This window comes from Aquarana catesbeiana, linkage group LG13, assembly GCF_042186555.1.
Source record: "Aquarana catesbeiana isolate 2022-GZ linkage group LG13, ASM4218655v1, whole genome shotgun sequence".
NCBI classification, from domain to species: Eukaryota; Metazoa; Chordata; class Amphibia; order Anura; family Ranidae; genus Aquarana; species Aquarana catesbeiana.
This window is the reverse complement of record NC_133336.1, coordinates 59,258,457-59,402,635: the sequence shown is the minus strand read 5'-3', so window position 1 is coordinate 59,402,635 and position 144,179 is coordinate 59,258,457. Positions and strand designations below refer to the sequence as shown.

At 44.7% G+C, this 144,179-nt stretch overlaps 2 protein-coding genes across 3 annotated transcripts; one reads left to right on the top strand and one right to left on the bottom strand.

The window, feature by feature from the left end:
* The first annotated feature begins 39,654 nt into the window (after positions 1–39,654).
* On the top strand, positions 39,655–94,724 carry AKAP5 (A-kinase anchoring protein 5). The gene is made up of 2 exons (XM_073609791.1): positions 39,655–39,852; positions 81,039–94,724. Exon 2 carries the CDS (start codon positions 81,164–81,166, stop codon positions 82,730–82,732), a length of 1,569 nt encoding a protein of 522 aa, XP_073465892.1. The 5' UTR covers positions 39,655–39,852; positions 81,039–81,163; the 3' UTR covers positions 82,733–94,724.
* Positions 94,725–121,132: 26,408 nt separating this feature from the next.
* ZBTB25 (zinc finger and BTB domain containing 25) lies at positions 121,133–134,282 on the bottom strand. 2 transcript variants are annotated; one of them, XM_073609789.1, is made up of 3 exons: positions 134,171–134,282; positions 129,282–129,459; positions 121,133–122,396 (listed from the first exon to the last, which is right to left on the bottom strand). In XM_073609789.1, the coding sequence occupies exons 2-3, from the start codon at positions 129,452–129,454 to the stop codon at positions 121,280–121,282; spliced, it is 1,290 nt and encodes a 429-aa protein (XP_073465890.1). In that variant the 5' UTR covers positions 129,455–129,459; positions 134,171–134,282; the 3' UTR covers positions 121,133–121,279. The 2 variants fall into 2 exon arrangements, with proteins under 2 accessions (XP_073465890.1, XP_073465891.1); XM_073609790.1 differs by having other exon boundaries at positions 134,189–134,266.
* Positions 134,283–144,179: the final 9,897 nt, after the last annotated feature.

The window sequence follows — 144,179 nt, the reverse complement described above, 5'->3', positions numbered from 1 at the left end:
CACCGTCCTGTTGTAAAAAATAGTGTTCAGTTCACTCAGTCCAGCAAATCTTCCAAAATATGTGAAGATCTGCCCTCCCAAAGCCGATGGCCTCCACCAAAGGTGTCTGCTCACCTTCAATATAGACCTTCTCAAAAAAGTTCAAATATGCATGTTAAAAACATCAACATTATATAGATAAGTTTTAGAAGTGTTTCAAACCACACAGAGCTTCAGCCAAGATCAATTATTTTTCACTGGTCAGCCTCATGGATTAGGCAGCCAGTCCACCAGGGGGGGCCCGTGCATTGTGGGCACACAGGCGCCGCCCCCATCCATGCACTGGCCCCTTTTAGGACGCCGGACGCATGGATTCCTATGGTGAGGGTGGGACGGGGTGTTACTTTTTGAAGCACCTGATTAGAGCCAGGGGCTCTACTAGGCTTCAAAATAGGGTGGGCTCGGGGCGCAGAGAGTGCGCCCTGATCCCACCCAATTGTGTGACAATAGCGAATGAATTTTCGCTATTTTCACACTAACGCTCCTCCCCGCCAATCAGGAAGGCAGGTCATGTCAGACCTGTTTCCCGATTGGCCAAAGCGCCAGGGCATCCTATTGGATGCCTGGCACTTAGGAAGAGGTGGCACAGAGGAGACACAAGGACGGACATCCCTGCCGCCACGGCTGCTCTGGTGGACTCAGAACTGGCGGTAAGTGCCGGACCACCTGTGGGGGGGTGGTGTCAGAGAGCCACCAGCAGGGGGCCGTCAGAGCCGCGAGCGGGAGGCCGTCAGAGCTGCGAGTGAGAGGGGCATCAGAGCTGTGAGCGGGGGGCCATCAGAGCCACGAGGGGGGTCGGTGGGAACAGTGGCTGCATATACTGGGCACAAGTGGATGCATATACTGGGCACAAGTTGCATTCGACGGGCACAAGTGGCTGCATTTGACGGGCACAAGTAACTGCATTTGATGGGCACAATGGCTGCATATGATGGGTACAAGTGGCTGCATATGATGTGCACAAGTGGCTGCATTTGACGAGCACAAGTGGCTGCATTTGATGGGCACAAGTGGCTGCATATACTGGGCACAAGTTGCTGCATTTGATGGGCAAAAGTGGCTGCATATGATGGACAGAAGTGGCTGCATTTGATGGACACAGTGGCAGCGTTTGATGGGCACAGTGGCTGCATTTGATGGGCACATTGGCTGCGTTTGGGCACAAGTGGCTGCATTTGATGGGCACAAGTGGCTGCATTTGATGGGCACAGTGGCTGCGTTTGATGGAACAATGGCTGCATATGATGGGCACAAGTGGCTGCATTTGACGGGCACAAGTGGCTGCATATACTGGGCACAAGTGGCTGCATTTGATGGGCACAAGTGGCTGCATTTTTTGGGCACAAGTGGCTGCATTTTATGGGCACAAGTGGCTGCATTTGACGGGCACAAGTGGCTGCGTTTGACGGGCACAAGTGGCTGCAGATGATGAGCACAAGTGGCTGCATATAATGGACACAATGGCTGCATATGATGGGCACAAGTGGCTGCATTTGATGGGCACAGGTGGCTGCATTTGATGGGCACAAGTGGCTGCATATGATGGGCACAAGTGGCTGCATTTGATGGGCACAGTAGCTGCGTTTGAAGGGCACAATGGCTGCATATGATGGGCACAAATGGCTGCATATGATGGGCACAAGTGGCTGTATTTGATGGGCACAAGTGGCTGCATTTGACGTGCACAAGTGGCTGCATATAAAGGGGAACAGTGGCTGCATATGATGGGCACAAGTAGCTGCATATGATGGGCACACATGGCTGCATATGATGGGCACACTGGCTGCATTTGATGGGCACAGTGAGGCTGCAATTGATGGGCACAAGGAGGCTGCAATTGATGGGGGGGTTCAGTATTTTTCAGTTTGTTTGCACCCCCCCCAAAAAATTTTGAGCACCAGCCGCCACTGCAGTCCACCCCAAGGGAATGAATTACACATCAGCTCAAAGAACAAACAGAAACATCCATAGTGTTCTCTGCATGCATTTTATTCAGTAAAATAAAATGAAATAAAACTCACATTAAAACAGCAGAGCAAGTACTTGTACTGTATGTACAATCCTTTGTGGTACAGCACTTGTTGGTAATTCCATGAATGATACACATTCAAAGTGCAGGTCATTTATTAAGTGCAGCACAGAGTGATAATGGTTTATAGGTGGGCTTAGGGCCACAATCCAGTATGGATTCTAGTAATTTTGGTACTTTAATTTGATAAGAACCTATTTAGAGAATGGTCACTTATTGAGGTTCTCCAGACGAAGTTCATTTCCCCCCTCCAGTCTTGATTGCTTTTTTTCTTTTTCTTATTTTTTCTTTTTATTAGCATTTTTAGTTTTCTTCTATTGTTATACTTTAAATATTTACATTTATACATTTTTTGGGCACATATTTTATTTTTTCATTATCTTTGGAACAAACTGAGGGCAAGCAATTTATTTTGTTGTTCATTAATTATGTAAAATTTTGGTTTCTTATATTTTTCTGTCCCAGCTTTATTTCCCCATGCCAGTTTTGGATTATTTGTGACAAATGTGGTTATGCTCCGGCATAATTGTGCCACAAACACTGTATTGTCAAAAGTATTGTGATGCCTGCCTTTACATGCATATGACTTTTAATGGCTTCCCAGTCTTAGTCCGTAGGGTTCAATATTGAGTTGGCCCACCCTTTGCAGCTATAACAGCTTCAACTCTTCTGGGAAGGCTGTCCACAAGGTTTAGGAGTATGTCTATGGGAATGTTTGACCATTCTTCTAGAAACACATTTGTGAGGTCACGCAGTGATGTTGGACAAAAAAGCCTGGATCGCAGTCTCCACTCCAATTCATCCCAAAGGTTTTCTATCGGGTTAAGGTCAGGACTCTGTGCAGGCCAGTCAAGTTCCTCCACCCCAAACTCACTCATCCATGTCTTGGACCATATTTTGTGCACTGGTGCGCAGTCATGTTGGAACGGGAAGGGGCCATCCCCAAAACTTGGGAGCATGAAATTGTCCAAAATGTCTTAGTATGCTGACGTTTAAGAGTTCCCTTCACTGGAACTAAGGGGCCAAGCCCGACCCCTAAAAAACAACCCCACACCATAATCCCCCCTCCACCAAATGATTTGGACCAGTGCAGAAAGCAAGGTCCATAAAGGCATAAAGAGGATGAACGAGTTTGGGGTGGAGGAACTTGACTGGCCTGCAGAGTCCTGACCTCAAACTGATAGAACACCTTTAGAATGAATTAGAGTGGAGACTGTGAGCCAGGCCTTCTTGTCCAACATCAGTGCCTGACCTCACAAATGCGCTTCTGGAAGAATCGTCAAACATTCTAATAGGCACACTCCTAAACCTTGTGGACAGCCTTCCCAGAAGAGATGATGCTGTTATAGCTGCAAAGGGTGGGCCAACTTAATATTGAACTAAGATTGGGATGCCATTAAAGTTCATGTGCGTGTAAAGGCAGGTGTCCCAATACTTTTGACAATGTAGTGTATATAGGGGTAAACAGGATTGGAATACCTCAGGTACACAGATGGGTGTTTTGAATTTTGTTGGATGTTTATATATGTGTTTAGGCTGCTTGTACATTGTCTGCCACCTTGAGAATGGGTTGAGGAAAGTGGAAAAATCACTCTGGACCCTTAGGGTTATCCTACTGGTGTAAACAGTCTGGTTCCTGGGCAGGTAGCTTCTACACCCCAGGGGATTTCCATGGTCTCATTGGCTTGTAGTGTAATCTAACAAAAATGGAAATTGAAATACCACACCACTGCTATGAGGTCCACATACAGTGCCTTGCAAAAGTATTCACCCCCCCCCCCCCCCCTTGGCATTTTTCGTGTTTAGTTGCCTCACAACCTGGAATTACTATGGATTGTTTGAGGATTTGCATCATTTAATTTGCAGAACATGCCCACAACTTTGAAGATTTTTTTTTTTTTTATTGTGAAGCAAACAACAAATAGGACAAAATAACAGAAAAAGTCAATGTGCATAACTATTCACCCACCTAAAGTCAATACTTTGTAGAGCCACCTTTTGCGGCTATCACAGCTCCAAGTTGCTTTGGATAAGTCTCTATGAGCTTGCCACATCTTACCACTGGGATTTTTGCCCATTCATCCTTGCAAAACTGCTCCAGGTCCTTCAAGTTGGATGGTTTGCACTTGTGAACAGCAATCTTTAAGTCTGACCACAGACAACACATTTACATGTTTCCCCTTAAACCACTCAAGTGTTGCTTTAGCAGTGTGTTTGGGGTCATTGTCCTGCTGGAAGGTGAACCTCCGTCCTAGCCTCAAATCACACACAGAGTGGTACAGGTTTTGCTCAAGAATATCCCTGTATTTAGCACCATCCATTTTTCCCTCATCTCTGACCAGTTTCCCAGTCCTGACTGCTGAAAAACATCCCCACAGCATGATGCTGCCACCACCATGTTTCACTGTGGGGATGGTGTTCTTTGGCTGATGTGATGTGTTTGGTTTGCGCCAGACATAGCGTTGTCTTTGATGGCCAAAAAGTTCAATTTTAGTCTCATCAGACCAGAGCACATTCCTCCATACATTTTTGGATGCCTTTTCGCAAACTCAAAACATGCCATTTTGTTTTGCTGCAAGTAATGGCTTTCTTCTGGCCACTCTGCCATAAAGCTCAACTCTATGGAGCGTACGGCTTATTGTCGTCCTATGTACAGATACTCCAGTCTCTGCTGTGGAACTCTGCAGCTCCTCCAGGGTTACCTTAGGTCTCTGTGCTGCCTCTCTGATTAATGCCCTCCTTGCCCGGTCCGTGAGTTTTGGTGTGCGGCCGTCTCTTGGCAGGTTTGCTGTTGTGCCATATTCTTTCCATTTGGTTATGATAGATTTGATGGTGCTCCTAGGGATCATTAAAGATTTTGATTTTTTTTATAACGTAACCCTGACTTGTACTTCTCAACAACATTGTCTCTTACTTGTTTGGAGAGTTCCTTGGTCTTCATGGCAGTGTTTGGTTAGTGGTGCCTCTTGCTTAGGTGTTGAAGCCTCTGGGGCGTTTCAGAAAGGTTTGTATGTGTAATGGCAGATCATGTGACACTTAGATTGCACACAGGTGGACATCATTTTACTAATTATGTGACTTCTGAAGGTAATTGGTTGCACCAGAGCTTTTTATGGGCTTCATAACAAAGGGGGTGAATACATACGCACATGCCAATTATCAGTTTTTTATTTCTAAAAAATAGTTTTATGTATTAATTTTTCTAATTTTACTTTACCAACTTAGACTATTGTGTTCTGATCCATCACATATAATTCAGATTAAAAAAAACATTGAACCAAAGGCTGTAATGTAACAAAATAGGTAAAAAGCCACGGGGGCTTTTTTGAATACTTTTGCAAGGCACTGTACAACTTTATTTCAATAAATAATGAAGGGTGGTGTTCTTGGACCCCTGAAATGCGTGGTTACATTCGGATTGTCCCCCTGATGTTTTTTTGGAATAAAGTTGTATCTGGATCTTATAGCAGTGGTGCGGTGCTCCGATTTCCAGTTTTGTTACCTTGAGAAAGGGAACCCGCGAGTCTCCAAAACGTCAGTGTTTTTTTTACTGCATGTTTGCTATTAAGATCCCAGTAAATATTGGCAATTCTTTTTTTGTGCTGGCCATTTTGTTGCTTAAAGCTTTGAATTTCTAAAGCCATAAACATTTTTTTGTTAAACAAAGGAAGTAAAAAACCTCGCCCTACCCCACTCTTCCTATCTCAGCGCTATGGAGTAGCAAGTTCCTCAACACAGGTGGTTAAATAAACGAACAAAGTATAGATATAGACATATCTCAATCAGCAGCCACTTAAAAAATTATCATACATATAAACAATAGATGGGCAATTAGGAACTAATAGTCAGTAACAAATGTACACATCAAAGCGGCACTCCAGTCAATTGGCATAAAAACTGACAGGCTAGTACATGGTCATCATCATATATGGCACAATGGTTATACCAGATAGACTAATGAAAAATAATAGGGTAACAGTCTCTAGTGGACACAGATAAAGTTTGCAGCTGAACAATGATGAGTGCACCTTTCACCAAAAATTCTTCCGCCGCACGCTCAACACTCCCCCCAAGGGGTTTAAACTCACCGGAACCAAAAGGTTATCAGGCCACTATCCACGTCCTGCAGCTTGCTCGGTCCAGATGTCTTTACAAGAACCACCAAAGTCCAGGGACATAGGGAAAGAGACTCCACATAGTCTAATACCGTTTAACCATTTATGAAGTATGTAGCTTGATAAAAGTTCATAGTTCCATGACACTGTGCACATCAGATAAGTGATCGTATAGCTCAATCTCGGTGTCATATGCGCTCTACATAGTTAACTCTTCCTGAAAGCTTTTTAGGGACCGAGTGTGCTTCGGTAGAGATCGGAAAGATCTTGGCATTCAGCACTTCCTTCTTCCGGTTAGCTCTCTAGGTCCTGGAATGCACAGCGTCAATGACGTGATTTCTGGTCGCCGTAAGGTCATTGACTGACACGTTTCGTCATCCCTACTTTGTCAAAGGGCGTGACCTTACGACGAGGGGTTCCGGTATTTATCTCAAATGTGTGTAATTGGGATTAACCTATTATATTCCGTCCGCCCCCTGTTTAATATGGTGCACAGCAGTGACGGTTGCACAATATTGTAATATTTATATAGAATACTATCATTCTAATATCCACCGACATTAAGACATAAACCATTACAATCCTGACTTATAACCTGTCATGGCAAATATATAAAAAACATTTATAATCAGAAATTGCAATTTGATATACAACGTTAAGCAGATTGCAGCAAATCCGATATTCATTATAAATAACATTCCCAACATTAATAAAATTGCAGAAATATAAAAACAGAAAATAAAAATAAAATCAAAACTTTACGCATACTAATGCAGATAAAGTCACAGATTATAGTTAAAAACAAATCTAAAAACACATAAATGCTTCGTGGCAGATGTGTTAGTGCAACAGCAATTCAAGCCAACAGCATACTACCTATACACTTCATACATCTTCATTCAATAAAATCGACTATTCTTTTTCTTTTCTTCAAAGGGAAGTTCCACTCCATATTTTTCAAGGAGTGAACTTTAAAAGGGCACTCCTCCAGAAATTAAAAACAAAAAAACCAAAAAAAAAACCACAAGGATGTATTAAAATCTAAAAGGGCACCTCTCCAACAGGTAAGTATACATCCGTATCAGATCAAAACGTAAAAATTATAACAGACCTCCTATCATTCATTAATTCTTATTGCAAATGTCTCTGTATAAATATTTTTTTGCGCTAAAAAAACATATGTAACAAAATGCTTTCAATGGTATATTTAACAGACCAAAAGGAAGCAAATAAAAGAACAAGATAGGAGATAGAATTTACATACACTTTAATACTAAAATGATTTTCTATGTATTTATTAAAAAATTCAGCAAGAGAGAAATGATATCAACCGAAAGAAAGCAGGTTAATGTTGGCATCAAATATGCAAGCATGAATAGAGCCTACTCATTCACTTAACCTAGATCGAGTTATAAAATCGATTTAATATATTTACATGTGATTTATTATCCTAATTGTACAGCAATAGTTATTTTTAGACTATTAAATCATCCACCTGTTCCTGATTTCATTGTGACAGATAGCATTGTTGTAGAACGACACAGTAATTCTATAAACCTAATAAAAAACAACTACAGAATATTTAACTAATCCATACACAGAACCAGACCTAAGGCTAGTTACATTAATGAAAACAAATGGTGTCACGTTGGCTGCAAACCTGTGGAAGAGCTAAATGAATAGAAATGCATTAGAGAAAACGACCCTTCAGATGGAATACATCTTTGAGTCAATCATTTTTTTTTTTCTAATGCAATCTGTTAAATGGTCTAATGATAGGAAGCAGCGGAAGATAGTTGCCAAAGGTTTGTCCTGCCAAGAGCCAAAGAAAGAACTACAGAATTTGATGAATGAATTAGAAGGTTATTGAATGCTTTAATTCCACAAATTTATGGCTTAAGCTAATGTCAATGCAGTGGCTGCACCAGAACCAAATGGGACTTTTAATCATAAGGAAAAATTACAAATGTTTCCCATAAGTTCATACATCTTTTTTAGGTATATTGCATACCTTTCCCTAAAACAATCTCAAATTATTCTTATTGTAACGCTTTCCTAACCAGAGGTCATTGAAGTCTCGGAGCTCCAGCCAAAATGAGCTGTGTCAGCATGCTTCAATTTACTTGGCTGTAACTAATTTTTTAATATATAATTTATTTAATACCTTTTTTAATGAGGTCTATAAAATGCAAGAAAAGTGTATATATATATATATATATATATATATATATATATATATATATATACAGTATCTCACAAAAGTGAGTACACCCCTCACATTTTTGTGAATATTTTATTATATCTTTTCATGTGACAACACTGAAGAAATGACACTTTGCTACAATGTAAAGTAGTGAGTGTATAGCTTGTATAACAGTGTAAATTAAAAATTAAAAAATGCAGCGCTAAGAAGATATGCCAACCCTAGAGTTCCCCCTGGGGTAGATAATCAAAAGTAATAATAAACGGTTTATGCCCCAGTAGAAGTACCTTTTGTACGAAACATGTCGGGTACATAGCTTGCTTGGCTTCGCATACCGTGCTTTTCATTGATTTTCGTGATCACGCTATGTACACATCAGATGTGATGTATGTACATTTTTTATTTATTTTATTTGAATACATTTTTATCCCGGATTTATCTGCACTATGTGGAGGCTTTTTTGTTTTTTCCCATGATCTATGCTGCCTTTTTGAGGACAAAACGCTACTTTTCCGGAACCCTCACTGTAACAGCTCATCACCGACTCCCTGGAAGTAGATGTTGGCATACATCATTCTTTCTACAGGAGTTCTGGTTGGAGTATCTGGCCTGGAGGATCGTTTCATGCTTGATTGACCCACTGCCGCTGGCGTGTGTGTCCACGCTTTGGGGTAAGAGTACCCATCCCCCTTCCCTGGTATTGGATTCACATCCCTGGGTGCCGTGTGTGAAAATCACTCCTTATACTACAGTTTTGTCATTTTCTTCATAAGAACAACTTTACTTCAATATTACCTCTATGAGATTAAATACTGCATGTCTTCATGGACTTATGAGCGTTCATTACAAGCATATTGCTATGTTGATAAGCCTTGGTTGGTAAACATTTCATGTGTAATTAACATATGGACTACATATGCTCCTTTTGCTCAGGATATCGGACTGTGCCCACATGAGTCCACCTATTGTTTTTTTATGCACTCTTATCACTTTTTTGAATGTATATTCATATAATCATTCACTGTTTCACTTATGATTATCTACCCCAGAGGGAACTCTAGTGTTGGCATATCTTCTTAGCACTGCATTTTAAAATTTTTATTTCACACACAATATGGCTCATTGTTGATGCTGGCTGCTGTTTATTTGATGTTTTGATACTAGTAGCGCAACTTTTTTCTTATATAACTGTGTAAATTTGCAGTCCCCTCAAAATAACTCAACACACAGCCAATAATGTCTAAACCGCTGGCAACAAAAGTGAGTACACTAGTAGAGTACACTAAGTGAAAATGTCCAAATTGGGCCTAATTAAACATTTTCCCTCCCCGGTGTCATGTGACTCGTTAGTGTTACAAGGTCTGAGGTGTAAATGGGGAGCAGGTGTGTTAAATTTAATGTTATCGTGCTCACTCTCTCATACTGGTCATTGGAAGTTCATTATGGCACCTCATGGCAAAGAACTCTCTGAGGATCTGAAAAAAAAAAATTGTTGCGCTACATAAAGATGGCCTAGGCTATAGGAAGATTGCCAAGACCCTGAAACTGAGCTGCAGCACAGTGCATTGCCAAGACGATACAGTGGTTTAACAGGACAGGTTCCACTCAGAACAGACCTCGCCAAGGTCGACCAAAGGAGTTGAGAAACAGTGCTCAGCATCATAGCCAGAGGTTGTCTTTGGGAAATAGACGTATAAGTGCTGCCAGCATTGCTGCAGAGGTTGAAGGGGTGGGGGTTCAAACTGTCAGTGCTCAGACCATACGCCGCACATTGCATCAAACTAGTCTGCATGGCTGCCATCCCAGAAGGAAGCCTCTTCTAAATATGATGCACAAGAAAGCCCACAAACAGTTTGCTGAAGACAAGCAGACTAAGGACATGAATTACTGGAACCATGTCCTGTGGTCTGATGAGACCAAGATAAACTTAATTGGTTCAAATGGTGTCAAGCGTGTGTGGCGGCAACCAGGTTAGGAGTACAAAGACAAGTGTGTCTTGTCTACAGTCAAACATGGTGGTGGGAGTGTCATGGTTGGGGCTGCATGAGTGCTGCAGGGGGGGGGGGGGCTACAGTTCATTGGGGGAACCATGAATGCTAGCATGTACTGTGACATACTGAAGCCAAGAATGATCCCCTCCCTTCGGAGACTGGGCCACAGGGCAGTATTCCAACTTGATAACGACCCCAAACACACCTCCAAAATGACCACTGCCTTGCTAAAGAAGCTGAGGGTAAAGGTGATGGACTGCCAAGCATGTCTCCAGACCTAAACCCTATTGAGCATCTGTGGGGCATCCTCAAACGAAAGATGGAGGAGCGCACGGTCTCTAACATCCACCAGCTCAGTGATGTCGACATGGAGGAGTGGAAGAGGACTCCAGGGGCAACCTGTGAAGCTCTGGTGAACTCAATGCCCAAGGGGGTTAAGGTAGTGCTGGAATATAATGGTGGCCACACAAAATATTGACACTTTGGGCCCAATTTGGACATTTTCACTTAGGGGTGTACTCACTTTTGTTGCCAGCTGTTTAGACATTAATGACTGTGTGTTGAGTTATTTTGAGGGGACAGCAAATTTACACTGTTATACAAGCTGTACACCGCAAAGTGTCATTTCTTTAGTGTTGTCACATGAAAAGATATGATAAAATATTAAAAAAAACTTGAGGGGTGTACTCACTTTTGTGAGATACTGTATGTGTGTGTATATATATATATATATATATATATATATATACTTAATCCTGATCTCAACTCAAACACTGTGCATTATTTAACCCTTTCCCGTCTGAGCTATGGCCGAATCATGGCTACAGCACGGACCTACATTGCCGGGAGCCATCATATGACTTCCATCTCTTTGCACAGTTCCCCTCACGCCCCCTGTGGAGCGCACGTGGCACGCTGTGTGATAACCAAGTCAATGAGACTCCTCGGGTGATCACAGATCAGAGTAAGGGGCCAATGCCGGCCCCTTACCAAGTGATCAGCTGTCAGCCAATGACAGCTGATCATGTGATGTAAACAGAAGATCGGTAATCTATTTTTTTTCTCCTCACACTGACAGCGCAAGAAGAAAAAAAAAACAATCACTGGCTTCTGTGAAAGGGACATCGGTCCCAAAGAGGAAGAGGTGCAGCTGCCTCACCTGTGCCCACCAGTGCCGCCTGCCAGTGCCCATCAGTGCCACCAATCATTGCCACCTATCAATGCCCACAAGTGCCACCTATCAATGCCCACCCATGGTGCCAATCAGTGCCTCATCAGTGCCACCTAGCAGTGCTGCCTATCAGTGTCACCTACCAGTGTCCATCACCACCACCTATGAGTGCCCATCACTGCCACCCATTAGTGCCAGCTATTAGTGCCACCTATCAATGCCCTTCAGTGCTGCCCATCAGTGCCGCCTTATCAGTGCCCATCAGTGTAGCCTCATCAGCGTAAATCAATGAAGGAGAAAAATTACCTGTTTGCAAAATTTTATAACAAAATATAAAAGTTTTGGGGTTTTTTTTCAAAATTTCCAGTCTTTTTTCATTTTTTTAACAAAGAAATAAAAAATCCAGTGGTGATCACATACCACCGAAACAAAGTTCTATTTGTGGGGAAAAAAAATTTTTGGGTACAGTGTTGCATGACCACGCAATTCTCATTCAAAGAGTGACAGCGCTAAAAGCTGAAAATTGGTCTGAACAGGAAGGGAATTTAAGTGCCCAGTAAGCAAGTGGGTAACCCTGACCTCTGAACTATGTGCTTTACATAGGTTCCGATTTAATTTAACCATACCCTTTTGTGCCACATTCACTGTTACAGCAATTTAGCTACACCCACAATATGTGCACCCCAACAATTCACTTCTGGACATTTTATTTTTCAGTTTAACAAATGGGGATATGGTTTTGTGGGTATGGCTACAAATGAGGGTGTAGTTTTGTGGGTGTGGCCAGTAGGGTTTCCCCGGATTTCACTTTCAAAATATGGTAACCTTAGTTTAGCAAAATGTTAATGAATATCTACAGCCAAAAATAAAAACGTAATATATTGCAGTGTGCTGTCCTACATCAGGTGACCCCATCAGTGTGCCCCTAACATCATGTGTCCCCATCACAGTGCTCTGTTACATTGTGTGCCCTCATCAGCCTGTGTAAAAACAAAAATGAAATGCTCACCTCCTTGCCAGAGCTGTCTCCCTTAGTACCTTTTGTTGCCTTATGAATTTACGTAAAATCCCCATTAATAGTTGTAAAATAATTGTAAATATGAATATATTTCATTTAGACATGTATCAATATGGGTGTGTTAGAAGTCTCTGTTATACAGATGAGTCGGTGCCTAAGCTTGTGTATCTAAACAATGGGACCCAAACCTCTTTGTTCTACAAATATTCACTTCAAAGGATCCCTTGTTTAAATATGCAATAAGGGCTGTGGCCAGCCCGTCATGAATACTTAACTTCCCTGAAAATGTCTACCTACAAGGTTAAATCTCACGTTCAAAAGTCTGTGCCAAGGATTTGCATTAAAAGGGGCTGAGCTATGCTAACTCTAGAGTTTGAAGATTTAGCCAATCCTTAATAGTGAGGCTCACAAATCAGAGCCACGCCATGCCAACCAATGAGGCATCAGCCTGTAATGATATATACAGACTAGATGGGAGAGATGCACACGCTCTCTGGTAGAGCGGTCACCTGAATGGAACCTTTGTGGGCCATAGCCTGGTAACTATTGTAACTAAATATGTTTGTCTTATGTATTTTCTGTCCTACTGTTTGTAGATTAATGTTTTAAGGAATATACTCTGTGATCCAACATGTAATCCATGATTTTTACCCTTTTCCTGTACAATTAGATAAATTGCTGTGTATTAGTCTAGGCCTACTTACTATATAAGAATACATTTTTGTTATTGTGTTAAAGCTTTCACTCATGGTCAAAGAACTCCCATTAACCCAAATCATATCTGAGAGATATTAAATCTCAAATATAACTAAGGGTAACACTTTGCTCCACCACAAGAGGTCCCCAGACTTCCAGGTTGAATGATGCCATTCTTCAGAATTCCTAATAAAGTCAGGAAAACTAGGGGCAGGGAAGGGGGGTTATTGACTTACAATGCCACTTACCTACCTTACTTTAGCTGGCAACACAATCACATGTTTCATAAATTGAAGTGGATAATGTCCACTCCTAGCTTTGAGCCTGTATTTCCTAAATAACCTGAAGGTGTTGACTGCTAAATGAACACAATTAACCCAAAAAGCTTCTATCAGCAACTGCAGTACTTTCAAAACACACTAGAGCAGTGATTCTCACTGTATTGGGACCAGGGCCTGGCAATGTCTTCTAAAAAATGCCTTACATGCCTCAACAGTAAAAAAGTTTATACTCACACAATAAAAGAATGGAAATGCAAAATATGTATTAAAATGGTGGAAGACTCTGGATAAGACTTGTTGTCACTGTAGAAGGGATGGGGGTTCTGGAGGGAGCTAAGAACTCTTCAGCAAACATGGTAGCCCTACAGGGTATGAGGGTTCTGGAGGGTGTTGGGGGGTCTCTCCAGCAGGCTGGGGGCTTTGCAGGTCCACTGTAGGAGACTGGAGAGGATTGCAGGGCTGGGGGAACTGTGGGAAGTTAGAGGGCACTGTGGGACACTGTTGGTTGTTGGGGGCACTATGGGGGCCTGGAGGTTCTTCGGTAGGCTGAGGAACACTGTGGGAGGCTTGGAGGCACTGTGGAACACTGTTAGAGGTGCGGGGGCACTATGGGGGGCTGGAAGTTCTGCAGTAGGCTGAGGGATACTGTGGGAGGTACGGGGGCAATGTGGGAATTACAAGCACTGTGAGGGGTGAGGGCTCTCAGGGGGCACTGTGGAAAGTTGGGGGGCACTACAGGCCACTGTGGAAGGTTGGGGTGCACTATGGGAGCTGGGAAACACTGTGTGAGGTTAGAGGATCTGCAACTTGCTGAATCCCCAGGAAGATGGAGGCCATGACCTGTTGGTTGAGAAGCACTGCACTAAAGGTCCTCATACTGCCCAATATCTAAGCCAGAGTCAGAGGCACCATTATGTTGGCTTCTGGCATTGACACCCTCCTGGAAGAGGTACCCACTTTTGGGGACACAAATGAACACAGACTTCAGCACTGATAACAAATTATATATAAGCTGTTTTAGAACAGTAAGACTCAGACTCATTACAGGTTTATTGGTGGCATCCAAGGCCAATGCCCAATGCTTTTTTTTGGTCCCCAATTAGACAGCATTTGTTTTTTTACTCCAGACCGGTGACATAAAAAGTTGGTCTTTCCTAAATCTTGAAATTTATTGTCCTTGTTTTACCTTATCTATTCCCGCTGTATACAGCATAGCACACACTACTCGAATTAGCAAAGGTAAAAATTGACACCTATATTGGTTGCCATGCGCTGCATGGAGACCCATTGTGCAGTATCTGGCTTCCTAAGCCCATCATTGATTTTTATTTTATTTTTTTCAAATTCATTTATGTCCTCTCTATATTCTTCACGATCCATACTGTGATTTCAGCCATGGAGTGAATCCCTTGAGAGCAGAAAATGTATCCATATATATTGTCTTTCTCTCATACAGCAGCCTATCACAATTATTTTGCTGAGTTCAAGGTGGTCTTAAGGTCACGGATATCTAGGAGGCAATCAGAAACTGGCCTTAAGTAGTGTGAATGACGTCAAACCAAAGAACATTCATGGATAAAAATGTGTTTTTTATTGCTCTAATTTAGTGCAGGCTGTAGGAACTCTACGACATGAGCTGCATAAGGTATCTGTGGCAAAATATTCTTTTATTTTGGTCCGCAGACTGTAGATGCTAATATGTGAAAAAAGGCCTACTAAATAATTATTTATGTGTTTTTTTAACAATTATTTAATTTTATTATTTAATCATTTATACAAATTATTAAAATAATGTTTTAAGCTTTATTGGCTGTGCAATTTTTTCCTTATAACTTTATTTTTCCTATTAACCATATTTTGTAATATTGGGAAAATACTGCCTTATGTATAGTAGTGTGGCCATAATGTGGTATGTTCCCTGTTTACACATTCAATCAGCTGAGAATATATCCTTAGAAAAGTAAACTTTCTGTTATACTAACAAAAAAAAAAATTACGTGCAGTTTTGCTGGACAAACATCTGAGCAATTTTTTTGGAAATGCAGTGCCTTGAAAAAGTATTCACACCCCTTGAAATTTTACACATTTTGTCATGTTGCAACCAAAAACGTAAATGTATTTTATTGGGATTTTATGTGATAGACCAACACATAAACATACCGTAGTTACATAGTTACATAGCAGGTGAGGTTGAAAAAAGACACAAGTCCATCAAGTCCAACCTATGTGTGAGATTTTATGTCAGTATTACATTGTATATCCCTGTATGTTGCGTTCGTTCAGGTGCTTATCTAATATTTTTTTTAAATTATCGATGCTCCCCGCAGAAACCACTGCCTATGGAAGGGAATTTCATATCCTTACCGCTCTTACAGTAAAGAACCCTCTACACAGGTTAAAACTGTTTTCTTCTAATTTTAGTGAATGGGTGCATGTCTTATCAAATTCCCTTACGCGGAAATGTTTTATCCCTATCGTGGGGTCACCAGAACGGTATTTGTACATTGAAATCATATCCCCTCTCAAGCGTCTCCTCTCCAGAGAGAACAAGTTCAGTGCTCTTAACCTTTCCTCATAACTAATGTCCTCCAGTCCCTTTATTAGTTTTGTTGCCCTTCTCTGGACTCTCTCCAGTTCCAGCACATCCTTCCTGAGGACTGGTGCCCAGAACTGGACAGCATCCTCCAGGTGCGGCCGGACCAGAGTCTTGTAGAGTGGGAGAATTATCGTTTTATCTCTGGAGTTGATCCCCTTTTTAATGCATGCCAATATTCTGTTTGCTTTGCTTGCAGCAGCTTGGCATTGCATGCCATTGCTGAGCCTATCATCTACTAGGACCCTCAGGTCCTTTTCCATCCTAGATTCCCCCAGAGGTTCTCCCCCTAGTGAGCAGATTGCATTCATATTTTTGCCACCCAAATGCATTATTTTACATTAAACCTAATTTTCCATGTAGTTGCCCACCCCATTAATTTGTTCAGGTCTTGTAAGGTTTCCACATCCTGCGGAGAAGTTATTGCCCTGCTTAGCTTAATATCATCTGCAAATAGACAATGAGATTGTACTGCTTATCCCATCCTCCAGGTTGTTTATGAACAAATTAAATAGGATTGGTCCCAGGACAGAATCCTGGGGGACCCCACTTTCCACCCCTGCCAATTCCGAGTACTCCCCATTTATTACTACCCTCTGAACTCGCCCCTGTAGCCAGTTTTCAATCCATGTACTCACCCTATGGTCCATGCCAACGGACCTTACTTTGTACAGTAAACCTTTATGGCGAACTGTACAAAATGCTTTTGCAAAATCCAGATACACCACGTCTACGGGCCTACCTTTATCTAGATGGTAGCTCACCTCCTCATAGAAGGTTAATAGATGGCTTGGTTTGGCAAGAACGATTCTTCATGAATCCATGCTGATTACTGCTAATGATACCGTTGTCTTTGATAAAATCTTGTATATAGTCCCTTATCATCCCTTCCAAGAGCTTGCATAAAATTGATGTTAGGCTAACTGGTCTGTAATTCTCAGGGATGTAACTTGGCCCTTTTTAAATATTGGTGCTACATTGGCTTTTCTCCAATCAGCTGGTATCATTCCAGTCAGTAGACTGTTCGTAAAAATTAGGAATAATGGTCTGGCAATTACTTGACTGAGTTCCTTAAAGCCCTTGGGTGCAAGCCATCTGGTCCCGGTGACTTATTTATGTTAAGTTTTTCAAGTCTATTTCTAATTCTGTCCTCTGTTAACCATGAGGTGCATCCTGTGACATGTCATAAGGATAAACATTACAGTTTTGGTTACTGATTCCCTCATGAAGAATGAGGAGAATAAATTCAATACCTTCGCCATCTCTCCATCCTTAGTAACCAGATTCCCTTCTTCATTCTTTATGGGACCAATATGATCTGACCTCCCTTTCTTACTATTTATGTACTTAAAGAATTTCTTGAGATTTTTTTTACTCTCCTCCGATATGTGCCTTTCGTGTTCTATCTTAACTGCCCTGATTGCACCCTTACATTTCTTGTTGCATTCTTTGTAAAGTTGGAATGCTGATGATGATCCCTCATTTTGAAGGCCTTCTCCTTTGCTTTTATATTCATTTTTACGTTGGAGTTAAGTCACCCAGGACTTTTATTAGCTCTTTTAAATTTCCCATTGGGATGCCCTTATTTAATATGTTCTTAAAGCATACCCATTTCTCCTCCGTGTTCTTTGTTCCTAAGATTTTATACCAATTAGTATCTTCTAACAAGGCTCGTAGTTTCGGGAAGTTAGCTCTTTTGAAATTCAGTGTCTTTCTATTCCCCTTATTTTTCCTATTAGTGTGATTTATACTGAAACGAATTGACCTGTGATCGGTGTTTCTTAAATTGCCCCGTATTTCCACATCCATGATCAGGTCTGTATTGTTGGTAATCAGTAGGTCTAGTAATGCTTTGTTTCTAGTTGGTGCATTTACCATGAAAGTGTCCTGCAAGATATTTTGGAACTGTTGAGCCTTATGCCTCATACACACGATCAGACATTCCAACAACAAAATCCATGTTTTTTTTCCGACTTTTTCAAACTTGTCTTGCATACACACGGTCACACAAAGTTGGTTGGAAATTCTGAACGTCAAGAACGCGGTGACATACAACACGTACGAGGAGCCGAGAAAAATTAAGTTAAATAGCCAGTGCGGCTCTTCTGCTTGATTCCGAGCATGCGTGGAACTTTGTGCGTCGGAATTGTGTACACACAATCAGAATTTCCGACAACGGATTTTGTTATCGGAAAATTTGAGAACCAGATCTCAAATTTTGTGCGACGGAAATTCCAATGGAAACTGTCCGATGGAGCCTACACACGGTCTGAAGGCTCCCATCGAACATTTTCCATCGGAAAATCCGTCCGTGTGTACGGAGCATTAGATGAATGTGTGGTTCCTTCCACCCAGTCTATGTCTGGATAATTAAACCCCCCCCATTATGATGACACTTCCCATCCTTGCCGCTAATCCAGCTTGTGATAGAAGGTCTGCCTCTGCCTCCTCCCTCTGGTTAGGGGGCCTATAGCATACTCCCAGTATTACTTTCATTTTTGATATACAGGCATACCCACAACATAATTGTGAAGTTAAAGGAAAATGATAAACAGTTTTCAATATTTTTTACAAATAAATATGTGAAAAGTGTGGCGTGCATTTGTATTCAGCCCCCTGAGTTAATACTTTGTAGAACCACCTTTCGCTGCAATTACAGATGCAAGTCTTTTTTGGTATGTCTGTACTAGTTTGGCACATCTAGAGAGTGAAATGTTTGCCCATTCTCCTTTACAAAATAGCTCAAGCTCTGTCCGATTGGATGGAGAGCGTCTGTGAACAGCAATTTTCGAGCCTTACCACGGATTCTCAACTGGATTTAGGTCTGGACTTTGACTGGGCCATTCTTACACATGGATATGCTTTGATCTAAACCATTCCATTGTAGCTCTGGATGTATGTTTAGGGTTGTTGTCCTGCTGGATGGTGAACCCCCCCAGTCTCAAGTCTTTTGCAGACTCTAACAGATTTTCTTCTAAGATTGTCCTGTATTTGGCTCAATCCTTCTTCCCATCAACTCTGACCAGCTTCCCTGTCCCTGCTGAAGAAAAGCATCCCCACAACATGATGCTGTCACCACCATGTTTCACGGTAGGGATGTGTTCAGGTTGATGTGCAGTGTTATTTTTTCACCACACATAGCGTTTTGCTTTTATTCCAATGTTTGCTGTGTATGTTTGCTGTGTCCTCACATGGCTTTTTTGCAAACTGCAAACAAGACTTCTTATGGCTTTCTTTCAACAATGGCTTTCTTCTTGCCACTCTTCCATAAAGGCCAGATTTGCCGAGTGCACTAATGTGGACAAATTCTCCCACCTGATCTCTGGATCTCTGCAGATCCTCCAGAGTTACCATGGGCCTCTTGGCTGATTATTGCTCTCCTTGCCCGGACTGCCAGTTTAGGTGGACGGCCATGTCTTGGTAGGTTTGCAGTTGTTCCATACTCTTTCCATTTTTGGATGATAGATTGAACAGTGCTCCGTGAGATGTTCAACGCTTGGGATATGTTTTTTATAACCTAACCCTGCTTTAAACTTCACCACAACTTTATCCCTGACCTGTCTGGTGTGTTCCTTGGCCTTCATGATGCTGTTTGTTCACTAAGGTTCTCTAACAAACCTCTGAGGGCATCACAGAACAGCTGTATTTATACTGAGATTAATTTACACCCAGGTGGACTCTTTTTACTAATTAGGTGACTTCTAAAGAAAATTGGTTCCACTAGATTTTAATTAGGGGTATCAGATTAAAGGGGGCTGAATACAAATGCACGCTACACTTTTCAGATATTTATTTGTAAAAAACTTTGAAAACTATTTTAGAAATCCCCAAAAAATACATTTACGATTTTGGTTGTAACATGACAAAATGTAGAAAATGTCAAGGGGTATGAATACTTTTTCAAGACACTGTAAATAAACCCCTTAAAATTGAACTCCAGCCTTACATTTTTGTCTTGCACAGTTGTACAGGCTCCACTCCCGTACTGAAATAGCTTTCTCCGATTTCACTGCACACTGGGAACTTCTGTGTGAATACAAGGTGTAAAAGAAAAAAAAACACAACTGCCCAATGAGAGCAAACAAATATTTAGAAATGTATAAATACCCCCCTAGTGGTTAAATATGCTGCATACCAGTGTAGGTGATATGTGCGCTTGGGTACAGCAATGCATGACTGTGCAATTACCAGTTGAAGTAGCTGTCAGAAACCATGAAATCAGGCTGAGACATAAGTACAGTTAAATCACACTAGTTTAATAATAAAAGTAGAAAGAACAAATGTAGTCAAAACATAGCCAAAGTTCAGTAACCGGAACGGATAGTCAGCCAAGCCAGAAGTCAGGGATCAATGTAGTGGAACAGCAAGCAGGATCTGGAGCCAGAAGGGATGTCAGCAAAGCAAGTCTTGAACAGGATCACAGGAGATAGTTTCTGTAATGATGACCAAGGCAAAGGCAGAGCTCCTCTGGACTGGACGGCTTAAGTAGGCAGGACTGACGAGCAGGATATCATCAACAGCTGAGTAACTGTGAAGAGATAGGAGATGGCAATTAGCCGACAGCTGAGCAGCCAGCTCAGAAAAGGAAGGGCTAAGCCCAGCCCTGACAGTAGCGCAGTGCTAAATAGCAAAAAATGGCCTGGTCACGAAAGGGGTAAAACCTTGAGGAGCTGAAGTGGTTAAAAATATGTTAGAACCTATACTGTGGTTGATTGATATGCTATGTATCATCAGCATAATGTCCCTGAAAATGCTTTTTAAATGTCTGCAGTTATAAGCAGAACACGTATTTTAGTTTCCCGAGAAACTCATCTCCTGTTATTTCAAGCTCATTGTGTGCATTAGTTAAATTCATAACACTGTAACTGTCATTTATTGTGTCTATGTACAAGGTCACCATTCTCTCTGTCACACATAATAAGAGCGTGTGCACAAGAAGCTTCCTTTGTGATCAGACATCTACAGATATGTCACAGTGCAAAAACGCTGGATATAAACTGCGAGCAGGGCATCAGGTCACTCTTATTATAAAGCTGTTTTTTTTGGGGGGGGGGGGGGGTTTGGAGTAAATTTACCAAAGTGTTTTTATACTTCCTGTGTAAGGCTCCTGTCACATGGGTGGCCGGGGGGCAGTAAAAACAGGGGGTTGATCCATGTTTTTACCGTCCTCTGACTGCCCACCTACAAGCAGGCATGCTGCCGCCCAGGGCAGTACACATTGACTGAAATGTTAAGCATCATGGCACGGCAATTTTAATGCTACATGCAGAGTTCGACAGATGGCACGGACTGTTAAATTCTGCTATATCAGTAAATGGGTCCACACCGCAACCGCACGCCAAAAGCTTGGCTCGCCACTGTGGCACAGTATTGCCTCCTGAATGCCCGCTAACCAGTGCCAGGAAAAGATCATCCAGTGCCCAGGACGAAGATGGCAAACTGGGCACCCCCTTCCCCGGGTGGAGGAGGGGACAGATCTAATAGCAGTGTGCAGGGCAGAATATATGGAATGTCTGTGTCATGTAATGAAATAGTACCAATAGTTGTGTGTGCTACACTACAGAAAATGTAAAGTGGTTGTAAATCTTAAAACATGAAATATGAGCAGGGCATATCTCTCTATAGTGTGTACTTGTCTCAATGCAGAGCATTAATCGTCATTTCTGTCTGCTGCTTCGTTCCTCTGCTATCAGCATGAATCACTTCTGACAAGTTTTCCTGACACCAAGAGAAAAATGGTGACAGGGGAGATACCTCCAGCTGATTGACAGCCTCAGCTCTGTTCCTGTGTGCCGTGTGAAGAAGGGTGTGTCCCTTTTCTCCAATCCGCTGTCAGAGCTCTCCTCACTGAGCTCTGCAGAGTCTAACTTCAGGCCCACCCCCTTTTTTTCTGAACACAAGCTTTATAAATTCTGGACTTTGAACAGATGTAGAAGAGAGAAGACTGCAGATAAACAGGTACAACTTATGTAGGAGGATTTGTTTAATCTCTGTGTATCACCTGAGGCAAGTCACTTTACTGGGTATATGTAAGGGTTTACTACTACTTTAAGGGTTTAAAATTGGTGCACAAATATGGGGCTTACAGTGGCGAAGAAAAAAATAAATGCCCTTGCGTAAGTGGTGTCACTGAAAGCAAAAGAATGCCCCTGCAAAGGTGGGGTCACTGAAAGGAAAAAATGCCCCTGTGTACGTGGTGTCACTGAAAGGAAAACACGCCCCTGCAAAGGTGGTTTTATTGAAAGGAAAAAATGCCCCTGCGTCAGCGGTGTTGCTAAGAGGAAAAATGCGCTGTCAAAAATGCTGTCAGTTTGAGGAGGACTGTCAGTGGGATGAGGGAGAGAAGGGAGGGTGGGCTCCAAGGGGTGCATAGCTCTAAAGGGATCTAAGAGGGCTCTGAGGGAGGAAGGGAGGCTGAAAGGAAATGCAGCTTATCATTGCTGTCCCCTCTGAAAAACAATCTGTGGCAAATTACTTTTCAGGGGCGTTTGATAGGCATTAAGGAGGCTATATGTCACCTCCTCGCTGCTTGTTTTGACCCACTGTACTGCAGCCATCTGCACTCCAAGCAGTCGCAGCGTGGTCCCATTCCATTTCATTTTTGCTGTGATCGCAAATCATGTGTACAGCCCTGAGCAGCTGTATCTCCTTGTTCAGGTTGGTGAGTGGTAAATATGTGATTCAACTGCTTGTTTTTACTGCCCTCAGTCCACCCACGTGACCGAGGCCTAAGGCTTTGTTTACACTGGGAGGGGATTAGGGGGGTAAAAAAAAAATGTGGTTGAGCCGTGTTTTTACTGCCCCCCAACTGCCCTCGAGGTGCAAAAACAGCCATATGGGGTATACATTTGTGCTGCAAAAATTATCCCCCATCATTTAAAAGGGGCAATACCATCTGCAGAATACAACCCATGCATGTAAATTGGGCTGAGTTGCAACTGCCCCACAACTGCATGCAATGCACATTATGGGGCTTCCAATGATCCCCGGGCTCACTGGAAACCCTGAGTTTTCCAACAAGGCTTCCTGATGCAATGGAAGAGTTTGTCTAGCCCAGCCAATCAGGATCACCAGACGAAACAAATGCTAAATGGCATAGTCTATTAGGGCCGCAGCCATAGATCATTGTTTCCACATATGCCAGCGCAGCAGGGTGGGGCACCACCTGCAAACAACTCAAGATCCAGGGCAGAGGGGAATTTCCCACTCAGAGCCTAGTTTCCAATATTCTGGAACTTCAAGCAGCATTCATGGCGTTGACCACCTTGCTGCCTCACATACAGGCTCGCTCAGTCCTGCTCCATCTGGACAACACAGCAGCAGTGTCCTACATACAGCGACAAGGTGGGATGCACAGCCAATCCCTCTTGAGAGAGATGGAACCACTCATGACATTGGCACAACAATATCTCCCAGATTTGAGGGCCATATATCTTCCAGGCTGTCAGAACTTGGAAGCAGATCGCCTATCCAGACAATTCATGGACCCCAACGAATAGTCCCTTCACCCTGAAGTGTTCAAACAGATCATCCACGAGTGGGGGTGTCCGCAAGATGCATATCTTTGCCTCATCAACCATCTGCAAGGTAAGCCGGTTCCTCTCATGCTACCCTTATCCATTAGCGGAGAGGATGGATGCCTTCACCCATCCTTGGGTTGGGCAACTGGCCTATGTCTTCCCTCCAATTTCTTTAGTCCTGAAATTCCTGAGGAGATTGTTGACAGAGAACTTGACAGTCATCACAGTATTTCCTTACTGGCCTAACAGACCATGGGTCTCTCTGGCAATGAATCTCAGCGTGTGCACACCGATCACTCTGCTGGTGACTCCTCATCTCCTGTATGAAGGAAATACCCTACATCCGACTGGCCTTAGCGGCCTGAAGACTGTAAGGCAGGGGTTACAAGAGTTAGGATGTTCTCCAGAGGGTATTAGAACTTTACAGAGTTCCAGAAAGGGGTCAACCAATGCCATCTACTCCAGAATATGGAATAGGTTCCTGAACTTTGCAGCTGGACGTCAGTTTGACCCTTGTGACCCAAATGTATCTCAAATCCTGTCTTTCCTGCAATCCGGATTGGATTTGGGACTCAGTTCACCTAAGGTACAAATTTCAGCCACCTCGGCTTTTACCCAAAAGAAATGGACAGCCAACCTGCTGGTGGAGCACTTCATGAGAGCGCTACTTAGACTACGCCCTCCCAAGAAAAATAGATTCCCTTAATGGGACCTGGCAGTAGTCCTCAATTTTCTAGAAAACCCTCCTCATACTCCGACAGAAGACTGTTTATTATGGGATATCACCTTAAAAACAGCTTTCCTATTAGCCATAACTTCAGGGGGAAGGTTGTCGGAACTCCAAAAATTGGGGGCAGCAGAACCTTATTCCATGTTCTTCCCAGACAGGGTTTTACTGTGTCCATTGGATCATTTTGTCCCAAAAGTGGCATCAAGATTTCATCTCTCCAGTGAATGGGTGCTTCCAGCCTTCCCAGCGGAATCAGATGCTGATCTGCACAAGTTGGACATTCCAAAAGTCCTCAAAGCCTATCTCCAGGCTACTTCTACACTCAGATGTTCTGACAGACTTTTTCATCATCATTAAAATTTTAAGGGAAAAGGGCCTCGGCCAGAACCATCTCGGCCTGGATAGTAAAAACTATTCACCGGGCATAAAGAAGGAAGGATCCTCCAGAGGTGGTTAGAGCTCACTCAACCAGGGCAATGTCTTCTTCTTGGCATGGGCAGGATTGTTTGTGGAGACAGTCTGCAAAGAGGCTAGCTGGTCATCACGTCATACGTTCTTAAAACACTACAGGGTGGATCCAGCAGCTCTTACTACAGTAGAAATTGGAAGGAAAACCATCTAAGCTTTTATGTCTATTGTCAAATAAAGACTAAGTTTGTAGCATTAAACCCTCCCTCTCAAAAGCTCCTTATGTATCATATGTATGCTGCCATGTTTGACGTCAGAAAAATTGAAAATTGTATCAAATACCGTAATTTTTCTTTCCTGACGCCAATACATGGAAGCATACAAACCCTCTCTCTGATCTTTGGGGGTCAGGAGTGGATAATGTACACAGTGCAAGAGTAAAAGTAACATATAGAATGCAGGAGTCAGGAGCAGATAACGCGCAGGGTTCAGGAGTATTTACACCCTAGTGTACATCAGTACACCCTATCAGGCATTTCATACCTACATATACAGTATACACACACATGCATACAAACACTCACATGCATATATACATAAAACCACCCATTTATGTACCTGGTTGACCCAAGTGTATTTCTCTTTCATAATAAAGGTTTAAATCCCAACTCCAGGAAAACAGACAAACTCGGTTTTGCAGTGGGACGCTGCATGGATTAAATGCAGAGGTACAGAAATACATACCTTATGCCTTGCTCCAGCAAACTCCCTCCACAGTATCCAACAATAGTCAGCCAATCAAACATGTTGCATTTCATGGTCTTCTATGTGGTAAGAAGTTTGTCAACCAGCTGAATGTAGATTGGTGCTCTATAGTTGCCAAGAAAATTCTCAACAACATCCTTAAATGCTTTCCAGGCAATTTTCTCTGGCCCCACTAATGCCGCATACACACGGTTGGACTTTTCAGCTACAAAAGTCCGACAGCCCGTCCGACAGACTTTTGACAGACTTTCGACGGACTTTTGGCGGACTTTCAACAGACTTTCTAACGACCGGATGTGCCTACACATGATCACACCAAAGTCCAACGGATTCGTACGTGATGATGTACACCGGACTAAAATAAGGAAGCTGATAGCCAGTAGCCAATAGCTGCCCTAGCGTGGGTTTTTGTCCGTCGGACTAGAATACAGATGAGCAGATTTCTGGGTCCGGCGGAGTTACGACGTAAAGATTTGAAGCATGTTCCAAATCTAAAGTCCGTCAGATTTGCGACTGGAAAAGTCCGCTGAAGGTCCGGTGAAGCACACACACGATTGGATTGTCTGCCGGATTTGGTCCGTCGGCGTCCATCGGACAAGTCCAGTCGAAAAGTCCGACCGTGTGTACGCGGCATAACAGATCTTGGACTAACAAAAATGCCTTCCTTAAGCTTGGCAGCTGTTATTCTAGGAAATATCTATCTCAAATAATAAAAACCTACTCCTTCCTTGCTCATCACTTTCACAAAATTTTTCATCAGTCCAAATTTTATATGAAGCGAAGGCAAAAACATCTTTCACGGATCGACAAGTGTTTCATGTGCCACATTTTTCTGTCCCAGAACCAAATCCTTTCAGGGTGGCCATTTCTTTTTAATGTAATGCGGCTCTCCTGCACTGTTGTCCCATCTGTATATGTAACAACAGTACTTGGTATACAGTATCTGAGCTGCATTCCAAGCAGCAGAGCCACTACTTTAAGATCTCCAGACATTCTAGTTGTACTTAAAGTGGTTTTAAATCCTTACATATATACAATGAAGTGACTGGCCTCGGTGATACACAGAGATTAAACAGATCCTCCTACATAAGTTGTACCTGTTTATCTGCAACCGTCTTTCCCCCACATCCATTTAAAGTGCAGAATTTACACAGGATCTCTCAGCTCTGAAAAGCAAGGGGTGGAGAGCTGAAGTTACATCGGCGAGGAGAGCTCTGAGAGCTCATTGCAGGGAAGGAACACCCCCCTTCACACAGCACACAGGAACAGAGTTGAGGCTGTCAATCACAGACTGTGCCCCCCGTCACCATTTTTCTCTTGGTGTCAGGAAAGCTCATCAGAAGTGATTCATGCTGATAGAAGAGGAATGAGGTAGTGAACAGAAATAACACTTAGTGCTCTTAATTGAGACAAGTACACATTATAGAGAAATATGCTTTGATCATATTTCTTGTCTGAGGTTTACAACCAATTTAAGTTACTGGATGTACTTCAACAACAGTTCCATGTTTTTATATGTTTATTTCATGTGGTACAGGTATTGCTAACTGCAAATTGCAAAAAGAGAACATTTTCATAAAATGCTATATGATAGGTTACATTACATTTGTATTTTTGTGATTGGCAGCCACAAATCTATAAGATACCTCAAAAAATGTGTCCAGTGTTATTTATGTTACATGCTTGGTAGAAGCCCTAAAGCACATGGGTCGAATGTAGGGTGACTGGTTCAATAGAAACTGGCCCACATTCGGCCCTTGTGTACTGCAGCTTCTATCGAAGGGCCATGACCGAAAAAGGTTTGCCGACCGACTCCCAATCAGCGCTCTCAGCTGATTTTTACTTTTGCACTAAGCTTGGCTTAAATACAACATCTCCCCCAATGTGATTCATTGCAAAAAAAACATAAAACAAAAAATGTTAGGTAGTTTTGGCTGTGACACCTGATTTTTATTTCTATCAAGCAGTAATGGGTTTGAATTGGTCAATTGAAGTAACAGCCATCACAGGTCTAAAAGCTATAAGAAAGTTTAATCTAAAAAAAATAAATCTAACGCCCTTAATTGGCCAGTGGCAAAATAATTAATAGTATAGTTTGTGAGCTTCTTTTTTCACAGTACCGCACTATATTTTCTTAAAAATTCAATAAAATGTCCAAACAGAGTGCACAAAGCACTTGAAGAACCCCATCCTCACATTATCTAAACCCCCTCCCACCCCCATATCACTATTAATTCAAAAATATTCAAAATCTAGACTTCAGGTATGCGTTTAGTAGCAATTGGCTACCGTCAGGACATTATACGTGCATATGAATAGGCTGCATATAGAAGGAGACCAGGCAGGATTTGTGTTACAATAAAAATAAGCATGTACTATCTAAGAGACGATAGGCACAAATATTGTTCAGTGGCTGGAAAGTACATAAGCAACTTGGTTGGGCCACAATATAAGAGGGAGAGAGGAGACACGTTTTATCCTAAAAAAGAAATTAGAACACATTATTTGCAAGACAATAGCCACATGTATTGCACAGTGGCTGGACAGTATGTCCAAACTTTTGATTTTCCTGAGCCACATTAGAAGAAGATGAATTGTCTTGGGCCACACATAAAATACACTAACAATAAGGATAGCTGATGAGCAGAAAAAGTCGGGCAGATCACAGATCCTCATGGAAACTAGAAATCACTGTAGTAGACACCACCGCTACACTGATCTCCATTGGCTTTTGTGTCCTGTGAAGACAGAAGATCACTTGCTTGACATGACTGCCATTCAGGGAACATTTAGCATTCTTTCAATGAATGCAAAGCATTCTCTGACTGGGCAAGGTTGAGAGTTGGGGTGGTGATGTCATAATCTCCACCTCATCCAATCAGAACACATTGAATAAGGAAGGGAGTGGTCAGCACTCAGGATGACATAAAAAAAAATAGTATTCCTTTATTTATACATGTACAATGCTGCAAAAACAGCCTGGATGTTAGTCCTTAGTCATGGCTGGAGAACACTTTGCATTAATTAAGAAAATGGAAAGTGTTCTTTGACACCCATGCCTGGGGTGGCATCCTGTGTTTAATAAGCAGTAGCACAGCCACTTGGCATGGGACCCAGAAGCTAACAGCCAGTAATCAATGTAGTAGCTGTGACTGCTAAAGTGATATCCAATTTCCATGGATGCAACAGATATGACACGTACATATTTACAAGGTACATTGCTCTAAGCTTGATGCTTGAAGTAATAATTGACATACTTGGAATTCATATTTAGGCTGAAAGTTTCACTTGCCTTTAACTTATAAAATAAAATGATATAAAGGATCAGTGTGTAAATGTATAAAAATCTAAAAAACAGTTGACCAAAAAGTGCTATCGGGGTGGAGAGGAGCAGAGACTAATGCCGTTCAGAAGCTTAAAGCGTAATTAAACTCAAAAGCAAATATTTTTTATATTTCCGCTTACCAATTCTTAGATGTGATTACTGCATACTTCTTTTATAGGCTTTCTTTCTTCTATATTCATCTGGTGATCCAGCGAGTAAGTCTGTCATTTAAAAAAAAAAACAAAAAAAAAACAAGCTTTCTTGCAGATGTAGCAGTTACAGGGTTGAAAAAAAAACATTCAATGCTGACAGGGGTGCTTACAATGATCAGTTTTATTTATTTACGTAAAACATTATCCAAAAGAAAAACACCGTTGCTGTAACTGCTTATAAAAAGTTAGCTGGAATTTGGCCCCAGTTTGTTAGTGTATTTAAATCTGCTAGTCCATCTAACACTCTCTTCCCCCCAGACTGACAATTCTGCTGCCCAAAGGTGCCTCTGTGCTCTTTCATCCAGAGTGAGGGCACTTTAATACAAGAGGTGTGTAATTGGCCATATCACTAGGTGAAAAAAAGAGGGGAAAATGCTTAAAAAAAGAAAAAACAAATGCATCCACCACATTTAATGATTGGTAAGCTGCAATATATTACATAGCTACATAGTGACTATATAAATGTGTAGCACCCTCTAGCTAGTGTGCTAGATGTACTGTACAGTAGTACCTTGGATTACGAGCATAATCCGTTTCAGAAGCATGCTTGTAATCCAAAGCACTCGTATATCAGAGTTTCCCCGTAGGAATCAATGGAAACTCAGGCCTGGGTTAAATCTGGGTCAGGGCTGAGTGACTCAGGGAGGCTGGATGACTCAGCAGTTTCTTTGGTGCCTCCCTCTGTTTCTGGAACCTTGGAGAAGCTTCTAGATGTAGTAGGTGGAGACTAGGATGAGCTGCTTGGCATATTTATGAGGTCTTCGACCAATGCCCAGCAAAAAGGGGCTGGATGGGGGAAGGCACCTCATAAATAGGCATGAGTCATGTCAGTAGCTGCAGTCGAATGGAAGATGGAGATAGAGTCCTGAAGAAGCTGTCAGTGGCCCTTGAGGGTACCCCCTAGGGCCTGGGGCTTGGGTGCTGGAGGGACCCTCTACAACACATGGAGGAACCCAATTCTGGAGGCATGGGAGCAAGTTAGAGGACAGCGGGAGCAGGTCAGAACGTAGATCAGCTGAGAAGTCAGCCGGGTAGGCTAGTATGTGTTCAGTCTGGGAGGACCGTGGAGAAGTTAGCTAGGGGAGCTAATGAAAGGGGCAGCTGCAGTGCTTGAAGAGGTGGTGCTGGGATCAGTGACCATGGGAGGATATGCTGAGAAAGTGTAAGCTGTACCACCCATTTCTTCAAGTAATGGGCCTTAGCTACCAAATTGCAACAAGGTGGCACAGCTGGAGTTCTGCAAGCAAGTGTGTGCTGGAGGAAAATGTTGGCGTTGTATAGAGACTGTGTAGTGGGTGAACTGCATATCCCGCTGCCTGAACAAGCTGGCCAAGATTCTTCTGTGAGGGAAAAAAGTGCCCGTCAGTTTCTGAGGGGGATATTTCACCTCTACTTTTTCTCCTCACAGGGACATACAGACACACAGGGTTGCTCACTCTGCATTCTCCCCTGTGTCCCTAATGGCAGGAGGAGGAGAGCCAATAACAGGGACAATTACAGGAGCAAATCAGAAGGACTTTAACAAGTAGCTGCTTCAAAGGATTCTGGAATGTGTGGTCCCCATCTAAAGGGGCCCTATAGCTTTCTATGGGGACAGAAATACAAGAGCCAGCCTGCTCTAGGAAGCAGGAAACTAAAGACTCCATCTTTCTGATCCGAGAAGATTCAGACAGCATGAAACATAATAAGAGATCAGACCTAAGGGAGAGATACTGCCACCTAGGTGATTTCACAGCACGATTTAGGCCTCCGCCGCCAGTCGGGGCATCCAGCCTGAGAGAGGGGGATCCCAGGTGCACGTACAGGTGCACCTGCACCAACACTGAATCGTTCCAGTGTGAGGTGACCAGTCAGGTCGCCAGGAGAGCCTGCTTGTTCCAGAACGTTCATTTGGGCCTTGACCGCAGGATTGGGTGAGGCGGCTTTTGCCCATTTGCAGGAAACAGGGACACTGCACCACAGAAGAGGTTAAATGGACACTGTATACAGACATCATTGCTGTTAGTCATCTTGCTGACACTTGTAGTGCCACAGGGCTAAAGGATAAGCTCATCCATTCCCAGGGACACTGTATACAGACACCATTGTCCTTTAACCTTGCTGAGAAAGATCCTGCCTTCCTCACTTGATAATCCGGGCCAGTTGTGTTGTTTGGCCCTGCTATTCAGGAGTTTAAGTGCACCAAGTGGCTAGCTGAAGACACAAAGTCTTATAATTTCTTCAAAAGGACTGGATCTACTAGTGCCATACAGACCCGCACACGCATATTCAGGGCTCTGTATATGCAGTGCGTGCGTGTGGAACAGTTAATCAAGTAAGTTAAGCCATTACATGTTTATTTGAATAAAGTGTTTAAAGTTGGGCCTGTGGTGTCAGGGAACAGAAGAGAGAGGCCTGACATAAGAGGGTCATTCCTCTGCTCTCCTCCTGCCTGGGCTCATAGAGCCAACCTGAGTAAAGGTAATCAATCTGGTACAGATTACCATATTGTGAGTTATTGTTATTGAAGTGTTTGCCTCTTGTCACATACCTGGTGGTTGAGCCCAGAATGCAGGGAGTGGCTTCTCGTATACCTCTGGCTCGAAAACCCCTGGTAGAGCAAACAGGGTCTCAGGAGTGCAAAGGGTGAGTGAGTGAGTGACTTATATAGCGCTACCTATGCGAACTGAATCGCCTCAGGGCGCTTTTTAACCTACCAGCATGTCTTTGGAGTGTGGGAGGAAACCGGAGTACCCGGAGGAAACCCACGCAGGCACAGGGAGAACATGCAAACTCCAGGCAGGTAGTGCCGTGGTCGGGATTTGAACCAGCGACCCTATTGCTGCTAGGTGAGAGTGCTACCCACTACACCACTGTGCTGCCCAAAGGGGCACAAGTGCCTGACAGGTAGCTGATGCAGGGTCTAGTCCAGACCTCTGATGTTGCTGCAAGGAAGCTGGCCGAAGGTAGCAGGCAGAAGCAGCGGCCGGGCAGGGAGCAAGCTGGAACTGGTAGCCAGGAAACAGCAGGGAGGTGTTCTGTAGTACAGCAGGAACAGCTGGAGACAGCGGACTGCAGGGAGGTGTTCTGTAGCACAGCAGGAACAACCGGAGATAGCAGGCTGAAGGGAGGTGTTTTGAAGTAGAGCAGGAACAACTGGAGAAAGCAGGCTGCAGGGAGTTGTTCTGTAGCACAGCAGGAACAACTGGAGACAGCAGGCTGCAGGGAGGTGCTCTGTAGTACAGCAGGAACCACTGGAGACAGCAGGCTGCAGGGAGGAGTTCTGTAGTCAGAAGGACACAAGCAGGGTCAGGCAGGCCGGGTCGATAACAGGCGGACAGCAAATGGACCAAGGAAGAGGCAGGAGAGACGTCAGGACAAGCCGGGATCAGAGACTGGCAGCAAGCAGGGGTAGTCAAGGGCAAGCCGGGTTCACAGAAGTCAGGTAGGTAGTTCAACAAGTAGCAAGGGTCTCAGGAAATGCTGTAGATCGGACAGCAAGGCAGCAAGGTGTCAGTCTCCTTTAAATAGCGCTTCTTGGCGCCAAGTGCTGTCATGAAGTGTGCATGTGCGCGCCCGTGCGCGTATGGGCGCTGTCATTCGCGCTGTTGCGCACGCGTGTGCACCGGACAGCTCTTTTATGGGGAACTCTGCTCACAGGTATTCTTCTGCTAAACGGCCTTTCTTGACACCTTTGCTCTTGGGGTTATTCTGAGGTTTTGAATCCCCTGAAAGCAGCCTGAATATGGTATTGAGCTATATTGTTCTTAATCTCAGTTATTGCTCTCCAATTGCATTACTTGAATATATATGGTTACTGTTTGTTACTCTTTTCCGCAAAAATATTGCAGTAAAGACAATTTCTGTTTTATCATAACCTGTGTGTTTCTTATTGGTCCTTGCACTTACACTATTGCCAGGTGTGCAAGAGGGGCTGAGACTGTTCTTAGGATTGAGAGGCAGAGTACGGAACCAAACATAATTCTCCATAGGGGGTAGCGCTACAACTGTATATAGGAGAAGTTGTCCCTGAAGTTTGTCTGACATCAAGTACTCATTCCATAATACCCCTCATCACCATCCAAGTTTATTACCCTCAATAAAAAAAAACAAAGTCACTGACTGTTCTCTGACTCTGAGTGACTGTGAAAATTCGGTGTGCCTGGCTGTGCAGGGTGGGGGTCGCATTTCATCTGCGGCCCTTGAGGGGTTATGCTACGAAATGGGTACCGGATCAATACCAGGAACTGGAAAAAACTTGAGAAATTGTAACAAAATTATCATTGGAGTATATTTAGAGATCTAAATACCTCTAGCATAGGAAACAAAAGATAAAAAATATTTTCAGACTGGAGGTTTTAAAAGTAAAGGTAAAAAAAGTTCACTAGGTGCAAACCTAGGTGTAGCTAAAATAAAAAAAGAAAAGAAAAAAAAAAAGAAAAGAAAAACAAGGGATATAACTTACAGCTAGCAGGATGTGTTCCTTGTGCTGATGCCTCTTCTTTTAGGTGAAACCGTTCACCATGGCACGGCTTTGAAATTCTCTCTATAGGCCCAAGTCCACAGTAAAGTACTCTCATCTTCTCTATTATCAGTCTTAAAAATGATAATGAACACATAAAAAAAATAATATGTAATGACATTTATGTACCTTATAATAATATTATGTATATTATCCTGATACTTACCTTATGTTTATAGATACGTTATGCTTACGCATTATTCACTTCATCTATTAACATTGTTAGGTTTCTGTGTCCGCCTGTGCTGATCTGACACCTTCTCCATGTTTGGAAGCTTCTGCTTCCATTCTCCTCCTGTGTCCCTGTGTCCACCCAGGACTTAGCTAGTAGCCCTTCCTTTCATTTAGGGTTTTCACTCATCTTGGGACAAATCACAGATTTTCATTTGAAGTATGCATATATACATACAGTATATACTGTATGTTACAGGATTGTTTTTTTAGATCTGTATGCATGGAATGTATTGTTCTATCCTGAAGAAGCGGTGTATTCTGGGAAATGCGTTGAATCCAGGAGGACACAATAAAAATGGTCACGAATAATCACTTACATCTGAGTATTACCTTTGTAAAAATTGAGTTATTGTACTTACATGCCATTGGCATTAACACATAGTTCCTTTATGAGAACATTTCATCTTTTCTCCTGCTTACACCTGTAAAAGAATACAAGAAGGTGTGATATTTTAAGATTTATGTTGATGTACAGCATATTTTAATTTGGTTACTTTTAAATATCTATTTTTATTATAATCATATTTAAAGTCTGTACATTCCTGTGTTCCTGTTTTTGCAGGTGAAATCTTCCTCCGTTCATGCATCCCCCCACCCCCATGCCATTGTGAGCGTCTGTCACAGGCTCTCATCAAGAGAGCCTGACTATGCCCTCCCTTTCCATCCAGCTGCTCTATTCATAGAAGCTGTACTACAGCTTCTACGTAATCAATTATGATAAATGGCGCAATGAGTCCTTAAATAGACAGATAAATAGGGGTGCAGTCTGCACAGTAGATGTATAGTAGACGTATTGCGAGTGGGTAGTACAGCCAGGCACTGCGACGTACCCGCACATCGTGGTGTACTTCCTATTTTGGAGATGCGTATGTGCATGCCCCCTGCTGAGTTTGTCAGCAGATTTCAGCCAATGATTTGTAGCATCCTTGTCCCTAGAACAGGACTACAGGTAAATCTGTGCCAGGTGGTCGTTAGCCAGGCCAATTTGTAGTATTCAGTGATTACATGACTTTGTTAATTCCATTCTAAGTGTGGATTCTCCCTTCTGTCAGTAGGCGGTGCTGTTGCCTTTGACATTGGAGTGATGAGCTATAGTGAAGTTCAGGTTATGATAAACATACTTTTCCCAGCCAATTATATTTGCAGCTAAGCATGCTGGGAAAAGCTATTTAATGGAATGAAGTCAGGTGATCAGGCAGAGTGTTCCCGCCCAGGGCTATGGCCTGGGTGGATGGTGTATGTAGAGTTCCTGGCTGCTAGGTCCAAAGCCTGGGGCCTATCCAGGAGGCTGCCGGCTGCTTGGCCTGACCAAGGCCTATCCGGGTGTTCAAGTTTTTTGCAGAGGAGAGCCTGTCAAAGATCCGGTAATGATTCTAGAGGGATGGAGTTCTAAGGAAGCACCAGAGAGAGGACCCTTCATGAGCAGGAGGCTATGAAGTGGCTGGGACAACTTCAGAGAGAACTCATCCAAGGGAATCAGTGCATGAAGCAGTGAGTAAAGTTTAGTTGCTAGAGAAGACAGCTTGTCCTACAAAGTACAGATGTGCTGGTTCAGCTTAAAGGCTTTTATTCCTGTACTGCTGTCTGCCTTACTTCACCTATTTTTGTCCAAGGAGTCTGCCAATCTGCCTATTGCTGATCGTTACTAAGGGTGTCCTGTGCCCTATTCCCCTCTCTCCCACATTTTTCCTGTTTGAGAAATAAACTTCTCTATTATTTAAAGCATAAAAGTGACTGGCGCCCAACTTCTTTCTTGTTCATCGCCCACCACGCCCACAAACCTGCACCCTAAGGATGTATGTCAGTGGCGCATTTTTTTTTTTTATGTAGTAGCGGAGGATTGTAAAGGACCTGGGACACCTTTGGGTGTCCCAAAGAGAGTAGTAATGCAGTGCACGAAACGTGATATGGCGAACATTGAGTGTGGCCAAATTGCATTAACAGTGGGAGTGGCTTGAAGGGGCATGGTTAAATAAAATATTTACTCCACATTTGAGGAGGGTTCCCTGTAAGCTTGTACCCATAAAATATGCTTAGATTGCTGTGCCACAAGTAAGAGTCTCACAGACATGTATAAACCTCAGCACAATCATGTAAAAAAAAAAAGATTTTGTGTACACTAAAAGCAGTCAAAGAGATAACATTGTACCCGAGCCTGCCTTAAAGAAGACATTCATTAAAATGGTCAGGGACTGCTTAGCAAGTATGTAAGTTGCTCGATTTCATGCTGCGCAATTATCCCCCCCCCCTGTCGCTCAGTCTCAAGCTGCACAATCCCCACACTCCCTGATGGGGAGCCACAGTCTGGTCTGAATAATGTTTCCAGGTTTCAGGCAAACTGAAACCCGGACACATGATTCAAACCCTGGACTGTTTAGGTGATTCCCAGACAGGTGGTAACCCTATTTGGGAGGGGGAGGGTCTCCTGGTGTAATTATGGGGGGGATGGGGGGTCTCCTGGTGTAAAATGGGGGGATAGGGGGAGGCCCCACTCTGAGCTACAGTCCTGTCTGAATAATGTGTTGAGGTTTCAGGCGGACTTAAACCCAGACACATGATTCAAAACCCAGACTGGACAGGTGGCAACCCTAGATTTAGTGCCCCCACCACAATCACCTCGGGTAGCCCATGTAAGCAAAAGATCTCCCGAGCAAAAATGGAAGCCAGTTCCTTAGAAGTGGGCAACTTGAAGCAAGTGGAATACAATGAGACATTTTTGAGAACCGATCAACCACCATAAGGATAACTGTGTTGCCCTGGGAGTTGGGTAACTCCACAATGAAATCCATAGACAGGTGGGTCCAGGGCCTCTCTCCATTGGGTATGGGTTGTAAGAGGCCCACTGGAAGATGTCGGGGAGTCTTACTCTGAGCACACACGGAACAGGTAGCCACGAAGGCGGTTACATTAACACGTAGACTAGGCTGCCAGAATTGTTGGGAAATGGCCCAAAAGAGTTGATATCATCAAAAATTTGGGTATTTTTTTTATGACCTAACCCTAACAACATTGTCCCTTACTTGTTTGGAGAGTTCCTTGGTCTTCATAGCAGTGTTTGGTTAGTGGTGCCTCTTGCTTAGGTATTGCAGCCTCTGGGGCCTTTCAAAAAGGTGTGTATATGTATGTGACACTTAGATTGCACACAGGTGGACATCATTTCACTAATTATGTGACTTCTGAAGGTAATTGGTTGCACCAGAGCTTTTTATGGGTTTCATAACAAAGGGGGTGAATACATACGCACATGCCAATTATCATTTTTTTATTTCTGAAAAATAGTTTTATGTATATGTTTTTCTAATTTTACTTCACCAACTTAGACTATTGTGTTCTGATCCATCACATATAATTCAGATTAAAAAAACATTGAACTAAAGGCTGTAATGTAACAAAATAGGTAAAAAGCCAAAGGGGGTGAATACTTTTGCAAGGCACTGAAGTACTATCACTGGTCACTGTATTAGTCTCACTAGCGACATCAGTGTCAGATTGCCTGCCACACTATCACTGTCACACTATAAGTCGCTGATCACCCTTATCACTAGTATAGTGTCTTTACGGATCAGTAACTTGATCGCAATCAGAACTATACTAATGTCCCCAATAGTATAGTGTCCCCAAAAACATAGTTTGGTTTTACCATAGACATGTAGCAAGCAGAATGCATTTTGGACTAAATATGTGAAGAACTTTGATTTTATTGGATATGGTTTATTTTTTTTATAAATTCTTTATTTAAGAGAGGTGAACATGCAGAAATACAGAGACTATGCTGGTACATATCACAATAAATGGATATGGTTTATAACAGAAAATAGAAATATATTTTCTTTTCAAATTTTTCTTGTATATAATATAAAAAAAATCAAATACCACAAAAAGAAAGCTCTATCTGTGTGAAAAAAATTATATAAATTTCCTTTGCATACAGTGTGGCATGAACGCGCAATTGCAAGTTAAATTAGCACAGTGCAAAATAGCAAAAAATGCCCTGGTTGCGAATGAGGTAAAACAAACTTTCAGAAGGTGGTTAAACAATCTGACCAAGAGGTCGATACATCAAGGGATAGGGACTCCATTGGGTTACACGTGTTGCAGATTCTCTCTGAGACTCTGGGACATCTCCATCTTTCCAATATGCAAAACAAACACCAAATGGGAGCCAACTAAATGCGCTTAGTTAATGCCCTTTGGTGTTTGTTTTTCACACTACAGCTTCTATGAATGGAAAGCAATCTATGACTGGAGGATGGGTGGATGATTGATAGTTTTTCCCCATTCCATTCATAGATCACTTTATAGATCATAGATCACGTAGTTGTAGTATGGGTTCTAGTGGAGGCTGGTGGTTTTTTTCGGTGGGGGGCAGCAAACAACCACACCCCTTGGTTGGTCGGCGGCACCGAACTTACCCCATCTAGGTTGTGGGCGGACAGCGGCCGGGTTGCGGGCTCTTACAGGAGGTGGGCAGTGTAACATGGGAGTGCAACGCTCCAAAGTGATCACCTCTCCTAAGAACAGCTGTCTCTGCAATCAGGCTGGGTGCTGGCTCTGTTTGCAACAGAGGTAATGGAAAAATAGAATGCTGGATAGCCGCACTGCAAAAAAGTTCACCTTTATTAAAGAATGAATATCAAAGCATCACAGGGCAATACAGACTAACTGCACAGCTGCTGAAGTGTTTCAGACCAGATATGATGCCTAGTCATACCCATGACTAAGCACCATATCTGGTGTGAAACGCGTCAACAGCTGTGCAGTTAGTCTTTATTGCCCTGTGATGCTTTGATATTCATTTTTTTAATAAGGGTGAACTTTTTTGGAGTGCGGCTATCCAGCGTTCTATTTTTCCAGGCAGTGGGCGGGTTGCGGGCTCCTACGGGCGGCGGTCAGCGGGTAGGTCGCGGGCTCCTACGTGCAGTGGGCAGTGGCTCCTGTGTCCTCTCCTCCTCTTCTGCATCACGTGTGGCTCCTCCCTCCTCCTCCTAGGCGAACAATAGGGTTGCCTGTCCTTTCAGCCAATCGGGTGATGGGTCTCAAGACCCGCTTCCTGATTGGCCAGGAGGAGGATTAGTGTGGCGATAACGAATATTCATTCGCTATTGTCACACAACTGGGTGGGATTGAGGCGCAGAGCTCTGTGTCCCGAGCCCACCTTTTTTTTTAAGCCTATAAGAGCCTCTGGCTCTAATCATATGCTTAAAAAAACACACCCCTGCCCTTGGAATCTATGCGTTCGACGCCCTGTATGTAGATCAGGGGGCCAGACGCACGGACAGGGGGGTGGCGCCCGTGCGCCCCTAACGGACGGGCCGCCCCTGACGGGTTCTATGAATGGCGGAGCTAGACAAAATAGGCAGGATGGAGGAAGATTTCACCTAAAAAAGAGGCATCAGCACAAGGGACACATCCTACTGACTGTAAGTTATGACCCTTGTGCTGAATTTTCTTTTTTTTTATTTGAGTTACATTTAAGCTTTCAACTGATCCCAGCTTGCCGCATGCCACCAGCAGTCTCCAGGAGTAACCTACGAGGGGGTAACAGAAAGCGTTGAATTATTTTGTTAAACCCGCATCCAGTAAACAACTAAACTGCCATGATTCACCTGTTAGAGATGTTTCGTGAACACAGAGGAAAATGTCTCTTCTATGCAATTTATTTAATTTGTTTCAAAGAGCACAGTCAATTCCTGGCTGCTGCATAAAAGTACTCCCATGCGATTTCACACTCTTTTTTTTCCTTTTCTCCTTGCTACAATTGCAGCCCACTCTGTTACTTGTGGGGGCTCAATACTAACAACTTTGATTTTGTCATTGTGAAACAGAGCTGTCCATCATCCCGGTTGCCATGGCAATGACCAATAGCAGGCTTATGTGTAGGAGTTTCCATCTGGCTCCGAATGCAGCATGACCTGTCTTATAGAAGAGAGCGCAGAGAGGGAGAGGGAGCTTGCTGCTGGTGTGGGGATGAGACTGGTCCAGCCTGGGATCTGAGATCTGCAAGTTAGGAAGACAAACAAGGTAATTACATTTATTTTTTCCTTTATTTATTCATAGATCTGTAGCTATACCCATCCCTTGCAGCTAGCATATGGATTTGTCACAGCGGTATAGTGTTCTGCATGGTTAGCACATTATGCTGCAGAGCTATGCTGACGGTACCCATGAATTATCAAGCGTATAAAGGCAAAAGGCAATTTACAAAGTGTACTAACCCATAAAAAATATCCACAAGTCATTTTTCACACATCTGACTACAGTAACCTGGACTCTGATTGGTTGGTATGGATTACTGCACACCTCTTTGGTCATTTCTGCCTTAAGGTGGCCATTCACCTATGGATTTGTGATTGATCTAGGCAAGAGCTATCGTGAACAAGCAATTTATCATTGATTAAAATATCGAATAATGCAACACATATGGAACTGATTTAAAACCCGATTAGATATGATCTGTTAAAAATAAATAATTTAAGCGCCCTGTAATTTGACCAGATGTCTGATATTAGTTCAAACGATGAAAGCGATTGAAAAAAATTCTATCATGGCTGATCGACTTCCCAGAATCGAAATCGATTGAAAGGTTAGTTAATTGATCGGAGGGAGCATTTGGGGTTTTCAATTTTTATTCAGATCACTTTAGTTGCACCAAACGATCAATTGAATGATCATAGGGATACATGTGTGGCCACCTTTAGATGAGTGTGTACTTTTGTGTTCTCCAAACAATCATAACAAATATCTCAAATATTATGTATATTGCTGTAAGAATTATATATATATGGCCTGAATTTATTGGAGGAGTCTGGGGGCTATGTAAGCATACCTCCCAACATTTGGAGATGGGACTGAGGGAAACCTATCAGCAAATGTATGTAGGCATGGGACACACCCCCTGCCACACCCTCTTAAAGGAGAATTAACCCAAAAAAAAGGTTAATTAAACCCACAGGGGCTTTTTTTTGCCACTACTATTCCTTTATATTGGCTTTTAATTTGTACAAATGCAGCAATTTAGAATTTGGAAGAAAGGTTTAGCACTGGGAAACACTTTTTGAAAGATAAAAAGTGCGTTTTATATACAGCTGTATGGATCAGACCAAAATGAGGGACAATTGAGGGGGGAAAGAGGGACATTGCTCCAAATCAGGGACAGTCCCTTGAAATCAGGGACAGTTGGGAGCTATTTGTAAGCAGGCCACTCACCTGTGGTCCTTGTCAGTTCTAGTGAACGTTCCTTACCTCACCAGGCCGACTTTTCCAGCTCACTTCATATTCGTGAGTCTGTGTATTTAAATTCCAGTGTGTTGTGGCTTCCCTGTTCGTGGTTGTCGTCGATCGATTCTTGCTTACTGTCGCAGGTAGGATTTGTAAACCTTTTCTTGTATCAAACGTTGTTGTCTCGATCCGTCATTTTCCCCATTCGTTAATTACCTTGTCCTCCGTAGCGTCAGCCGCCGTAGGTTCCCTCTGCCTTGTTTTTCCCCACCTGTAAACAGACTTACAATTCGTTCGTATGTCCCCGAGCTACAATGTTCGTTACTCCCACAAGCCACACAGGTTCCCTGCAAAAACCGCCACACCATAACACCACATTTGGCCAGTTGCAGGCCTCACAGTTACTCCTCGGCTATCGCACAGCTCCACTCTATGGTGACCACGTTGTCCACAGCAGTCTCCGCTGTCCAGGTTTAGAGTGGGAGTCCTGGAAGTGCTCCCAGTTGCGGTCCTCCTGGACTCGGTCGCTGTTGCTGTCCTGGTGCCTCCACCTGCAGGTATGCCAGAGATTAGCACTACCATCTTCCCTGCTTATTTCGTCCCAGCCGGCATCAGGAAGGACATCTTGGACGGCAAGGACATAAATCTGGCTTTCCGCCTCATATGGGTTCATGACGTGGCCGAGAACAAATCATCTGCCTGGGGGGACGTCTCAGTGGTCCTTAAATCTAAAGACCCCAGGCTCAACCACAAGCTATCTGTCACGGAGTTCATGCTGGCCTTTGGGATGTTTAGGCATGCCCTTTGCTCAGCCAACCCCAGCAGGAGGGAAGAGCTGGGCTTGTACCTCCACGCAGTATGGGGGGTTTTTGTTTTATGATTACTACCGGTCATTTTCAGCTAAAGTGGCATCCAGGCTTACACATTTTCAGGCCAGCACCAATTGGAGTATCGTCGATACAAAGCTGTTCTGCCGCCACTTTGCGGGTCTACGCTCTCCACTCTGTGCCATTTGTCAGCCCTCCAGCCATGCTGCGAACTGGTGCTCCAATACAAGTGCCAGACGCCCCCTCAACTTCCCCTCCACCTCCAGTTCTGGGCAAGACTTGCCGGCCCCAGCAACACCTCCCCAGGTGGACAAGTTGGGATGGCCTATCCTGTCAGTGGGGGGCGCATCAATCTGCAACAATTTCAACTATGGGACCTACAACTTTAGCCAATGCCGGATGCTTCACATTTGTGCCACAGAGTGCATCCTAAAGTCACGTGCGACCTCAAGCAGCAGAACACTTCATGACTAGGCCAAGTAGATGTCCGGTGGCTGGGGTTTTACCTTTGCGCACACCCGACTCCCTCACTGGCCGCCTTCCTGGTGCATGTATTTACATCAGGGTTCCACACCGGCCTTATCACACTACCCCACTCGACCCACGAGTGCAGGGATCACCTCTCAGCTGCCACCGACAAGCTAGCCATTGATACTTTATTGCAATCCGACCTGGACCAGGGGTTCATCATCAGCCCCTTTCCTGAGTTCACTACTTGGAGAGTCATCCCTATTGGACTTGTCAATGGCAGGTTTTCAAATAAACTTCGGTTGGTGTATGACTTGTCTGCGCCTCATTCTTCCCACATCCCAAGTTTAAACTCCCGAATTCCTTCTGAGAAGTTTTCCTTTAAATATGCATCGTTGATCAAGCTATTCAAGTCATTATTAGCATAGGCGCATGAGTGTCCAAAGCGGACATTTCAGAGGAGTTTAAATTACTGCCCATTGAGCCATCCCTCTGGCAGTGGCATGGCATCAAATGGAAAAGTTTGTATTACTTCGCCACCAACTTGACTTTTGGCTCTAAAAGCAGCCTGTGGCTGTTTGACACCTTTGCCCAGTCTCTCACCTGGATCCTGTCGCACCAAGCACAATGCCAGAAAGTCATTCACTACCTCGATAACTTCCTGGTGATCGAACGGCCCGGTGAGCCCCCGTTAGACAGATTAAGAGTGGTTTTTGGCAATCTCAACAAGCCCATTGCAGAGCATAAAGTGGAAGGCCCGGCGCAGTCCATCCACTTCCTAAGCCTCACTCTTGACACTTGCTCCATGCAGGCCAGCCTACCTTCCGACAAGCTGGCCTGGATCAGGTCGGTCATTCATGCCTTCACAAGGGTGTACCAAGAGACAACTACAATCCCTGCTTAATTTTGCCATGAGGATTGTCCCTCAGGGGCAGTCCTTCATTTCACAACTCTTGGTTTTCCTCTCTCAAGTACAAGACCCCGATCAAGTTCTCAGGCTGAACCCAGCAGCAATAGCAGATTTGACAATGTGGGATGAGTTCCTTGCTAACTGTAACGGCATATCTAAGTTTATTCTATTAGCATCAGCTTCATCACTTCATGTAGTCACAGATGCCAAAGCCTCCATGGCTTCTCTGCAATTTTTGGCCATCAATGGTTCGCAGGGCAGTGTACACCAGAGATCCTCCTGATCCCCGGGTTTAGCCAGTCATCCTCACTTTTTGAACTCTATCCCATCGTGGCAGCAGCTCAGGTCCAAAATCATAAACAAAGGCAGGTCCAAGTCACTAGCTATCATGTCCTTCCTGTGTAGGCTGGTGCAGCATCAATTCAATGTGCACTGTGCTTACCTCCCGGGCTAGTGCATCATCGCAGGAGATGCACTGTACTACTTTAACTTCACGTTATTCTTTCTGCAGGAACCCAGAGCCGACCCGACCCGACCACTTCTTCTATCCCACCTTGTTCGTAGTTGACGATGGGATATAGGAACACCTTCACAATGCGACCCATATCATTAACCAGTTGTTGTCCTGCAACACACTGAAGGCCTATCACACCACCTGGAACGCCTACGACAGGTTTCTTTCCTCATACCCCGGGGCAGCTATAGGAGATATCAAGCACGTCCTGACCTTTGTATTGTTTTGCCACACGCAGCTGGCTCTCATAACACCATCAGGCTGTACTTAGCCGGCATCCAGCATTTCTTGTCCTTACAGGACCCCGGAAGGCTGTCCGTGTTCGCAGCCCATGCAGTCATATCCATCCTACGCGGCATCCAGTAGCCAATAGCAAGCGCTTACCCATCACAAGTGTCATCTTCAGGGACATGTCTGCCCTCCTCTCACGTTCCCCAGTTGGGTTTTTACCCAGCCTGGTCAACCAAGTGGCCATCTACCTGGCCTTCTACAGCTTTTTGCGGCCTAACGAATTCACCTTTAGTGGCCCCAGCTGCCAGATACTGCGCAGATGCCACCTGGCTCGCATCACATTGTCCTACACCTTGCAGTGTCCAAAACCCAACAGTCTGGCCGGGTTGACGTCAAGCTCTTCTAGACCCACAACATCTGGTGCCTCGACCGGTTATTGTCTCATCTGCCCAGCCAGTCAACCTCCAGCCTGCTTCTACCTTTTCCTACCAGCCCTCTGAGTAGTAGCCAGTTCATCAGACACATTAGGATCCTCTTGGTAAGCCTTTGCCTTGACCCCGGCCGGTATTCTGAACACTCCTTTCGGATTGGAGCGGCTTCAGCCGCATCTCAGCACGGGGTGCTAGACCATGTCATCAGGAAGTTAGGCAGGTGGAAATGCACCTGCTTTGCCCGGTACATTCCGAACCCTCAGGTAGAAATGTTGCAAGCTTGCTCAATAAATGTCACCGGACCAATAAAGAATTACTTCCCTATCCAAGTATTTTTGCCCCCTTTCTTGGCATACCGACCAGCCGCCCAGGGCACACCTCAGGTTTGTGTTATGTTGTAAGTCTTGTGGCATCTTTATGTGGTTCATATCTGTCTCGGTTGCAGGGCTTCAACCATAAATAAGAAGGCAAGTATGGTGGCTTGAATTTATGAGAGGAGTCCGGGGGGGTATGTAAGCAGGCCACTCGCCTGTGGTCCTTGTCGCTTCTAGTGTGCGTTACCCTCCCACCCATTCCCCTTTTTCAGGGCAATCTTTAGCACACTCTCTCCACAATCATCCATTACTTATCTTGGGTATGCCCTCTTTCTTGGCATACCGACCAGGGCACACCTCAAGTCTGTGTTATGTTGTAAGTCTTGTGGCGTCTTTATGTGGTTCATATCTGTCTCGGTCACAGGGCTTCGACCATAAATAAATATGTGTGTGTGTGTATGTATATGTATATATATATATATATTATATATTATATATTATACACTGTATCTAATATATATATATATATATATATATATATATATATATATATATATATATATATATACATATATATCTGTATAGGATATTCACTGTACCTGCAACCAATTTCATATATATATTGTATTTCTATACAAGATTCTATATATGTTATTTACTTTACCTGCATCCTATGCTTTGGCAAACAGGCAATTTTTTGATCTTTATAAAAAAAAGAAAGTCATCTTGCGTATTTCCCATGACATAGGAAATGCCCATAACAGATTTGAATATGATTATGAATAATAGAATGTGTAAGAATGTGACCTCTGCATGCAAGCCTCATGAGACCGAGGCATGAAATAGCCTCTGCAATCAATTTAATGCACTGTGAGCACTAATCAAGGTTAGTTATAGATAAAGGAAGGCATTGCTGATTGCGATACGCAATCAATGTTTAAGTTAACCTAACATTTTTACCTAATTCACAAACGTGAGTTCAAGTAAACAGTAAAGTCATAAAATGAAGGTAGGTGGATACACACGAATTACTTATTTTATAATTATGATTCACTTGCAAGCTGGGGCTGCATTTATAGGGGTTTTATGATTTCATAAGGAGAATGAAGCCCCCCCCCCCCCCCCACTGATGGGCAGGCATCCAATGCGTAGTGCAGGTCTGGTTGGATAGCAAGCAAAGGGTTTTTTCACATTTCCTTTAAAGGGTAATTCCATTTTTGTGGAGGAAAAAAAACTGTAAATAAAGAAAAAATAATAAAGCATATACAATTGCGAAACAAGTCATATTGTGATTGAATGTTATTAAAAAATGACCTTTCCTTTTCAATCTGCAGAGCTGTAATTCTCCTGTAAAATGTAATGCAATATGGCTACCTGGAGGTGCTCTGTACACAGAATGTGTACAGAACGCCCCCCAGAAACGTAATTTCCTGCTTGTGTGATTGGCTCACTGATTTTCCGCAGAAGTCTACACTAAGAAGTCAAATTTCCCCTGCAACAAAAATGTCATTTTTGAGGTGATACTTCCAATAGGAAATCACGTCAATCAAAGGGATGCAGGCCCAGCAGCTTTCCTCATTAGTGCCCTGCAGGTGCACAGCTAATTGATAATTATGAAACCACTCCCATTAGATTCACTTTCCCACACGAATACAGACAAACACACAGGGATTTTTTTACAATAACAAAAGGTAGGCATCTGCAACAAAGTTTGCTACAATCCTTGCAATGTACATAGATCACCCAGAGGGGAATCACATAGATCACCCAGAGGGGAATGTTGTTTTCTCAACAAAAGTGGAGTTACTCTTTGAGACCATGGGAAATCATTTTAAAGCTGGACTCTAATGCAGCTCTTATATTAAATAACATATCATTTAATGTATTTTTATGCAAGCAGTGTACTTGTATTCAACCTGGTAATAGACTCTTGCAATCCCCTGTACAGCAGTGCTCAGACTGGGACAAGATGGCACAGCACAAGGAGCCAATCATCTGTGCTTTAGTTTTGAGGTGCTAACAAGGTGCATGCTGATAATAGGAGGGAACAGATGGACAGAGAGATTAACTTTTTAGTCTGCTGCTTCTCCTTTCACTGTCCTGTCACAGGCTGGGGACAGGGATGAGACCTGTAAGTCTGTTAGTGAACTGTAGCAAATCAAAATCGGGTCTCTTGCCCTTACAGACAGAGTTTGTGGCAGAGCTGTTTAAATCTCACGACAGAATGAACAAAAATACATATCCTTTAGCAGGTAAAACAGCCCTCTGTATGTATTTTATCTGAATATTACTGTACTTTGGACACCATCACTGCCGTTTTAAAAAGGCCATCTTATGTTTGAAGCATTAAGCTTTGTGTGCCAGTTCAGTTCAGTTACATATGTTCACACTGCTTAAATATGCAAGCAGGTCAGGGGAAAACAGCCTCTTCTGAATTGATTAATGTTAAAATGACATTCATGCAATAATGATCTTTAATTATGCGGCATATTTCTATTGTAACAGAATGGTTATGACAACTCTTGGCATAGATTGCTAACTGTGAGCAATAGCACTCCTATTAAAATATGTGCTGCAGTATTTAATTATAAGTGGATCTGCACTTACATTTTTTTTTTTATTAGCCCCCTGCAAAGTTCCACTAATACTTGACGTGCTAGTGAATTCCACCTAATGCATCTTCCTGTGATGGTGTGGCAACAATACTGCACTGCTCTTGAATTCAGAGCAGAGTTGCCGCTCTCATGTGGCTGCATCTACTTTCACTACATTGGGATGTAAAACTGTTGCAGGTGGCGTGGCTATCACCTTTTTGTACTGCTGATTCAGAAGCCTGTAGCCTATCAATCAGTACCTGACCACACCTAGTCCTGCCCACCGTTTTCTGGATTGGCCTATGTTGCTGAAACCCTCCCACTGTGATCTGCAGTGTCTGGGAGGGGGAATGTGTGAGACACAAATGAAGAATTTGGCTCATACTGGAAAGGAAAGTAATTTTTTTTTTTGCTTACTTTATGAGGCTTGGGCATCACATAGTAACTGGATTTGGGATTTGTATATACCGCTATACAGGAGCCTTTAGTTGTACTTTAAATACCTTGAATTCTTTATAGAATGGGAGTTTGGTATTGTCTAAAGCAGGCCATAGATCAGGGGTAGGCAACCTGGGGCCCTCCAGCTGTTGCAGAACTCCCATCATGCCTCTGGGAGTAATTGTAACTGCCAGCCTTGCAATGCTTCATGGGAAATGTAGTTCCACAACAGTTGGAGGGCCCCAGGTTGCCCACCCCTGCCATAGATGGTGCAAATTTATTTCCTGCATCCCCGGGTTGTACGAAAGATATTTGCACGATTCCCCCATCAACACAGACAGTACTGACAGGGGAAGACAGTGATTATTGCTAGAGGCTATAGTAGCCCCTAGCGATAATGGCAAGTGAATCCGGAAGGCTGGTTGTACCCAAGTTGATCGATCAATCAACTTGGTACATTCAGTCTGCCCACACACTGTTTGAATCTCGAGATGTCTATAGCTAGCCTTAGTTATCTTACCTGTTACTGTACTTGTTCCGCTCTCTAGAATTGGACATCAGAAATTGCAATTTTTTAAAGAGGAACTAAACACTGCCTCTCTTTTTTTTTTGTGACCTTCAAAGTAAAGGCATAATGTGCATCGCATACTAGAACATTATTTGAAACTTATCTGCAAACAAAGCCCTCGGCGTCACTGCTGGAGGCCGCATCCATCTTCGCCCATCTTCCTCCTTCCGGGTCCGCAGACTCCGGCTGTGTGACTGGCCGGAGATGCGTAACATCACTCCAATAGGTTTTTCTTGATGTCTGTGTCCCCACTATGGAGGTTCACCCTCACTATAGGGCCTGGTAACCATTGTCTCTGGTACAGAAAGTGATTGCAATTCCCTATATTGTGAGCTGTCACATTAAAGTGGTTGTAAACCCTAGAAAAAAAAAATCAACCTGCAAGACAAAGGCATAATGAGCTAGTATGCATCACATAATAGCTCATTATAAAATACTTACCTCAGAACGAAGCTATTGCAGCGGTCCCCGTACACCGCTGTGACAGGCGACATGTCTCCAGAATGTTACTTTCAGGTTCGTGGGCTCCAGCAATGTGATTGGCCGGAGCTGCGATGATGTCACAGGAGCTGAAGACACAGCACGTACGAGCCATTTCTTCAGTGCGCATGTGCCGATGATGTCGGCACATGCGTATAAAGTGAAAATCTCCTAAACTAGTTTAGGAGAAATTCACGGTACCTGCAGATAAGCCTTTTCATAGGCTTACCTGTAGGCGAAAGTGGTTGTAAAGGATTTATAACCACTTTAACTGCAGGTGAGGGGAAACCTTCTAATGGAGAATAGCTAAGAGGGAATTTTACCTCACTTTGGAGAGATCTCCGCTTATGTCATGCGGTTTCTCAGGTGCAGGTAGTAAAGAGAAATCTCCTTGTCTGGAAACCTGACAAAGGGTTTAAAATTTACCCCCTTAAAGAGTAACTCCACTTTTGTTGAGAAGAAAACATTACCCTCTGGGTGATCTATGTGCATTGCAAGGATTTTAACAAACTTTGATGCAGATTCCTACCTTTTTTTTATTCTGAAAAAAAATAGCTGTTTGTTTGTCTATGTCCATGTGTCAAGTGAATTTATATGGGAGAGGTGTTATTATCAACCAGCTGCTGCACCGGCAGGGCTCTAATGAGAAAAGTGTCAGGGTCTGCATCCCTTTAGGCAATTTCCATTAGGGAGTATCTCACCAAAATTGACATTTTTGTTGCAGGGGATGCCAAAAATCTGACTTGTATGTCAGTGCAGACATCTGGGAAAATCAGTATGCCAATCACACAAGCAGAAAATTACATTTTCAGGGGGCATTCTGTACACCAGATGTGTACAGAGTACCTCCAGATTGCCATATTGCATTGCATTTTACAGAAAATTACAGCTCTGCAGATTTGAAAGGAAAGGTAAGTTTTAATAACATTCAATTACAATATGACTTGAGTCGCAATAGTATATGCTATATTATTTTTTTTATTATTTGCTATTTTTTTTTCTTCAGGAAAGTGGAGTTACACTTTAATCCAAAACTAAAAACTTCAATTGATATACATGTTAAATGAAGGTGCTTCGGTCTTAAGATAGCAACAACTCCGCCATGGGACATTGTAGTCATGCTGGGATTTTTGGCTAGTCACTAAGGGCAATCTGTGAAAGTAGGGATGGGCCCAATGTTCGCGTCAAACTCACATGAGATGTTCGTTTGTTCGTAGAACAAACATATGGGGCGCCTGCCGCGATGCGCCCCATAATGCACTGCGAGATCGCAGTGCTTTGAAGGCTGTTGATTGGCCAAAGCATGCACCTGACCTGTATGCTTTGGCCAATCACAGCGCGATGTGCTGTGAGAGACATGACTGGCAAATGCAGGCGCCTCTGAGTTAGACTGTAAAGTGTGTATTAATAAAAACACATAGTAACTTACATCAAGGTAAACAAGGAAGGGTAAATCTGTGGGTAAATGCTCTGTGGGGGGCCGGGGCATCCATCGCACTGGTCAGTAGAATGTACGCTGTCTCAGGCGCTCTGTGGGCTCTCCTGGCCGGCAGGAAGATGGTATGGTGGTGGAGAGTTGGAGAGGAGGCTTGGAACGCTCTTTGGACCGCAGCGCTGGAGGAGCTGACATCACAAGCGTGATCACAACATGTTTCCGGGCTGGCGCACCCTGGTGGTGGGTGGAATGCCTGCTCCTTTTTCGAGCTAGTTATTTACATAGTGCTGTCATCTAGTCTTTGGCCAATCATGGCTCAGGGGCTAAGTCCACACCCCACACTATATAAGGCTGCTTACACGGCAGCTGTGTATAGTGTTTATGAATGGAGAGAGATTAGGCAGGTTAGTTCGTGGATTGAGTGTAGTGTATATAATCATACAGTGTAGAGTATATAGTGCAGTCAGTGTAGAATATATAATACAGTGCAGTCAGTGTAGAATATATAATACAGTGCAGTCAGCGTAGTGTATATAATACAGTGCAGAGTATATAGTGCAGTCAGTGTAGTGTATATAATGCAGTGCAGAGTATATAGCGCAGTCAGTGCAGTGTATATAGTGCAGTGTATATAATACAGTGTATTGAAGTGGTTAAGGGGAACCCTATGACAAAATTAAAAATTGGCATGGGGTCCCCCCCAAAATCCATACTAGACCCTTATCCGAGCAAGCAGCCTGGATTTGTCAAAAACTGTCTCTTGTGGTTTTTACTTTTTTGACACTTTTTTGGTGAATGGGTAGGGGTACAAAGTATCCCCTACCCATTCACAAAGGGGGGTCCGGATCTTGGGGCCCCCTTGTTAAAGGGGGCTTCTAGATTCCGATAAGCCCCCCCGCCCGTAGACCCCGATAACCGCCAGCCAGGGTTGTCAGGAAGAGGCCCTTGTCCCCATCGACATGGGGACAAGATGCTTTGGGGTGGTGAGGGCAAGCAGCCTGGTATGGTTGGGGGGGGGCGCTCGCTCCCCCCCCTTTCCTGGCCTGCCGGGCTGCTTGCTCGGATAAGGGTCTGGTATGGATTTTGGGGTGGGGTTACCCTTAAAATCCATACCAGACCTGACGTGCCTGGTATGGACTGGGGGGGACCCCACACCGTTTTTTTCATTTTTTTTTCATATATATTGCCGGGAGCGGGCAATACATTACAGCCGCAAGCTGTTTAAATGACCCCCCAGGTACGATATTTAAAGGAATATTTCAGTTTTATTGTTTCACTTTAAGCATCATCAAAATCACTGCTCCTTTAAATGCGATCATTTTAAAACCTTTTTTTTTGCATTGATACCCCTAGGGCAGTACCCAGGTCCCCATATACTTTTTATGGCAATAACTTGCACACAAGCCTTTAAAATGAGGACTTTTGATTTTTCATGTTCGTGTCCCATAGACTTTAGTAGATTTTGCATGTTCGCTAGAACTTTTTGCCTGTTCGAGGTATTCTTGTGTGAACCGAACCATGGAGTGTTTGGCCCATCCCTATGTGAAAGCATAGTAATTAAGCGCTTACAAAAACAAAATAAAAAATAGTCATCTTTGCCTGCTCATTCAGCATCTTTCTATTTGGTTGGCCACAGATAGGCAGCAGACAAGCAAGAAGATACAGTATAGTGCTCTCAAAAGGGCTGTTTGACAGTTTAGAAGCCCATAGACCTAAGATTATTTTTTGACTGATTTTAGTTGAATTGGGTTATGATTGCAAGCTCATGTATTAAATATATGTTGTATGTACTGTATACAACCTCTGAAGACACCTCTGGCCGACTGATATTGAATTAAGAGGTAATTGTGCAAACCCGATTTTTCAGGCTGATTGTCATTGTTGCCTTGAGAAAGCCAGTGCCAGGAATGTCCACCCTACAGAGCTATCATGGGGTAAATGGATCTTCCCACTGCACTATAAAGCCTATTGGTTGCTTTGGGCCTAGTAAGCATGAGATCAGCTTATAGAAGGCCAATCCTATGACACTAGGGCAAGGGATGGTTGGGCAGTATGGGAGGAGGACACATTTTCTAAAGGCCTTTCCACACCTCAGGCAAAGCCTTCTTAGTAATATTGGAAACAACTGTAGCGCTACCCCTACAGGAGCCACTGGTTGACTTCCAACTTTAGTTAGGAATTGACAAAATCATTAAACTAAGATGACTTTATTCAGTTACCCATATATAGATAAAAACATATATGAGAACTAACTTGCTTACCGGTTTTATTATATGGCTTTTCTTCTACCGCAAATGTTTGAGAGTATGTGAATGGCCTCAGCCAGTGCTACTCTGCCGGCCACGCCCCATGACGCATATCACCCCACCCACTGGGGTTTAGTCTGTTCTGCCAGTTATTAAGACATCTCTGCCAGGCAACATAGCTAGGTGGCTATGTTGCTAGCTATAGATAACAAGCTAGCTATAGATAACAAATAAGAACCTATTCACATTTATGTATTGCGAGAACAAGCACTTTAATGCGCCACTATTACAACACACATTACATGCATTGATGCATTATCATGCAATTTAATTTTGAATGGCACCCCAACGTACTAAGACAATGCATCATTCTGTGCTGCTTTCAAAATGTTGTGAAACATTGGATTTTGGGATGTTTTGTTGTATTGGCTGCCCATTATTTTCAATGGATTGCCTTGATGTGACACATGCTAATGCACAAATGTAAATGGGTCCTAAAGTATTTTTTTCAACAACATAATTGGGTGATATGGGATATGGGTGATATGGTAGTGTTTTGTATCTGCCAGGGGTTCAGCCTAAATGACCGAACAATACCCTCGGAGGAAGTAGTCTTGGTATGAATTATTTTCTTTTGCTCAAGAAATAATGTGATTTATAATCCGTGTGTGTGTGTTTGTGTGTGTGTGTGTGTGTGTGTGTGTGTGTGTGTGTGTTTTTTTTCCTAAAAAATGCAGTTAATAAATTCAAACCGTAAAACAAATAAAATTCACACAGCCCTCCACAATTGCTTACAAAATATCCAAGGTCACCTTGGAAAGACACTCTTATGTTGTCTCTATGAATTGAGGCAGCTGTATGGCCTTACTGTTTCCTGGAACTGGTTCTAAGTGAAATTGGCTGTGACATATGCACAGTGCTATCTAGGCTTTTATCTTTATTAGGTGACATCATTTTATATCATGAAATAGCGCTGTGCAAGCCAAAGCCTCTGCAGATCATTTATTATTATGTGAAGAAGCTTGTCTTCAGTTATTTCATGTTTGTTTATTGGATTATACTGTTATCTAACCTGCTGATCGGCTATTTAGGGGTCTTTTTAAATATATCTAAAAGTGTATCAGTTTGATGTAACTAATTGTTTTTTGTTAAATTTTATCAATACTTTGTATTTACTATATGTACAGTACATAGGAGAGGTATACTTGCTCATTACACATACAGTATAATGTCAGTTTTCTGCTTAGTGCTGTACAATTAATTTGTTTTGCTGATCTTCTTCTTTCACTGCAAGTCTACCAGACAGAATCTAACTGAAATCAGTGACTCTGTAATTTTATTTAAGATCATCACCCAGGATGGTCTTGGTAGGCAAAGTTCTTGTGATCCAGGCCATCAATCTGCTGTACATACATCCTGGGGTTTTAGTGCGCCCAGGAGGGACAGGTGCAGCGTTCAACCCCACTGCCTGCAGTCTGTCAAAGTCTATCTTAGGCTGCGGTTGGATGGGGCTGAACACAGTGCTGAGTGGGGCTCATGCTGTATGTTCAGGGACAAATGCCTGGAATGCAGGGCCTTGACAAGTTGGAAGCAGCGTCCTGGACATGGCACCTATCCCTCCTGGGTGCACTAAAATGCCAGAAGGGATGCACATCAGCTACACAGCCCTGTGTGCAAGTGGCTAAAGGAGCTCAGTAGCAGCATTTTTCTTAAAGAGGACCTGTACTGTGAAAATTGTGTCCAAAAGGACAAGCACGAGGTGAAGGAATAGTTACTAGTATTGTCTGAGGTCTCCCCAACTGTGTCTCTGTGTGGAGCAGGTCATCTTGGTAGATGAGCAGGACTTTGTTTCCTCATGTCAGTGGATGACTGGTGATCTTATGACTGATGAGTAACAGTTAAAAAAACATCAGCAAGAAAGGTTCAGAAATCACAGATCCACAAAATGAATGAAGCAAAGGCAGGGTGAACCTTCTACTGTGGGTCCTCAGCTACAGCTTCACCTCCAGCAAAGAGAACAGTAAGTAGCAGAATCTGAGAGTGACAGTCAGAGGTACCTATGCCTTGGATTGCTGTTTCTCAACCTTTTTTCAGTCAAGGCACCCTTAAAATTATGCACAATCTTAAAGCACTCCAATCTAAAATGTAAAAAATAGTAATAGTTTTATATATGCAGCAACATCCACACACGTAGGACACCCATTGTGATGGTTTTGAAGCAAATACACCTTTGCACACTGGTACTGACTAGTAATCCAATGTTTCTCTTCTCCCTCAGTTCCTTTCCCTTATTCAGCTAATATGACCCCAGTGCTGATGAAGAGGGGCAGGGGAGGGCCAAACAAAGATGCTTTTCAGGCGTCCATCGTCCTTCTTATCAACCAATGACATCATTGGTTGTTAGGATGCCGGAGGCTAGAAGGTAGTAAAGCTCCCCAATGAAAACCCATGATTTTGTCAAACTAAAAGGCAGGCTTGATTCACACGCTGGCTTGTATAAAATTTTTGGGCAATTTTTAGGCATTTTGGCAAGGCATGCCTGAAGAAACCTGAAGGCACCCCAGGGCGCCTGGGCACCCTGGCTGAAAAAGGCTGCCTTAGATGATGTCACACAGCAGATACAGAGCCATGAGACACAAGGAACAGGAATGTTTAGGCACAGAAAGTGCACTGCTATTTTTCAGGAAGATAGCAAATCTTCGTATTTTAAGTTTAGGTCCACATTCAATTTAGGCAAGAAGGAATTTATATTCTTCTAAAAAATATAATGTGATTTATTTACATGACATCTGCCCTACTGATTCAAGTAAAAAAAAAAAAACATTTTAATGACAGGTCCACTTCCACTTTTCCATCTTTGAAATAGGAGAATGATTACCTTTATACAGAATTTATTTTATAAACTGAGAGATAAAAAGAGTTATACTCACTAATGTTAATCCACCTATAGAGGAATAGTAGTGTCTATAAGATGCAGGTGGTTATTTTGAAAATTAAATCTATTCCTCCAGAGTCATTTACCACTATTACAGACAATATACGGACAAATGTTTGTGCAACCTGATCATCATACTCATACTCATAGGAGAATGTTGGATGCTCTAATCCTAAAACTTTTGGCATGTTTACAACCACATGTCTAAGGAAGGGTCCCTGTACACTCCTAAAAAATTAGCTTTTCTATGTGATCATACAGTAATAAAGAGTTTTTCAGTTTGAAACAAGCTTGTTGCTGCTTTGATGACATTCCTTATCCACGCTGTGCTTCGTGACCAGCACCACAAGGTCAATTTCAGCATATTGTGTGAAAGGACTGGACTCCAATAGTACAAAGTTAAACCTCCTTTGTGTCTATAAGAACTTCCACTCTTCTGAAAAGAATTTGGAGTGTGTTTCTAAGAAGTTGGATAAGAAAATCTAGTTCACAATCCACATTTCAATTCAACTAAATGATGTTCAATAGGACTGACTTCAAGGCTCTGTGATGGACACTTGAGTTCCTCATCTTTATGGAGCTGGCTTTGTGCACAGGAATATAGTCATGCTAGGAACAGATGAAGGCATTCCTCAAATGGTTCCCACAAGGTCAGAAGCATCTAAAGTGTCTTTGTTAATGGTAGCAATAACAGTACCCTTCACTGAAATCACCTGAACATTTGGACGGTGTCCAGATGCATTTGGCCATACAGGTAGGTGTGACGGTCAGGTGTCCACAAACCATATAATGTAATCCTTCAGTGTATACATCAGACTGTGACTCTGAATGCCAAACACCAAATGACCCCAAAGAATGTGGCCTGGGGTCTTCGACTCTTGCATAGTCACCCCTGGTAGGTGAGCTATCAGTAGACATTGTCACCTTGCCCTAATTTGGCAAACTGACAGTGTCTTTTTAAAGCATAACTCTACTATTTGTGGATAGAATAGAGAAGTCATTTTGTTAGGCTTTGTAATCCAACTGGGGAGATTTTCCCTCTTGACACCAGGACAAGAAATTAAAGATTGTCACTGTAACAGTAATGCCCCGTACACACGGTCGGACTTTGTTCGGACATTCCGACAACAAAATCCTAGGATTTTTTCCGACGGATGTTGGCTCAAACTTGTCTTGCATACAAACGGTCACACAAAGTTGTCGGAAAATCCGATCGTTCTGAACGCGGTGACGTAAAACACGTACGTTGGGACTATAAACGGGGCAGTGGCCAATAGCTTTCATTTCTTTATTTATTCTGAGCATGCGTGGCACTTTGTCCGTCGGATTTGTGTACACATGATCGGAATTTCCGACAACGGATTTTGTTGTCAGAAAATTTTATAGCCTGCTCTCAAACTTTGTGTGTCGGAAAATCCGATGGAAAATGTCCGATGGAGCCCACACACGGTCGGAATGTCCGACAACACGCTCCGATCGGACATTTTCCATTGGAAAATCCGACCGTGTGTACGGGGCATAAGACACAGATAGCAATAAGACCACATACTAACCTATCCCCACTTTACTGAAAACAGTTTTTTTTTTTGCCTTTGTCTCTTTTGTAGAGATTTCCTGTTGCTTCTTGTTCTGGCAACCAATGAAATCTCCTCAGTAGGGACACAGCCCCCTCCCTATACAAAACACAATGAAAAGACTTCTGGGAAAATCACATGAGCAGCAAAGATATGGGGAGGGCTTTGGACACAATATACAAAATGTCCCCAGTTGCCATGGCTGCAAGTGAAAGCAATATTTGCATTTTTTGTAAGGTTTAGAAAATGAGGCTGCATTCACACTACAGCGTTCTGAATCGCGGGCAGATCTGCCGCGGATCTTCCCGCGATTTGACAGCGCTGATATGCGAATGACAAAACACGGAACTCGCATTTAAGATGCCATTCATTTAAATGACACCACCTCAAATAGCGGTGCGGGTCTGCCGCGATTGTCGCGCGATAAAAAGTGCTGCAATCGCGGTAACCTGCATCGTGGGACGCATGTCGCCCCAAAGTAGCTCCTGTACTATATGTTGACGACATGCGTCCTGCAATGTGGGTTGCTGCGATTGCAGCACGTTTTATCGCGCGACAATCACGGGAGACCCGCACCGCGATTTGAGATGTCATTCAAATGAATGACATCTCAAATGAGAGTTCCGTGTTTTGTCATTCACACATGAGCGATTTCAAATCGCGGGCAAATCCGCGATTCAGAACGCTGTAGTGTGAATGCAGCCTCATAGTCAGCTGGAAATTGAAAAGAAAAGGTCAAGTCTAATAACATTCAATTACAAAATGGAATATGTAGCAAAGATTTGTTACAGACATGTTATGAACCTCCCTTTCAGGCATCTATGCACTTTGAATAGAACGTTTCTTATCATCCTCTCAACTTAAAGCTGAACTATGGGACAAACAAATATAGTCTAAATACAAGAGTCATGTGTTTTTACTAGAATCTTGATGTGTTTTGTGTATTTCTTCCAGATCTGTGCAGTAGTCCATTGTGAAACGTTACTTCTGTGCAGGAGCTTCCTGTAATAAAGACCACTCACTGCTGCTCTCTCCTTGTGCAGGGTGACTGGTCTTGTCTCCACCCCCTCCCATCGTTTTCTGCAGGCAGCCTGTAGTAGGTGGTATCTGCTGGGTTCTCCCACAACTCTGCTCTTTGCACAGACTATATACAGCGCAGTTATGATGTCATTCCTACATTTACAATGTAATATCTGGGTGTACAAAGACAAGTGAATTTTTTATCCTTTGTGGCTACTGGGGAATGCATGTAAATGAAAGTTTGTGTGCCTGGAGTTCATCCTCAAGTTACATAGAATGATTGTGCATAGTTACCTAGTTAGTGATATTGAAAAGAGATACTTGTCCGTCAGATTCTACCAAAAAAGAATATTAAACTTGTAAAGGAAAATAAAAAACAAATAAAACATGATCTAATTTGCTCCACCAGCAGAAAGAAATATATTCCTATATCTCTAAAGTCTGACGGTTACTTCCTGGATCAATGGGGGGCAGAGCTTAGGGTAACTGTAATGTGAATGGGGGGGGCAGAGCTGAAAAGGAATGCAATGTGATCGGGGGCAGAGCTTAGGGGGGCTACAATGTGAATGGGGGCAGAGCTTAGGGGGGCTGCACAGTGAATGGGGGGGGAAGACCTGAGGGAGGCAGCAGTGTGAATGGGGGGCAGAGCTGAAAGGGAATGCAATGTGATCAGGGGCAGAGCTTAGGGGGGCTGGTTTGTGAATGGGAGGAGCAGAGCTTAAAGGGAATGCAATGTGATCGGGGGGGGGGCAGAGCTTAAGGCGGCTGCAATGTGAATGGGGGCAGAGCTTAGGGGGGCTGCACAGTGAATGGGGGGCAGACCTGAGGGAGTCAGCAATGTGAATGGGGGCAGAGCTGAGGAGGGGGGCGGCAATGTGAATGGGGGGCAGAGCTGTGGAGGATGTTGCAATGTGAATGGGGGCTAGAGCTTTGGGGGGGCTGTGATGTGAAGGGGTAAAGGAGACCACAGTGGGGGGGGGGGGGGGGGCAGAGGACATTGCTGTGGGGAGGATATAAAGGGGGGCAAAGGACACTACTGTGAGGGGGGGGGAGATGTGAAGGGGGCAGAGGGTACCACTGTCAAGGGAAAACCGTGATGTAAAGGAAACTGATGTAAAAACGAGATTGTGATTTCAGAGAGGGGGCTGTAATGGGAATGAGTCACATTACAGGCGATTTGGACCCCGGCTGAAAGAAAATTTCACGGATCAGACCTCTGTGAATTATAATTCAATACCCTTGGAGAGATATGGAGATTGACTTAGCTAATCATTCCAAAAAATCTAGTATCCTGGCTGTCTAAATTCAAATATTTTTTTCCTACAACTAGAACAAGCATGCAAATAGGGATTTCTGACTTTAGTCTGACTTTACAGAGATGCATGCTAGTTTCAGGTCAGAGACTGAAAGAACTCATGTTGGTCAATAGAATAGCCAGATATCTACCATCTTCATAAAGGAAAAGGCAGTGGCAGCCCCCCATGTGTCGCTTTGGCTTTTATTGGTATGGGGGGGTGGGGCTTCATATCACCCTTACAAATTACCCTAAACTCTCCAAAATGAAAAAAAAAAAAAAAAAAAAACAAGGGCAGTGCCTGTCTTCTCTGCCATTTTCCACATATTAGCCCATTTCTCCAAGAAAACAGGTGCATAATTGTTTCCACTTCATAACATGACATGCTAAAAACAAATATAAAATTATTCACTCATAATGACTTTTACCCAGAAATTTTTAAGACCATTTTCACCTGTTCTGACACTTGTGGATGTAATTATACTCATTTGTTTTACATTTTGGTAAGTTAGTGACAAATGATATGGTTTAATGTAAACTACGTGCAATCTCTATATGCAGGTTACGGCAGCCTACTTCCTGTAAAATATCTCAGTTATAAGAAACAAACCCACTTCTAATGAATAATCAGTCCACATAGTAGGCAAATATGGGTCACAGTAAGTACAGTATCCAATTATAATAATTTCCAAATAAAGCAGTAATGCCGCGTACACACGGTCGGACTTTTCGTCTACAAAAGTCCAACGGACGCTGACGGACTAAAGCTGGCTGGTAATCCGATCGTGTGTGGGCTTCTCCGGACTTTCAACGGACTTTTTCAGCCTCAAATCCGACGGACTTTAGATTTGAAACATGCTTCAAATCTTTCAGACGGACTCGAGTCCGGTCGAAAAATCCGCTCGTCTGTATGCTAGTCTGACGGACAAAAACCCACGCTAGGGCAGCTATTGGCTACTGGCTATCAACTTCCTTATTTTAGTCCGGTGTACGTCATCACGTAAGAATTCGACGGACTTTTGTGTGATCGTGTGTAGGCAAGTCTGTTCGTTAGAAAGTCCGCCGCAAGTCCGTCGAAAGTCCGTCGAAAGTCTGTCGGACAGGCTGTCGGACTTTTGTAGCTGAAAAGTCCGACCGTGTGTACGCGGCATAAGTGTCAAATGTTGTCCCTCTGGGGCCTGACCAGCCAAATCCTGGTGAACATTAGGTTTCACCTGTCATAAAGTTTAACACATAGACAAAAATATTACTTTGACAGTAAAATATTGGTTTGACAGTAAATTAAATAAAAGACTAAAACAAAACTGCTATTGTCTTTCCTACCTGTATATATATTGTGGTTGCAAAACCTTAATAATTGCCTCACATGTTTCTGCACCAGTGGTTGTGGTGATATCCCAGCAGAAATTTTTAAATTGTATAAGCTTCTTCCAGTTGACAGAAACTGTAGTGTGACTATAAACCTTTGATCTGTACTTATGGCCTTTCTCATCATGGTATCCTTTTTCTTGATCATGGGGGTTACACATTTTAGAAGTTGCTGAAAACATTCCTTTGATATGTAGCACCCTTTTAGTTAGGTTGCTATGATATTAGGCAAATTTCGTTTTTGGCGCCTCTGTCATAATTGGAGCAGCTGTTGATTGCTTTTGGCTGTTCTGGGTCTTATAGGCTTCAGATTTGATTGTTTTCCTCTGCTTTCTAAAGGCTTCTGGAAGATAGGAGGTTGTGCAAGGCAAATGGGCAGCCTAAATATTTATTGTGCTTCAGCCAATCCCTGGGGAGGTGGGCCCACTATGTGGCTGGAGAGCACATAAATAGTCTGAGGCCTGGAGCAGTGAGGTCTTTGTACTGCTGAAGGAGCTCCCAACCTAAGGGGCTCTGCCCCTCTGGGCAGAATGCTGCAATGTGCTGCATGTTCATCGAGGTCCCAGCTGTGGCATAGCTGGGGGGCCTACTTCTAAAGTCTTTCTCTGAAACTAATCAATGACATTTTACCTAAGGACCTGGACTGGAGAGCTCACTAAAGAGTGCCTGGTGGAAGTTGGAAGGGGTCTAACTGTCCTGTGGCATTGTGAGCATTAACCTCTCCCTGAATGAAGAATGCCGTGTGGATACTGGAAGGAGGCTTCCCGTGATCCTGTGACATTGAGAGTACTAACTTGAACTCAGAGTTCTAGTGACTGTGTGCTGTATTCCTTCAGGTGGAAGAGCTAGTGGTATTTCTGTCTAGGATAACTTTTTAAAAAGGGACTTATGCCATAGAGACTGTTCAATGTGGCTCAGCAAAGTGGAGTGTCCTCCTCCAAATATTTAGTAAATCTGGAGTATGTCCCCCTACACCTATCCAAATTCTTCAGCAATAAAATCCTAAAAGGACATCCCGTAGATAGATTACTGAACCAGAGTGAATGAACTGTTGCTGTGTGCCCGGCTGCCTCTGCTACAGACATATGCAAATGGTTGCAAACATTATCAGGATAACTCGCAGCGAATTCACGCAAAAGCTCCATATGGGAGAAGTAGTCTCTAGTCCTTATCCATTTCTTTGTCCAAATCCGTCACACTTTCTTTGTCCACTTCACACTTTCTTTTTCAGTGGAGATGATCTGACCATCACCACTGCTGTGATATAAATCTGGGTATCATCCAAAAAATCCATTGTGCTAGTAAACGTTACAACAACGAATGAACTGACTGCTGCATACGAACAAACATTTCAATAAAGTACAGTGCCTGGAGGGAGTGGAATGCTAGAGCTGCATGCAAATTAGCACAACATCACTTTCGCTAGTTACCAAGATTCCATGTGTAAATTCGATACACTGGTATTACCACCAAACTAAATTTTGGGAGGCTTTTGTCCCAATTTCATCTACTAATTGATATGAATATCGTGTGCTGTGATAAATGATGTTTCAAACATTTTTTACCAACGATCGCACGAGATTCTGCATGTGTGTAACCAGCATAAGAGAAGATATCACCTTACTTTGAAGAGATTTCTTCTTACTTCCTGCTTTGGCTATAACAGGAGTAGGAATGAGATAAGGCATGTTTGGATACAAGTCTGAGCTATCCCACCGGGAAGCTGTCAAAACCAACAGTCAATCATAGTGCAGCGGAGACATTCCCCACTCCGCATGTATGGGGTGTGTATAGGTACAACTGCGAGGTGGGGAATTCCTCTGGTGCCTATGCAGGGGCGTTGCTAGGTGGCAAAAAGACCAGGGGCTTCAGCCCGAAGTCCGCGCCTGGCACCGAGGGGTGCGGGGGTCATCCCTGACGCACACTGACCTACCTGACGCACACTGACCTGACATATACTGACCTACCTGACACACACTGACCTACCTGACGCACACTGACCTAACTGACACACACTGACCTGACACACACTGACCTACCTGACATATACTGACCTACCTGACACACACTGACCTGACATATACTGACCTACCTGACACACACTGTCCTGACATATACTGACCTACCTGACACACACTGACCTACCTGACACACACTGACCTACCTGATGCACACTGACCTACCTGACACACACTGACACACACTGACCTACCTGATGCACACTGACCTACCTGACACACACTGACCTACCTGATGCACACTGACCTACCTGACACACACTGACCTACCTGACACGCACTGACCTACCTGACACACACTGACCTACCTGATGCACACTGGCCTACCTGACACACACTGACCTGACATATACTGACCTACCTGACACACACTGAGTGACCTACCTGACTAGACTTCAGGTGACGTGACCTCTGAGTCCTCCTGCAGCTCAGCTGTACTGTGTGGCGCGCCCATCAGAGTAGAGTAGACTAGATAGCACTGCAGCAGGCACTCCACTGGTGACTCCAGGCAGCCAGAGCCATGACAGGAGAGGAGAGCCGAGCGGGGATCTCGTAGTGCATTGTAATTCCCACCTTCTGAAGCCTACAGCGCCTATGATGGATGTCACATGTCCCGCAGTCCCGGCATTGGCCCAGTGGGACGTCCATCATAAGCACTGCAGGCTCCAGAGGGTGGGACCTGCTATGTCACTCGGCCATGCTTGCCGCTCGGGGTCAGATCGGTCCTCAAGACTCAAGTGCAAGCGCACGCTTTTCATCCCGCCGTGGCCGTGCGCAGACGCAGTTTGTCTCTCCGGGCCGGCCGCACGTGCCTATAATGACGTCACACGTCCGGCGATCCTGGCATTCATTGGACCAGTGTGATGTCCATCATAGGACATGGCAGCGCAGGGCCTATGATGGATGTCTCACTGGTCCAATGCCGGGATCGCGGGCGGGATCGTGTGACGTCCAATAGTCTCGGTCACTTGGAGGTAGGCGCCGTAGCCCGCGTGACCGGACTTTGTGCTCACTCATGCACAGTGCGGCACCGCACTTTCATGGGGGGACTCGGGGCTAATAATTTTAAAATAAATGGCCGAGACTCTGGGTTTTTCGGAGTCACATTCGGGGCTTCAGCCACGTCTAGCCACCCCCTCCCGACGCCCCTGTGCCTATGTTTGACTGTTGGCTTTGACAGCTTCATGGTGGGATAGTTCAGTTGGGTTCAGACTCTAGTTCTGAACCCTCCTGAGCCCATCACTGATCAGGAGTACTAATGGAAGACTGCTTCCAGTTACAGACACTTACAAAAACTTGCTATTGGACAGGAAACTTGGCCAAGAGCAGCACACAAAGAGTAAACATCTATTTTTGATGATGTACTCATTGCTAAGTCACTACGTTTTACTGGCAATGTGGAAAACAGTTTAAAAATAATTACGTTGAAAATATGTGTGAAGTTCAAGCAGGCAGTATTTTTCTGAAATATTTGTGCTGAAGATAATCAGGAACCAATGCAGCAATATTGTTATTGTTAACACATTCATCTGGTTGCTAAGGGACAAATAATTGAGTGGGCAGTTGAGATAGAGGCAAGCTAATTTCAAGGTTAAGGGCAGCATTAGAACCCTATCCCCAGACTGTGACTGTCAGAGCTCTATATAGCACAAGGCACTCATCAACCTGTTCCTGGGAAGGCAAGATAAGGGCACATGTAGACAGGTGTTGTTCTCAAACATGGCATCTTACGTTAAAATGCAGCTCTGCTCAAACTTGCAAATGCAAAATGCTGCATTCTGTTTGCTTTACCTGCAGTACAGGTGTACCTCAGAACCTGAGCGCAAACAAAGACAATAAAAATCAGGCTAAATGCAGCCCCAGAACGGTCCACACTACACCACTGAAGCTTTAGGGAAGGCAGCACCAAAAACAGCATTTATACTTTTGTTTCCCTTTTTCATCAGCATTTGTTGGACCAATGATATATTCACGGACAAAAACATTTTCGTAATAATTTTTGTCAGCGACATATTTCCAGTGACGAAAACAAAACGAAAATGACCCCACATTTTCGTCAATTGATGAATACTATGGTGAAAATCAATTCTATTTTCGTCAACGAATGAAAACAGAACGAAAATGTGAGGGAGGGACGTTTACCCACGTGAACTTCTGGTTTCCTTGGAGCTCTGCCTGTAAAAGCCGTAAATGTTTCTTAGTGGTGTGGTGTGCTTAGCACTGTGCAGCATTACAGGCCTCCTCACACCGCCCAGAGCATTGTGTAGCATTACAGGCCTCCTCACACCGCCCAGAGCACTGTGTAGCATTACAGGCCTCCTCAGACTCAGATGACAATTCAGAGCACTATGCATTGCAGGCCTCCCAAGTCCAGACAGTCTTAACCGTTCAGAGGACCAGAGCAATGTACATTACAGGCCTTCTCAGACTGCCCAGAGCACTGTGTAGCATTACAGGCCTCCTCTGACCATTGTCCAGAGCACTGTGCATTACAGGCCTCCCCAGACTGTCCAGAGCACTGTGTAGCATTACAGGCCTCCCCTCAGACCATCGTCCAGAGTACTGTGCATTACAGGCCTCCCCTCAGATCATTGTCCAGAGTACTGTGCATTACAGGCCCCCCTTAGACAACCGTGCAGAGCACTGTGCAGAATTCTGGGCCTCCTCAGACCACCGCCTGGAGCATTATGCAGCATTACAGAGCTCCTCAGACCACTGTCTGGAGCATTATGCAGCATTACAGAACTCCTCAGATCACCGTCCAGAGTGTTTGTATTGCTTGTTCAAACCTTAACACCATAAATAATAATATTTTTTTACTCCTGGAGTATATAATGAGTTTGGAAATTCTAGAGAAATACTTAAAAGAGATGTGTGTTTTTTTCTTTTCCAGAATCATACTTACCTAGTTTGATACAACATCGGTCCGATGCTGCATCTGTCCCCCGGCGCCTCTAACACTGAGAACCGAGCAATCAAACACTGCTGATGGCTTGGTTCTCACAGCTCCATGAGCAGAGAGCTTGTGATTGTCAGCCAATGCTCTCTGACCTGCCCCCCCACCCCGCACTCACTGGAGCACTGGGCTGTGGAGGGGTAGGGAGCGGCCGGCTCAGACTCTCAGTGGCTTGCTGAGAGGGTGGGCGGGGTGCTGGTCCAGGCATGTGGGCGGATCCCTACTCCATTGTCGTGATCTTGCCCGAGCCTGGACCGACTCTGTGACGTCAGCCAACAGCGGGCTTTAGTCTGCTGAAAATGGGTCACGGGACGAACTGCACTCCTGTGATCCACAGGAGAAGTACAGCTAAACGAGCTTTGGCTGTACTTCTCCTTTAATTAATGCATTACAATTTGACTAAACCCATTAGATTTTAGTCAACTAAAATCGAATGGAGTTTTTAGTCAACTAAAACGTAGGACATTTTAGTCGACTAAAACATACTGCACAGTGTAGTAGACTAAAACAATTGCAGGGGGGCGTGTCCGGATGCAGCAAGGAGCAGGACGTGTTTCAGAGCAGCTCCGCCGGCCCTGGCTCCATCCACAGCCATCCAGCCCTTAAAACCCGCTCTTTTAAAAGCAAAAGGCTCCCCAAGCGTAGCAGGGAACCATCCTCAACAGGGGAGGAGGATATTGACCGAGACAGCAGCCCGAGAGCGAGGTAACAGGCCGGCATCTCCTCCTGAAGGCATTCCGCCATCTTGCGGCCTGCGGCGGCCTCGCGATCCCCGGCCTAAAGTGCCGCGCTCGGCGGCGGGGGGACCCCGGCGCTCCGCGCATCGGTCGCGCCTGGAGGTAAGAGGAGAAGTGGACCGGGGGAGACGGGCAGTTGGCGACCGCACTGCTAGGATCCCCGGTCGGCACCACAACCCGGCCGCGGCCCGCCATCCTGCGGCCTGTGAAGCCCCCGCCATCCCCGGCCTCGGGTACCGCAATCGGCGGTGAGGGGGCCACCGCAAGTCTCCCATAAGAGCCACCTACCTGAAGGCGGCAGCGGGACCTGGAGACCACGAAAGGGGGCTGCAGGAAACTCCATAAAGGCCCTTGGTGGGCTCCATGCAGCGGCAGCCATCTTGGAGGCCAGGGCCTTAATTAACACTGTCCTGGAGTGCAGAGGTCTGGGGGAGAGAGTGGCCACCCGTCCTGGGGTCTGCCCAAGAGGGAACAAACAACAAAAGGACATTGTGAAATCGCTAAGCCGTCCCTCCCTCTCCCTCCCAGCCTGTATCCTACAGAACAGTCTGCAGATTCTACAACAAGGTACTGTTGCTGGGGGTGACACAACCGCGGTTTTCAGGGCCCGTACCCTTCCTGTGTCCTCTCCAATATTGTAAATCTTTAAAAGGGGTCACACACTGTACCACACTTACTGCTTGATTACCCCTGACCCTGCACACAGGCTCCATCACTCGCTTGCTCACTACTGCTTGGCGTAGGCCCCCTAACGCCTGCATGAAACACAGAAACTCCAAATCAAAATTTATCACAGGAGAGAGTCGTGACCTAGCTATGGAAACGTAAGAACGTGTCGTTGGGAGCTCTGCACTGAAACGGGCCGTGAATCACCCGTAGCACCGATCAGCTAAGCCATTCATTCATGCCAGGAGGCCGCAGGCGCCCACAGGTCACTGAGGAACGGAGGGGACCCGAAATCTCACACTACTTTCTGCGGCAGCAGCAGATTCCCTCACCGTCGAGACAGAGCAAGATGGCGCCACCTCGAGTCAGCACGGCGGGCGCTACACCCTCAAGTAAGAAGGGCGCTCCGGCAACTACCTCTGCAGCGGAGGAGGACTTTCCCCCCTTGCCACACAGAGTACCCTCTCCTATAGTATCCCCGGCTCTCACAACCGCTGACACGCCACTGCATCCAGAGAACGCTGATGACCTAAGCGGCCTAATTGAAAGCTCCCTAAGAGACATAGTGTCAGGTCTCCCCACCAAACAGGACTTAAACGCTATGGCCACCTCTATTGTTAATGCACTAACCAAAGAACTGCATGACCTAAAACAGCAAGTGGATGTTGTCGAGGAGAGAGTCACCACGATCGAAGCCTCCCAATCTACTACAGAAGCGCGCCTCACTACACTTGAGTCGGAGTATGGGGCCTTCCGCCGCCATCTTGTCGACGTTCAGCTACGCCTAGATGACGGCGAGAATAGAAGCAGACGGAACAATCTGCGCCTAAGGGGGATCCCAGAAGCCACCATGGGCCCAGACCTCAGATCCCCAGTGGTCGCCATCTTAAACCAGGTCCTGGGCAAACCACCGACAGATGACCTGGAACTAGACAGGGTGCACCGTATACCAGGTCCCAGACCCCCACCCTCTGCACAGAGATCATCATCCGAACTAGACTCTCCCCGTGATGTACTATGCAGGGTGCATTTTTTCACTATCAAGGAGGACATTCTTCGCCTTGCCTGGGAAAAGGGCCCAATAGACTTTGACGGGGCTCACATCAGGATTTTCCCTGACATCTCCAGACAAACTCGCACCATGCGGGGGCTCATGCGACCCCTACTGGAAATCATCCGCGAAGCAGATGCCACCTACTGTTGGGGTCACCCCTTCCATCTCATCGTCAGGAGGCAGGGGGCGGAATTCTACCTCCGCACGCCAGACCAACTCCCTGCCCTCTTTCAGTTCATCTCCAGGCCGGTGATCGAGGTGCCCAACTGGTTTGACTATCTGCTTTCCCAGAACTCACAAGGTCCAGCACCACCCAGACAACAGAGAGCTCGACGCCCAAGATCCCGCCCGCCAAACCGAGAAGACAGAAGAGCCCATCCAACAGTATCTGAGGACTAAACACTCACCACTTTTTGGTTCTTGGTAAGGCTTTCAGTACCTCTTATGGGCAGATGCCCCGCTCCTTCCCCCCCTTATGGTGATTTTTCCAGGAACATTCAAACCCATGCACCAGGACTCCCCCCCCCCCTTTTTTTTTTTTTTTTTTTTTCTCTTATCCATGGGTTAACTCTCAAATATGGACGGGGGAAGAGGGAGGGGGGACGCATTGTTATAACTGTTTAAATGTGGTATTTTTGCTGTAGGCCAGACTTCATGCACTCCACCCGAGTTTATTTTATATGAACGTAGTCGATGAGGAGGAGGCTCATACATTCTTCTCATGAGCCAAATCTGGTCAGGCTGCCTTGGCGCACTGACAGCCAGGCGGTGGGGGCCCCCTCCTGGCCTTGTCCAGGAGAGGGGTGAGTTGACCCCCGGGGTCCTCGACCCCTAGCCGCCTCTGCAATGCGTCAACGCCAGTAGATCATGGCTGTTAGAGGTTTACTTAGTTGCACATACTAGCCTTAAACACAGTTACGTTTATGATTGTTATGCCCAGTTTTGTGGTAAATTACACCCTACTTATGATGGTTAATATATTGTTTTTTCTTAATGTTTCTGATTCTGAAGGCCCCCCATTCAGTGCATCTCCCTACCACTCCCAAAAGTACTCTCTCATACTGCTTGACTTGCTCACTTAAGTGTGAGCAAAAAATTTTTTCTTTTTTATTGTTGCGCACTTTGATGCACCGACCACCCCCCTTAGGGCGACCTCCCGATTGCTGCACAATCCCTTTTGTGCCTCGGCCGGGAGATCATAGCGTAGTCTCTTGACTAACTTAGATTGCTCCCTCCCTCCCCTCCCCCTTCCCCCCTCACCTACCCGCTCCTCTTCCTGCTCTGACTCTGTTTTCACCTTCTTTATTCCTCTCTATTCTCTGGTGCTGTTGCCCTCTAGCTGGGAGGGGACGTGAACCTAAACCAGAGGTGATTGTCCTCCTCATTCTGTCAACAATCCTCAGCGCCCGGGCCGCCACAATGGCTCTCCTAAAGGTGACCTCTCTTAATGTACGGGGCCTCAATATCCCGGAAAGGCGTTCCCAGCTACTAGCTGACCTACGCAGAACTAAAACCCAAATTGCCTTTCTACAGGAAACCCACTTTCATGGCGAGCATATTCCCAAACTGACTAACAATCTGTTCCCGACGGCATACCACAGCATCTCACCTATCTCCAAATCTAAGGGGGTTAGCATTTTGGTGGCAAAGTCAGTACAGTGGGAGTTCATGGCACAGCAGGCGGACCCTCAGGGCCGCTATCTCCTGATCAAGGGCAGGGTATCGGACATTCAGGTCACTCTTGCCAATATCTATTTCCCCAATGCCGACCATGCTCGGTTCCTACGCGGGCTGATACCCACACTACTTGAGTTCACGGAGGGGATGCTCATTTTCGGAGGCGATATGAACTTCGCAATGGACCCCCTGTTGGACACCTCACGGGGTGCCTCTCATCTCTCATACGCGCGCCTTAAACGTATTAAATCCGATCTTCAATCTCTTCGTCTGATGGACCCCTGGCGCCTCTTACACCCCAAGGATAGGGATTACTCGTACTTCTCACAAGTCCACCATTCGTACTCAAGATTAGATTACCTGCTCCTTTCCCATCAGGACTTGCCAAGGGTGGTGGACTCATCCATAGATGTCATTTCCTTTTCTGACCATGCCCCCATACACTTGACGCTCCACATGGGACCAATGTCTAAATCTCCACCTTCGTGGAGACTGAACGAATCACTACTTCAATCTGCAGAGACCCGCGCGGAGATCCAAGCCAAACTGCGGGAATATTTCGCACTTAATGTAGCCTCGGTCCCCAATCCCTTGGTGGTGTGGGAGGCGCACAAGCCAGTTATCAGGGGCATTTTGATAGGTATTGGGGCACGTCTCAAGAGGGAAAGAACCCGTAGAACTGAAGAACTTCTACTTCAGATTAAGACCCTCGAATGCACGCACAAGGCTAGCCTAGCACGCTCCGTATACCAGGAGTTACTTAAAGCACGTGAAGAGCTTCGCTCGCTTCTGTTGCATAAAACGAAAGAGAGGCTAGCATGGTCACGTCGTACAATGTACGAATTCTCTAACAAACCTGGCTCACTCCTAGCCAGAGCTTTACGCGGTCCCCGCACCAAAACTTTCATCCCCCACATTCTGTCTCTCACGGGTCGGAGGGTCTCTACCTCAACAGAAATAGCAGAGGAATTCCGTTCATTTTATAGCGGTCTTTATAACCTAGATAAAACTTCTCCCGGCGCCCCTAACCCTACTGGAGGATCCACTCCACATGAATATCTAGCTTCCTCAGGCATGCCATCTCTGCCGGCCGACACTGTGGAGGGGTTGGAAGACCCCATCACGGTGGAGGAGTTGGGAGCGGCAATGGCGAGCTCCAAGCCAAAGAAAGCCCCAGGCCCTGATGGCCTCACTTCAACTTACTTCAAAACATTTTTTGAGATGCTCTCCACACCGTTAGTGGCTGCACTTAACTCTATTACGAAAGGCAACTCCTTCCCCATAGACTCCCTTAGGGCATACATCTCTCTCATCCCCAAAGAGGGAAAGGACCCACTTAGGTGTGGAAATTACCGACCGATAGCTCTGCTAAACACCGACCTGAAACTATTTGCCAAGATCTTGGCAAACAGATTGCTCCCACATATACCAAATCTAATTCACAAAGACCAGGCGGGCTTTGTTCCTCAACGGGAACCACGCGACAACACAATTAGGGTGCTGAACCTCATACATGCCGCTAGGACCACGCGACGACCCCTTCTACTGCTGTCAACAGACGCAGAGAAAGCTTTCGACCGTGTAGATTGGACGTTTGTTAGAGCTACTCTCGAACACATTGGCCTTCGGTCGTCGATGCTCAGCTGGATCCTATCACTCTACTCTAGCCCCACAGCTGCGGTCAAGGTCAACGAAACCAGGTCCGGCTATTTCGACATTCGGAATGGTACCAGACAGGGTTGTCCCCTGTCTCCCCTAATCTTCATTCTCACCTTAGAACCCCTGCTCTGTAAGATACGGGCCAACCCCCACATAGAGGGCTTCCGTAAAACATCTGGAACCCACAAGGTCGCCGCATTCGCAGATGACCTTATCTTCTTCTTGGCTGACCCCATTGCCTCACTCCCCGTCTTGCTTCATTCTCTGAGGGAATACGGGGCTCTGTCCCTATTTAAAATAAATATGTCTAAATCCTCCATGCTCAATATCACACTGAGCTTGCAAAATACCCGACAATTGCGCCTGAACTACCAGTTCCACTGGGCAACCGATTCCATTCCGTACCTAGGTGTGGTCATCACCGCGGACCCCGCCGACCTGTACCAAGCAAATTTTGCCACTCTCCTACACAGACTTAAAACAGACCTGCAGCATTGGCACGCCCTCACTTTAACGTGGTTTGGACGCTGTAATGCCATCAAGATGACAGCCCTCCCAAGGATACTTTATCTTCTACAGGCCCTCCCCATACATCTCCCGCCCTCCTTCTTCAAGCGAATCGACGCACTCCTCCGAGAATTTGTCTGGTCACACAAGCCGCCACGCATAAAATTACAACTACTTTACTTGGCAAAACGCAGGGGAGGGGTGGGTTTACCAGACATAAAAGCCTACTACAGGGCAACGCATCTTACCAGATTGATAGACTGGTACTGTCACCTAGAGGCCAAACAATGGGTCACCATGGAGATGGAGGACTCAGACGGTACGGCCAGGAGTTGGCCGTGGCTTACCACTCCGATCCCGAAATCCATTGCCGAACACCCAACTTTGGGAAACACATTGAGAGTGATCAGAGAAACCTTTCGCAAAACCCAGATCTCACCTATCCCTTCCCCTATGGTGCCGATCCTGGGTAACCCTGACTTCATGCCGGGCTGCCAGGGGCCGATCTTTAGAGCCTTATCAGCGGGAGATAGATGGCCACACCTCCATGACTTCCTGGATCCCGGTGGCCAGCTCAAGACAACCGCGGGAATAGAAATCCTAGACAGGCCATTGGACTTCCTGAGTGGTCTCCAACTGCGTAACTTTTTGCGCCGAAGCGCCCAAACTCTAGGTCCCCCACGCCCACTTACGGAATTGGAACGTATCTGCCACCGCAGAGAACCCATACGCCACTCTTTATCCCTGATCTACCTCTCTTTGATCGCCCCGGCTGAAGGTTTTGTCCCCCCCTTCCTTACTAAATGGGAGACGGAACTGGGAGCGCATTTTGATGAAACACAAAGGGAAAAGATCTTACACTTTGCCCAAAAATCATCTCTGGCCACAAGGGTCCAGGAGACTTGCTACAAGATTGTGACCAGATGGTACAGAGTACCATCCACTCTTCACAGGTTTCTCCCGCAGGTGCCGGATCTATGTTGGCGTTGTGGAGCAGGAGAGGGAACAATGTTGCACATTTTCTGGGACTGTCCCAAGATTAAACCGTTCTGGAAAGAGGTGACGGATACGGTCGAACATCTGACGGGTGTCGCATTGGGGGGAGACCCCGGGGCCTGTTTACTGCACCTTTCTAGAAGTTCAATTAAGAAATATAAAGCCTCACTCACCATACATCTGCTTAATGCGGCCAAGGCCTGCATCCCTCTATTTTGGAGATCGGTAATCCCACCAACGAAGATTCAGTGGTATGCAAGGGTCAATGATATGCGGGACATGGAAGATCTTACGGCCACCCTGCATGACAGGGAGGAAGCCTTTCGGGAGACCTGGCGCCCCTGGCAACACTTCATCTACACCGAGGCCTACCTCCGGGAGATGACTTAATGCGGACACTCCTTGATACGAGGACCCTGCCTGGCTGGAGGGTGACACCGCCACCCTCCTCTCTTTACCTCTCTCTTCCTCTCCCCCTCCACTTCGCCTCTCATTCTCTCTGGCCTCTCCCCCCTTACTGTTTCCCGCTTTTCTCCCCTTCCCCCCCTCCTCCTCTCTCCCTAGGTTCTCACACAACCCCCTATATTTTTTCGGTTAAGGGAAGATTAGATCAGATATGTTGAATATCATGGTATTCATTACTCTACGTTAGTTGCCCCTTGCCGGACTCTACTGATCGGCAGGGAATATCTCCACCCCCGGTCAGTGGAGAGCTTCTCAAGAGAAAAATCTTTGTTATCTTGGTTTATCTATATGCCTGTTGTCTAAGGATAAATACACGAGCCTTTAGTTTAAACGAGACATATCTCAGGGAACTGCTTGCAAACGGATAGTATGATAATCATAACATCAGACTTTCCCATACACTCAGGCTCTGTTTTCTTTATGCAGACCGTGTAAACTAGAGGAATGAATATGTGTTCACGTCTTTAGTCGACGGTAGTTTTCTGTTAAAAAGTCCTCTTCATGCCTCTGTTTTATCTTTTTTTTTTTTTTATCACTCACTAAATGTTATAGATCTTGATAACATGTATATCACACTGTAACAAGCATTGTTGAAATAAAATAAAGGAATTTAAAAAAAAAAAAAATAAAACAATTGCAGATTACTAGAATACGACTAAAATTACATGGAATTTTAGTCCAAAGATTATGACTAAAACTAAATTAAAATTTGATGCAAAAATTAACACTGTGTTGGACACCTTTACATTTCAATGTGGGACCTTAATGGTATAATATAATAAGACAACCTTGTCATTGTGAAGTATGAAGAAAGGCTCTTTACAGGAAAGAGCTGCTAGTTCAGAAACACGTCTGACAGACATGACGGCGACCAAAAAAAGCTACTTTGCAGGAGAGACCTTCTAGACAAAATATCCCTGATGGGTTCAAATGATGGTTTCTGCGGGCAGAGAGAACCATGTTGAGATTCCAAGGAGGCACAGTGTGCTGCAAGGGGGGCTTAGTATGAGATTCCATGCCTGCACCCTCTAGGGCTGGCTTATCGGGATCCAGCCCAGAAATAAGAGTAGGGTGTTTTTAGCCCCAGATGAAGATGACTGTATTAAGGCTGTAATCTGTCCAAGGAACTGTGAAATAGAGGAAGCAGAGATTTCTGCTTTAGGCTCCATCCACACCTGAGCTTTTTTTAAGCGTTTTAGAAGTATATAAGTGTTTTACAGCTTCAGGCGTTTTTGTTTACCCAATAGAAAGCACTAGGGGGAGGAGAGGGAGAGGAAATTAGGGGTGGAGAGCTGTTATTTAAGCATTTTACAAGCGTTTTTCTGCTCAAGTCAGGCGTTTCTATTGAAGTCTATGGTGCCAAAAACGCTTGTAATCTGCCAAAAAGAAGCTCATGTACTTTTTTGAGCTTCAGGCATTTTGCTTTAGGCGGCAGAACACTCATATGTGCACAGGGGCTATTGAAATGAATGGGATTTTGCTTGTTGGGTGTTTTGGAGCTTCAGAGCAGAGCGTTTTACAAGCTGAAAAACACTCCGTTGGGAACAGGGTCTTAGTCAAATAGGCCACTTGTTGCATGCCTAAATCAGAGCTAAAAACAGTGTTAGAGCCTGCTCTTGCACCGGTGCAAGGGACACTTTGTCATTCTGGGGTTAAGGTAGTTGTTAACCCAATTCTATGAAATCATCTTATCTCCTCTGTACCTTAACAACATGTGTCCCTGTGCCTGTGTTCTCTAAAATATCCACCGATCTGTACTGATATAAGCTCTGCTCAGGGCGCACAGCTGATCCCTCTCCATCAGCGGGGAGGAGGGAGAGAGAAGAGACAGAGAGCCGACAATCAGCTGAGCGCCTGGAGCCGCACTCATACAAGGTACAGATCGGCATACAGTGCCATCACATGCTGTACAGAGCCATTACATGCCGTACAGTGCCATCACATGCCGTACAGTGCCATCACATGCTGTACAGAGTCATCACATGCCGTACAGTGTCATCACATGCCGTACAGTGCCATCACACGCAGTACAGTGTCATCACAAGTCGTACAGTGCCATCACATGCCGTACAGAGTCATCACATGCCGTACAGAGTCATCACAAGCAGTGATATACAGTCCCGTCATCCCCATCCCCTGTACTCCTATACAATTCCATCATCCCCATCCCCTGTACTCCTATACAGTCCCATCATCCCCATCCCCTGTACTCCTATACAATCCCATCATCCCCATCCCTTGTACTACTAAACAGTGCCATCATCCCCTTCCCCTGTGCTCCTATACAGTCCCATTATTCCCATCCCCTGTACTCCTATACAGTCCCATCATCCCATCCCGTACGGCATGTGATGGCGCTGTACAACATGTAATGACACTGTGCAGCTTGTGATGACTCTGTACGGCATGTGATGGCACTGTACAACATGTAATGATACTGTACGGCATGTGATGGCACTGTATAACATGTAATGACACTGTACAACATGTAATGACACTGTACGGTATGTGATGACTCTGTACGGCATGTAATGGCACTGTATAACATGTAATGACACTGTACAACATGTAATGACACTGTACGGCATGTGATGGCACTTTACAACATGTAATGACACTGTACGGCATGTGATTACTCTGTACGGCATGTGATGGCACTCTACAACATGTAAAGACACTGTACAACCTGTACAGCATGTCATAGCTCTGTACGGCATGTGATGGCACTGTACAACATGTAATGACACTGTACGGCATGTGATGGCACTGTACAGCATGTGATGGCACTGTACAGCATGTGATGGCTCTGTACAGTATGTGATCATGTAACACTCTATTTACAATGAAGGGAACATTATTGCTATGAGGTACTAGGTAATACACCAATTATGGGGGAGCAAAGCTCTGTCCATGGCTGAGAAGCTCTGTGCTTCAGTATGAAAATACAAGTAGATGTGAATGGAAGGTTTTATTGTCTCATATAAAAATCCAGATAGTCAATAAAAGGATTCATTCACAATGTTAGCTATGATTTTTATTTCATTTTACTATACCAGTAATGCATGGAATGCCTGTGTGCTGTCATATCCATATGTGTATTCTGCTTTACAAATATATTGTTTTCACTCTGGTAGATAGTGCTGTGTATGTAAATCTCCTCTACATATTACTATCAGTGACTTTTCCTACCTTAGTCACTGACTGAAGTGATCTTATCTTTGCTGGATTTATCTGACAAACGGAACATGCTGCAGAGGAGAGAGGAGAAGGGAAGAGGGGGGGGGGGCTATGCTCTGTGAAGTCTCAGGAGTGAGCAGAGAGCCAATATCAATCGAGGAAAATGACAGGAAAATGGGTGGATCCAGACTCCAGAGCCAGACCATTGTCGGTATTACACTGTATGAAAGTCTGTAGACCCTCCCACCAGGGGCAGATCCAGAGTCTTGTCTCGGGAGGGGCACTGTCAGAAATATGTTTTATTGTGGGCAATTTATCTGGGAAATGGCTGATGTTGGCGCTTCATTCATCACTGCACCATGCTTGTTATGGTGTCAGGATGATTGAAGCACATTATTTCTATTATTACATTGTTATATAAAATGAAATGGTTCAACTCACCATAATGCAGAATCAATGGGAGCCCAGAGTGTGTCACTTTCCGCTGTCACCTGCCACACGTTGCAAATTGTCACTTGCCACACCTTGTGGATTGTCACTTGCCACGTCACCTGCCACACCTTGCGGATTGTCACTTGCCACACCTTGCGGATTGTCACTTGCCACATCACTTGCCACACATTGCGAATTGTCACTTGCCACGTCACCTGCCACACCTTGCAGATTGTCACTTGCCACGTAACTTGCCACACATTGCGGATTCTCCACTTGCCACACCTTGCGGATTGTCCACTTGCCACGTCACCTGTCACTTGCCACGTCACCTGCCACACCTTGTGGATTGTCACTTGCCACACATTGCAGATTGTCCACGTCACCTGCCACATCTTGCGGATTGTCCACTTGCCACATCACCTGCCACAATTTGCGGATAGTCACCTGCCTGCTAAGGTGGTGTTTTGTCTGTTTTATTGCTGTGTCCCAGACTCAGGCAGCAGAGAGATAATGCAATCTCTCTGCTGCTCACGCTGCCTGCACAGTGAGGGCGGAACTTGGTACTGCAGGGATGCAGGGCGGTGAGAGATGATCTCATCTCTCTGCTCCCTGTCCTTCGGCTAGCTGATTGGCCAGCTGTGCTTGGCCAGCTGTGCGCTCATGCCGAGCCCCCCACACACTGACGCGGCAGCCTGGCCTGCCCGCCCACAACTCACGCTGACTGCTCGCAAACCTCGAGCTGACTGCTCGCCCGGTTCACCCACGGAGAGACCTGCAGAGCGGCTCGCGGAGCCGCCCGCTCTCTCATATGCCAGGCCCCCAACAAATTTCTAGGGGGTGGCAATTGCCCTGTTGCCCCCCCCTGGATCCGCCCCTGCCTCCCCCAGTATTTAGCTTGATTTTAACAGAATGGGGGCACTTCTGAGGGGGCTGGAAGGATTTATAGATATCAGCAGCTCACATAGAATAGATGTAAGCAAAACAAAGGAAATCCATACTTTTTTAACAAATGCTTTAAGTGTTGTGTGGCCCTTTGGTTTAGCGAATGTTTTCCTGCAGTTTTGCATTGACTCTCATTTGCCTGGTCTCTGCAATAGCTACAAGTGAGGGTATTCCCTTGATGTTGTACACATGAAATAGTGTGCAGAGTATAGGGTAATCATGTCCATAGGCAGTATGTGGTAACCCGGGTGTAGGCAATCCTGTAACAAATTCTTGTTGTGAAAGGTCGGGAGGAAGTGTCTCAGTACCTTATAAGGGCTCTTGGTAGAAGTGGCAGTAATGTGTACGACCAGTGGTGTGACTTAATTCCTGGTCATCCTTCTGAGACTAAGCTTCGAATAGTTGAGTTTTAGTGCCAAGTTTGAAGAGTTCACACTGCAAGGTGAATTTATTCCACACATAGCCCCATTTTTACAAGCATGGCCCAGTTTTTACAGTAATGGTCAGAGGTACAGGCTGACCCTGTTTTACCTATCTATGATGCTGGTCCAGGCTTTGCCCCTCCTGGGATATCCCTAAAGGGGTATTCAGGGTCTGGGTTCCATGGGACCACAGCATTGGACCTCTATCACATCCCGCAGCTAACTCAACGCTTAGCACCAAGTGTCAAAGTGAGTGCCCATGTAGGATTCAGTTCTCAAAGCAACATCACAGGCTGTCCCCACAGCTTGATGCCCGGGTACAGCTTCCAATGTTTTACCAAGGTTGCTTTTATGTTGGCAGTAGAAGACAGTGAGGGGTTGATTGAAGAAATTGAAGATAAAATATTGAAGAGAAAAATAATAAAATAGTTAAGCTAAAGGAGATTTTCACAATGAAGGAGAAAAGATCCATCACCAGACACTAGCACAAAATGGAGGACAAACAGAGTAAGGTAGGGTTTTAGGGGAGGCGCTCAGGGAGGGCATGTCCTCCAAAGCTTGCCCATTGACCAATCACCCATGGTGTATGAATACTCTGCCTGTGTCCTGTACTGCCTGATTAAAATAATATTATATATTATAATCATTTTTAATGATGTATTCATGAATACAGAGCTGCCAAGAGTTCATCCTAGTTCATATAGTTTTTGTTTTTTCTTTTATTATAGCCCTGGTGATCACAGGGAAAGGCTAAAATAAAACACTGGTGGCTAATGATATTAAGATGTTTATGGTGCCAAATCAACACTTCGGCAAGAATTTGGTTGTCATGGCTGCACAGCTAAACAAACGTTTCCTATCTGCAAGGGATTGTTTTTGCAGATATGGATTCTGCAACATGTTGGAAAATCTCTGAGCAACCTGAATGCTCATTTACTCTTTTATTGGGAAGAGGCCACTAACAACAGCAAGACCTTGTGTGATAATGGACAGGTAGATGTCTCTCTATCCATCATATTTTGTACTTGGGGAGGCATCTGTCTATGGGCAGCCATTGTATGTGTTTATTTTCAGACATTTTCATACATGAGGCTGAATGTTACTGTTTTTACATCAAATCAGAATATATCAAATGTTGGATAACTCTTATCCCTGGAGGGCCGGAACTCTCTGACCCTACCCCCAATTAAAAACTGAGCTCATCTTAAACATACTAAGGCATTAGGTGGTTAAATATGTTTTTGAGAAAGTTATTTGCTTTTTTAAAGCTTCTTAATGGGTGAGAAGGGATCGGAAGGATTGGGAGAGGGGTCACAGTCACCCGGAGATGGGCTTTAGGTTATATTGTAACCAATGGATTTTAGCATTCCTATGTCTTTTCATTTTTCTAGAGGTTATGGTTACCCACTTCACATATTAGTAATAGGTGGATACTGATTCCCAGCATTTCACACTGGATTTTTGTATCTTTCTAGAAATTTTAAAGGCTAAGTCGACATTTTACAAAAAATAAAAAATAATAATGCATGCACGTACTGTATATTTGCAGCAAAATGTGAATGTATTATTTTTTGCAAATGAGCCTGCAAAGCATTGCAAACAGTGGATTTTGGGTGCAATCAAGGCTCCTGCAGACTTTTCCTCCACCTTTATTTCCATACCTACCCCAAACCCTGACATGCTGTCACAGAAGATGGGGGTTGTAATTTGGGGGGGTCTGAATTCCACCATGTTAGGCTGGGTGCACATCTATAGGAATTGGATGCGGATTTCTCCGCATCCAATTCGCATAGCAGGAGATTGTGACCGACTCTCTATGGAGCTGGTTCACACATCTCCGCAGCGGTTCCGGTGCGAATTGCACAGGCATTCTGTGCATCTTTTGGTCCATTTCAGGTCCGAATTCAGCCATAAATTTGAGCTGAAATCTGACCTTAAACGGTGAATTGAGATGCACCAGACTCCTGCTGTGAGTTGCTGCGATCTCAAGTGTGAACCCAGCCTGACACTCTAAATACGGGTGTAATATGTAACATGGTCCAAAAGGTGGAGTTAGCCTTTAATCAAGAGATTACCCTGCTGGAGGTTCTGGTTTCGCCTCTTGATAAGATGACATCCTACTTCATGCAAACTCCTGCAAATTGGGTATTTTCAGTTTTTAGGCCGCATTACACAAAATGTTAAATAAATGGAAAATGAAAGGAAGATATAGTGGGGGAGATTTATTAAAACTGATGCACTCAGAATCTGGTGCAACTGTACATGGTACCCAATCAGCTTCTAACTTTATCTTGTTCAATTAAGCTTTCAATCAATGAAACATGGAAGCTGATTGGTTTCTATGCAGAGCTGCACCAGATTTTGCACACTCCAATTTTAGTAAACAACTCCAGTATGCCTTGAAATAAAGGACAGATCTGAAAAATCAAGTGCTGGTCTCACTTCCAAAGTCACCAAGAGATACTGTATAAAAAGGAAGGTGTGTCATTCAAATAATAATACATATGTAACACTGTTTAGTTTTGGTTGGTCTGGTTCTTTAATATATAATATCCTATAAAGCTCTCTCAGCGACATATTGCTAATAGATATAACTGACCACTATTTTTCTGTACTTTGTCTCTTTCATAGGGTGTGGTTATATTCTTTGGAATGGAAAAGATCCAAACGCAAGAGGAATTACTTAATAGAGGATTGCTTTTCTACAGCTAATGCAGATCTGACGGAAGTTTTGGCAGCTCTCCAGATATATTAAAATGTCGGGATGTAAAGCAGAATCTACTGATTTATCTAAAGAAAAGCTACAGTCTCAAACAAGCAGTGACAAAAGCCAAAGTGATCCAGTTGGCAAGTACTTCAAAGGTTACTCCTCAATGGTGTTCCTTAGGAGGGGTAAACACAAAAGAAGACAAAGCCGAAGCAATCTTTCTAACCTTTCTAAGGAATTACAAGAGAGTGAGAAAAAAATCCCAAATGTTGCAGCTAAGAAGGGTGAGGTTCTGGGTTTCGAAGAAGTCTCCAACGAATTTACTTGCGACTCTTCCCTTGTGGAGTCCTACCATCTTAATACAACCAAGGAGGCGAAGTTCAGTTTCCGAAAACTAGAAGATGGCACCTTTGCCTTAGAAACCAAAAGCTCTAATGAGCCAGAAAAGTCTGAATCTGGACTATTGAAGAGGTCTTTAAAATCACGCCACAAGCAGGGCCGTTACTCACATAAGCCATTAAAAATTTGCTTCAAAAAAAGAAGCAAAGCCCTAAAGAAACTTTCGGATTCAGGTGAAGACAACAAAAAAGAAAGTACAAATTTATCTTGTTCAGTAAAACAAGAGGGCATTACCTATGCTGCAACCAATGAAAAAGAAGATTTGGTACAAGGTCAATCAACAGGTAAGACCTGGGAAACTTTTAAGAGGCTAGTTACTCGTAGAAAGAAATTAAACTCCTCCTTAAAAAGACAATCACAACTCAGTGCTCGACACCTTGAAACCAACACAAGTGGCACTTGCATTCAAAGAGTTCCACAAAAGAAAAGGTTCTCCAACCTCAGGATTTCATGCATGAACTTTTCTAGAGGGAAGAGGTCCGCAAACACAACTTTAACTTCTGAAGACCCACTCGTTGCAATAAATTCATCAGAAAACTGTGCAACGGAATCAGGAGCTGATGGTGAAAGAAGTGATCACGTTTTAGCAACTAAATATAGACTTCAAAGATCTCTAGATGTAGAGAACAGGGTAAGTGATAGAAACCTTGATACTTGTACTGAAGTATGCCTAATATCTGAAAACAACTTGGACCAAAAAGTCTTAAAAAATTGTGCGCGCAATTACCTAAGTAAGCAACGTGACCAGAAAGTTAATTCTTCTCAAGAAAAAAAAAGTGATTTTCAACAAATTCATGGTAGTGAACAAGATCTCAAATTAAAAATGAATTTAACGAGACAGTCTCAGTCTCCTGTTGAGGAACAAGAGCTAATCTGTGTCATTTCTGTAGATGATACAAATATACAAAGCACTGGAGTAGCAAATGGGCCTCTAAGTAATGAAGACATACCCACTCATGAAGATACCATCAGTCATATAACAAAGGTCCAAACTGATGATGGAGATACTGACAGTGAAAATGGACTGAATGAACTGTCTATTGTCAATGACATTCCTGCTATAGTAGAACCAACATCTGATATATATGAATTTCTCCTAATGAGAACAGCTGCCTCTCTTGTTAGTAAGGTTATTCAGTCATCCATTCAACAGATAGTTACAGAAGATGAATTACATAACCATGTCCCATGCAAAGCCACAGAGAGATTCTATATTTAAAATATAAACAGCATTAAAATAGGGTTGTGGTTTCTGTCTCTGGATCGTCTTCTTTTTCTTCATCTCATGCCTCCAAAAGTAAGCCTGTTGCAAATCTGGGAAATGCAGTCTAAGCATAAGTGGGGAAAAATGCCTAATCAGTGTTCTTATTCAGTGAAAACGTTGTGCCAAGACATTCAGTTATAGATCCAAGGATAGAGGAGGCTAAATTCCAAAATCTTGCGTAAGCTTTAATATGGCAATGTAAATTCAACAGTCGTTATTTTTAAATTTGTAACTTTAAGCAATACCTGGTAATCCTGCCATGAAGGCCCTTGTTTATGTACTTCCTTTCATGGGGTAACAACTGTTGCCATGCTATCATATGTACCTCTGGTGGATACTACGACAGTTGTGCTAATAGAGCAGGCAGTTAGACAGAAAGTAGCTGAAAGAGGCTGGAGGAGATCAACAGAACTGAGATGTAAAAAAACTTATGGAAAATTGAAGAAAAAAAACCATGGCAATAGTTTACAGTACACAGTGCTTAAAGTTGAAGTTTAGATATGGCAATTTTTACATAGCTACATTGGTCCAGCTTGGACCAACATAAAGATGCATGTGCCATACCTATGGGTTCCTCCACGGAATCACTGTAGTATGCATCGCTACTACAGTGATTACTGCTAGCTTCCAGGCGCCATTCAGGTTGTGAGGTTATCACCTCACCATGGTGCAAGTGCTGAGCAAGCAAATTCCTGTGTTTACAATACAGCAGGGCAGCTGTTCAGCATAGGACCTGGGAGCTGGTGGAAATCACTGTAGTAGCAGTGCCTACTACAGTGATTTCCATCTTTCATTTTTTTTATATGTGCATTTACCTCTTTTTTCTTCATGTTAGTTTTCACATTTCTTAGGTTTATGACAGCTTTATCCTAATTGGTTTCTTCACACGTGTGTACCTTGCCTTTTGCGTTTCCTTGCCTCTAGAAACAGGTGTAAGCCCTTTCCTGACAATAGTTTCCATGATGGACGATCTGTGCAGCATTTTGTGACTCTCTTCAAGGAACACATTTATAAAGATACAAGTGACTAGTAAACCTATATAATGTCATAATATTTGCATCGGCTACTTTTTTTGGGCTGTGAGTTGCAGTAGACTTTACAAATCAGCCCTCCACAGCTGAGGGTAATTCCCTAATCGTTTATAGGGTGACAGTGCTGGGTGGAAATGCACCATGTGCGATGTAAGTTCATTGTTCATTGATATCAGAAGCAGGATGATGTCCAAAAGTTAAGTTGGCTGAACAGCTATTCAATTTGCAGAATAAAGATATTTATTTATTTATTGCTTGATTGCTTGCTTCAAGTCCTGAAATCTGAATCTGAAATACCCAATCACGGAAGAGTAAAATCCTGAATGGTTCTGATCCCTGGAATTATTTTTTTAAGGGAGGACTTGTACATCTTAAAAGTATACGAAATCATGAAACCACCAGACAACATTCCATCAAAAAAAAAGATTGGGTCCTGTAAATAATTTGAATAAATAAAAAATAACTAAACCGATGAACAAAAAATGTGTATGTTGCGACTTAGCAGTCCTTAGATGCGGCACCTGCAGTCATTTTTTTTTTCAGGCAAAGAACATAACTGGGCATAGAATATCTGTTGATATTGCCAAAAATGCAGTGTCCTTGTCACTTCTTGTGAGCTGAATACCCAAAAGCAGACATTTATTATATAGCAGCTTACCAATTCTGTGATGGCTGTATTACTATCCTTTTTTGACTTTCTTTCTCATATTTTCATCTGGTGATTAAACCAGCAAGTCTATTGTTTTTCACAAGTTTAATCTCTCCAGCAGAATGTATCAGTTTACTTGGATGAGACAAACCAAGGTGAAATAAATGATCAGCTTTTTTTTCTTCATATAAAATCTTTATCCCAAAAAAGGGAAAAAACAGTTTGCTGTAACTGATTATAAAATGTGGAGTTTGGCTTCAATCTGTTAGTGTATCTAAATCTGCTAATACGTTTAACACTCCCCTCCCCCAGAATGACAATGCTACTTTCTGCTGTGCATCTTGAGCCCTTTTTTTTCAGAGTTGTGTCTCACTAATACAGGAGGTGTGTTACTGACTAGCTCACCAGGGGAAAACTGATGCAGTTACCACATCTAATGATTGGCAAGCTGCAATATAATTCATTTTTGGTTTTGGGTTTAATACCGCTTTAAAACATTCTTATCTCCCTTCTTTAAACTACTAATCTCCCCATCTAATAAAGATGAACACAGGCAGATATGATGTATTAGTAGTCCAGCCTTGCTCTGGCTACCATGGCTCCTTCCATACATACAGTGGAAGAGTGAGCATAGCCACAACGGGTTCACGGAGTGTGTTATTTGCAGAATTACCAGGCCAAACAAGAGGTAAAAAAGTAATTAATGTATCACCCATATCTAAGGTTTGATAAACTGTAATATATAACATTTTAGTTTTTGGTTTGAGATAATCCAGATAAACCATATTAACATGCTCTTCAACTCACCCAGGCTATCATCTAATCACCAGTGATCCATATTATTTATTTATTCACTATGATGTATTTTGTACTGATTACCTTCAAATAAAATATCAAATAATGCCGCGTACACACGACCGTTTTTCTGTCGGAATAAACTCTGAAGGTTTTTCCGACGGAGTTCCGCTGAAACTGTCTTGGGTACACGCGATCACACCAAAGTCCGACCGTCCAGAACGCGGTGACGTACAACATGTACGACGGGACTAGAAAAAGGAAGTGCAATAGCCAGTAGCCAATAGCTTCCGTCTCTTCAGAGCATGCGTTGTTTTTGGTCTGTCGGAACAGCATACAGACGAGTGGTTTTCCCGATAGGAATTGGTTCCGTCGGAAATATTTAGAACATGTTTCATTTCTAGGTCCGTCAGAATTTTCAGAGTGCCCGCTTGTCCTCTGTGTTGAACGTGAAGTGAATAACTCAACACCAAGTTCACTATATGGACCCCTTTTATATGTATACATGGTGATCATATCCCCTCTTAATCTCCTCTTCTCAAGAGAGAATAAATTCAGTTCCTCTAATCTTTCCTCATAGCCGAGCTTCTCCATGCCTCTTATCAGTTTGGTTTTCTCTGCACTTTGATGATAGAAAGGCAGCAGTAACTCAAATAACTACTTGTTACAACCATGGCATGCAGAATACCATCCATCCTGCCTTGTATCAATGGTTCAGGCTGGTGGTGGTGGTGTAATGGTGTGGGGGATATTTTCTTGGCACATTTTGGGCCCCTTAGTACCAATTAAGCATCATTTAAACGCCACAGCCTACCTGAGTATTTTTGCTGACCATGTCCATCCCTTTATGACTACATTTATGATTATGATTATGACTTCTGATGGCTACTCCCAGCAGGATAATGCACCATGTCACAAAGCTCATATAATCTCACCACTGGTTTCTTGAACATGACAATGAGGTCGCTGTACTCCAATGGCCTCCACAGTCACCAGATCTCAATCCAATAGAGCACCTTTGGGATGTAATGGAACGGGAGATTCGCATCATGGATGTGCAGCCAACAAATCTGTAGCAACTGCGTGATGCTATCATGTCACTATGGACCAAAATCTCTGAGAATTGTTTCCAACCCCTTAATGAATCTATGCCACGAAGAATTAAGGCAGTTCTGAAGACAAAAGGGGGTCCAACCTGGTACTAGCAAGGTGTACCTTATAAAGTGGCCGGTGAGTGTATGTATCTCACCTAGCTGACTATTAGAGTTGCAAGAATCCTCCGTGAGTTTATTGAAACTTGTAGCAATGGTACTTAATGTTCTGGTGATTGCAGGAAAATAATGGCTGCCAAAGTTCTATTTCCTTGGTCATCTCCTTGGACCCAGCCTGCTCCTTGGCCAATGAGAGATCACAGTGGTGGCCAGTGGAATTTTTTTGGGGGGGGGGGGCGGCAAACAGTATGCCAACCCCCCTGGTCGGTCGGGGGGGGGTTTGGCATACTGTTTGCCATCACTGGCGGCTTCCCCTGCATGGCGGCCTCTCATTCTCTTGCTCTCCATGGGTCATCACTGTGGCGGCGGCTTCCGTTTCCTCCCTCCTCCTCAGCGGCCAATTGGGAGTCTTCTCTTTTCGGCCAATCGGAAAACGGGTCTCACACCCTCTTTTGATTGGCTGGATTGAGGATCAGTGTTTCGACAGCGAATGTTCATTCGCTGTCGTAACACACTTGGGTGGGATCGGCGTATTCTCTGCAACAATATTTTGAAGCCTATTAGAGCCTCTGGCTCTAATCAGGTGCTTGAAAAAAAAAAAAACCTGGCCGCTGTAATTCAAAAAAGGGGCCGGACGCATGAATAGGGGGTGGCTGGGGCAGCCGTGGATATCCATTGCATGTAGGGGGTGGCGTGGAGAGATCGGGCGGTGCCGGGGCGCCCCTAATGGATTTACCGCCACTGATAGGGCAACTGATGAGGTCGTCACTGTGCCCTCTTAACCTGTTAAAAATCTGTGCAATATGCCATGCAATAAAAGCCTCTGCTGCTGTAAATATATATAGATATAGATATAGATCTATAGATTATATAGATCTATATCTATATATATCTATAGATATATACATATATATATCTATAGATATAGATATATATCTAGATAGATAGATATCTAAATAGATAGATAGATAAGATAGATAGATATTGTATGTATATATATATATATATATTACATAACTGAACTAAAGTTTAGTTTTTCAAATGTGTTTGAAAGAGCTATGGGAAGGAATGAGGGGGATAATGGAAAAACATTAATTGTTTAGTCCAAAGGTACATTTGGTGAAAAACTTCCACTAATAGAGATGCCTGCTGTTCTTAACATACAGTAAATATGCTTTCATTTGGAGCTCCTAACATTAGACACTATAATAGTCATTATGGTACAGATGTATAGCACAGCAAGCTTTTAGGCTTATTCATCATGTAGCTTAGAATCGTATTACTTATGAAGGTAGAAAAGGAGAAATGCACATTTTCAGAAGGATGAAATAAGCAGGGAAGCTTTATCCAAATACTGTAAGTAGTAAGAATAGATCTGAGCCAAAAATAAGGGTGCAGATAGATTATCAAAACCTGGGAATGTATTAAAGCAGACACTGTATACATTTAGCTTCTATCACAAGCAAACACATAATAGCATATCCATTAAAAGATTTACACCAGTTCTCAATGTTTTGAACTTCCCCCACCATCACTTGACCTGAAGCTTTGGAAATATTGATATATTGGTTCTTAGAGCTAGAAGTCCAACGCCGGTAGCCTTTGTCATGGGGCTTCTGATGCAAATAGGTGAGAACTCTGTAGCTCCATTAAAGTAATTCTAAAGACAAAACATAAAAAAAGACAAAATTTAAAAATGTCCCAGTAGTTATATTAACCCCCCACCTCCCTAAATGCTTACCTGAGTCCTCATTCGATCCAGCACTGTGCCCATCTGCGGTGGCTCTCTCTTCTCTCCCTGCTCTCACAGGACACTGAGACGGCAGTGAGAGCCATTGGCTCCCGCTGTTGTCAGTCAAGTCCTATGAGGAGAAAGTGGGGGGGGCTGTTTCTCCTGTATGTTTGTTGGCGCTCGTCCCGCCCCCTCCCTGTCTCCTCCAAGGCTGCAGATGGACATGAATCAGGCTGCACTGATGGCAATGGTGAGTCTGCATTCGTGTCAATGGGGGTTCTGCATTTATGACAATGGGAGTGCTGCATTCAGGGCAACGGGGGTGCTGCTGCATTCAGGGCAACGGGGGTGCTGCTGCATTCAGGGCAATGGGGGTGCTGCTGCATTCATGGCAACGGGGGTGCTGCATTCATGGCAATGGTGAGGCTGCAGGTGGGCACTGATTAGGCTGCATTGATTGGCACTGACCCTTATTTTGCTTCACAGTTCTTTATTTAAAATTTAAGATTTTTCCTGAAACTTTCCTCTTAAAGCGAAGGTGCGTGTTATACGCCCATAAATACGGTATATCCAAATATCACGCCAGAGCTCATCTCTTCACCACACACATCCACAAAGGCAGGGGAATTATTTTTGGGCAATGTATTAGTGCTCGGACAAACGCACTTAGACCAAATTTTAATGGTTCACAGAATGTCAGGCACAATGGTCGGCCCTCACGCATGTTCACTTCATCAATTCTGACCCTCTTTGAAAAAAGTTTGGACACCCCTGCTCTAGCAAGTGAAGACCCATTCACACCTATGCATTGCAGTAATACGCAGCTCAATGCATTACCATAAAGCATGTGTTAGTGCCTTGCAGTGCCATTGATTTTTGATTGCATCCCAATGCACTAATGGAACGCACCTGCATTGCATTTCTTACACAGTTCTATAAAGTAGTAACATGGCGGATTGTCACATAGTGGAATCATCTTTTCTCTGTACCATTCCCATGCTTCGTATGAGGGATTGCCCTTGGCTCCTGATGCTATATGGAGCAGTGAGGGGGGTGAAAAAAGCAAGCATTTGCTGCAAGAGTTGGGGTATTTACGAGAAAATCACAGGATCTGGACTTATTCAAGGAGGCAGTGCAGAGGGCAGTGGTGTGCAATAATGCCTAGCATCCAAGCATGACATCAGCACAGAGAGAGAGAAATCTGTCCTGAGCAGGCTCACCATTACCTAATACCTGTGGGTGGAACAGGATTTTAGGCTAGGTTCACACCTTTGCATTTCCCTGCAGCCATGTTTGCACAGGCACAGCAGCCCATTCATTTGAACAGGCTGCTGAAATGCAGGTGAAAAGTCCCTGTACCTTTTCAAAACCATTATTGCAGGGAAATCACATGGTGCAAGCGTTTCTGCGCATTGGAAATGGTGCAGCGTTTTCCAGTGCATGGGGGTGCCATTGAGGGTTAAAGCAACATGGTTTGATGTCTGCAGATGCGGCAAGGAGTGTAATTTACATGCCTTCCAGCACCCCCAATAGTGTGTGCCTAGTCCTACGCAATGCACTGTAAAAATGTAAAGAAAAACTATTTGTAGTTTTAACCATGTATTATTACAATGCTATAGCTGTCGTATTTACGTGTGTTGGTGTGTTCGCAAACACCTAAAAACACAGAATAGTCTCAGTACTGAAGAGTTTTTTAGTTGTTCCTTTAGAAATTAAATCCTTTAACATTTATTACCGAATTCCAAAAAATGTATTAAATGTAATTTCACTCTTGTGTGAAATGTCAATTTAAAGAACAATAGACTGTATATATTATGAGGTCTTCTACTTGTCATTATAACAATGAACAATGAAGAATATCAACCACCTGTCTGGAAGAGTATAAAAATGGTTCAGAAAAGGGTGACTATTGTCATGTAAATGAACCAAGAGAGGCATTTTTTTTTGTCATGTTATAATACCATTCGTGCCTTATGTAAAGTAGTCATGGTAAAAAATGATAAAGGAATCTTTTGTCTAGAGTTGGTCCTTTTCCTTATTTCCACTTCGACTATTATGATAAGTTCACATCAGTAAATGCTAAAGTAGAACTATAGGCAAAACTTTTTTTTAATTTTGGATAGAGCAAAGAAGGGTTATAACCCCTGTCAGATTTTTTTTTCTCCATCTGTGTCCCATTGCATTTACCTTTACTCCTTTACTTTCTATCCCATAGCCAAATAGGAAGTGAGAGGAATCCCTGCAAATTAAGGGAATTTATTGAGGACTCCCGGGTCACCAGAACTAGTGTCCCCATTGGAAAATGTTCCCTCTATTACTTTTCTGGGGACAACCCAAAATTTGGGATTTTCTTTTACTTTACTTTACTTTATTTAATGGTAAATAGGACAAATAGGATGAATCTCCCTAATGGGTCCACAGACCGCAATTAAAACTGCTCTGATCCCTCTCCACTCTATCCAAAACCCCAAAAATGTATACTTATACTTTAAGTGCAACTCAGACTTTGCCTCCTAAGGTGACCATTCACTACTAGAATTTTGTTTCAAATTTTACATGTAAGAACGTTCGGCTTTCAAATCGCTAGTATGGTCAAATTGACATTGACCACAGTGCTAAGAAATATTGAAGGGGCAGGATAGAATTTTTTTCTTGAACAAATTAATTTCTAACAGTGAATGTGGTTTTGTTCAAGAAAGAAAAAAAAAAAAGAGAAAAGGAGGGTGCACCGAGCTAGTGCATTACCACTGGTAAATTTTATTGAGGTGTAAAACAGCAAAATATATACTCACAAACAAGCATGGATAACAGGCATTGACAATGCTACAGGTACACAGTTCTGAACATCGACAAATCAGGACCTGACATCAAGTGGATAAAGCGATGGTTGACGCGTTTCAGAGGAGAACCCCCTTCCTCAGAGCCTAAGCAGGCAATGGCTTACACTTGAATAAAACTTTACCAGTGGTAATGCACTAGGTCGGTGCGCCCTCCTTTTCTCTCTTTTTTTTAGCCTGTGAATACCCATTATTCTGAGGAGGGCTGCAAGATGGTAGATACTACTGAATGAATTCGGTCATACCACACATTGAGGAACTAGACACCTGAGCGCAGGAGAGATTTCTATTGTATTGGTTCAAGAAAGCCCAGTTATTCCAAAATTAGATATTAAGGGCCGGTTCACAGCATAGAAACGCAGTCCGTATGCATTCTGGATGCGTTTCTGCATGCGTGTTTTTTGATGAGTTCCGGTACATTTTTCCCCTCTTTTTTCTTCACCTTAAATAAGGGCATATGCATTTTTGGTGCTTTTTTATGCATTTTACCCTGTTCTAGTACAGTTCAGTGCAGAAAAAAATGCAGCATGTTCTACTTTTTTTTCTGGAACTGGAACACACTTGGAACTGACCGCGCTAGTGTGAACTATGCCCATGGAAATCATATACCTATTATCTATATGTTTTTGATGCACAAAAAAACGCACTGGACTTTATGTGGTTTGAACTGGCCCTAAAAGCAAAGGAAATGTTGATACTTTTGAACAATATTTGTCAAGTCATTGAGTGTACTGAGAATTTTTATTTCTACAAACATTTGTTGGAAAATCTACTAATGTATGGCCAACTTACCTTTTGTTAAACAAAAGCAAGCTGATAAGAAAATCTCCAAGAAAAGGAACATGGCTTTTCGCAAACCGCAAACTGACTTTTTATGGCTTTCTTTCAACATTGGCTTTCTTCTTGCCACTCTTTCATAAAGGCCAGATTGGTGGAGTGCACGACTAATAGTTGTCTTGTGGACAGATTTTCCTATCTGAGCTGTGGATATCCTCCAGAGTTACCATGGGCCTCTTGACTACTCCTCTGATTAATGCTCTCCTTGCTTGGCCTGTCAGTTTAGGTGGACGGCCATGTCTTGGTAGATTTGCAGTTGTGCCATACTCATACACATTTTCAGATGATGGATTGAACAATGCTCCAGGAGATGTTCAAAGGTTGGGATATTTTTTTATAACCTAACCCTGCTTTAAACTTCTCTACAACTTTATCCCTGACCTGTCTGGTGTGTTCCTTGGCCTTCATGATGCTGTTTGTTCACTAAGGTTCTCTAACAAACCTCTGAGGGCTTCACAGAACAGCTGTATTTATACTGAGATTAAATTACACACAGGTGGACTTTATTTACTAATTAGGCGACTTCTGAAGGCAATTGGTTCCAGGGGTTAGGGGTATTAGAATGAAGGGGGCTGAATACAAATGCATGCCACACTTTTCACATATTTATTTGTAAAACATTTTGAAAAACATTTATCATTTTCCTTCCACTTCGCAATTATGTGCCACTTTGTGTTGGTCACATAAAATCCCAATAAAATTTACGTTTTTGGTTGTAAGATGACAAAATGTGAAAAATTTCAAGGGGTGTGAATACTTTTTCAAGGCACTGTATATCCTTTATATAGCAGCAGTCATCTTATTCAGCTCATAAAGCACTGCCTTGTTTATTTATTCTTCTATCATCCCTGCCATGAGATGGTGGAGTTGTTTTGCCTCCCAGGTCGAATGTGCTAAGTCTCCTATGGCTTAGGGCCCATCCAGATTTATAAGCTTGCAGTGTTGTTGCATTATCATAAGTATCAAACTGTTTTCCAGTTTCCCTGTACTTTTACATGTAATAAAGGTCAGCCCTGATAAAATTGATATTCCAGCTTAGGTAGGGCCCGAGAAAATTATGCCACTGGAAAATTTTGTATACATCACAGGGACACTATTGGTGAGATATTTGTGCTGGGTTATTTAGTTACTGGGTATGTACACCTGCTGTGGCCATTATTATGGACTTTCATGCTGTTGCATGTGTTATTTTATATTATGGTGATAACAATAGGAAAAGCTCGTGATGACGGGGACGCGGCGAACGTGTTGGAAGCAGCCCATCTGGGGTCTTTTGAGAGCCTATCATTTTTGCTTTATAGAGGTACCTCGGTTATGTCATCTCCGACTGATTCAATGCGCGTAACGATTCGCGCATGGGTCAGAGCAAAGGTGTTGATGAATTCTCAGTCTGATGTGTGGTCCCCAGATACTCCCCTGTGGTTCAACCCCAAACTGCCGCATTTGAACACAATTCCTGATCCAATCATTTGGGCCAGAGTTGGTATAAAACAATTGAAACATATAGTGGGTGGTAAAAAAACTTCTTACATTTAATCAGCTGAAGGATAGGCATAAACTGCCCAACTGGTACTTTTTCTGCTATTTGCAACTTAGCCACGCGTTTAAGTCGCAATTTGGATCAGACTCTCTAGATATTGGTACATCTCCCATAGAGTCATTATTGAGTGAGGAAAATTTAAAGAAACCTTTATCGGAGGTATACAAAGGGTTATTTGTTGAAACACCAAAAATGCTTAATAAGTGCAGAGACACTTGGAGTGCGCTAATCCCTTGGGAGAGACGACTGGGATGATATGTGGGACCACACATTTGGAATCTTAGTATCAACTAGAGACAGACTTATCTAATTCAAGCTGCTGCATAGGATTTATTATACTCCGGCGAAGCTGGCGGGCATATATGGCACTGGCACAGGTGAGTGCTGGCGTTGTGCGTGCAGCCCAGCGGACTTTGACCACATTTTCTGGCATTGTCAGGAGATCAGGAAGTTCTGGACGGGGGTCACTCGTACTGTCCAGTCCTTGCTGAAAATACCTATTCCACTCACAGTGTCGGTATGCCTGCTGGGCTTGCTGGAAGGTATCGCACCAAGAAGAGCTCAGAGGACATTGATTTCTATTGTTTTGTTTTATGCACGTAAAGCCATAGTAAGCTATTGGAAGAAGTTGGAACCACCAACGGTACCCTTTTGGAAAGATATGATAAACAAGGTACTCCCACTATATAAAGCTACATATTTAAGCAGGGGTTGCCCTACGAAATTTGAGAAGGTGTGGCAGTGTTGGATTGATGCTAATGAGACCTTAGCATAATGACTAAATGTACTACGAACTGATGGACATTATAGTACTGTTTGGAGTTTAGGCGTGACTAGGTAGAAGATCCTTCTTTTTGTGTGTCTGTTACAGGAAATGTTGTATTAATGAGAATGGAAGGTTACTGTTGCCAAACACCATGATATAGAACATGTTCCTATAATGAAAAGGGTCGTTGCACAAGATGGGGGGAGGAGGGAGGTCAAGGGAGGGAGGATTGGGAACGCAAGTTATGTTATGTTTTGTATGTATGTTTAAAACTGTGAATAAACATAATTTTTCAAAAAAAAACAATAGGAAAAGCTGGAACACAAAAATGTGGGTGGGAAAACTCAAAGTACCTGGAATTCCAAATTGGAAATATGGCAGTAAAATTTTGCTGTTGAAGTATTCAAGAAAAATAAAAAGCCAGGACCCTTTCATTTTATTATTGAGCTTTATTATTTTTCAGAATTCCCTTTTTATATTTTTGTGTGGTCTGCAGATAGCCATTTGTGGGCTGTAGTCAGTCTAATGCCGCATACACACGATCGGACTTTCCGCCAACAAAACCGTGGATTTTTGTTCGAAGGTTGTTGGCTCAAACTTGTCTTGCATACACATGGTCACACAAATGTTGGCCAACATTTACGAACATGGGAACACGATAACGTACGAGGAGCCGAGAAAAGTGCGGCTCCTTCTGCTTGATTACGAGCATGCGTGAACTTTTGTGCGACGGACTTGTGTACATACGATCAGACTATCCAACAACAAAGTTTTGTTGGTGGAAAATTTGAGAACCTGCTAGCAAACATTTGTTGGCGGAAAGTCCGACAGCAAATGTTCGATGGAGTATACACACAGTTGGACTTTCCGACAACAAGCTCACATTCAACATTTCCTGTCGGAAAATCCGACCGTGTGTACACGGCATAACTCTATCTCTTTGGTAAGTGTCCCTAAGCACAGTATTATTTCTTTTGCCAAATGCTGTTGAGCATGTTCCAGCAGGCTGTGTTTAAAGAGGAGTTCCACCCGAGGTCCAGTAAAAAAAAATAAAAAATTAAAAGTCAGCAGCTACAAATACTGCAGCTGCTGACTTTTAATTGGACACTTACCTGTCCCAGGGTAAGCCCCGCTTGTCTCCCCCTCCGTTCAGCGGCGCCGGCATTGCAACTGTGGGCGCCAGGCTGTGGCTTCACAGCCTGGCACCCACTCCGTGATTGGCTCCGTGATTGGCTGCTCAGTCACCTGGGACCTGTAATGGGTCCCAGATGATTGACAGGAGGGAGGGAGCAGAGCAGAGCCCTTCCTGTGCCGAGGGGGAAGTGATGTCACCAGCCCAGGCACTGGAAGGGGCAGACTACGAGGGACCACCTAGCAACAGGCATTTAGAGGTAAGTAAAAAAAAAAAAAATATCCAAATTTGTTTTGTATTTTTTTTTTTAATTTTTCATGTAGTTTTGTTTTTTTGGGTGGAACCCCACTTTAAGGATTAATAGTCTGTGTTATGAATATTTAACAACCCAGCCAATGAACTTGAGTCTGGGATTGATGATGTTGGCTGGGGATGTGTTAAATATTTGGCAGCCCCTACTCCCACCTGGTTCTTCTCTGCTAAGCTCAGGCCTTAGGAGGAGCTGAGCTGTCTTCAGCTCCAAAGCTTGGGTCCTAGAAGAACAGATGATGCAGTAGTCTTCCCTCTGAAGATGCTACCTTGCTGAAAGAGGAGCAACTGGCCTTGAGGAAGCACCTTGGGCTATCCACTACTGGATGGATGTGGTAAGTGACAGCATGGATGTGGGAGAAGATATCACAAGAACTTTTTTTAGATCTATTGTCTTAGAAGTCTACAATCAAGATATCACTAGAACCTTGATCCCTCACAAGTCCAAGAAAAACTGGTTAACAGTGTCTATGGAAGCAGGGTGATATCTGTGCAGAACTTTAATCCTCAAAGCAGCATGAGTGACAACACCATAATTTGATTGCAATGCAATGCGCCAGTGTTGTCACCCTAAAAGTGAACGTTTAAGTATCCGACATGATCAATAGATAAGAATATTAAATAAAGAAGATCAAAAAATAATATGTTGTGACACTATAAATGTACATGGGATACAACCTCTGCAGTTTTTGAGTTGGCATTACAAACACATTATTAGGAAAATGCAGACTGACACAGATGTGTATGATAAAACACACTGATTTGTCAAATGTCATTATAAAATGCCATTGACCACCAGCTGATAGTCTTTGTTCTCCCACCTATCTTACTGTGAGCATGACATGGTGTCAGAGTCTGGTCACACTAATGTATTTACCTTTGGGCAGGATCCCAGTTAAGCCACCACAACATACTGTAAGTGTATGCAGGTATTTATTAGAGCAGATCTTCATGAGGTTGCTGCAAACCAGCTGCTGACAGAGTGCTTGCAATCACACTGGAAAAAAATAACATTAAGGTCCAGGTCATTTCTAGTCTATTCACATTGTTGTAACGCAAGCCCTGATAATGGGGGTTCTCCTGCACCCCTGAAACGCTTTGGGTACTTTTTGCTTTCAAGTGTGTTTTATTGAGAAAATAAAGATCTTAAAACCATGGTAGACGGGTAGATATGGCTAAGTCACAATTAAATAGGCACAGTCATAGATTGACGATTACTTTGTAAAATTAACAATGTGAAAAACTACACAATGCAAGCAACAAAAGAACAACATAAGCTGCACTGCAAGCGTGACTATGCCTACATGATAAAGTAGCAAAACGGACAAATCCCATTTGGTATCAACATGTAATTAAGAGCAGGTATCTAGGACAGCCAACCATGGTCCCATATCTTGTTGTGCATAGATAAGTTTCTTATAAGGCAATAAAGAATTGACTTCATGACACCAGGATTGAAACGTAGGAGGGATTAGTAGTAAAAAAAAAAAAATATAATAAAAATGCCATAAATTTACACTTATTGTGATTTTTTTTTACCAAAAATATGTAGTAGAATTTATATTGGCCTAAACTGATGAAGAAATATGTTTTTTTATATATTTTCTGGGAATATTTATTATAGCAAAAAGTGAAAAATATTGCTTTTTTTGTTTATAGAGCAAAAAATAAAAACCGCAGAGATGATCAAATACCACCAAAAGGAAGCTCTATTTGTGGGGGAAAAAAGGGACGTCAATTTTGTTTCGATACAACGTCGCACGACCGCGCAATTGTCAGTTAAAGCGATGCATTGCTATATCACAAAAAATGCTCTGGTCATTAAGGGGTAAAATCTTCCGGGGCTGAAGTGGTTAAGCTGATAGGCCAATCTAGTGGGCGAGGGAGTGAGAGGATCATTATAAAATATTAAAATCAGTTTCTTAGGATCCGTTCCTAGTACTGTATACAGGGTGGGGAGGACCAGGAAATTGGGTGTGTATCGCATGCTGTAGTTGTAGAGAAAGAGCATATGATTGGGAAGGGAGAACTCATCCTTAAAGGCTAAGTTCACCTTTGTTCACCTTTTTTTTCTAAATTCCAGCTCCCCTATGTACCTATATAGCATTAATGTACTTCTTTTGCAAAAATAAAACAGCTTTCAATTTATTCTACACACACTTACATTACTGTCTTCATGACTGTCTAAAAACAGCTATCTATTACTTCTGCTTTACTTCCTAGACATAAAACGGGGAGACAAGGGTGGGACTTTATATGAGGCAATGAATGGATAGGTTCATATGCCTCCATCCCTAATATAGAGATTGAGAAATGGGGGGATTGTGGGACTTTATATGAAGCACACTACTCAAGAATAAAAATTCAGTCATGTTTATTGATTCCTAGTAAACAACCATATACAACCCCTGGCAAAAATTATGGAATCACCAGTCCCTGAGGATGTTCCTTCAGTTGTTTATTGTTGTAGAAAAAAAGCAGATCACAGACATGGCCAAAAACTAAAGGTATTTCAAATGGCAACTTTCTGGCTTTAAGAAACACTAAAAGAAATCAAGAAAAATAATTGTGGTGGCCAGTAACAGTTAGATTTATAGAACAAGCACAGGGAATAAATTATGGAATCACTCGATTCTGAGGAAAAAAATATGGAATCACCCTGTAAATTTTAATTACAAACACTAACACCTGCATCAGATTAAATCTGCTTGTTAGTATGTAGGTAAAAAGGAGTGATCACACCTTGGAGAGCTGTTGCAACAAGTGGCCTGACATGAAGCACGGCTCCAACACCAGAGATGTCAATTGAAAAAACGGAGAGGATTATCAAACTCCTTAAAGAGGGTAAATCATCACGCAGTGTTGCACAAGATGTTGGTTGTTCACAGTTGGCTGTGTCTAAAACATGGACCAAATACAAACAACATGGGAAGGTGGTTAAAGGCAAGCATACTGGTAGACCAAGGAAGACATCAAAGCATCAAGACAGAAAACTTAAAGCAATATGCCTTGAATACAGAAAATGTACAACAAAACAAATGAGGAAGAAATGGGAGGAAACTGGAGTCAACATCTGTGACCGAACTGTAAGAAACCGCCTAAAGGAAATGGGATTTACATACAGAAAAGCTAAAAGAAAGCCATCTCTAACACCTAAACACAAAAAAACAAGGTTACAATGGGCTAAGGAAAGGCAATCGTGGACTGTGGATGATTGGATGAAAGTCATATTCAGTGATGAATCTCGAATCTGCATTGGGCAAGGTGATGATGCTGGAACTTTTGTTTGGTGCCGTTCCAATGAGATTTATGCAGACGACTGTCTGAAGTAAACATGCAAATTTCCACAGTCAATTATGATATGGGGCTGCATGTCAGGTAAAGGCACTGGGGAGATGGCTGTCATTAAATCTTCAATAATTGCACAGGCTTACATTGAAATTTTGGAAGTAGAAAAGTATATAGGGCGCACAGGACTAACGTAGTCCAGATAATGTCTCTATTAGAGATCGGCAGTCCAAAATAAAAAGGAGAGTGTTGGTAAGGATGATGAGGATGGTGGGATGGTGATCTTCAGCAAAAAGGGCTGCAGCTTTAAAAGACTGAAGCAGGATCTATAATGACACAAAAAACAAACAAAGGCGCCTTTGTTTGTTTTTTGTTACATTGAAATTTTGGTCACTTTTCTTATTCCATCTATTGAAAGGATGTTTGGGGATGATGAAATCATTTATCAAGATGATAATGCATCTTGCCATAGAGCAAAAACTGTGAAAAAATTCCTTGAAGAAAGACATATAAGGTCAATGTCATGGCCTGCAAACAGTCCGGATCTCAATCCAATTGAAAATCTGTGGTGGAAGTTAAAGAAAATGGTCCATGACAAGGCTCCAACCTGCGAAGATGATTTGGCAAAGAAGGCTGGAGCCAGATTGATGAAGAGTACTGTTTATCACTCATTAAGTCAATGCCTCAGAGACTGCAAGCAGTTATAAAAGCCAGAGGTGGTGCAACAAAGTACTAGTGATGTGTTGGAGTGTTATTTTGTTTGTTTTTCATGAATCCATAATTTTTTTTCCTCAGAATTGAGTGATTCCATAATTTATTCCCTGTGCTTGTTCTATAAATGTGTTACAGGTCACCACAATTATTTTTCTTGATTTCTTTTAGTGTTTCTTAAAGCCAGAAAGTTGCCATTTGAAATGCCTTTAGTTTTTGGCCATATCTGTGATCTGCTTTTTTTCTACAACAATAAACAACTGAAGGAACATCCTCAGGGACTGGTGATTCCATAATTTTTGCCAGGGGTTGTATTAATGATAAAATGTATATAATCAATGACAATAGATGACAACTTGCATGTATATACATATATTCCAACATAAATTAGGATTGTAAAATAATAATAAAGGAAATAATAAGTTGCCCGTTGACATAATAAACAATAATCATGGGTTATATCATAAAAAGTTGATATCATTGCTAGTTGCATGATACTGATGAATCTCAAACATATGTTTACAATGATGTAGCATATGACAGTATCTCTCTACGCGTTTCATGGGTATTCCCAATCATCAGGAGCAATTAAAGTAGACGTATCTATAATAAAAAATAGGAGTAAATGCAAAGTACTCTAATGGTTGGGACAGAGGGGGATAAAGGGAAGAGGGGGAACAAAAAATTCCCAACTCTTACCAAAAAATTCCCAGCTCTTACATACAGGTAGATTCGATATACAAAAAATGGTGTTGACAGCTGAAGGCACCATGGGAATACCATCCCTGACAGCTGAGGCAGCATAATCCATGGCCACAGGTCGGCCCAAACATGAATGTAGAGAACATTATATAAATGTGAACCCAAATGTGTAGTAGTAATATTGGTGAATACTGTATAAAGTTCCCAGACGGTTTCTGTGATAAAAACAGTGTGTAAATAAATAGGACTGCAACATTGGCAAACAGAAACATTATAGCCCAAAGGGCATGTAATAGTGTAAGAGCCTAATACAGAGTGAAACGCTTGAGTGATAGGAAACCTCTACCTCACCAGAGCTAGTAATGATAAAGAAAGATACCAAGGAAAAGCCCAGCCCAGCAAGTGATTCGCAAACAAAAAAGGGAATTAGTACCTTAGACTTGAAAAGGAAAAAAAAAGTGCTCCCCCCCCCCCCATGGAACGAAGGAGGGCCCTGGCGTACATCGCAGCTCCCAGGGATGAATGGACCACAGGCGCCTCCAACCAACACACATAGGATATATAGTAGTAATACAAAGTGTCAACCAAGGACATAGTTGCAACCACTAGCCACTAATATTAATTAATAAAATACATATGCTACCTATGTAGTGTGCTTCCATCCCTTAGACATAAGAAAAAGGAAGGTGGGACTTTGAATGAGGCTATTGAATTGTGGGGATGAGATAATTGGAAAGTATATTTAATTGGCATATTGAGTCTGACAATACATAACAATGATGCACATAGTAGAAAAGGTTTAATATGTATACACACACATACATGGTATTGACCTCATGAATACATTATATATACATATCAAAGGGACGGCATATAAAATTCATATGTATACATGTCATCTAAATGGCACTATGCCAGGGGTGTCCAATCTTTTTTCCAAGAGGGCCAGATTTGATGAATAGAACATGCTTGAGGGCCGACCATTTTGCCTGACATTCTTAAACCATTAAAATTTGGTCTAAGTGTGTCTATCCGAGCACTAATACACGGCCCAACAAGAATTCTCTTGCCTTTGTGCTGTGTGTGGTGAATAGATGAGCTTGGGCGTGTTATTTGGATATACCGGATTTAATCTGCTTATAACACGCACCTTCACTTTAAAAATGAAGTTTCAGGAAAAAAAATCTTAAATTTTAAATAAAGAACTGTGAAGCAAAATAAGGGTCAGTGCCCATCAATGCAGCCTAATCAGTGCCCATCTGCGGCCCCCACTCCATTGCCATGAATGTGGCCCCCACTGTATTGACATGAATGCAGCCCCCACCGTATTGACATGAATGCAGCCCCCACCGTATTGACATGAATGCAGCCCCCACCACATTAACATGAATGCAGCCCCCACCACATTAACATGAATGCAGCCCCCACCGTATTGACATGAATGCAGCCCCCACCACATTCACATGAATGCAGCCCCCACCGTATTGACATGAATGCAGCCCCCACCGTATTGACATGAATGCAGCCCCCACCACATTGACATGAATGCAGCCCCCACCACATTGACATGAATGCAGCCCCCACCGTATTGACATGAATGCAGCCCCCACCACATTCACATGAATGCAGCCCCCACCGTATTGACATGAATGCAGCCCCCACCGTATTGACATGAATGCAGCCCCCACCGTATTGACATGAATGCAGCCCCCACCACATTCACATGAATGCAGCCCCCACCGTATTGACATGAATGCAGCCCCCACCGTATTGACATGAATGCAGCCCCCACCACATTCACATGAATGCAGCCCCCACCGTATTGACATGAATGCAGCCCCCACCACATTAACATGAATGCAGCCCCCACCACATTCACATGAATGCAGCCCCCACCACATTCACATGAATGCAGCCCCCACCGTATTGACATGAATGCAGCCCCCACCGTATTGACATGAATGCAGCCCCCACCACATTCACATGAATGCAGCCCCCACCGTATTGACATGAATGCAGCCCCCACTGTATTGACATGAATGCAGCCCCCACCACATTGACATGAATGCAGCCCCCACCGTATTGACATGAATGCAGCCCCCACCACATTCACATGAATGCAGCCCCCACCGTATTGACATGAATGCAGCCCCCACCGTATTGACATGAATGCAGCCCCCACCACATTGACATGAATGCAGCCCCCACCGTATTGACATGAATGCAGCCCCCACCACATTCACATGAATGCAGCCCCCACCGTATTGACATGAATGCAGCCCCCACCGTATTGACATGAATGCAGCCCCCACCGTATTGACATGAATGCAGCCCCCACCACATTAACATGAATGCAGCCCCCACCACATTCACATGAATGCAGCCCCCACCACATTCACATGAATGCAGCCCCCACATTGACATGAATGCAGCCCCCACCACATTGACATAAATACGGCAGCCCCCACCACATTGACATGAATGCAGACTCACCATTGCTGTCAGTGCAGCCTGATTCATGTCCATCTGCAGCCTTGGAGGAGACAGGGAGGGGGCGGGACGAGCGCCAACAGATATACAGGAGAAATTCCTGTTTACACGGCGGCCTCTTTAATTGAAAGTCCCGCCTCCTATGATGGACAAAACAATTGTCCAATGGCAGCGCAGGAGACGGGACTTCCTTTTACACAGGACGCCGTGTAAACAGGAAATTCTCCTGTATCCTGTACGGCGCTTGTCCCGCCCCCTCCAAGGCAGCCAGCATATCTATCTTTTATGGCCCCCGGCGCTCGGGGATTCGTTGGGGGCCACAAAAGATATATATGTCAAAATTACCAGGCGGGCCGTCCGAAACCGGACCGCGGGCCGCGATTGGCCCGCGGGCCGGACTTTGGACATGCCTGCACTATGCAGTGTAAACAATGGTAAAAAACACATGATCATTAGGTTGTAGATAATGAGTCTAAGTAGGTTCCTATCAGTAGGCATAAGAATGCATCCTATAAAACTGACGCGTTTCGTGGATAATACCACTCTTCAGGGGCAGATGCATGCAACTCTATAAGAAAACAACAAAACATGAGTAGACCAGTATGATCAAACAATATACCCCTCAACGGGGAGAATAGTTGCAAGAGAAAAGGGAGAGAGTTACTCATCCCTCTGAGTACTTACATCGTGATAAGTGGAAAATGGGGGACGAGGAATCAGAGGCTGTCTAAATCCCTTAGATATGCATCCCTTAGTTGGAGGCATATGAACCTATCCATTCATTGCCTCATATAAAGTCCCACCCTTGTGTCCCCGTTTTATGCATATCTAAGGGATGGAAGCACACTACAGAGGTAGCATATGTATTTTATTCATTAATATTAGTGGCTACCATATATTCTATGTGTGTTGGTTGGAGGCGCCTTTGGTCCATTAATGCCCAGGAGCTGCGATGCACGCTGGGGCCTTCCCTCCCTCCTTTGTTCCATTGGACGCGGGCACTCAACGCCACGCCTCACGCGCCGTACGTATGACGTCATGTTGACACCATGCGCTGACGTGTCGACTTCCATCTGTGATCACCACGAGGGAGGGTTTGAGCGCCAATTGCCGAATGACAACAGCCGTTCAGGCACTGGTGCAGCCTTCCTCAGATCACACAGCGTGACATTGACGGTATTTTGCGGCCAGCTGGTGCTACAAATACCACACGCTGGTGGAGCACTTGCTTTACTTACCTTGAGATCTTATGCACCTTTTATACAACGTTTTCTTTTTTCCTTTTCAAGTCTAAGGTACTAATTCCCTTTTCCTGATGCCAACATGGCAGCATATTAGTCATAGAGCTCCGCTTCTTGACCACTCCCTCAGGATCAGTGAATAGTATAAAAAAAAGGACTAGTTAGCCTCCCCCATCACCCCATTCATATTTTTTTCCTCATACCTCCAAGCACCAGTGAAGCGTAAACAGTTCTATGTCCCCACCTCTGCCTCTGTGCAGTAGCCGTCTGGGTTTAGCCTCTCCCAGTGCGAAGTTCCAGCGCTCAGGCTGCTAAATGCACTATAGCCTGGGAGCCCCTTCTGAGGGTCTTGATGGGGGCTTGTAGTGTTTAGTCATTAGGAACGAAATCTGCCATCATGTAAGTGTCTGTGGGCTGAGGCTTGGGGGGGTCAGCTAGTGCATTTCTTTTTCTTTTTTTTGGTCCTTGCACCATATAGGGCTACCTATCCCTTTTATTCTTTCTGTCTCCTCATATTTGTTCTCTCTTACCTTGGTCTGTTTCTCTTTTGAGTGCCTCCCATGTCTCCATTTTTGTTAGTGTTTTGTTCCCCTCTTGTTTGCCCATGTGGGGATCTAGACCGTGCTGTCTGGGGAGTCCCAGGCCTCCCTATAGGGAAAGAATGGCCACCCGGTGCTGTTCTTCTTTGGCTAGGGCGCCCTTGATGACATCATCGGGCTGTGCCGGCCATTGGGAGTTCCGACCGCCATCTTGCTTATGGTCAAAAGCTCCCTCCTGTCAGCAAGAGCTCTCTCGGCGCCCCCTACTGCTTTTTATCTGGTAGGACACCAAAAAAAAAGAGAAATGCATATATATTCATTTATTTATTTTGGTTTAAAAAAAAGAGAGAAATGTATATATGGATTAATTTATTTATTTATGGTTTGAAAAAAAAAAAAAATTTTTTTTTTTTCTGTTTCGTAATTTCAGCTGGCCGTCCTATTTGTCCTCAAACCATGAGTCAGTCACTGCTTATGGAAAAAGATCCTCAAATTCAAACCATGTTTGCAGGAAAAGAGTGCCTCCTAATGTGGATTGCTTTGAGTTTTTTCAGCCCTGCATGCTCATGCTCTTAAAGATCAATAGCCAGGGAAAGGTGGACGGTCTTCAGAAAAGAAGATGCCCTAGATGCCGCACCCACTCAAGGGAAAAAGTTCCAAGGAAGACGTCTTATCTCCTCTTTCCCAGAGCAACGCCAGTGCTTCAGCAAGAGTCCTGCAGGGCCAAGGCCTGTGGCGCAGCACCTGTACCCAGTAGGTTGGTGAGTAAATACTGCCCAGAGGTGTTTTCAGATAACAGGTAACACCAAATGTCTTTATTATTTATAGTGCGAGATTCTGTTTTGAACTAACTTAATTTATCCCGGCCAGGCAGCCACCTCCTAGTTGTTACTAGAAGAGCAACCTGGTACCTTGGCATGTGGTGCTCAACCACTCAGTTCTGGCGAGTGGGCAGCCAGCAGGTAATAGTAGCTCCTCTTGATCAGAGGAAGACCCGGAGTTGCTTGGTTTCAGTTATTTTTTTCCCTTCGTGGAATAGTGTATTCAAGTGGCCATGCAGGCAATTACATGGGTAAAGAGACAAACTCATATTTACCTTTTCTTCAAAATGGCAATCCCTTCTCCGTTTATGGAAGAAATTTAATCAGAGGGATGGCAAAGTCCGGAGAGAGTTTCTTGTTTGATTGTCTTTATAAGTTTTATTCCTGTATTGCCCCGTACACACGGTCGGATTTTCCGATGGAAAATGTCTGATCGGAGCGTGTTGTCGGAAATTCCGACCGTGTGTGGGCTCCATCGGACATTTTCCATCGGATTTTCCGACACACAAAGTTGGACAGCAGGAGATAAAATTTTCCGACAACAAAATCCGTTGTCGGAAATTCCGATCGTGTGTACACAAATCCGACGGACAAAGTGCCACGCATGCTCAGAATAAATAAAGAGATGAAAGCTATTGGCCACTGCCCCGTTTATAGTCCCGACGTACATGTTTTACGTCACCGCGTTTAGAGCGATCGGATTTTCCGACAACTTTGTGTGACCGTGTGTATGCAAGACAAGTTTGAGCCAACATCCGTCAGAAGAAATCCTAGGATTTTGTTGTCGGAATGTCCGAACAAAGTCCGACCGTGTGTACGCCCTATAAGAGACTGGATATAGCATCACTGAAATCCACTGCTCCTTCTCCAGACAATTTCTCTCCCACGGCGCTGCCTAATCCACCGCAAAAGTGGGTAGGCTGCTACAATACTTACAGACACTTCAGACTCAACAGACTCAAGGGATCCTCGTCCAGGTCCCATTCACAGGAAAGATTGCATGTTTTCTACTCAACCCTGTTTGTAGTTCGCAGGGGACGGTGGCTAGCGTCCAGTTGCAGATGGGAAGAAGTGGAACCTTTTTGGCCCTTTTAGAGCTCTTTAAGATGGAGTCTATTCAAACAGTACAACCAAACGGCTGGATGCTACTGCTGGATCGTCAGGATGCCTATCCTCACATCCCAAATTTTTTTTTCCTTCCTTTTCCTTCCAAAATAAGTTTGGCAATCGGATAGATGAATCTCCACTTTAACAGCCTAACTTTTGGCTTATAAATATCTCTGAGAATGTTTGCAAGGGTCTCAGTGCCGTGTCAGCTCCACTCAGAGAACAGGTTCGCCACTACCTGGACGTCATTCTTTTTCTATCCAGAGGACTGAAACATTTGCTGTCGCACCAAGAGGTCCTCATATATACCCTGCAGAGATATGGGTGGGTTATCAACTTCCGAAAAAAAAAAAGGGAAAGCAAAGCCAACTTTCTCCAACCCAACTGTTAGTGTACCTGGGGGTGCTCTGCTAGTTCCTCTGTTTTGCTTCCATCAGAGAAAGTGGTGACATCCAGGAACAGATTTCTGAGGATAGATATTGACGCTTGTTTGATGGCTTCTCAGTGCCTCAGTCATCTGGGCACAACATCATCATGCATACCGATGATTCCTTGGCCACATGGGCACCTGCGCACATTTCAACTAGGGTTCTTCGCGCAAGGGAGGAAACAGGATCTAGCAGTTAATAAGAGTGTCACTCAGTATGAGTAGGTGATTGTAAGACCTTGAGGAAGTCATGGCCCGTTAGAACCGTTAGACTGGATAATTGTTACAAATCATGTCTGAAAGACAGCCTGGAAGGTGCACTGCGAGGAACTGTTAGTCAAGGCAAGCGGAGATTCCCAGCCAAGGAGGGTAGTCTCGATTGCGCTGGAAGTTCAAACAGATCTTTTAGCACTTTGGCCTTGCTACACAGAATCAAGGGAAGACCAGTCTCCTTGCAGTTGAGCAACAGGGCAGCAGTTGCCTATATTCAGCTCCAGGCAGGAGCTTGCAGCAATATGCTATTGAGGGAGGTGAAACCCATAACATCTGGAATGGAAGATCACCAGCAAATTCCGGAAGCAGTTTACCTCCCAGCGGATTTTTGAACACACAGGCAGACCGACTATCATGCAAGCTGACCAGACCACAACGAGTGAGTCTACGTCCCAGGTCTTCTCTAAGCTGATCCACAGATGAGGCCTACCATAGACAGACTTCTTCGCTTCCCACAGTAATCACAAACTTCGGGTATGTCTGACCTTGTTTACGCACCCCAAGGCACAGGGGGCAGATGCTCTGGTCTCTTCTTGGAGCTGCAATCTAGCCTATATATTTTCCCCCAACATCTCTTGTAATGAGATTCCTCCTGAGTCTGTCAAGGGAAAACATGGTTGTCATAGCCAATCCTCCACATTGGCCAGGCCTCGTTTTTCCCTGGCCATTCATTTCAGGGTACAGAAGACATTTCCCCTCCACAACATACGCAGACGGGGCTGCAAGCAGGGGCGCTAAAAGGGGAGGCTGGGCAACTCAGGTTGCTCCAGATTCTTTACCTTGTTACAACATCCATGATATGATAAAATTTATATAATCAATGACAATAGATGACAACTTGATATTGCATGTATATACATATATTCCAACATAAATTAGGATTCTAAAATAATAATACAGGTAATAATAAGTTGCCCATTGACATAATAAACAATAATCATAGGTATCTTATAAAAAGTTGATATCATTGCTAGTTGCATGATATTGATGAATCTCAAACATATGTTTGCAATGATGTAGCTCTCCACGTTTCATGGGTATTCCCAATCATCAGGAGCAATTAAAAGTAGATGTATCTATATAGAAAAATAGGAGTAGATGCAAAGTACTCTAATGGTTGGGACAGATGAACCGCAAGATCTGCTCGTATTGTGCCCTGGCCATGGAGGCAGAGAACACGGGCATATGGTGAATTGGGTCAGTGGACCAATATGACCGCAACTCACTCTTTTTATTTATGCCCATGTCGAGGGATAGGCCCAGAAAGGTCTTAAATTCGGAAACCATAATTGGTTTCCTATCTCTGGCAAGGGAGGACTGGGGATTAGCAGCGATGAATTGACCAGGATACAAATTGCTTTGGTCTACAATACATCTATAGAGATCTACGGTGAAAAACAGCGAATAAAAATCAAGTGACGTAAAATCAACTGTTTCCACCTAAATTCCGGGTTGGCCAGTGAATGGGGGAAGTACGGGTGCTGCAGAAGTGGTGGCTTCCCAATTAGGATTGCCGAATTCTGCAGGAAGGACACTATGGGCACGACGGGCCTGTCTTTGTCTTCTTGGTGGCAGCGGGATACTACTTGTGCTTGCCAGCTGGAAATGCACTTATGGGACTCGCCATGTCACCATGTGATACTGCAATGCTGGATGTACGACCAGGGTGTACTAGGCCGCTGGTGCTTGCCAGTTCACCAGAAGGATGAGCGGCATTAGTACTTCTCTGCTCCATATGAGAGCCCTGCGGTTCTTGCACCTCAACAACAGCGGAAGAAGATTGGGGTCTGGTACGCCTAACCTTGGCAGGGACCACAACTCGGTCGGCAGAGCTATCTGTCATGGAGCCGCTGTCGTCTACAGGATCGTATTCTGAGCCTGAATCTGACAGATGAGTGACTTCCTCTTCACTATCTGTCATGCTCAGAAACGTGTAGGCCTCTTCACTAGTGTACCTTCGATTTGCCGTTTTGGGCTCTAAATTTACTGGTACACTAGTGAGACTTACAGGAAAAGAAGCTCCTAGGCTGTCAGCAACTGTATCAAACGCTACCAAAAAAACTGTTAGCGATCGCAGGGATAACAGGCCTGATTCTGCGAACGCTAAAGTTATGCGTTTAGTGTTTTGTAAGTGACAGTGATCGATCGATACTGCACTTGGGTGGGCTGGGCTGGGCGGAGGGGCTGAACGCAGGTGCTAGCAGGTATCTGGGCTGATACCGCTAACACTGCGTTTTTGGGAACCCTAAACTGCTGGGGACGCTAGTATAGATCTGATCAGATCAGATCGTGATCCGTTCAGATAATATACCACTAAGGGAGGTGTATGCTGTGTGCGAGGGTGTTGCAGACCCTAAAACCTTTATTGGGTAATAAACGGCGGGTATAAAAAACAAACTAACTAACCAGCGTCACCCGTAACACTTATATGGTGATCACTGGTGAAAGGGTTAACTAGGGGGCAATCAGAGGGTTAAAACCTTTATTAGGTAGTATATGGGGGTTAGTGTGCTGTTGGTGCAAACTCACAGTGATGTTCTTCTCTCCTTGGGCGCTGGAACGAAAAGGCTCACTTCCTCTGCTTCTGTTTACATTTCAGAAGCAGAGGAAGCTTCTCATTCGTCAGGAGCGATCGTGAGGGGATGGCCATGAATCGGTGGCCTCCCCCTCAGCACAGATCGCTCCTGGAACGAAGCTGACCGCCACAGGCACCGGGGGTGGGGGCGATCAGGCCCCCCGCCCGCTGGGAGGCAGGGACGTACAGGTACGCCCATATGCCTGCACGTGCCATTTGGTCAACGTACATCGTCGTGAGGCGGTCGCCTGCCCATCGGGATTACACTGGTCCCTTTTTCCAAGATGCTGTCCAAGTTCTTCTGCAGAAGCACAAAGAAATAGTCCATATAAGTACCAAAAATGGCCCTCCAAAAAAAGTGGTCAGTCACGGAAATATAGTGCAGCAGATGACACACACATCATGGTGACTTCCATTCGCAATTAGTAGATGACACTATCAGCTCAGGCCTGGAATAACCAGTGGGACCCATTTATAGTTTGGAAAAGAAGTGGTTATTTATGGAAAATGTGCAGGTAAAATGCACATAAATAAGGCCAAGTGACTTGCCTATGCATGAAAACACAAAAACTGGTGTGCAGAAAACTGCCATCTGCATCAAACACAAAAAGGCAAAGAAGGCAGTTATCTGTCTGAAAATAGCAAGCATGGAAAGCTGAGCCTGGGTGGACTCAAATCAGTGGTTAATCCAAGTAGTAGAGGGTAGCAGGGTACTTTCAGAACTTGCATATAGTAACAAATGAGCAAATTTATTGCATGAGTTATATTTCAGTGGAGAACTGCCCACCTTTGTAATTTGTTAATATACTCCTTGCTAGTCCTGCAAGCGTCCTGCTACCCCCAAATCAAGTATTGTCATCAATATTTCATGACAGTAGCAAAAACGTTATTGTTACAAATATTACCACCAGATGTCAGCACACAAATCCATTACTAATGTAGGATGTGTGCTGAAAAAGGTGCACAACTTTGCATTGTGAAAAAATTATGCAAAAAAAGGTTATGTACACAGTTTAACATTTGTATATGGTTAGTACCCAAAATCCCAAATTTTATTGTCATATTACAGTTACAGTTGTGCTCATAAGTTTACATACCCTGGCAGAATTTATGATTTCTTGGCCATTTTTCAGAGAATATGAATGATAACACAAAAGCTTTTCTTTCACTCATGGTTAATGTTTGGCTGAAGCCATTTATTATCAATCAACCGTGTTTACTTTTTTTAGATCATAATCACAGAAACTACCCAAATGACCCTGATCAAAAGTTTACATACCCCAGTTCTTAATACTATGTATTGCCCCCTTTAACATCAATGACAGCTTGAAGTCTTTTGTGGTATTTGTGGATGAGGCTCTTTATCTTCTCAGATGGTAAAGCTGCCTATTCCTCTTGGCAAAAAGTCTTCAGTTCCTGTAAATTCTTGGGCTGTCTTGCGTGAACTGCACATTTGAGATCTCCCCAGAGTGGCTCAATGATATTGAGGTCAGGAGACTGAGATGGCCACTTCAGAACCTTCACTTTATTCTGCTGTAGCCAATGACAAGTACGTTGCATGCGCAGCTTCCTGGCTGATGAATGCAAAAGTTCCTCCAGTATTTTTTGCTAACATACTGCATTCATCTTGCCATCAATTTTGACCAAATTTCCTGTGCCTTTGTAGCTCACACATCCCCAAAACATCAGCGATCCACCTCCGTGTTTCACAGTAGGAGTGGTGTACCTTTCATCACAGGCCTTGTTGACTCCTCTCCAAATAGAGCATTTATGGTTGTGGCCAAAAAGCAAAACTTTTGTCTTATCACTCCAAATGACTTTGTGCCAGAGAGTTTGAGGCTTGTCTCTGTGCTGTTTGGCGTTTTGTAAGCGGGATACTTTGTGGCATTTGCATAGTAATGGCTTTCTTCTGGCGACTCGACCATGCAGCCCATCTTTCTTCAAGTGCCTCCTTTTTGTGCATTTTGAAACAGCCACACCACATGTTTTCAGAGAGTCCTGTATTTCACCTGAAGTTATTTGTGGGTTTTTCTTTGCATCCCGAACAATTTTCCTGGCAGTTGTGGCTGAAGTTTTAGTTGGTCTACCTGACCGTGATTTGGTTTCAACAGAACCCCTCATTTTCCAATTCTTGATTAGAGTTTGAGCACTGCTGATGGGCATTCTCAATTCCTTGGATATATTTTTATTACCCTTTCCTGTTTTATACAGTTCAACTACCGTTTCCCCCAGATCCTCTGACAATTCTTTGACCTTTTATACACACACACCAATTACAACCAAACAGATCACAGGTGAGGATGGTTACCTTTAATAGCCATTCAAACCCCTTTGTGTCAAATTGTGTGCATGTTATCAGGCCAAAATCACCAGGGTATGTAAACTTTTGATCAGGGTCATTTGGGTAGTTTCTGTTGTCATTATGATTTTAAAAGAGTGAATACAGTTGATTGATAATAAATGGCTTTAGCCAAACACTAACCATGAGTGAAAGAAAAGTTTTTCTGTTATCATTCATATTCTCTAAAAAATGGCCAAGAAATCATAAATTCTGTCAGGTTATGTAAACTTATGGGCACAACTGTATACTGACACTGGAGGCTCACATTAAGGGTTAAGAACACAGTGAGTTTTTTGTTCATTAGAACATTCATAATTAGTTTTCCTGGGTAATTAGTGAAGTGACCTGCTTTCTTATTTGTCAAACTTGCCTGCAGAGTTTTCATCTAACCCGAGGGAGCATACCTAGAAATAAATACAAAAGTATCTTTGGGTTTATCAGATAATGAGAGTCAAATTTATGCAATATTCCAATTGTAATATTTAACATTTTTCTATTTAGGAGGTTGTATTGGGTAGAAAATATAGTTTTAAACTGTAGTTTTATTTATTGATGAATAAATGATGAGTAAATAAAAAAAAAATACATATGCCTTGCCTGAAATGTAATATTGTTTTCAGTGGTATTTTTATACTTCATTTTAACAACATTAACTGTAGGAGAGCCAACCACAGATCGATCAAGCTATATGTAACCCGTAAATGGCTACTGACCCATCTCTCATTCTACTGGCAGAACTTTGTGTAAGCCATTCCATACTCTGTATGAACTAGTATTCTTTCTTGCTACCCTATTCTTTTTTGTAACAATCAGCCTTGAGCCTTTGCACCCATCTGTCGTTACTCAGCACTGCAGCTAAAGTAATGCTGCAGTATACACCTGCCCTAATTAGGAGTGCTTAAATATATTGCTTTACATTCAGCCTGTATCTGATCAATGGGATTCTTTGGGTTTGATTTCTGTCTAGCTTCACTAATCAGAAACACTCATCTGATTTGAACTATACTAAAGAATAATTCTTAGATTGTAAGCTCTAAGGAGCAGGGCCCTCGGATTCCTACTGTATCAAATTGTATTGTATTTGTACTGTCTACCCTCAAGTTGTAAAGCGCTACGTAAACTGTTGGCGCTATATAAATACTGTATAATAATAATAATAATAATTACAGGCAGGGCTACATTATACACAGTTATATTTGGTCCAGCTTGGACCAATGTAACCTGGTTGATGCCCTTGGAAGCTGGAACTCACTGAAGTAGACACCGCTACTTCAGTGATCTCCACTTGCTCCAGGGCCTCTGAGCGGCTGCACTCCTGCCTACTGAACACAGAAGGGTTGGCAGCTTTGTATGGGCACTATTCACAGAATGATTAGAATTTTCTGAATGAATGCAAAGCGTTCTCTGTTTGAATAATATGAAGGAGTGGGGTGGCAACGTCCTGCTCTACACCTCATTGAGAGAACGCTTTGCATTCATTCAGAGAATGCAAAGCATTCTCTGGATGGTGCCCATGCTGAGAGGCTGACCTCCTGTGTTCACACTGTAACAGGGCAGCTGCTCAGCATGGGACCTGGAAGCAATTGGAGATCACTGGAGCAGCGGTGTCTACTTCAGTGATTTCCAGCATTCAGGGACATCAGCTAGGTATTGTATATGCATAGTTACATTGGTCCAAGGTGGACCAATGTGACTATGTATAATATAGCTATGCCTGGATTTATTCTTTACATTTTTGTTTCGTATCTGTTCTGGTCATTTGCCTTGACTGTCTGCTTAGCCAATGGGGTTGATTTACTAAAACTAGAGTGTGAAAAATCAGGTTAGCTGTACATAGAAACCAATCAGCTTCCAGGTTTTTGTCAAAGTTTAATTAACCGCTTAAAAAAAAAAAATTGCAATAAGCATATATTGATTGGTTTGCGCAAAAGTTATAGCGTTTACAAAATAGGGGATAGTTTTATGGCATTTTTATTGAAATTTTTTTTTTTTTACTAGTAATGGCGGCGATCATTGATTTTTATCATGACTGCGACATTATGGCGGACATGTCGGACAATTTTGACACATTTTTGGGACCATTGGCATTAATACAGCGATCAGTGCAATTAAAAATTCATTGATTACTGTAAAAATGTCACTGGCAGTGAAGGTGTTAACACTAGGGGCAGTGAAGGGGTTAATGTGTGTCCTAGTTTGTGTTCTATCTGAAGTGGGGGATGGGACTGTGCAGGGAAGCTAACAGATCGCTGTTCATACTCTGTATGAACAGATGACCTGTCAGTTCTCCCCTCAGAGAACTGAAAACTGTGTGGGGAGGGGGGGGAGGGAGGTGCGTGTGCGCACCCTAGTGGCCATATGGCGAAGCGATGTTACATAACGTTGTTTCGCCCAGGCGTGCCATTCTGCCGCAGTACAACTGCGGCGCTGGTCGGCATGTGGTTAAACAAACTGAAGTTAGAAGCTGATTGGTTTTTATGCACAGCTGCACCAGATTTCAACGCTTCAGTTTTAATAAATCATCCTCAATGGGTTCACCAAACTCCATGACACTTTCCCTGGGTTTCTCTAATTTGTACTTTCATTAAAGCCAGAGCTAGCTTAAAAAAAGGCCTGTGACCGACAGGCATAAACTTGCCTATGTATGAACTGGACTTCCTCCCTCCTGGACAGGTAAAAAGAAGTAATTTCTCCTAAAGGATCAAAGAAAATGATAAAGACACTTTCTTCCTTGAAGAAGGGAAAGGTTAGAACCTTTTTAGTGTCATTATTGGACAGACTTATCTTCTTTTTTTGTTTTTTCACCACTATGAGAAGCGATGAGAAACCTTAACAGGGAGACAAATAGCAGTAAAAACCTGAGAGACTAGCCCTTTTTAATGCTATCTTTAACAAAAAAAAGTCAGCATTTCACTTTAAGCTTTATATATATATATATATATATATATATATATATATACACACACACAGTATACTATATACATGTGGGAAATCAATACTGACCCATGTATTATGTTCATCACAATTCAAATCAATTTACCAAACACAATACCATAATAATATAAAAAAAAAACATAAACACAGCTTCAGATACAATTACAGCATAATCTTACACGTATGTATCTTGTGTTACAAAATAAATGAACTGTGCAAGTATATTTTTATTCAATCTGCATCAAAACATCACACAAACCTGGATCATCAGAGAATAATTGGTTATGTAGGACCTTGTCACAGTGGAGATTCAGACAAATTTCCACACAACAGGCACAAAAATGCACGCAAACTAAAGCTAGAAGGTGAAAGTCTGGTTCCCTAAATACATTGCATTGAAATCCCCAAGCAGGTATGCGACACAGTGGGCAAAGTACATAAACAAGAAACCCAAACATACATACAAAAATATATATGACATCTATCAGATCTAGAATAACAACTGCACCAAGAGTTGGCCTAATATTACTCATGATGAGGGACATTGGCTGACCATCGTCATTGGTTGATGAATGTCAAAAATGCAACATGGAGGACACTGAAGGGGAAGCCTGCCAAAACACAACTTTCTTTTTTTCAGTCAGTCAGCTTGATCTCTCAGTTCTATCTCCAACATTCTGCCTGCAACAGCTCCAAAAACCTCCCAGATGTGGAGAAGCTTACTTTATCTGTGGAACATCTACCTCACCACACGTTCAAAGACGAGATTCCCCTGCCTTCCCTTTTCCCCCATCAACGGCCAAGAAACTTTATATTTAAACATTAAAAGTGTATCTAAAGCCAAATTTTCTTGTTTGCTTTTGGTGGTGTCTTTTTTTTTTTCTTTATTACTGTTGGGAAGATTTGCTTTCACTTCTCTCACACTTCTCAACAGGATTCCTGCAGAGGTTGCTAGGGGTTCCTTGAGCAGTATTAGATCATTCTGCCGCCTGATGGTTTCTCCTGAGTTGCAGTATCAATTGCACTCAACAGAACCAGTGGTGTGAGACAGGTGGGGCCTTTCTTCTTGGTTCTCGTGTAAGTAATTACTGATCACCAATGGGCATACTTCCCACTGACCTCTGAAGTAAGAGGCATTAATCTAATTTATCTTAAAGACGAACTTCAGTCTGCTTACATAATTTGTAATAAAAAACATCTTTGCCATTCTGAAGCTTCCCTCCAACCACTTTGCATATTATTTTATATATATACTGTAATTCTGTACTACCAAATGCTGCAGAAATCTCCCACCACTGAGTCTAGCTGCAATCATTTTAACTGTGGGCAGCTGAAGCTGCTGCCTGTTCACTTCCTGGATTTACACAGAGGCACACCTCCAGCTCTGCAGCCCTTAATGGCCCTCTTACAACTCACCCCCACCCCCTTCCTGGCAAACTCTCAAGAGAGTGAGAGAGAGAGAGCTGTGCATGATGTCATAAGCCTAGGCTTTTTTCCAGACAAGAAAGCGGAAGTGGGCTGTATAAGGTATTTATTGGCAGAAAAAAAAATTTACTATACAAAGTTAAAACAACAAGGTCAGAAGGTTTAATAGATAGAAAGATGAAAAATGACTGAAGTTCCACTTTAAATATAAGGCATTCTTCCCAGTGACCATCAATGTAAGGGGCCTTCTTCTCACTGACTCCAAATGTAAGGGGGCTTTCTTCTTATAGGGCGTACACACGGTCGGACATTGATCAGACATTCCGACAACAAAATCCTAGGATTTTTTCCGACGGATGTTGGCTCAAACTTGTCTTGCATACACACGGTCACACAAAGTTGTCGGAAAATCTGATCGTTCTAAACGCGGTGACGTAAAACACGTACGTCGGGACTATAAACGGGGCAGTGGCCAATAGCTTTCATCTCTTTATTTATTCTGAGCATGCGTGGCACTTTGTCCGTCGGATTTGTGTACACACGATCGGAATTTCCAACAACAAGATTTTGTTGTCGGAAAATTTTATCTCCTGCTGTCCAACTTTGTGTGTCGGAAAATCCGATGGAAAATGTCCGATGGCGCCCACACACGGTCGGAATTTCCGACAACACGCTCCGATCGCACATTTTCCATCGGAAAATCCGACCGTGTGTACGGGGCATTACTGTCCATCAATGTAACGGGGCACTACATTAACCATCAATATGGGGGGCATTCTTCTCACTTACCCCCAAGATAAGAAGGCACTCTTCTTACTGTCCCATCAATGTAAAAGTGCACTACACCACTGACCACCACTGTAGCGAACAATCTTCTTTACAGACCACCAGTGCAAGGGTGGTCTCTCAGTGACTACTAAAAGAAGAAGGCACCTCTTTCACTGACCACCAATGGAAGGGGGAACCTTCTCCACTGACCACTAATGGAAGGGGGAACCTTCTCCACTGACCACTAATGGAAGGGGGAACCTTCTCCACTGACCATTAAGGGAAGGGGGGACCTTCTCCACAGACCAACAATGTAATGGAACCCTACATGGATCAATTCTTTATTTTATGATTATTACAGAAAATAAATGTTGTCTCACAATTGGGGGGGGGGGGGGGTTGGATCAGTTCTGGGTGTCACATACGCTGTATGCCACATTAATTTAGTTATTACTCAAGGGTTCCGCTATTGCAAAGGGTTAAAAAAGGCTGATAAGACGTGAATGGAAATGCCCACTTAGATAGTTGTCACTATTGGAAGAATTCCCCTCACCTCTGCCTTCTGAGCTTTTGATATACTGTACTTCAATAGTGACTAGGTCAGTGATGGGGAGAGGCAGGAAAATGTTTTTACTAGATCTCCATGCTTCTGTTATACAAAGGAGGTGCCATATTGTTGATGCTGTTTAAGCCCCCTCCCCACAAAGCTTTCTCTTTGGTTGCTGGGCCAAGATTATTCAATGCAGTTCAGTTAGTGGACACCCCCACATATTACAAACTGCAAATCTACACAAGCCAGCTGAGAACTACTTTCTAAACTTCAGTACAGGGTATGGAATTTTTAAAAGTACATTTTATGCCATTACAGTGCCTTGAAAAAGTATTCATACCCCTTGACATTTTTCACATTTTGTCATCTTACAACCAAAAACGTAAATGTATTTTATTGGAATTTTATGTGATAGACCAACACAAAGTGGCACATAATTGTGAAGTGGAAGGAAAATGATAAATGGTTTTCATATTTTTTTACGAATAAATATCTGAAAAGTGTGGCGTGCATTTGTATTCAGCCCCCTTTATTCTGATACCCCTAACTAAAATCTAGGTGAACCAATTGCCTTCAGAAGTCACCTAATTAGTAAATAGAGTCCACCTGTGTGTAATTTAATCTCAGTATAAATACAGATGTTCTCTGAAGCCCTCAGAGGTTTGTTAGAGAACCTTAGTGAACAAACAGCATCATGAAGGCCAAGGAACACACCAGACAGGTCAGGTATACAGTTGTGGAGAAGTTTAAAGCAGGGTTAGGTTATCAAAAAATATCCCAAGCTTTGAACATCTCACGTTCAGTCCATCATCTGAAAATGGGTATGAGTATGGCACAACTGCAAACCTATCAAGGCAATGCCATCCACCCAAACTGACAGGTCAGGCAAGTAGAGCAATCATCAGAGAAGCAGTCAAGAGGCCCATGGTAACTCTGGAGGAGCTGCAGAGATCCACAGCTCAGGTGGGAGAATCTGCCCACAGGACAACTATTAGTTGTGCACTCCACCAATCTGGCCTTTATGGAAGAGTGGCAAGAAGAAAGCCATTGTTGAAAGAAATCCATAAGAAGTCCTGTTTGCAGTTTGCAAAGAGCCATGCGGGGGACACAGCAAACACGTGGAAGAGGGTGCTCTGTCAGATGAGACCAAAACTGAACTTTCTGGCCTAAAAGCAAACGCTATGTGTGGCGGAAAACTAACACTGCACATCACCCTGAACACACCACCCCCACCGTGAAACATGGTGGTGACAGCATCATGTTGTGGGGATGCTTTTCTTCAGCAGGGACAGGGAAGCTGGTTAGAGTTGATGGGAAGATGGATGGAGCCAAATACAGGGCAATCTTAGAAGAAAACCTGTTATGCCCTGTACACACAACTGGTTTTCCCATTGAAATAAACTCTGAAGGTTTTTCCGACGGAGTTCCGATGGAATTCCGCTCAAGCTGTCTTGCATACACACGGTCACACCAAATTCTGACCGTCCAGAAAGCGGTGACGCACAACACGTAGGATGGGACTAGAAAACGGAAATTCAATAGCCAGTAGCCAATAGCTTCCGTCTCGTACTTACTTCAGAGCATGCATTGTTTTTGGTACGTCGGAACAGCATATAGACGAACGGTTTTCCATGTTCTCTTTCTAGGTCTGTCAGAATTTTCGACGTAAAAAGTCCGATGGGGCATACACACGATCGGAATATAAGATGAAAAGCTCCCGTCGGATTTTTTCTGTCGGACATTCCTCTCGTGTGTACACGGCATAAGTCTGCAAAAGACTTGAGGCTTGGGCAGAGGTTCACCTTCCAGCAGGACAACGACCTTAAATATACAGCCAGAGCTACAATGGAATGGTTAGATCAAAGCATATTCATGTGTTAGAATGGCCCAGTCAAAGACAAGACCTAAATCCAATTGCGAATCTGTGGCAAGACCTAAAAAAATGCTGTTCACGCACGCTCTCCATCCAATCTGACAGAGCTTGAGCTATTTTGCAAAGAAGAATGGGCAAAAATCACTCTCTAGATGTGCAAAGCTGGTAGAGACATACCCAAAAAGACATGCAGCTGTAATTGCAGTGAAAGGTGGTTCTACAAAGTATTGACTCTAACCCTAAGTACCGTAACCCTAAGGCTCGGTTCACACAGGGGCGACTTGTCAGGCGACCTAGTCGCCTGACAAGTCGCCTCCCGTTCTGTGCTACGGAACCGTTCTAATAGGAGCGACGCAAGTCGCTCCGACTTAGAAAAAGGTTCCTGTACTACTTTGGGGGCGACTTGCATAGACTTCTATGCAGAAGTCGTTTTGCAAGTCACCTCGGAAGTCGTTTGCAGGTCGCCTCGCTGAGGCGACCTGCAAGTCGTGCCTCCCCTGTGTGAACCGGGGCTTACCCTAAGGGGGGCTGAATACAAATGCACGCTGGAACTTTCCACATATATTTGTAAATAATTTTGAAAAACATTTTCCTTACACTTCATAATTATGTACCACTTTGTGTTGGTTTATCACATAAAATCCCAATAACATACATTTATGTTTTTGGTTGTAACATGAGAAAATGTGGAAAATGTCAAGGGGTATAAATACTTTTTCAAGGCACTGTATTTATCCTAGTGGCAGTCTCCATTTACGTAACAACTGCTTGGATAGCAGGATATAGTTTTAAAATGAATAGTGAATAAAATTGCTATATACTGTATAAAAAACTACTGTATAGGGTATAAAACAAAGTCAACCCACTTACTGTTTTTTCTTTTTTCCCTGCAATGCCAAATAAAGCCAGGAACTGATAATTAGAATGTATGTGCCTCTTCCTTCCCTCCATTACATCCTACTAGTCCACTGCTGATTTCTCAATCAGAAAATACCAGTCTCCTGGCTGATATAATAATCCATTGGCTTACAGTACTTTGAGTTTCTGACCTGGAACAAGTAGCAGTAGCCAATTAAATGCTCTGACATCACACTGATCTGCATAACTGTTTCAAGTAAACAATTAGTAAAGAATAAAAGCCAGAGACAGACATCCAGCATTTTCAAAAGCTTGGCATTGACAGCCTACTTATGTTTTTCTTTTAAGAAAATTCCTAGTTAATTATGGGAGCTAAGCATCTTTTCTTAGTTCAGATCTCCTCACCAGACACAGGATGAACAATTGAAGTGCCTGCATGAATAAATGGTAGTCAAAGACATGTAGATGTCATATTGTACCCATTTCATAAACAAATATTGTTCAGTGATGTTTTGTGCTGAACCTAAGATGAATCAATGGCACAGACAAAATAAGATCTTCACCAATAAATGTGGTCACAATCATAGCACAACTGAGTAAATACCCTTTAAAAAGTTATTTTCATACAGCTAACACAAAGAACTATTTAAATACAGTATAACAAGTAGCAAAAAAAACAAAAAACTAAACAATCATAAAAAACAGCCACAAACAAACATCCAGTCCAACATGAATAAATATTATTCAACTAACACAGAGTCCACATTTTCTTGTGAGTTTGTGTCTTCAAGGTCCTCAAGGAATGGGGGTTCTAGAGCTGTATCTTCATCCTTCTGATTGTTATCAGTCAGATTGTTACAGTAGTTATGTAAGGAAAGATCAGCCTGACTGCCGAACCTTTGATAGCGGCTGAGCTTGTGGGATTTGGCTTTGTGTGTGTATAAGTGTTCCAGTAATAGGCTCCTCCGTACAAATCTGTGTCCGCACACCGTACAAGTGAATTTCCTTTTTCGTAAGAAGGAAAAATTACAGTTCAGCTCTATGGGTTCAGCATCCTTCGACAAAAATGAAAGCTGGTTGAGCTGCAGCTGTTCAGAGTGGGTGGCGTTCTGAAGAGCCTCGTAAGAGCCAAGGTGGCAGCTCTCGGTATTCTGAATGTTTTCAAGTATGGGGCGGACTTCCCCCAGGTCATCGCTTTCTAAAATGGAGGTAGGGACCCCGAAGGGGAGAGACTGGGATACATGGATATGCAAATGATCCCTCAATGTGCCACGAGAATCAAAATGTTCACCACAGTAGTGGCAGGAGTATGTTTTGCTGTCTGTCTTAACAAATGTTGACTCAACCTCGTCTTGCGACAGCAATGAATGCTGTGGAGATTTGACAGATTCAGTATCACAGGCTTCTTGCTTTATGGTTTTTACGGTGTTCTGAATGTCTTCTATCGATTTGACTGCGGTGCCCACTGGAGCAGGGAAATGTGAACTTTGCTGTTCAGAGCCTACACCTTCAAGGCCAATCGCAAGAGACAGCTGTAGTTGTGGCTTCTCTCCTTGTGGGGCAGACCTTGCACCAGTTGGTGGAATGTTTCTTAGGTTAAGAGTTTCCTTATTTGATTTCTGAGCTGATGAGATCTGAATTCCATATAAATTGGAGGACTGCATAGTTTCTGAAGTCAAAACTTGACTTGGCTCATTAACTGATGTGGAAAGGAGGTTAGCATGAAGAAACCTAACCCCTTCCTCTAATCGAAAGTGGTCCACACTTTGCTTGGGGGTTTTCCCTGTATACATGACATGCAGAAGGTAACTAAAAATGTCCGGTTGAATGTCTGTTGGCTGGATCTTTATACATTCACTGTTAAAAGAAGGAAAAGGAACAATTTAAATCAAAAGTGTAGGCAGTTTATATCACACTAAGGGTTTACTTAACACCAGCAAGGCTATTTAAAATGGGACTAAGGGATGACCCGATGTGTACTGGGTGTGTTAGAGATCACGGGGATCTAATCCACCTTTTCTGGAGAAGTCCAAAGTTACACCTATATTGGTCTGGAGTGCTCAATGCCCGATGGACCCTAATCCCTGTATTTTGGAAATCCTAGATGACCTTCCCATTCAAGACATTCCCAAACAAGCCATTGGTAGAGCTCTATTCCAGGCCCGTAAGTTAATACTTAGGCACTAGAAGGATGCTGAACAACCCTCGCTGAAGGAGTGGACTGCACAAATGGGTGATACGTTGAGATTAGAAAAATATATTTTCCAGCACAGAGATTGCACTGGCAAATTTGATAAACTGTGGTCCCCGGGACTCTCTCCTGTAGAATTAATTCTGAACCGCATTCTTTACTTCTTTACTTTAAGGTATTACTGTTTGTTGCTAATGTTACAGTCAAGATTAACCATATATATCTAAGCTGGTACAGTGGAACCTTGGTTAGCAAGTAACGCGGTTAACGAGTGTTTTCAAAGACGAGCAACTTTTTTTTTTTAAATTCTGACTCGGTTTTCTAGTGTTTTCTCGCAAAACGAGCAGAATTCAAGCTAATGTGGTGTGCAGTACCGCATTTGGCCAGAGGTGCGGGGGCGCCTGTGACATTTGGAATGGTTCGGAGCCATTCGGAAATACTCGGAATCACTTGGAAATACTCCGTTCCCGAGTGTTTTCCGAGCCTTTTCGAGTTCAGCCAAGCTGTCCCCGGGTATTTCCGAGGCTCTCCGAGGCCAAGCACCCCGCCCCCCCCCCGTCTCTGGCCACATGCGGTATTGTATGCAATAGAAGTCAATGCGGAACAAATTATCTTCGTTTCCATTTACTTCTATGGGGAAACTCGCTTTGATATGCGAGTGCTTTGGATTACAAGCATTCTCCTGGATCGGATTATGCTTGTAATCCAAGATTCCACTGTATTAGAAAATGTTGTGGAGACCATGCTTTTTCTGAGTGAGAGATGTGGTATATGTGAAGGTACTTGGATCGATTGTACTTTTTCTATGTATAAGTACTGTACATGCTCTGGAACGTGTATTGTTTTGTGTAGGCAGATATAAAATACACCCAGTTATGTATTTATTATCAAATCCTTATTGTAGCAAAGTATCTGAAAGGAAGCCTGGAAAAGTCCTGCTCGTGGTTTACACATCTCCCAGGCTCCACCCATACACTTTTAGAGACCTCTGCTTCTATACCCACCTTTCCCTTTTGGCAATTTAGACTCGCCTGTAAGTCAGAGTCAGTGCTCTTGAGCCTGGGGGTACAGACCAGTCGTGTCTGTGAGAGCTGCAAGGTTAGTGAAATCTATAAAACTGCATATGTGGAGACTTAACAAGCATTAGGCTTGCTCAGCCTGTTAGTTAAAATGTGGATTTGTATAGTTAGTGCTGGGACATGGATAGGATTTTGTTTTGGAGTTTTTGCCTTACTTATTTTTTTGGACACTGTACAGCATCTGTAAATAGCACCAATAAATACTGCACTGTTTGTCACTACATCATTGGACTGGTATTTGTGCCTAAGGGTCCTTTCACACAGGGGCAACACGACTTCCAGCGCGACTTTGGGAGGCAACTTGGACACGACTTGAGTATGAATCACAGCGCAACTTGGGGCAACTTACAAGCAACTTGAAGTTGCCTCCAGGACAGGGGACTTTGCCAGTGGACAATCACATAATAATCAGCTCTGTGGGAGGGGGGGGGGGGGGTTGCCTAGAAAACTATTTTTACTTCCTGGAAAGTTGCTTCAGTTAAGACAGAGGATCCGACTTGGAGGCAACTTCCATTGAAATCAATGGGTACAAGTCGCCTAGAAGTAGTACAGGAACCTTTTCTGAAGTCGGAGCGGCTGCAGTAGTGTGCATTAAGACAGATCCGTTCACTTACATTGTTTTTTTCATCTAGCGTGACTTGAGGCGACTAGGGGCGACTTGAAGTTGGATCCAAAGTTGCCCTGTGCTCACCCAAGGGAACTTTGTACCAGCTACCTATCCCCAAGCTCACATTATATATACAGCACATCCTCCTTAGCATTATATTTTCCCCTGGGAAAAAAAAACATTTAAAAAAAAAAATGTTTGTTCAAATGCAAGTTTTAGGCCTGAAAATTACTTAAAACCCCAAAATGTTGTAAACATTCAGAAAGTAGAGACTCTGTAAAACAAAATGATGGTAGTTGCAAATTTTTAAATTGCACAATATTTGTGCAACTGTTTTTTAAAACTATATTTTCAGAAAAAATGCTAAATTACATTTTGGAGCACACAAACAATATAAATTTCTTTTTTCTTGCAAAATGTAAAAGTCAAGACTGTGTTGACTAAACAGATACCAAGTAATTTAAGCTTTAAAGAAGAAGTATACTTTGGTAAGGAGTGCCTGTCTTCAGCTCCCAGCACTTGCCCCAGGCAAGCACTGGCTGACACATCTCACCTCTCTCTGCATTCCTCTTGAAGGTGCTTGCCTCAGGCAAGTGCTGGGAGCCATAGACAGATCCTCACTAACAAAGTGACTATCTCCTTGCTAGCTGCAATGGCGGATGGCTATGCATCAAGGAAAGGAGGAGGGGCCCTGCCCGACATCACAGCTAGCATTAAAGGGCACCTAGGAAGATGGGACACAATGCTACACATACTGTGCTTTGTCCCATTGGTAACTGAATAATGTAAACAAATAGTGATATTTCCTCAAGGGCTCGTTTACACCAGAGTACAATGTGGGAAACCAGCGTTCCATGCGTGTTTCCTGCACCGCATTCAAAAATGCACTGGGTGTGCGATCTGCTGCGGGTGTCAATATAATTCTAACGACACTCCAAATGCAGTGCGTTTGCCTGTACCGGATCACATGGAACCGCAGTACTATGCAATCCAGTGCAGTGTTTTTTAAAAAGTAGTGCACGTACTACTTTTGGTATGATCCAGTTTTACTGATACATGGTGGCACCTCTGCGCCGCATCACGTATCACACATGATCAGGCTCTTCCGGGGTGGGGGTGTATGTGCATCGCTGGCGGCTCCCTTCCACTGTGATCACACACAGCGGGAGCACAGCAGCAGGTTCGGCAAACTCGATGTCCGCTGGCACCCGCCGATCATCGAGCAGAGAGGTAGAATGGCGGTCTGCCTATGTAAACAAGGCAGAAAGGGTCTGGAGGATCTTAGTTATGAGGAAAGGTTGCGAGCACTGAACTTATTCTCTCTGGAGAAGAGACGCTTGAGAGGGGATATGATTTTCAATATACAAATACCGTACTGGTGACCCCACAATAGAAATAAAACTTTTTCGCAGAAGAGAGTTTAACAAGACTCGTGGCCACTCATTAAAATTAGAAGAAAAGAGGTTTAACCTTAAACTACGTAGAGGGTTCTTTACTGTAAGAGCGGCAAGGATGTAGAATTCCCTTCCACAGGTGGTGGTCTCAGTGGGGAGCATCGATAGCTTCAAGAAACTATTAGATAAGCACCTGAATGACCGCAACATACAGGGATATACAATGTAATACTGACACATAATCACACATAGGTTGAACTTGATAGACTTGTGTCTTTTTTTCAACCTCACCTACTATGTAAGATCGCCGTTCTGAGAGGAGGGAAGAGATGGAATTTGGGAATAAATTGGTTTGAGAGTAACTTGGTTTTTCCAAGACAAGCAAAATTCTTTAGTAAATTTTGACTTGATATACAAGCGATGTCTTGATATACAAGTAGCGTCATGTCACAACTGAGTATAAAAGAGAAGAGAGGAGCCTCTAAGTGTAGCAATATGGTTACATTTAATGAAGGTACAACAGTTAGCAACATATTGCTACACTTAGAGGCGCCTCTTTTCTCTTTTATACTCTGTAGCTCCTGCTGGATTTTGCTTCTAATCCCCTTGTGGCGGCTTCCATTTGTGGATGGACATTTTATGGTTATACAACCTATCACATTGCTATAATCTTTTTATATGGACTATAAACTGAATGAATGAATGAATATAACCCGAATGAAAATGAAAATAACCTATAAATAAATGAAAATAAATAAATAAATAATAAACAATTAATGAAAGTGAAAATAACCTATGAATAAATGGTTGTGGAATTAATTATTTGAGTTTCCATTATTTCTTATGGGGAAATTCGCTTTGATATACAAGTGCTTTGGGTTACAAGCATGTTTCTGGAACGAACTATGCTCGCAATCCAAGGTTTAGTGTAGTGCAAAAAAAAATTAAAAATGCAGAGATGATCAAATACCACCAAAAGAAAGCTCTATTTGTTGGAAAAAAAAGGACATAAATTGTATTTGGGTACAGCGTCGCATGACCACGCAATTTTACAGCACATCAGTTTGAAATTAACCATAAATAATGGTCCTGTAATTATTTCTCACACTCATTCATGTGCATCGATACCCAACCGATTCCCAGGTGCATGAACACAGGGGGTCCTTTAAATTTTTATCTATACATTTAAATAGATTTTTTTTCAGTGTACCATATTACTATTACCAGGGAGCTGACAAGGCTAGAATATTTTCCTTGACAGATCCTCTTTATGAAGAGACCTCTGATGTCTCCTCTGAACTATCGTTCACCTGGGGTGCCTCAAAATTTTGCATACATTTAAAGGGTGTTGTGACCGAAACACAGGTGAAGAAAGGCTGCTTTATCCACAAGGTCAGATCCTAGCAGTGCTGCCTGACAAGGAGGATTAGAAAACTGAAGGAAAAACACATTTTTAGCATGATGGTCAGCTCACACTCAGCTTTTCAATATATAAGTATGTACAGTGCCTTTAAAAAGTATTCATACCCCACATTTTGTCATGTTACAACCAAAAACGTAAATGTATTTTATTGGGATTTTATGTGATAGACCAACACAAAGTGGCACATAATTGTGAAGTGGAAGGAAAACGATAAATGGTTTCTAAAATTTTCTACAAATAGATATGTGAAAAGCGTAGCGTGAATTTGTATTCAGCCCCCCTGAGTCAATACTTTGTAGAACCTCCTTTCAATGTAATTACAGCTGCAAGTCTTTTTGGGGATGTCTCTACCAGCTTTGCACATCTAGAGAGTGACATTTTTTGCCCATTCTTCTTTGCAAAATAGCTCAAGCTCTGTCAGATTGGATGGAGAGCATCTGTGAACAGCAATTTTCAAGCCTTGCCACAGATTCCCGATTGGATTTAGGCCTGGACTTTGACTGGGCCATTCTAGCACATGAATATGCTTTGATTTAACCATTCCATTGTAGCTCTGGCTGTATGTTTAGGGTCGTTGTCCTGATGGAAGGTGAACCTCTGCCCAGTCTCAAGTCTTTTGCAGACTCTAACAGGTTTTCTTCTAAGATTGCCCTGTATTTGGCTCCATCCATCTTCCCATCAACTCTGACCAGCTTTCCTGTCCCTGCTGAAGAAAAGCATCCTCACAACATGATGCTGCCACCACGTTTCACGGTGGGGATGGTGTGTTCAGGGTGATGGGCAGTGTTACTTTTCCGCCACACATAGCGTTTTGCTTTTAGGCCAAAAAGGTTCAATTTTGGTCTCATCTGACCAGAGCACCTTCTTCCACATGTTTGCTGTGTCCCCCACATGGCTTCTCGCAAACTGCAAATAGGACTTCTTATGGCTTTCTTTCAACAATGACTTTCTTCTTGTCGCTCTTCCATAAAGGTCAGATTTGTGGAGTGCACAACTAATAGTTGTCCTGTGGACAGATTCTCCCACGTGAGCTGTGGGTCTCTGCAGCTCCTCCAGAGTTACCATGGGCCTCTTGGCTACTTCTCTGATTAATGCTCTCCTTGCCCAGCTTGTTAGTTTAAGTAGACGGCCGTGTTTTGGTAGGTTTACAGTTGTGCCATAGTCTTTCCATTTCCGAATGATGGATTGAACAGTGCTCTGTGAGATGTTCAAAGCTTGGGATATTATAATATAGCCTAACCCTGCTTTAAACTTCTCCACAACTTTATCCCTGACCTGTCTGGTGTGTTCCTTGGCCTTCATGATGCTGCTTGTTCACTAAGGTTCTCTAACAAACCTCTGAGGGCTTCACAGAACAGCTGTTTTTATACTGAGATTAAATTACACACAGGTGTACCAATTCGGTGACTTCTGAAGGCAACTGGTCCCACTAGATTTCAGTTAGGGGGTATCACAGTAAAGGGGGCTGAATACAAAGACCCGCCACAATTTTCAGACATTTATTTGTAAAAAAATTTGAAAACCATTTATCATTTTCCTTCCACTTCACAATTATGTGCCACTTTGTGTTGGTCTATCACATAAAATCCCAATAAAATACATTTATGTTTTTGATTGTAAGATGACAAAATGTGGAAAATGTCAAGGGGTATGAATACTTTTCCAAGGCACTGTATAAATTCAGTAGACTTTAGTGCACGTTTTATTGAGTAAATATACAACTTATCTAGTGATTTAAATAGACTACAGTATGAGCTTTACAAATATTGCTGCCTTTGGGGTTATAATGACTGAAACTAACGATAAACTGCTAGTGGTGGATATAGAGTTACAATTGATGTATGCCATAAAATATTCCCATTATAAGCACATTACAAACATCAAAACACACAAGGCCTTTAAGACTTCTATTTCAATCACTCAACTTCATTTTGAAGTAGTAGAATTCTATTATTTAAACCCACTTCCCATATGCTGTGAAGGAAATATAATGCATTTCTCATTCCTGCAAACAAAATGTGATTTAAAACATAAAGAGATGCTGGCACCTGGTCTGGTGAATGAAGATCATCTTAAAATAGTTTGAAAAGGCAGCAAGAACGGCTCTGTGTGCCTTGAAGTACACGTCCCCGATGGCGACAGTGCAGTCACAAAGGAAACCAAACTCGCGCTGCATGTTCAGTTGCTGCAGTAGAACCAGGCTGTGCATTGACTGATCCATTGCTCCTGAAAAGAACAAAGGTAGATATTTATCAAATTAAACAGAATCCTACATTTGTTCAATTGTGAATCCACATACAAAAGCACAATAAACCAATGCCCAAACAGACACTGTACATCATTGTCTGTTAAAGTGTTATTAAACCTACAACAGTAAAATCAGTCTGTATATGCAGTAAAGCATGCTTGTTATACTCACTGTAGAACCTAAGGGGTTAATCCTCTGCATTGTGTAAAAAGGCTGTTTGATCCTGTATGCACAGAACCTCCCCTTCTTGCACTGTCCCCATAACATATCTGGATAAGACAGAGTTATTGGAGTCAGTCTGCACATGCTCAGTTTGATGTGTATTGCTAGAGTTTTTTTTTTTCCTTGAGAAGGGGCATGTGATCAGCACAGGGCCAATGAGCACTGTCCAGACAGAGGGTCAGGGGTCCTGCATTCCAATAGGACAGTCATAGCAGTATGAAAACTCATCCTACAAGCTTTAACCAGACACTGATAGAAATCACAAGACTGCTATATACTGCTGATAAGAAAAGGTATTTAGCAGTTTATACTTACTAAAATAATTGCATTTCCATGTTCTGTGTGATGTGGGAGACCAGATATAGTGAATGCAGAGTTTTAGTAACACTTTATGTGAATGTCTGGACCACACACATCATGAAGTGGCACCATGGGATTGCGAGCCCTGGCACCCCTTGTTAAAGCGGGGGTCCACCCACACCGCCAAAAAAAAAAAAAAAAAAAAATTAAAAGCCAGCAGCTACAAATACTGCAGCTGCTGACTTTTAATACATGGCCACTTACCTGTCCCAGGGTCCAGCGATGTCGGCAGGCGACACCGAGAACCCGCTCGGTTCTCGGCAGCTGCCGCCGCCATCCTGGGTGAGGGAATCAGGAAGTGAAACGTTGCGGCTTCACTTCCCGGTTCCCTACTGCGCATGCGCGAGTCGCGCTGCGCGTCCCTAGTGGTCCTCGCTCTCTCCTGAGAGCTGTGTGTTCCCAGCAGACAGCGCGGTGGGGACGGGAAGAGGCGTAGACTCCCATGGGAGTCTATGCCGGAAGTGGGTGCAAATACCTGTCTTAGACAGGTATCTGCACCCCCCTCCCCCCTGAAAGGTGCCAAATGTGACACCGGAGGGGGGGAGGGTTCCGAAAAGCGGAAGTTCCATTTTTGTGTGGAACTCCGCTTTAAAGCTAAATTAATCTGGAGGGAAAACCTGCACCCAATTGGGACTCTCACCTACCTTTAACCAGTCCCCACCCAGGCCAATTCTGACATTTCTCTCCTACATGTAAAAATTTATATTTTTTGTTGCTAGAAAATGACTTATGCCGCGTACACACGACCGGACTTTCCGGCAGACTAGGTCAGACGGGATTAGTCCGTCGGACAATCCAATCGTATGTGGGCTAATCCGTTCGTTTTTCAGGGGAAAAATCTGATGGACCTAGAAATAGAACATGTTTGCAATCTATCCGACGGACTTAGATCAGGAAATACGTTCGTCTGTGTGCTGGTACGACACAAGGGAAGCTATTGGCTACTGGCTATTGAACTTCCTTGTTTAGTCCCGTTTACGCCATCACGTTCAAAACGAACGGACTTAGTCAGTTCGTTTGTGGGCAAGTCCATTCGTTTTGAAAGTCCGTCAGAATTCCGCCAAAAGTCCGTTGGACCTAGTTTGCCGGAAAGTCCGGTCGTGTGTACGCGGCATTAGAACCCCCCAACACTATATATTTTTTTCAGAGATCCTAGAAAATAAAATGGTGGGTGTTGCAATTTGTATTGTCACACGGTATTTGCGCAGTGGTTTTTTTTTACTTTCTGCTATAAAACATATCCAAAAAAAAAAAAAGTAAAAAAAACAAATGTCTTCATAAATTTAGGCCAAAATGTATTCTGTTACATGTCTTTGGTAAGAAAAAAAATCCCAATAGGTGTATATTTCTTTTGTGTGAAACTTATAGCGTCTACAAACAATGGTATAGATACTGGAATTTTTACTTATGTAAGCTAGTAATGGCGGCGATCAGCGACTCATAGCGGGACTGTGATAGTGCAGCGGACTGACACTGAGGCCTGGTTCACACCTATGCAGGTTGCAGTTTGCATACTCCAGGTGCATTTTGCGTTTTTCAATACACATTTTTGATCCATTGAAGTCTATGGAATCAAAAACCAGAAAAAAAATCCCTGGCCCTTTCCATAAAATGCACAGATGTGAACTACATCCATAGGAAACCGTGTTAAACCTGTAGTATGTTTCTGCAAAACTGAAAATGCACTAAAAAATGCATAGGTGTGAACCAGGCCCGAGTGGGAACTGACCAGCACTGACATCTCCAGTGACACTAATACAGTGATCAGTGCTAATAATATGCACTGTCACTATACTAATGACACTGGGTAGGAAGGTAGATTACATCTGGGGCAATCAAAGGGTTAACTGTGTGCCTCACAAGTATTAATGTGTTGACTGTGTGCTGCTTTTACTCAGGGATGTGACGGTTTGTATTCCCTGCTTTGCAGCCAGACAAAAGATCGGCATATCCCGCTGTCAGTTTGTGTTGTTTACATACACAGATCTCTCTCCTGTCATCCACTTCTCTGATTGGTGGGTCCTGGCCATGAATCATTAGCCGGAACCCGCTGATTGGCATGTGCTGGAGCCAGTGACAGCACATTAGGGTCGGCACTCACGCCCCCTACCCAGAAATGCAGAATCATGTATATATATATATATGTGATTCTGCGAGTGCCGGGACACAAGCTACAGGGCGCGGTCGGCAGATGGTTAAAGTGGCACTAAAGACAAAATGCTTGTTTTTTTATCTTTGACAGAGTGAAGAGGGATTAGAACAACTGTCAGGTATTTATTGCTGTCTTTGTGTAGGGAGATCCACCTTCTCTATTTGTCCTCTTTAACATTATCTTCAAAAGTGAAAGTAAAAGAAAATCCAAACATTTTGGGGTGACACCACAAGAATAGAGGGGGAAATCTTCATATGATTAAGTCTGGTGACAACCAGGGATCCACTCACTTTGGAGGGATTTCCTCTCGCTTCCTGTTTTGGCTATGGGACAGGAAGTAATGGAAAATCTCATCAATGGGACACAGATTGCAAAAAAAAATAAAAAAAAAACCTGACAAGGGTCACAACCCTCCCTTAGGCCCCTTTCACACTCTGGCGCTTTGCAGGCGATACAGTGCTAAAAATAGCGCCTCCAAATCGCGCTGAAACAGCCGCTGCTGTGTCTCCAATGTGAAAGCCTTGAGGGTTTTCACACTGGAGCGCTGCGCTTGCAGGATGGGAAAAAAACTCCTACAAGCAGCATCTTTGGAGCGGTGTATACATCGCTCCTTCCCATTGAAATCAATGGGGCAGCGCGGCTATACTGACAGCAAAGCGGTGCTTTGCGGGCGGTTTTAACCCTTTTTTGGCAGCTAGCGGCCAAATAGCGCCGCTAAAAATTTTTGCTTTAATTTTCTTTTTTATCGACTCGGCCCCCTCTCTCTTCTGATTGGCTAACTAACTTTGATTGACAGCCGTGGGAGCCAATGGTGCTGCTGCTGTGTCTCAGCCAATCAGGAGGAGAGTCCCGCATGGCTAAGACACTCGTGGACATCACTGGAGAGAGATGGGGGTCAGGTAGGTAAATTAGGGGGGTGCTGGGAAGGCTGCTACACACACAAGGTTTCTTTATCTTAATGCATAGAATGCACTGAGATTTAAAACCTGCCTTTACAACTCCTTTAACCACTTGACCTCCGGTAGATTTACCCCCCTTCCTGACCAGGCCATTTTCTGCAATACGGCACTGCGTTACTTTAACTGACAATTGACGTCCTTTTTTTCCCCACAAATAAAGCTTTCTTTTGGTGGTATTTGATCACCTGTTTTTTAAAAAATATTTTGCGCTGTAACGAAAAAAAATGCAATTTTGAAAAAAAAGTTTTTTTTGCTTTCTGCTATAAAACATATCCAATAAACAATTGAAAAGAAAATGGAACTTCATAAATTTAGGCCAATATGTATTCTGCTAAAGAGCTGTGTGCTGGTCGGGAACATACATGATTACACGCGTGTTCATAACCCGTATTCGTGAGCAGCGGTGTCACCGGGAAAACAGATGGGAGGGGGGAGGGGAATCCAACATTCTGTGTGGTCACCAGAACAGGAAAAGAGGGGAAATCTTCTAATGGGGACACCTTTTCCCCATGACAATGGGTACAGGGCTGTTTCCTCACATTGAATAGATTTCCTCTGACTTCCTGTTGACGCCACCAGAAAGGAAGTGCAGGGAAATCTCCCCAATGAGACACAGGTGGCTAAAAAAAAACCACTGACACCGGTTTAACCCTTCTTATTCCATTCATAATGCGGCCCATAGAGAGCAGCTTGTGTGTCCCCAGAGCACACATATAGAGTCTATAGAGCAGGACTTCTCTACATTCATCATCAGATGATAATAATGGTCTCTGATGTCATTATCTATGGACGGGTGGAGGGCTCGAGCTCTCCTGGCCCCGGGTGTCAGTGATAATAAATAAATGAGGGGTGGGGGAGGGGTGGCCCCGGCTTCTTCTCCCGTACATGTCTCTGCAGCGACGCCTGGCCCCGCCCCCCTCCTCCTCGGCGCGCGCGCTCCCCACCCGCCTGGAAAATTCCACAGGAAGCGGCTGATGAACGGCTCGCAGCTCTTACCCACAATGCCCCGCTCACCGAGCACAGCACGCGCCTCTCCTGTCTGCCGCCCAGATCTACAGGCCGAGGCTGGGGACGCCGAGCGAGTGGGCGGGACTCTGCTCGCTCTGACGTTCTCACGCACAGAGAAAGGGGAGGAGTGTCGCATGACTGGCAGGATGGCGCCAGGAGAGCGGAGAGTGTGGTCATAGTTGGCGCTGTCCTTCCTCTGATACCAAGGCGACAGGAGAGAGAGGGGGGAGGGGCGGAGGAGTGTGTGCTGAGGGCGCCATCACCTGGAAGTGCCCGCTCTCTACACATGGGATATGTATGGTCAGCATCCCACATCCTGACCATAGATGACAGCTTCATGTCTATTCAACTCACACTGATAATGACCCCCCCATGTGACAGCGCACACACCCCAAGAACCTTCCCATGTGACAGCGCACACACCCCAAGAACCCTCCCATGTGACAGCGCACACACCCCAAGAGCCCTCCCATGTGACAGCGCACACACCCCAAGAACCTTCCCATGTGACAGCGCACACACCCCAAGGGCCCCACCCCCATGTGACAGCGCACACACCCCAAGAGCCCTCCCATGTGACAGCGCACACACCCCAAGAACCTTCCCATGTGACAGCGCACACACCCCAAGGGCCCCACCCCCATGTGACAGCGCACACACCCCAAGAACCCTCCCATGTGACAGCGCACACACCCCAAGAGCCCTCCCATGTGACAGCGCACACACCCCAAGAACCTTCCCATGTGACAGCGCACACACCCCAAGAACCCTCCCATGTGACAGCGCACACACCCCAAGAGCCCTCCCATGTGACAGCGCACACACCCCAAGAACCCTCCCATGTGACAGCGCACACACCCCAAGAACCCTCCCATGTGACAGCGCACACACCCCAAGAACCTTCCCATGTGACAGCGCACACACCCCAAGAACCCTCCCATGTGACAGCGCACACACCCCAAGAACCTTCCCATGTGACAGCGCACACACCCCAAGAACCCTCCCATGTGACAGCGCACACACCCCAAGAACCCTCCCATGTGACAGCGCACACACCCCAAGAACCTTCCCATGTGACAGCGCACACACCCCAAGAACCTTCCCATGTGACAGCGCACACACCCCAAGAACCCTCCCATGTGACAGCGCACACACCCCAAGAACCCTCCCATGTGACAGCGCACACACCCCAAGGGCCCTCCCATGTGACAGCGCACACACCCCAAGAACCTTCCCATGTGACAGCGCACACACCCCAAGAACCCTCCCATGTGACAGCGCACACACCCCAAGAACCCTCCCATGTGACAGCGCACACACCCCAAGAACCTTCCCATGTGACAGCGCACACACCCCAAGAACCCTCCCATGTGACAGCGCACACACCCCAAGAACCCTCCCATGTGACAGCGCACACACCCCAAGAACCTTCCCATGTGACAGCGCACACACCCCAAGAACCCTCCCATGTGACAGCGCACACACCCCAAGGGCCCTCCCATGTGACAGCGCACACACCCCAAGGGCCCTCCCATGTGACAGCGCACACACCCCAAGGGCCCTCCCATGTGACAGCGCACACACCCCAAGGGCCCTCCCATGTGACAGCGCACACACCCCAAGAACCCTCCCATGTGACAGCGCACACACCCCAAGAACCCTCCCATGTGACAGCGCACACACCCCAAGAACCTTCCCATGTGACAGCGCACACACCCCAAGGGCCCTCCCATGTGACAGCGCACACACCCCAAGGGCCCTCCCATGTGACAGCGCACACACCCCAAGAACCCTCCCATGTGACAGCGCACACACCCCAAGAACCTTCCCATGTGACAGCGCACACACCCCAAGAACCCTCCCATGTGACAGCGCACACACCCCAAGAACCTTCCCATGTGACAGCGCACACACCCCAAGAACTCTCCCATGTGACAGCGCACACACCCCAAGAACCTTCCCATGTGACAGCGCACACACCCCAAGAACCCTCCCATGTGACAGCGCACACACCCCAAGAACCTTCCCATGTGACAGCGCACACACCCCAAGAACCTTCCCATGTGACAGCGCACACACCCCAAGGGCCCTCCCATGTGACAGCGCACACACCCCAAGGACCCTCCCATGTGACAGCGCACACACCCCAAGAACTCTCCCATGTGACACCGCACACACCCCAAGAACTCTCCCATGTGACAGCGCACACACCCCAAGAACCTTCCCATGTGACACCGCACACACCCCAAGAACCTTCCCATGTGACAGCGCACACACCCCAAGAACTCTCCCATGTGACAGCGCACACACCCCAAGAACCTTCCCATGTGACAGCGCACACACCCCAAGAACTCTCCCATGTGACACCGCACACACCCCAAGAACCTTCCCATGTGACAGCGCACACACCCCAAGAACTCTCCCATGTGACACCGCACACACCCCAAGAACCTTCCCATGTGACAGCGCACACACCCCAAGGGCCCTCCCATGTGACAGCGCACACACCCCAAGAACCTTCCCATGTGACAGCGCACACACCCCAAGAACCTTCCCATGTGACAGCGCACACACCCCAAGAACTCTCCCATGTGACACCGCACACACCCCAAGAACCTTCCCATGTGACAGCGCACACACCCCAAGAACTCTCCCATGTGACAGCGCACACACCCCAAGAACCTTCCCATGTGACAGCGCACACACCCCAAGAACTCTCCCATGTGACACCGCACACACCCCAAGGGCCCTCCCATGTGACAGCGCACACACCCCAAGGGCCCCACCCCCATGTGACAGCGCACACACCCCAAGAACCTTCCCATGTGACAGCGCACACACCCCAATAACCTTCCCATGTGACAGCGCACACACCCCAAGAACTCTCCCATGTAACACCGCACACACCCCAAGGGCCCTCCCATGTGACAGCGCACACACCCCAAGGGCCCTCCCATGTGACAGCGCACACACCCCAAGGGCCCTCCCATGTGACAGCGCACACACCCCAAGAACCCTCCCATGTGACAGCGCACACACCCCAAGAACCTTCCCATGTGACAGCGCACACACCCCAAGAACTCTCCCATGTGACAGCGCACACACCCCAAGAACCTTCCCATGTGACAGCGCACACACCCCAAGAACTCTCCCATGTGACAGCGCACACACCCCAAGAACCTTCCCATGTGACAGCGCACACACCCCAAGAACCTTCCCATGTGACAGCGCACACACCCCAAGGGCCCCACCCCCCATGTGACAGCGCACACACCCCAAGAACCTTCCCATGTGACAGCGCACACACCCCAAGGGCCCTCCCATGTGACAGCGCACACACCCCAAGAGCCCCGCCCCATGTGACAGCGCACACACCCCAAGAACCTTCCCATGTGACAGCGCACACACCCCAAGAACCCTCCCATGTGACAGCGCACACACACCCCAAGGGCCCTCCCATGTGACAGCGCACACACCCCAAGGACCCTCCCATGTGACAGCGCACACACCCCAAGAACTCTCCCATGTGACACCGCACACACCCCAAGAACTCTCCCATGTGACAGCGCACACACCCCAAGAACCTTCCCATGTGACACCGCACACACCCCAAGAACCTTCCCATGTGACAGCGCACACACCCCAAGAACTCTCCCATGTGACACCGCACACACCCCAAGAACCTTCCCATGTGACAGCGCACACACCCCAAGAACTCTCCCATGTGACAGCGCACACACCCCAAGAACCTTCCCATGTGACAGCGCACACACCCCAAGAACTCTCCCATGTGACACCGCACACACCCCAAGAACCTTCCCATGTGACACCGCACACACCCCAAGAACTCTCCCATGTGACACCGCACACACCCCAAGAACCTTCCCATGTGACAGCGCACACACCCCAAGAACCTTCCCATGTGACAGCGCACACACCCCAAGAACTCTCCCATGTGACAGCGCACACACCCCAAGAACCTTCCCATGTGACAGCGCACACACCCCAAGAACTCTCCCATGTGACACCGCACACACCCCAAGAACCTTCCCATGTGACAGCGCACACACCCCAAGAACTCTCCCATGTGACAGCGCACACACCCCAAGAACCTTCCCATGTGACAGCGCACACACCCCAAGGGCCCCACCCCCATGTGACAGCGCACACACCCCAAGAACCTTCCCATGTAACAGCGCACACACCCCAAGAACCTTCCCATGTGACAGCGCACACACCCCAAGAACTCTCCCATGTGACACCGCACACACCCCAAGGGCCCTCCCATGTGACAGCGCACACACCCCAAGGGCCCTCCCATGTGACAGCGCACACACCCCAAGGGCCCTCCCATGTGACAGCGCACACACCCCAAGAACCCTCCCATGTGACAGCGCACACACCCCAAGGGCCCTCCCATGTGACAGCGCACACACCCCAAGGGCCCTCCCATGTGACAGCGCACACACCCCAAGGGCCCTCCCATGTGACAGCGCACACACCCCAAGGGCCCTCCCATGTGACACCGCACACACCCCAAGAACCTTCCCATGTGACAGCGCACACACCCCAAGAACTCTCCCATGTGACACCGCACACACCCCAAGAACCTTCCCATGTGACAGCGCACACACCCCAAGAACTCTCCCATGTGACAGCGCACACACCCCAAGAACCTTCCCATGTGACAGCGCACACACCCCAAGGGCCCCACCCCCATGTGACAGCGCACACACCCCAAGAACCTTCCCATGTGACAGCGCACACACCCCAAGAACCTTCCCATGTGACAGCGCACACACCCCAAGAACTCTCCCATGTGACACCGCACACACCCCAAGGGCCCTCCCATGTGACAGCGCACACACCCCAAGGGCCCTCCCATGTGACAGCGCACACACCCCAAGGGCCCTCCCATGTGACAGCGCACACACCCCAAGAACCCTCCCATGTGACAGCGCACACACCCCAAGAACCTTCCCATGTGACAGCGCACACACCCCAAGAACTCTCCCATGTGACAGCGCACACACCCCAAGAACCTTCCCATGTGACAGCGCACACACCCCAAGAACTCTCCCATGTGACAGCGCACACACCCCAAGAACCTTCCCATGTGACAGCGCACACACCCCAAGAACCTTCCCATGTGACAGCGCACACACCCCAAGGGCCCCACCCCCCATGTGACAGCGCACACACCCCAAGAACTCTCCCATGTGACACCGCACACACCCCAAGAACCTTCCCATGTGACAGCGCACACACCCCAAGAACCCTCCCATGTGACAGCGCACACACCCCAAGGGCCCTCCCATGTGACAGCGCACACACCCCAAGAGCCCCGCCCCATGTGACAGCGCACACACCCCAAGAACCTTCCCATGTGACAGCGCACACACCCCAAGAACCCTCCCATGTGACAGCGCACACACACCCCAAGGGCCCTCCCATGTGACAGCGCACACACCCCAAGAGCCCCGCCCCATGTGACAGCGCACACACCCCAAGAGCCCCGCCCAATGTGACAGCGCACACACCCCAAGAGCCCCGCCTCATGTGACAGCGCACACACCCCAAGAGCCCCGCCCCCATGTGACAGCGCACACACCCCAAGAACCCTCCCATGTGACAGCGCACACGCCCCAAGGGCCCCACCCCCCATGTGACAGTGCACACACCAAGAACCCCACCCCCATGTGACAGCGCACACACCCCAAGAACCCTACCACCATGTGACAGCGCACACACCCCAAGGGCCCCATCCCCATGTGACAGCGCACACACCCCAAGAACCCCACCCCCATGTGAAAACGCACACACCCCAAGGGCCCCTCCCCCATGTGACAGCGCACACACCCCAAGAACCCTACAACCATGTGACAGCGCACACACCCCAAGGGCCCCACCCCCATGTGACAGCACACACCCCAAGGGCCCTCCCATGTGACAGCACACACACCCCAAGGGCCCCGCCCCCATGTGACAGCGCACACGCCCCAAGGGCCCCACCCCCCATGTGACAGCGCACACACCAAGAACCCCACCCCCATGTGACAGCGCACACACCCTAAGAACCCCACCGCCATGTGACAGCGCACACACCCCAAGGGCCCCACCCCCATGTGACAGCGCACACACCCCAAGAACTCTCCCATGTGACAGCGCACACACACCCCAAGAACCCTCCCATGTGACAGCGCACACACCCCAAGAACCTTCCCATGTGACAGCGCACACACCCCAAGAACCTTCCCATGTGACAGCGCACACACCCCAAGAACCCTCCCATATGACAGCGCACACACACCCCAAGAACCCTCCCATGTGACAGCGCACACACCCCAAGGGCCCCACCCCCCATGTGACAGCGCACACACCCCAAGAACTCTCCCATGTGACACCGCACACACCCCAAGAACCTTCCCATGTGACAGCGCACACACCCCAAGAACCCTCCCATGTGACAGCGCACACACCCCAAGGGCCCTCCCATGTGACAGCGCACACACCCCAAGAGCCCCGCCCCATGTGACAGCGCACACACCCCAAGAACCTTCCCATGTGACAGCGCACACACCCCAAGAACCCTCCCATGTGACAGCGCACACACCCCAAGGGCCCTCCCATGTGACAGCGCACACACCCCAAGAGCCCCGCCCCATGTGACAGCGCACACACCCCAAGAGCCCCGCCAATGTGACAGCGCACACACCCCAAGAGCCCCGCCTCATGTGACAGCGCACACACCCCAAGAGCCCCGCCCCCCTGTGACAGCGCACACACCCCAAGAACCCTCCCATGTGACAGCGCACACGCCCCAAGGGCCCCACCTCCCATGTGACAGTGCACACACCAAGAACCCCACCCCCATGTGACAGCGCACACACCCCAAGAACCCTACCACCATGTGACAGCGCACACACCCCAAGGGCCCCATCCCCATGTGACAGCGCACACACCCCAAGAACCCCACCCCCATGTGAAAACGCACACACCCCAAGGGCCCCTCCCCCATGTGACAGCGCACACACCCCAAGAACCCTACCACCATGTGACAGCGCACACACCCCAAGGGCCCCACCCCCATGTGACAGCACACACCCCAAGGGCCCTCCCATGTGACAGCACACACACCCCAAGGGCCCCGCCCCCATGTGACAGCGCACACGCCCCAAGGGCCCCACCCCCCATGTGACAGCGCACACACCAAGAACCCCACCCCCATGTGACAGCGCACACACCCTAAGAACCCCACCGCCATGTGACAGCGCACACACCCCAAGGGCCCCACCCCCATGTGACAGCGCACACACCCCAAGAACCTTCCCATGTGACAGCGCACACACCCCAAGAACCCTCCCATGTGACAGCGCACACACCCCAAGAACCCTCCCATGTGACAGCGCACACACCCCAAGAACCTTCCCATGTGACAGCGCACACACCCCAAGAACCTTCCCATGTGACAGCGCACACACCCCAAGAACCCTCCCATGTGACAGCGCACACACCCCAAGAACCCTCCCATGTGACAGCGCACACACCCCAAGGGCCCTCCCATGTGACAGCGCACACACCCCAAGAACCTTCCCATGTGACAGCGCACACACCCCAAGAACCCTCCCATGTGACAGCGCACACACCCCAAGAACCCTCCCATGTGACAGCGCACACACCCCAAGAACCTTCCCATGTGACAGCGCACACACCCCAAGAACCCTCCCATGTGACAGCGCACACACCCCAAGAACCCTCCCATGTGACAGCGCACACACCCCAAGAACCTTCCCATGTGACAGCGCACACACCCCAAGAACCCTCCCATGTGACAGCGCACACACCCCAAGGGCCCTCCCATGTGACAGCGCACACACCCCAAGGGCCCTCCCATGTGACAGCGCACACACCCCAAGGGCCCTCCCATGTGACAGCGCACACACCCCAAGGGCCCTCCCATGTGACAGCGCACACACCCCAAGAACCCTCCCATGTGACAGCGCACACACCCCAAGAACCCTCCCATGTGACAGCGCACACACCCCAAGAACCTTCCCATGTGACAGCGCACACACCCCAAGGGCCCTCCCATGTGACAGCGCACACACCCCAAGGGCCCTCCCATGTGACAGCGCACACACCCCAAGAACCCTCCCATGTGACAGCGCACACACCCCAAGAACTCTCCCATGTGACAGCGCACACACCCCAAGGGCCCTCCCATGTGACAGCGCACACACCCCAAGGGCCCTCCCATGTGACAGCGCACACACCCCAAGAACCCTCCCATGTGACAGCGCACACACCCCAAGAACCCTCCCATGTGACAGCGCACACACCCCAAGAACCTTCCCATGTGACAGCGCACACACCCCAAGAACCCTCCCATGTGACAGCGCACACACCCCAAGAACCTTCCCATGTGACAGCGCACACACCCCAAGAACTCTCCCATGTGACAGCGCACACACCCCAAGAACCTTCCCATGTGACAGCGCACACACCCCAAGAACCCTCCCATGTGACAGCGCACACACCCCAAGAACCTTCCCATGTGACAGCGCACACACCCCAAGAACCTTCCCATGTGACAGCGCACACACCCCAAGGGCCCTCCCATGTGACAGCGCACACACCCCAAGGACCCTCCCATGTGACAGCGCACACACCCCAAGAACTCTCCCATGTGACACCGCACACACCCCAAGAACTCTCCCATGTGACAGCGCACACACCCCAAGAACCTTCCCATGTGACACCGCACACACCCCAAGAACCTTCCCATGTGACAGCGCACACACCCCAAGAACTCTCCCATGTGACAGCGCACACACCCCAAGAACCTTCCCATGTGACAGCGCACACACCCCAAGAACTCTCCCATGTGACACCGCACACACCCCAAGAACCTTCCCATGTGACAGCGCACACACCCCAAGAACTCTCCCATGTGACACCGCACACACCCCAAGAACCTTCCCATGTGACAGCGCACACACCCCAAGGGCCCTCCCATGTGACAGCGCACACACCCCAAGAACCTTCCCATGTGACAGCGCACACACCCCAAGAACCTTCCCATGTGACAGCGCACACACCCCAAGAACTCTCCCATGTGACACCGCACACACCCCAAGAACCTTCCCATGTGACAGCGCACACACCCCAAGAACTCTCCCATGTGACAGCGCACACACCCCAAGAACCTTCCCATGTGACAGCGCACACACCCCAAGAACTCTCCCATGTGACACCGCACACACCCCAAGGGCCCTCCCATGTGACAGCGCACACACCCCAAGGGCCCCACCCCCATGTGACAGCGCACACACCCCAAGAACCTTCCCATGTGACAGCGCACACACCCCAAGAACCTTCCCATGTGACAGCGCACACACCCCAAGAACTCTCCCATGTAACACCGCACACACCCCAAGGGCCCTCCCATGTGACAGCGCACACACCCCAAGGGCCCTCCCATGTGACAGCGCACACACCCCAAGGGCCCTCCCATGTGACAGCGCACACACCCCAAGAACCCTCCCATGTGACAGCGCACACACCCCAAGAACCTTCCCATGTGACAGCGCACACACCCCAAGAACTCTCCCATGTGACAGCGCACACACCCCAAGAACCTTCCCATGTGACAGCGCACACACCCCAAGAACTCTCCCATGTGACAGCGCACACACCCCAAGAACCTTCCCATGTGACAGCGCACACACCCCAAGAACCTTCCCATGTGACAGCGCACACACCCCAAGGGCCCCACCCCCCATGTGACAGCGCACACACCCCAAGAACCTTCCCATGTGACAGCGCACACACCCCAAGGGCCCTCCCATGTGACAGCGCACACACCCCAAGAGCCCCGCCCCATGTGACAGCGCACACACCCCAAGAACCTTCCCATGTGACAGCGCACACACCCCAAGAACCCTCCCATGTGACAGCGCACACACACCCCAAGGGCCCTCCCATGTGACAGCGCACA

What these genes read in the sequence shown, in the direction of transcription:
- AKAP5 (XM_073609791.1), top strand. Translation starts at nt 81,164, where the DNA reads ATGTCGGGATGTAAAGCAGAATCTACTGATTTATCTAAAGAAAAGCTA.
- ZBTB25 (XM_073609789.1), bottom strand. Translation starts at nt 129,454, where the DNA reads ATGGATCAGTCAATGCACAGCCTGGTTCTACTGCAGCAACTGAACATG. An exon ending in ATCTTCATTCACCAGACCAG is followed by an intron (nt 122,397 to 129,281) that starts GTGCCAGCATCT and finishes TTCTTTTAACAG; the next exon opens with TGAATGTATAAAGATCCAGC.